Source organism: Syngnathus floridae, chromosome 6 (genome assembly GCF_059516105.1).
Source record: "Syngnathus floridae isolate MCC-2025c chromosome 6, RoL_Sflo_1.0, whole genome shotgun sequence".
Taxonomy (NCBI): Eukaryota; Metazoa; Chordata; class Actinopteri; order Syngnathiformes; family Syngnathidae; genus Syngnathus; species Syngnathus floridae.
The window spans coordinates 3452466-3596644 of NC_142418.1; the positions used below are offsets into that span (position 1 = coordinate 3452466).

The window sequence follows — 144179 nt, forward strand, 5'->3', positions numbered from 1 at the left end:
CAGTTTGATTTTAAAAAATTTACAAAAATGTTTAAAAATACAAAAATTATTTAAAAAACAATAAAGTGTATAAAACTACAATAAACGTTCATAAAAGTATTTACTCATAACTTATTTTTTTATTTCCCTATTTATTTAAATAAAACATGTTTATGAAGATCAATTTGACTTTCAAATGTTTACTAAAGTGTTAAAGAATACAAAAACATTTAAAAGTACAATATACAGTGTTTAAAAATACAATAAAATACAATAAAGGTTCATAAAAGTATTTTATGGATATTGTAACTATTTTCTCTACATCGTGGATTTTCATGTATGGCGGGTGAACCAATTATCCGCGATAAACGAGGGATTACCATATACATAAACAAATAAATAAAAATAAATACATAAATAAATAAGTAAATAAATAAATAAATTCTATACCATTTCTATTTGGCAGATTTTCAGTTATTGAGGGCGTTTGTGGAACACATCTGCGATAAACAAGGGATCACTATCAAAAATTCAATCCAGTAATCCCTCGTTTATCGCAGATAATTGGTTCCAAGACCACCCGCGATGTGTGAAAAACCGCAAAGTAGTGGCATCCTTTTAAAGATACATAAATTTTCGGTGTATTAAGAAATGTATATTAAACCATATAAGTGCATATGTTATCATTTGAACATTGTTTCAAATATCTAAATACTATATTATTAGTATAAATGACATACAGAAAATAATGTATAGATAATATAAATATGATACGTGTGTGTGTGTTTAAGAAGGGGGACCGGATTGTGTGTTCCAACTACAGAGGAATCACACTCCTCAGCCTCCCTGGTAAAGTCTATTCAGAGGTGCTGGAGAGGAGGGTCCGTTGGGAGGTCAAACCTCGGATTCAGGAGGAGCAGTGTGGCTTTCGTCCTGGCCGTGGAACAGTGGACCAGCTCTACACCCTCGGCAGGATCCTCGAGGGGGCATGGGAGTTCGCTCAACCAATCCACATGTGTTTTGTTCGACCGTGTCCCTCGGGAAGTTCTGTGGAGGGTGCCTCAAGTCAAGTCAAGTTTATTTGTATAGCCCTAAATCACAAACAGTCTCAAAGGGCTTCACATAGACAAAAATTGACAATTATTCTCTAAGCATCCCCTGATCTTAAGCTCCCAAAAGGGCAAGGAAAAACTCAAAAACCCCTACCAGGAGAAAATGAGAAACCTTGAGAAGGGACCACAGATGGAAGGATCCCCCTTTCAGGATCACCAGGTTGTAATGGATGCAGAGAGGGCACAGGTAATACATAATGTGAAAATCAATGTATTAGTATTAGCTGATCAGCGCGGCGGTTCTGTTGTAGTCAACAGACCGCATTTCAATAATGTAGAGGTAAGGCGACAGTTAAATATACCATCGCAACTGAACATCAATGATTTTGCAACCTTCTACCTCCAGATTGAAGATAAAATAGATGATGTTTTGCAAGAGGTGGTTAGTCGAGCACAACCAGATGATGTCATTCAGGCTGAGTTAGTGGGTGGTAATGATAGCGCTCACATCTACCAGCACACAAGTGACATAAACTCTATCAGAGATAGTATATCAGACATGCTTTAGCGTTTAGCCCAATCAAATACAGAGCTTCTGTCTGATGAGAGCTTAGAGCTTGTTGTACAAATAGTCACTCCATTGCACGGTGGAATGCGTCGTAGGTTGCTGAACAGTACCAACAGAGAAATTTTGAGGTCGAAAAAACAACACTTACACATACCTCGTAATAAAGACAACAATCTATGCTTTGTTCTCTTACTAACCTATCTGCTAAATGACACACTCACAACAAAACAGGCCACAAGACAGGCACGGCTCTTACAGGAGAGTGTGGGATTGGATTGTCAAACACCTGTGAGTCTGGGCGATGTCCATAAATTTGAGAAAGTCCTCAAACGGAAAATAACTGTAATGTACCGAAAAGAGGACTGCCGCCCCATGACTTTTATTTGACACACATTATCCCAAAACAGACAACGACACTTTATTTGTCTTACACCTCGAGGGTCATTACTGCGGCGTGAAAGCGATAGAGGCATTCGTTGGTCATGCATTATTTTGCAGACATTGCTACAAAGGGCACAAGAATTGGCAACAGCATCAGTGTGAAGGACACTGTAACATTTGTCTCGATCCGTGTTGTAAACAACGGTGGATTAAACGTGTTATCTGCCCCGATTGTAACAAAACTTGTCGGAATGAGGTATGCTTTGCCAAACATAAAGAGTTTCGAGCGACGAATCGTGTGAGCAACTGCACTTCATACAAAAAATGCTTGCAGTGTGGTCTACAGTATTATATGAAAGCTGGTGGTACCGGTGCTCAACATCGTTGCCCTGTTAAAAAATGCAGTGTGTGATGAGATCTTAAATCAAAATGATGCCTTGCTGAACCCCCACATGTGCTACATTCAGCCCATCAAGCCTCAAGAACCTTGCAAAAATGTAGTATACTATGATTTCGAAACCTATGTAGACGTAGATGGTTTACACAAATCTTTTCTCATCTGTTGCAAATCGATTAAACTGACGAAACAGTGGTTTGGCACAGATTGGGTTGACGAATTTCTCAGATTTTTTCGAAACCCTCGGTTTAAACAAACTACGTTTGTACCTTATCTTAAGGAGAATGCTTGAATTAGGTCTCAAACTTGACATTCTGATGCAGGGGAGTAAAGTTCTATCATTTGTCGATTTAGACACAAAATCTCGATTCATAGACTCTCTCATTCTTGACGATGCCTCTAAGTGCGATGCCTAAGGCCCTGGGGTTTGAAGACAAATCAAAGGGTTATTTCCCACACAAATTCAGCTCTTTAGAGCATCTAAACTACGTAGGGTCTCACCCTGAGCCCACGTACTACGATATTGAGCGAATGTCACCCTCTCAACGAGCAAAGTTTGACGAATGGTATGCCAAAGAAGCTAACAATGTGTTTGATTTTGCTAAACAGGCGATAGCCTACTGCGAAAATGATGTTGACCTGTTAATGCAGGGGTGTGAGAAATTCAGGAGCGAGTTTTTTGAGGCCACAGGAATAGACCCGTTCAACGCTGTGACAATAGCCTCTGCATGCATGAAAGTTTTTCGCACTAATTTTCTAACCCCTCAAACACTAGCCATTACACCTTCAGACAACTATATGCGTCAGCACAAAGCTTTTTCGCATGACTCTATTCAGTACATGCAATGGATCATGCACAGCCAAAATATCCAAATTAGACATGCATTGAACGGGGGTGAAGTTAGGATAGATAACTACACGGTAGACGGCTATTCTGAAATTGGGGGCGTAAAAGTAGTGTTTGAGTATTTTGGTTGTTATCACCACGGCTGCGCAGAATGCTTCGACCTCTCTAAAATATGCCCGACAACAAAACGCCCTTTTCAGGAGAGGTTTGATAAAACACAAAAGAAAATTCAGGACCTACAGCTTAGACAGGATGTGTACCTTGTAATTATGTGGGAGCATGAATGGTTGCAAATGAAAAAGATGAACATAGAGGTGAAGGAATTCCTGAAAAAAACAAATTTCCTACACCGCTCAAACCGAGGCAGGCTCTTTTTGGGGGCAGAACAAACACATTTGTTTTAAGATACACGGCAGAGCCTAACGAGCGTGTGTTGTATGTTGATGTGACGTCATTATACCCTTTCATCAACAGTACAGGCACCTACCCTATCCGTCATCCAACGATTATCCACGATAAAGGTAAACTCTTCTTCACACTGTGTCATACATGCGCTGAGTGTAACAACCAGCAGACGGCGTGTACACATAATGATGAGCAAAGATCGTTAACAGGTGTTTGGACAACCCCTGAATTTGTTAAGGCACTTGATCTCGGCTACACGGTTGCAGATATTACCGAAGTATGGCATTACACAAGAACGAGCGACACAATTTTCCGTGATTACATGCGAACATTTCTAAAAGGTAAACAGGAATCTTCAGGATATCCGGCTCACGTGGTCAACCAGGCTGATAGAGAAAGATACATAGAAGGGTACGCCATTCATCAGGGTATCCAACTAGACCAGATATGGGCAAACTACGGCCCGCGGGCCACATCCGGCCCACGGGACCGTTTTATCTGGCTCGCCAACCCTGAATAAATTGTATTATTAAACATTTTTTTGGGTCGTTTTGCCTGCAATGACTGCGTTTCCCCAGTAGATGGGGAACCGCTCGCCTGCGCATTTACTACCGGAAGCCGTGTCAGAAAGCTCGGTGCACACTCACAAGTGCGTGTACGTACTCAGTAGTACGGTCACGGCGCACTCGCGCTCTATTTGTATCAGTGCCGAATTTAGAGCGTGGGCTGTGACGACAGCATTCTTGTAATTCGCGCGCTGAGCTTTCAGATACAGTTTTACGCTAAAGCCACCCACAAACCTTCCCCTGGAATCCTTCCATTAAAATGAATCGCCCAAGGAAAAGCAAGGTGGACACTGAGTGCCGAGTGTTGACAATTTGGCTTGACGTATGCGACGTGACGTTCAGCCACATGAACATCAACATCAACCCGTCACATATCTAGGTAAACGGACCAACACCTCGGATATCTCCTAAGAATTGCCACAACAAATTTTACTCCAGACTATGACGCACTAGCAAAAAAAGGGAGACCAACAACACTGTTCCCACTGAAAATGAAGGGGAGGCTCTCAAGTTTGTTGTAAAAAAATGCATTTTGATTATGATTTGTACAAATAGCAGGGATTGAAACTAGTGACCATTCTCATTTTCAAACAATGCAGGATGCTCAAGGACATTGATGCACCACCTGTTTGCGACTAATCTTAACCTGTAAAGTTCTTAAGGCTTACTTTGAGGAAGTGTTTCCCGTTTCCTCACCTCTGTTACCAGGTGTTTGTGAGTTAAAATTCTGCTCTGATTTTCAGATACTCCTCACCATGTTGCCGTTTTGATTACTTTATTTGGATGTATGCTTTCACCGATTCTTCAAGATGATATATTTGGTCGTAATGTTTGCCGTTTGATGTGATCTCATAAGATAAACATCTTTCATTAATCTGACCTGCAGGCACTGAAGTGATGGAGACTGTTATTCATAATAACAGTGTCATATTATATGAGAATCACTGATAGCAGTTTTTTGGTGAATTTTCTTTTTTTTAATGCTGTTAATAAATGCATTTGTTTTCAAAAAACCTTTTTTGAATATCCATGCTTTACTACCTACTAAAGGCCAAAACCTTTTATGCAATGACCTTTACAGGTCGTTTATATTACTTCACACAAACACTACATTCATCTACTCCTGGTTCGGCCCTCCGGTCCAAATTTAGAACCCACTTCGGCCCGCAAGTCAAAAAGTTTGCCCACCCCTGAACTAGACCCTTCCAAAATTGCTGTAAACCCGGGAAAAAGGCAAGTGTCAAAACTCTGTCTTAACAATCTATGGGGAAAACCCGCACAGCGTGAGAACATGACAAACCCCAAAATTGTGAGAAAGTCTGAGGATTTTTTTGAACTTCTGTTTTCAGGTCTGTACGATGTGAAATTCTTCCATTTTATCAGTGAAAAGCTTTCAATTGTGCAGTATTGTTTCAACATAAACAATGAGATACCCGCCTCAAAAACATCAAACGTGGCTGCAGCGTGTTTCACAACAGCCTATGCACGCCTAAAAATGTACAGCTATTTAGAAATTTTACAGAGGCGAGTCCTTTACACCGATACAGACAGCCTCGTCGTGTACACGGTGAAACCGGGTGAAAGTGTTCTCCCTCTAGGGGATTATCTGGGTGATTTGACAGATGAGATTTCGAATGACAGCATTTTAGAATTTGTCTCAGCTGGGCCGAAAACATACGCTTACAAAACACGAGGATCGTCTCAGACGGTCATGAAAGTGAAGGGGATCACGCAGACTCACGAAAGCGGTTAGAGCATCAATCTCGATAGCATGCTCAATTTGGTTCAAGGGTACATCCACACAACAGGTGCAACCTCTGATGTGCTATACGCTCCTCAACATAATATCGTTCGCGATGAGAGGGTTTCATCTCAGAAACATGTCATTTTCCAAGCGGCTTTGTGTGGTGTACAATAAAAGAAGGCTGCTAGAGCGAGGCACCACTGAACCGTTTGGCTACTGATATTTCTTTCTATCCATACGTGTGTCTGTGTGTGGAAATGGCTTTTAACCAGATTGAATTTGACCCTATATTAGAACTTCCTTTTCCATCTCTAGTAGCAGGGCCTTCAGGTTGTGGCAAGACTTTCTTTGTAAAAAATGTATTGGAAAATCCTGAACATGTTATGAGAAAAAAACCTGATAATATTGTCTGGGTTAATACTTCATATCAACCAATGTACGGTGAGCTCAAAAACCTGAATAAAGACATTCTTTTTATCAAGGGGCTGCCTGAATCTTTTGATGACGAGAAGCTGTTCCCGCCACAGCAGCAGCATCTCCTGATTTTGGATGACATCATCTTCCAAGCTTTGGCTAATCCGGAAGTGGTCCGAATATTCACCCAATATAGATATCATAAAAATTTAAGCGTTATAATGCAAACACAGAATGTATTCCATCAGGGCAAATTCAGCCGTACTATTAGTTTAAACAGTAATTATTTGATTTTGTTCAAAAACCCCCGTGATAAATTGCAAGTGAATGTCCTGGTGAATCAAATTTCTCCCAACAACCGGAAGTTTTTCCTGGAGTGTTTTTGAGGATGCTACAAGGGAGCCGCATGGGTATTTACTGATAGATTTGACACCTTCATGCCGAGAACAATATAGACTACGTACAGGTGTACTACATAACCAGTGGCCTGTAGTTTATATCCCCAAACAATAAAACGATGACGAAGCTTTTAAAAACAAATGCTCCGTTACTCAAATCTTTGTTTACATCCAAACCGGCCAAACGTAAGAATTTGCTCCTCAGAGGTCCTACTAGTTTAGTGAAAGCATTGTGTGAAATTGCTCTAAATCTTCTTAAAGGACTGTGCCCTTAAAATAAAAACTTTACAAGAGACTTAAAAAGCAAAAGAAAAATATCTGCTTTTTGGCTGATAAGAAAAATACTTTGAAGAAGAAAAGAGCTGTGTTAGTTCAGAAAGGTGGTTTTATATTGCCGTTACTGGCAGCTTTTGCACCTGTTCTCGGAAGTGACATCAGTGGTTTTATGAACAAATCATAAAATGAGTTTGAAAACGGCTCAGAAAATGTTCCTGATTTCCCCTTATCAGCTCGAGAGGCTGAACCGGCCTGCCCCGACCATTCGTGATACAGCCGAGTATTCTTTGGATGAAGAGATGAAACAGGTTTTGGAAAATAAAAATTTAAATCAATATGAAAAGATCAACATTTATCAAGCTCTGATGCAGCGTTACATAGGGTTGGTCAAACAAAAAGACTCCGAGCAAATTCCTATTGCGATTTGCAACGAAGCCAATGAGGGGGGTGAAAAGAACCCACCGGACAAGATTGAACATTGTGGGGATATTTTGGACGCTATCAGTCCTCGTTTCTGTCGCAACGCCAGCTATGTGCTGAAAAGATTATCGGCAGAAGATGTAAGCTGGACGCCGTTAAGTGAATTTATTTTTAGAGGAAAAACTGTCAAAGGCTCCCATATGAGCGATTTGTTGAGACATCTATGTGTGAGTGGGAAAAAACTAACCAACCAACCAACCGGTAGGATGGAGCCAATTTCTCTGAACGCTAACCCGATTAAACCTACCGGAAACAAGCATCTCCAATCCCTTGGCTCGTGCAGATTTTAAACGTTTAAAATACGCTAGGGGTGAAGATGAGGATGTTTCTTATGAAGATTAGGATGTTTCTTATGTAAAAGATGTAAGCATGATAAATAAAATAAAAAGAAAGAAGACATCGCCGGTAGTAAAATGGGTTAGTTATTAGACGATAGATACTCTATAGTTGTTACTGAAAAAAAAAACGCATGACTTTTTAACTCTCTTTAACAATGTTTATTGAATAAAAGAGATTTTTATAAAACATTAACACGGTTTCAGACAATGACATTTTTTAAATTTATGCAATGATCATGTTTGTCCGCCGCACATCCGGTCTGGCCTTCGACATTTTTTGACAAACTCACTAACCATGGCGTCGTTATGGAGAGGATCGAGATTGTAATGAGTCATCACTTTATGATAGGTGAGCCCACACCCACGTTGTCTTAAATAATACATGCAGTGTTGACCGCAGATGTCTGTCAGCTCGTGTTGCAGCTGGCCGTTCTGGTATTCTACCCGATTAGAATGCTTCTTCAAAAATCTGTATATACTTGATGGGTAATATGGACTGTCCGGAGGCAGACCAAAAGGGTCAAAGAATGTGGCCGAACTGTCCGATTCTAAAGTCAAAGCGAGCCAATGCCCCACGGGGAGATGCCTCGGATGCATGTTTACGATGAAATATTTTGGGGGCGTGTCTCTGACGTCAGCTAACTCTTCCGATGCGAAAACACCTCCAAATAACGCTCTTTGCATCCGAGTCATAATCAAGTCCAATTCACGACCGTTCATAGCGTTAATAATAGTCCATCAACACTTCCCTCTTGGCGTTAATCTCAGTAAGGGAATCGTATGCCGCGTATACAATAAGAGTTGCTGTGTGTGGTAGCGGCGTACGGAAACGCAAATCTAGTCTTAAAACACCGTTATTTACAGGTGACAAAGCCCCAGAATCATCTGCCTGACTTAAATTGAAAACGAAAAGTGAGTAGCCTTGACTAAAATCCTGTTGATCGATACAAAGAGTTAGATCTTTCAAAAAACGCCCTGTTGCTGTGTATAAATTATGAAATTCACGTGTTCATATCCCAGCTTCGAAATTGGGCTGAAAAGCTTTGGCAGGTATTTGTCGACCTTCGTGGCTAAGAGCCAAGTACTCTATGTTATAATGCAAAAAAATAAACGGGTTTAAATCTCTCTATCCCATGAAAGTGTTGTGATTTAATAGGGCTATTACAATTTGTTTAGGGATATATCCGAGGAAGAGGTTATCCTGATGGCAGATTCGTGAGTTTTGAGGAATGGAGAAAGTCTTCATATTGATTCTGGCTAATGGATACAACGCGTTACCTTTCTGTAAAGCTGCGGCGTGGCCTATTGCTGCGGCCGGTGAGACTGTCACTTTTTTCACAACCAGGGATGCTCCTAGTATTTTGAGACACGAGTCGCTGTCTGGAGCGCTCATGAGACAGAAATCATCAGAAGCTCTAGTTAACTTTAGGCGCAGATCCACATTATTCAATAGATGACGTTCAGAAAAGAAAATATCTCTATGAAGCGGTCCCGTTAGGTGAAATTCACGTGAACCTGCAATCTGCTGCGCGCGACGCACAAAACCAGCGTTAGCCACGCCCTCTTCGAAAGTCCATGCGCCCCCTAGTGTCTTTTGCGAACATTCCTGCTGTGAATTGCGACTCCAATGAATCGTTTGAAAAGTTTAACAATAACTCGATGATGGACCGATAGGCGTGTGTGGCGCTACATTGTGAGATTAGAGAAACATCTAATTGACTAAAAATTGTGTTTATAGGGAAATTCACGATGCCAACTTGTTCTTGCGGCGGAATATTTGTTCCATCCCTACGCGTCACCTTTAAACGAAGATGTAGTAAAGTGTCGGATAAATCTAAATATTTTGAGCCGTCCCCGGGTATAAAAAATTCTATGGGACCCTGGTCCACAATTGCGGACAAAGGTAGAAATTAAACATAGGAACTGTCTTCGATGGAGAGTTGCGTCAAAGGTGCCGTAAAGAGGTCCAAACTTGATAACGTCGCCTCGAGGGATTTGAAATATAGAAGGGCCATTTTTTAAGAGAAAATATCTGTCTTGCGTCTCCTCCGCCTTTTCTTGACAACTGGTCTGACATTGGTCGAGCGCCCTTTTCTTTTAACGCTCCTTTTTCTCCGCCCACCAGGATGGAGTCCCGCACGTGACAATACCGCCAGCCCGGAACCTTGTTGAGCGGTGTCCTGTTTTCGGTGGATCTTCTCTTTGCTACATCCGTTGCTATGTTTTTAGCAGCGGCTTGAAGGTGCGGGTTCGCCAAGTTAAACCCGTTTTTGAACATCGGCACCACGAAGCGGAATAGTTTTGCAAAAATAGAGCCCAGACCTCGCCCATATTGAACGGGGCTTTCTTGGAACCCCTGAAATGAACCCCCTACTTGTGTTTCGTAATAATCGACAAAATGATACAGGTCGGGATGCGTGGTTGACATCATCATTATTTTTTATTATTTCGATCTAAAATGCAGAATGAGAATGACTCTCCTGTAATCAAAATCTATCGGATTGTTCAGGTATGTTCGCAGGTAAACCGAAATGATTTCAATATGGCTTCTGCACACATCTAAATAGTAAACAGGATTAAAAGTTTAGTTTATAACATTGCCATAATTCCCTTCAATAGGGAGAGTCCAGAGCATCGGAGCGTAGGCGTCACCTACTGTCTGATGATGTATGACGTCACTGTAGACGAACAAGAAATATGATCCGGCTCGTCTGTCGGCCGGATGTTGTGCGTTTACGCCTTCCGATTTGAGCGAGAGCCAATGTTCAGGGTTCATTCCAACAATGTACGCTAGAGGGCTCTTGAACATAATTCTCAAACCTTCTTCGCCCGAAAACAAGAACCTCTGTTTATGCTGATCAAATTGCACATCAATCTTTTTCTTACTCGCTTTAATTAATAGTGTGAATTTCCGAAGCTAACAATTCGTTGTTGCTGTAGACACCACCCCGAATTTTAAGCATATGTCATAATTCTGAATCGTCTTGGAATATATCGCCTCTGAGAGCAGGAAGCTTCGGCTGTTTGAGATAGAAATTCCGTTTTTTCTCAGGAATGTCAGAGATTGAGTTGATGTATGAAATCTCACATAAACCGACCTCCCATGAACCTTTTAAGTCGATATGTTGCGCTAATTCCACTTTAAATTCTGAAAGGCTATTCTCGCTGAAAAGGTGCATACTAGCATGTGACGCTAATGTTACGTAGAATTCTCTCTGGCCTTCACCCATCTTGTAATTTTCACAGAATGACCGTTTTATCGAACGTCAAATGTCTTTAACGCTCTTTGCGGGTACCCAACTGTCGAATTTGCCGACCACCCGACCCAATCTTCCTGATACGGTGCGTGATTTAAGAATTTTCTGTATGCGGGAAATTGTAATTTTTTTTACTTTTTACTTTTTGTAATTCCGCTTCGTAAAAGCTGCCTTCTATAGGCATACCGTCCAAGTCCGATATTTTATAGACGGGAGGAACACGATGGAGATGTTGTGTTATTCTGAAAATTTCATCTGTGTAACTTTGTAAATAACCCTTCTCAAAAACCCCTCTTAGTTTGGAAAGCCGCAGTTTCACCTGGTTCAAAACGGAACTTGTCCCCACGGTGGAAAGGATTGTTTGTATACATTGTATACAGGTTGGTGAAAACAATATCTTTATTATCCTCGTTTACGGCATTGGGTGTCATTTTTATACTACTATGAAAACTGTCATTATAGCTGACAATAAAATCTTGAATTACATCGACATAACGTTGTGTGTTCTTAGCTGTGAAAAACCTCCACATGCGTGTCTTTAACGTTTTGTTGAATCGTTCAACGGTTTGCGCTTTTGTCTCGGAAGACATTGCAAAACGTGTAATATTGTGCTGTCTCATTAATTTCTGGAAATGTTTGTTTAAAAATTCCTTCCCTTTGTCTGTTTGGACGCGTAATGGGGAGCCACTAGTTATTAAGATGTCTGCAAATGCTTTGGTGACCTGGGTACTTGTTTTAGCTTTCAAAACTCATACATATGCACGTTTCGAGAAAATATCGATCACGGTTAGTAAATATTTATATCCATCATTGTAGCGCGCTAATGATTGCATATCGCATAAATCTGCTTGAAATTGTCTCATAGGACCTCGAACAAAAACTTTATTTCTAGGAAACGTTATTCTAGCTGGTTTGTGTAGAGTGTAAGCATCTTGATCGGATAAAAAAGCTTTCACTTTTTTAATGTTAGTGTTTTTACAGCTAACAGCCGCTGTTCTGTGTAGGCATGTCTCTCCCCCGAAACTAGCTGGATTTTAGCATTATAAAAGAGCTTTTCAATACACCTCTCCCCATCCATTGTCAGGTACGTTTTGATGGATATCAGAGTGTGACGCTGTTAATAAAACAAACAGGTATGACATCTTGTGAGTTTTAATTGAATAAACACAGAGAAACTTTTCACTTTTCTGGTCACAATAGTTTATTACAGAAAAAAAAGAAAAATCAACTAGTTCTTAAAAACATTACTAATAAGTAGAAACAGGTATAAAACACACAGCAGTAAAAATAAAAACATGGTAAAAAAAGAAATTCAACATGGTAAAAAAAAAGTTTTTCTACAACTCCAAAGGTTTAACATGACGCATGAATGAAGATAACACAGATGGTGTTACTTTAGGTATTGAGTACCTTACCTTACTTTAGGTACTTTTTAGGTATTGAATTTGGCCCAGGCACATTGGCTATCCCAAAAAATGTAGCAGTTCCAAAATTTCACCAGGAGATGGTGTTAAAGCTTGACATGGGGTGACCTGATGGAAATTAACAAATCTAATAAATTAAATTGTTAGCAATTGGGAGGACACGACCTGTTCAAACACGTAGCAACGCACAATTTTGGAATATGAGTTTGCTATGCCATAATTTTAAGATGTAACAGCTTGAGCAATATCAATATTTCTGTTTAAGTTGGAGGAACCCATTATTATGTTAAGTACTATTATGGGTTAAGATTGATCTTTATTAGACAAGATATATGTGATTAATGTTGCAATGTTTTGTCCAACCTGTATTTAACATTGGTGTTCCATCCATACCTGAATATATTAAGTTGAGAGGAGACATTAAGGGCTTGTAGGGAAAGAACGAGCTAAACAGGAAAAACCTGCACTGTCGGGCGCAGTGGTTGCTGCTTGAAGCAGGGTTCCCAAGACAACCAGAGGTGCAGGGATTCTGACCTTTCTTCTACATATTCCAATGAGGTAATGCCAGAAGCCTACAAATATGATGCCCGAATGCAGAGCGAGCGCTTCTTCCTAGTCAGGGCGTTAGCCGTGACGCTGCCCGGAGTAAAAGAACGAAGATGGATTTTTCATTCTTTTTGAGATTGAACCAAAATCTACTAAGATGAATTTCCAGAGTCTTCGAATTGGACTTGGTCAAATTGTAATCTTCGAGGAAGGGCAGAGGAGACAGCCGCTCCGGGCAGAAAGGGGAAGTCGCCAATTTTACTTTTTAGGCTACGCTCCTCACGGCTGGACCTTTCCGATTTTTTAAACAGAATTCGGATTTTGGAACAAAGGAGAGCTGATCACTCGACTTGTTCAACCAAATAGGTTTTTAGACCTTTAGTCTCCTCTTTTCTTCTGAGTGGGTGAGTCTTGTTTTCTTTTTAAAATTTTATGACCCCTAGCTTATTTACATATGAATAGACATCAAGACGAGGTGCATTCTATTATTCTCTGGCATGTGAAGCCCTTTGAAACGTTTCTCTGATTAATGACAAAATAAATAAACTTAACTTCTTACTCACAAAAACAGTTTTAGCTTTCCTGGTCAGTATTGCCTGGACTTATTTTATTTTCTAAGTAGACGGATGGCAGGACCAGTATAACTGTTTAGCTGTTCATTCACCAAAAGTATTTTTGGGAAGAAATAATAAAAAAAAGAGGTTTAGATGCAGGAAAATACTTTAATAGCAAATAATGATAACAAGAGGAGTGATTGAATGGGGAATAACTATATAAAATTGTAGTATTACAATGCCAGCTGTGATAAATCCTCTCATGAAGATTACAATGGCAGCCAATAGTAAACCAATACGTACTTGAAATACAAAAACCCAACAATACTATGATGGCCACTACAAGATGGCATGCAACTGAAACGGTTCTACTCACTTACTTTAAAGCAGAACATTCCATTCCAAAGTGGCTAGGCACAGGAAAAACAGTTTCCAATTGACCTCCCTAATATGTCCTTTACTCAAAGATTTGACAACATCCTGTTAGGATTGCAATTTCTGGTTTTCAAAAAAAGGAAGCGTAAAAATACTGAAGTGTTTTAGGTGGATAGTTGAGTGAGCAAGTTGATCTATGTTACAAGAGTGTTCTTTTTTTTGTCCGTCTTTAGTCAAAATTATTTGAGTATGTCCGTTAGAATCTTCCAATTGACCTGGCATCTTAGACAAAGGTCGAAGAAGGAAAAAAAAATGTCTTAGGTCAACACATCCTCACTGCGCACTCGCTGGAGAAAAGGAGAACGAATAGCCTTTGAGCCTGCTTTTATAGCAGAATTGGTGAGTTCCTTGGAAATTAGTGATGAAATTTCCAAGAATTGCCCACTCTTTCTTTGGTAGTCACGCGGACAGTGTTATAGTTCCTTACGTGATACTGGTAAAATTCCACTACGAGGCTATGGATAATTCATCACCATCTGTTGACCTCTGTCCTAGTTACCTTAAAGTGAGTCGCAATCAGAGGCTTTAACTTTTTTTTTTTCAAGTTGTTGAGTTGAGTTTATTCGCGCAATATCCAAGGCATACAACATGATACAACAAACATTATTACACAGTCGGATGCGTGAAAGGTCACCCTAAGCAAGCTATTTAAAGCTTTTAATAGGGGGCCTGGTTTCCCATAAATATCAGATATTGGCCAGATATCCTTACATTAAGGACAAACATACAGATATATAATAGACAATAACAATAAACGCACAATAAGATACAACACACAATAAACATATAGATAATAGTAATAGATAGTCTCAGTATTCTGGTTACACTGGATTTGATGTAAAGTACATTAGCAATTAATAAATTAACAACAGGACACAGGTGTTCATGTGATTAATGATCAGCACATTAAACATACATTGATAGGAGTTGATTTTTTAGATTTGCCTTGAAGATGGATATGGATTGCAACATTTTTAGTGTTTCATCTAGCTCATTCCAAATCTGTGGCCCTCTGCACACAATGCTAAAGCTTGTAGATTTTAGTTTAAGTTTTTTCCCAATGATTAGATTGCTATTCCTGGTGGTGTGGGTGTGGCTGGGAGTACAGGTTGGGATAAGGTGACACAGTTTATGGTTTCGTTTATGGACGGTCTGATACATGACGCAAGCATTCTGGAAATAGTTGTGTTCAACAAGCCTCAGAAGATTGTGTCGGTGGAAGATTGTTTTAGTGGGGGCGTTAAACTCAGACCATGTTATGGCACGTATTATCTTTTTCTGAAGTATCTCAAGCTTTTTAAAATGGGTTGGAAATGTGTTACACCATATAATATTGCAATACTTTAAATGAGGTTCAAATAAGGATTTGTACAGAATAAGAAGTGCAGTAAGTGGGAGATAATGCCTCAATTTGAGGAACAAAGCAGCATATTTAAACCGTTTGATTGTGAGATCATCAATATGTCTTTTAGAGTTCAAGAACTTGTCAATATGGATACCCAGGAATTTAGTAGAGCTGACTCTTTCAATGTTTTGTCTGTTGATTTTTATGCAAATTGGTCAATGTCCTTTTTTTTATGGGAGCGGAATATGATGTGGCTTGTTTTATTGACATTTAGGGAGAGTTTGTTGCATTTAAACCATGTGTTTATTTTTGCTAATTCACTATTTACAATTTGTTCAAGTGTATTTGGATAATTGTGGGAAAGAAACAAGTTTGTATCATCAGCAAATAACACTATGTAGCATGGATGAAGTATTAACAATGTCATTTATGTACAAGATTAAGAGGAGCGGCCCCAAGATGGACCCTTGGGGAACTCCATAATTGATGGGTGTGTGTGAAGATTTATGGTTGTTAATAGAAACATATTGATATCTTCCAAGTAGGTAGCTGCGGAACCAGTCCAATGCCAAGCCTCTAATACCATAGTGGTGTAATTTATTTATTGAATTTATTTAATTCAATCATAATGGTATCAAAAGCTTTAGACAAGTCCAGAAAAATCCCAATACAATATTTGCCTTTATCAATTGCCTCGTAGATTTTATCAGTCAAGTCAAGTAGTGCCATATATGTAGTGTTTTCCTTTCTGAATCCATACTGGGATGGGGCAATTATGTTTAGTTTGTTTAGATAGCTGTTAAGTTTGTTGTAAACTACTCTTTCCAAAACCTTTTTGGAAAGAGGTGGGGGCCTAGCAGGGAGGTCAATGAATAATACAATAGGGAAATGATCAGAAATCTCAGAGAGTACAGTTTCAGAAGTAAGCGTGACGTTTTGAAGATTTGTGATGAAATGATCAAGTGAGTGACTCTGGTATAAGTATTTATTATGGGAAAGAATGATGAAGAGTGTAATGTGTAATGTGTTTATAAAGTAATTTTTGGCTGTATCATCCTTGGAAAGATCAACATTGAAGTCGCCAAGGAGGACACAGCTTTTGTTATTATCATTTATAGAAAATAATGCTTCCTCCAATTTAGTCCTAAAGATTTCAAGATCAGCGTCTGGGGGACGATATATTATACCAATAATGAGGTTTTTCCTGCTTTTTCCGTTTATTTCAACAAAAAGGAGTCACTGTGGTTGTCTGCTATGACAATGTCATCACATATCCTCACGTTGTAAGCGGAGGAAATATATAGGCACACGCCACCGCCAGATCTGCCACATCTGTTCTTAGTCAACAACTTATAGCCATTAAGATTTAAAGGCCCAGAGACACCGGTATATGTATAAATGGGTTTTAGTTAGCTTATGGGCTTATAAATATAAATTGATGATCGAAACAACGAAAAGGAAGCTGTTGCTCTGAAAAATATAATTTAAATTTGCCGCGCAGATGAGTTTGACTGCACCGAGCCGCCAGCCAGAAGTGACGTCTCATGACGTCTCAAGTTGTACGCGTTTAGCTTCAGTGAATGTAAACAAAAAGAGAAGAGGGGCCAGCGCAGAGACGTCGTGCGGCCAACCCAGCTCGCCCAGCCGTGCCTTCCATTCTCCTGGTGTACGTTCGTTCGCGGGACGACAAGATGGGTTGCGTTCGCCTGATAGGATCCACGAACCGGACAGTGCGTGCCTGCTGTGTGCTCGTGTTCACAGGGGCCTGGTTGACTGTCATCTTTCCGGACTCTGCTGTGCATCGGGAGCGGCTAGCTTATTGTTCATTGATGTTGACTTCTTGTTTTATTTTTCCTGTGTTCTTTACTTGTATGTGCGTTGTGAACTCTGTCATGTCACCCTGGGATAGTGAGAAACGTAATTTCGATCTCTTTGTGTGTCTCGACATGCGGAGGAATTGACAATAGAGGAGACTTTGACTTTGAGACTTTGACTTTGAAAAGTATGTCGAAGCGTGACGGGAGGGGCACAATTCAGAAAATGTGCTCAGCTTGTCGAAAAAATGCGATTTAAGCAATAAAATTAAAAATGCTCCTAAAACCTAAACCAAACGCTGCAGATGTTCATTTCTTTATGCGCAGTGGTCAACTCGGCACTCTAAAGCCCCCTGAGAACTTTTTGCTATGCCAACCTAACCACAGTGACGGGAGAGGCACAATTCAGAAAATGTACTCAGCTCGTCGAGAAAATGCGATTTAAGCAATAAAATTAAAAATGCTTATAAAACCTAAACCAAACGTTGCAGGTGGTCATTTCTTCATGTGCCGAGATCAACTCGGCACTCTAAAGCCCCCAAGAGGACTTTTTACTATGCCAACCGAACCAGAGTGACGGGAAGGACACAATTCAGAAAACGTGCTCAGCTCAGCCCAAGTGAACTGCTAGATTCATCAAAAGAGGTTTCTGAATCAGATAAAATGATGCTAATATTGCCGCTAGAAACGGAGCTGTTGCTATCATCTCTCATGTTGTTTGGGTTTGTTGAGATCCGGATGTACAACTTGTGACGTCACAGTAATGGCGCCACCAGTGTGGCTGCGTGTGGAACCCGATCGATAAACTGGCATTTAATTTTAGCTTTATTCTTAGTAATCGGTGTCCATTTTTAATTTCCAATGCGGCAACTGTGTTCTCTTTATACATTCTATCAAATTCCGTTCTAATTGAAAAAAAAAGGGATGTCTCTAGGCCTTTAAGACGTCAGTATATGACTTGTCATGCAGCCAAGTTTCACTACAGCCAATTGCATCAAAGCTGCAGCCTGTGTTTGTAAGTAGAGTAACTAGATCATCATCATGTTTATTCAAGCTCCTGATGTTTAAGTGCAAAAAAGAGCAGTTATTTATGTTTGTTAATTGTTTTAATTGCTCAGGAATATACTGATTGCAACTTAAACTTCTATGATAGTCAATGCAATTTATCACCACGTCTCCTTCACTGTCCATTTCATTAAATGCCATGCACAGGGTAACGAGTGAGATTTACTGAGATCTTAGACTGTTTAATACATAAATCACCCATAATTCAGACTGGTTACCTAGAGTTTATACTGCATTACCATTTTACAATAACCATACACGTCACCGCCTTTTCACGCACCAACAGTGACGAGTCCTGACACATTATCCATAACGTGAATTTATGGTCATGGGTTTACAAAACTTTTCAAAATCATATGTGAAGCAGTTACTGAGTATATGATCATCAGTAATGCATGATTGACGATTGTAAGCAAGCAGAATATATTTGGAGATTAAATTTGTGAGACTATGTGTAACTAAATTGTTCATGTTGAACTCGGGTCTGGTGAACCGTAGTGGTTAGATTTGGTATTACAACTTGACAAATTGTCTGGGACTCAACCCGACACTTGTTTTCCTTTGGATTTTGTCACATCACCATGCATGGCGCATCTGTTACACCTTTCGTGCCACATCACCATCACACTCAGGGGTGTGTACTCTCCCTACTGCTCTTACACCAACGATTTCTTCTCAGGCGACTCTTCTGTGAAGCTCTTGAAGTATGCGGACGACACCACTCTCATCGGACTGATCCGGGATGGTGACGAGACAGCGTACAGACAGGAGGTGGAGCAGCTGGTTCACTGGTGCAGCCAAAACCACCTGGAGCTGAACCCGCTCAAGACCGTGGAGATGACAGTGGACTTCAGGAGGGACCCTTCGCCACTTCCGCCCCTCACCATACTCAGTAATGCTATTCCCACCACAGACACCTTCAAGTTCCTGGGATCCACAATCTCCCGGGACCTGAAATAGGCCGCCCACATAGACTCTGTCCGGAAGAAGGCCCAGCAGAGGTTGTACTTTCTGAGAGAGCTCAGGAAGTTCAATCTCCCACAGGAGCTGCTGAAGACCTTTTACACTGCCATCATCCAGTCTATCCTCTGCACCTCCATCACCTTCAGGTTTGGATCTGCCACCAAACAAGACAAGCACAGACTGCAACGGACAATCAGTTCTACGGAAAAGATAATCGGGACCAACCTCCCATCTGTCCAAGACTTGTACTTGTCCAGGACCAGAAAATGTGCAAATAACATCTCTGCAGACCCTTCTCACCCAGGTCAGTCTGTTCAAACTACTCCCCTCCGGACGGCGTAACAGAGTGCTGTACGCCAAAACCAGCAGACACAGACACAGCTTCTTCTCCCAGGCTGTTGCTCTGATGAACTCACACCATTCAGAGTCTCAGAGACATCACTGTGCAATAACATCCTGCCCTTGCCACTTAAATGTTGTTAGTTACCTGAATGTTGTCAGTCACTTAAATGTTGTACAGAGGCTGAGATCAACCAGAGTCAAATTCCGTTTGGCAAGCACAAACTTGGTCAATAAAGCTGATTCTGATTGAAAACAGTAAATACGTAGCAATTAATAGTAATATCATTGAAATATCCAAAATTAATATTGACATAAAATAAAAAAAATGGACATATTTTTCTTATATGTAGAATAAACGATATGTAGGATATCACCAAATGATCTGTAGGATAAAATATCAAAATGATTCCTTGACCCCCCAAATATATATTTTTAACAAAAAATTCATCGTTTAGAAACATAGAAATGGGCTCTTTTTGGTGAATTGACGGCACTTTTTGAAACCTCCTATTTCTAATACAAATTGTGATCTCACGGTATCAGGATATATTTATTTGTTTGACCCTAAGTTACTCTCATACCGAAGAGGATCCTTGCAAATGACGAAGTCACCAGCCTATTATGGTGGCTTAACCTTTCTTCTGATTAGAAGGGAGTTGACACATATATACAGTGATCACTCGCTACTTCGCGTTTCGTGTATTGCGGCTTCACTACATCGTGGATTTTTTTTCCAAATTAAAGAAACATTTAAAAGTCAAAACAAAACTTCTAAATTGAGGAAACGTGTCTAACCTTTAGGACAATGTAGTATTGCTCCAAATGTTCGTTTACATTCCTTTAGGAGTCCGTTTTCGCGTGTTAGCACAATCGCGAATTAGTATCTTTCCGCTAACTCATTAGTCTGACCAGTACTTCTTGTTGGTGACCGTACTTTGTGGATTTCACTTATCGCGGGTGGTTTTTGGAACGAATTATCCGCGATAAATGAGGGATTACTGTAGTAGGGTAATAACTTTTCTATGACACTCCAGTGGATCCAGCTGTGTATATGATATTAGCAAGGAAAATAAACATTGTTCAGAGGGAAAAATGAACACAATCCAAAACTCAAATCTAAGATAAGTTTGTTTCCCCAAAAACATTAATGGGATTATTTTGGGTTTCATTTGAAGAGCAGGAGGTCTCTGTTACTGCGTGGCCAAATAGGGAAAGCCTGCTTGCGAAGTAGTTGCCAAGCTTGTTGGTAGGCGTCAGATGCCTCCTTGTACTCCAAGTAAGTGTGTAGATCTGTTCTCCTGCAGACATACAATCATATCATTCTCATTCACCTCTCTGTATTTGGGTTAGTTTATTTTACGAAAGAAAACAATTGAACAATATTTAATAGGGTACTGACCTCTGTTAAAGCTGTGCAATTTAAAACATCCAGCTATTTGACTGAGAAATCATTAGATGTCAGGCGAGAATACTGCTATCAGTCCTAAAAGTGGTGATAATCGGCGTTGCATAGAGCAGGGGTTTTCAACTGGTTTTGTCCAAGGGACCACCATTATAACCAAGAAGCAACTCGGGAACCACTGGTTTGGTGGAATATTATTTTATTTTGCACCAAAGGAGGATAGACCTACCTATACAGACTATATATTTGCATCTGTATGTCTATGTTGGGACTCTCAGCTACATTTGACATAATTTGGCTAGATAAACGATTAAAAAAATTGGCTGGAAAATAAATCAATTTATCAACATGATAAATACATTTTAATTTCAAATCTGTCATAACTATTTTCCATTTTGCGGACAACCTGTAATACCACCAGGGACCACTAGAGAGCCGCGGATCACCGGTTGACCCTGACAGAGGATTGTCCTTTGTTTGCCATAGAACGTACAAGTGACTTAGTGGATCTTAGAACTTTTCACATATTTTTGCAGTTTCTCTACCCTATCCTGCGCACAGCTTGGAAACCACGTTGATGCCTGGATATGAAGTAAATACCGATAAAGAGACAACATTATTTGACCTATAATCCAACTGTCATTTGTCAAGTGACATGGTGGCGAGATGGTGCATTTGTGTGTATTGGATTTCTCCCAGGCAAATTGGCTTTGTTAAAATTCCAAATTTAGCCAAAAGATGGCGCCAAAGCTTGACATGAGACCTGATAGGACTTATTAGAGATTTAGTTTAAAGTAATAAGAGTGTTTAGTAAACACGAGGCCTGTCCTGAATTACGAATAGTAACACACAACTTTAGATCTTTTGTTATATTACTTTGATTTGCTACAATATACTCGGTAACAGTTTAAGCAGTACAATCACATATGTTAACGTAGGAGTGCCCATAACCATAGGTTAGTTATGGTTTATGTGTTATGTTAATTATTGTTAGACATGATTTGTGTTATCAACATCGATGATTTATCATAGATTTACATCAAACCTCGGTTTTCGAACACAATCCGTTTCAGAAGGCGGTTTGAGAAGTGATTCGATCGAATTCCGAATGTATTTTTCCCATTACAATTAATGTTTTAAGCATTTTTTTATTTGCGCATTTTTGTCTGATCGCGCAACTGCAGCGCACCGCCTAACGCGCAACCATAGCGTGCTGCTGACCGCATAACTGCACCGGGCTGGTCGCATTATTGTGACAGAGCCGTCGCTGAAATTTAGAAAATATTTTTAATGTCCTGATATACTTTCCAAAATTTAAGTGGACCTCAGTGCGCAGGGAGCTTAATTTGGTCCGATCGCGCAATCTCAGCGGGCCGGGCGCTCACTGTCGCATTGCTTTAAGAGCGTCTTTGTGTTTTAGGATGGCTTTACTGCTCCCACTTGCTTTCTTTGGAGGCATGATTAGGGGTTAATACAATCCTGAAGGTAACGAAAATACAATAACGAACGGAGTCAGTCGGCATCCGGGCCAGGCGGTCGGGATTTCTCGGGTCCTTTCGGCTCATCTCGCGAGGGTCGACCTACAAATTTTGTTCGACAACCGAAGCAAAAAATCTCGAATTTCTAGTTCGAATTCCGATTTGTTCGAGAACCGGGACGTTCGAAAACCGAGGTTTGACTGAAATTTATTTAATCAATTGTTGACATTAGACCATTGATGATTTATTATAATTTACATGTATTCATTATTGATGTTTTATCCATATATTGTGTGTAATCAACCTGGAAAAGCGTTTTACTCATGTGATGTGTTTGAGTGGGAGACACAAGGGGTTAATTGCAATACTGTTGGTGGGTGGTGTGGGAATGAACACGGCTGCTGCAGCCAGGGGAAGTTTACAGTCTTTGTTTGCAGTCTTGTGCAATGTTTACAGTCTTGCGCAATGGCGAAAATTACAGCCAGGCGTACAGGTGCTGGTTCCCAGCATGCGCTTCTGTGGCAGACGGGAGACGTAGTCAACTCAAGGTGTTCGCCTTTCCCTCTACAGCTGACCTATCTTTCGATAAGATTAGGATTTAGGAACAAGGCGACTTTATCACTCGACTTATTTCACTAACTAGTAATTTCACCTTTTGTCTCCTTTTTACTATTTTTATGTTTTACGATCGAAAGGACTTTATGATTGGACAAGTTTTACTTGGATGATCAGTGAGTGGAATTATTTCGATTGTGTGGGTAATTACGATCTGTATTTCTATTTCATACTTATTCAATCGATTCTCTCACACAATATCATTTAATTAGTTTTTTATTTATTTGATATTTAATCATGTTACGCGTGATTTTATAGACTGCTAAAAAATTAAAAGAACAGTTTTTTTATCGGGGCATGGCATGAATTCAATTAGACTTTTCTGAAAAGGTTTTGGTCAGGTACGTGGCAGAGGGGGTTGTTAATTAGTTTCAGATGCATTGGTGTTGATGGAATTAACAACCGGTTGCACTAGAGGGGCAACAACGAGATGGTCCCCAAAACAGGACTGATTTTGCAGGTAGAGGCCATTTCAAGTTCCTCCCTCTTGATCTTTTTTAACTGTTTTTCCACAAGTGTTCGCTTTAGCTAGAGTCATTATCACGACTGGGAGCATGAGGCAATTTCTTAACCCTCCTGAAGTTGCGCAGATTGTCCAACTCCTCCAGGATGGCACATCCATGCGTGCTGTTCCAAGAAGATTTGATGCGTCTCCCAGTACAATCTCCAGAGCACGGAGGAGATTCCAGGAGACAGGCAGTTACTCTAGGAGAGCTGGACAGGGCCGTAGACGGTCCTCATTCCATCAGCAGGACCGATATCTGCTGCTTTGTGCAAGGAGGAACAGGTTGAGCACTGCCCAAGCCCTACAGAATGACCTCCAGCAGGCTATTGGTGTGAATGTCTCTGCCCAAACAGTCAGAAACAGACTTCACGAGGGTGGCCTCAGGGCACAACGTCCTGTAGTGTTTCCTATGCTCATTGCTCAGCACCGTGGAGCTCGATTGGCATTTGCCATAGAACACCAGAATTGGCAAGTCCGCCACTGGTGCCCTGTGCTTTTCACAGATGAGAGCAGGTTTACCCTGAGCACATGTGATAGACGTGAAAGGGTCTGGAGAAGCCTAGGAGAGCGCTATGCTGCCTGCAACATCATTCAGCATGACCGGTTTGGTGGTCAGTGATGGTCTGGGGAGGCATTTGCATGGAGGAACGAACAGACCTCTACAGGCTAGAGAACAGCAGTCTGATTGCTATTAGGTATCGGGATGAAATCCTTTCACCTTTGGTCAGACCCTATGCTGTTGCAGTAGGTTCTGGGTTCCTCCTGATCCACAACAATGCCCGGCCTGTTGTGGCAAGAGTATGCAGACAGTATCTGGAGGATGAAGGAATTGACACAATTGAATGGCTCTCATAATCACCTGATCTAAACCCGATAGAACGCCTCTGGAACATAATGTTTCGGCCCATTATACGCCGCCAGGTTGCTCCTCAGACTTTACAGGGGCTCACTGATGCCCTTAGACAGATCTGGGAGGACATCTCACAAGACAACATCCGTCGTCTCTTTAGGAGCATGCCGCGACGTTGTTAAGCATGCATACAAGCTCGTGGTGGCCACACAAGATATTGAAAAGAATTTTGAGTTGCAGAAATTGAATTAGGGCAAAAAGGACGAGCCTGCCATATCATTTCATTCACTTTGACTTTGGGGTGTCTGTATACTGAGCCCTCTGTAGGCTGAAAACTTTTATTTCCATCAAAAGATGTGGCATCCTTTTGTTCCTGAAACATTAAACTGTCCATATCAGTATAGATATCCCCCCCAAAAAATTTTGGGCTCACCACCTGTGGGAGGGGCCGAAGGGGTCGGGTGCAATGTGAGCTGGGCGGCGGCCAAAGGCAGGGACCTTGGCGGTCTGATGCCCGGCTGCAGAAGCTGGCTCTTGGGACATGGAATGTCACCTCTCTGGCTGGAAAGGAGCCCGAGCTGGTGTGCGAGGCAGAAAAATTCCGACTAGATATAGTCGGATTAGCCTCCACGCACAGTTTGGGTTCCGGTACAAGCCCTCTTGAGAGGGGCGGGACTCTCTTCCACTCTGGAGTTGCCCACGGTGAGAGGCGTCGAGCAGGTGTGGGTATACTTATTGCCCCCCAGCTGGGCGCCTGCACATTGGGGTTCACCCCGGTGAACGAGAGGGTAGCCTCCCTCTGCCTTCGGGTGGGGGGAGGGGTCCTGACTGTTGTTTGTGTCTATGCACCAAACAGCAGCTCAGAGTACCCACCCTTCTAGGGGTCCCTGGAGGAAGTGCTGGAGAGCGCTCCTTCTGGGGACTCCATCGTTCTACTGGGTGACTTCAATGCTCACGTGGGCAATGACAGTGAGACCTGGAAGGGCGTGATTGGGAGGAACGGCCCCCCGGATCTGAACCCGAGCGGTGTTCTATTGTTGGACTTCTGTGCTCGACATGGATTTTGAATAATGAACACCATGTTCAAGCATAAGGGTGTCCATGTGTGCACTTGGCACCAGGACACCCTAGGCCGCAGTTCGATGATCGACTTTGTAGTCGTGTCATCGGATTAGCGGCCGCATGTTTTGGACACTTCGGTGAAGAGAGGGGCGGAGCTGTCAACTGATCACCACCTGGTGGTGGGTTGGCTCCGATGGTGGGGGAAGATGCCGGTCCGACCTGGCAGACCCAAACGCTCTGTGAGGGTCTGCTGGGAACGTCTGGCAGAATCTCCTGTCAGGAAGAGCTTCAACTCCCACCTCCGGCAGAGCTTTTCTCACGTCCCGGGGGAGGCGGGGGACATTGAGTCTGAGTGGACCATGTTCCGCGCCTCCATTGTTGAGGCGGCCGACCAGAGCTGTGGCCGTAAGGATGTTGGTGCCTGTCGTGGCGGCAATCCCCGAACCCGCTGGTGGACACCGGCGGTAAGGGATGCCGTCAAGCTGAAGGAGTCCTATCGGGCCGTTTTGGCCTGCGGGACTCCGGAGGCAGCTGACAGGTACCGGATGGCCAAGCGGAACGCGGCTTCGGCGGTTGCTGAGGCAAAAACCGGGCGTGGGAGAAGTTTGGTGAGGCCATGGAGAATGACTTTCGGACGGCTTTGAGGAAATTCTGGTCCACTATCTGGCGTCTCAGGAGGGGGAAGTAGTGCAACGTCAACACTGTTTACAGTGGGGATGGCGTGCTGCTGACCTCGACTCGGGACGTCGTGAGTCGGTGGGGAGAATACTTCGAAAACCTCCTCAATTCCACCTACACACCTTCCATTGAGGAAGCAGGGCCTGGAGACTCTGAGGCGGATTCTCCAATCTCTGGGGTCAAAGTCACTGAGGTAGTTAAAAAACTCCTCGGTGGCAAGGCCCCGGGGGTGGATGAGATCCGCCCGGAGTTCTTAAAGGCTCTGGATGTTGTGGGGCTGTCATGGCTGACACGCCTCTACAACATTACGTGGACATCGGGGACGGTGCCTCTGGATTGGCAGCCTGGGGTGGTGGTTCCCCTGTTTAAGAAGGGGGACCGGAGGGTGTGTTCCAACTACAGGGGAATCACACTCCTCAGCCTCCCCGGTAAGGTCTATTCAGGGGTGCTGGAGAGGAGGGTCCGTCGGGAGGTCAAACCTCTGATTCAGGAGGAGCAGTGTGGCTTTTGTCCTGGCCGTGAAACAGTGGACCAGCTCTACACCCTCGGCAGGATCCTCGAGGGTGCATGGGAGTTCGTCCTTTATGTAATCAACGCCGAGTGCGCACCGCGTGCGCACCGCTCCGCTGACCTTGGCGCAGTTCAAACTATTCCACAGTCCCATATAATGATATATAAAGTATATATCAAATTTCTATTATATAAACAACAATATTATCAAACCATCGGTGTATGGAATAAGCGCCGCGTGTGCGCCGCACCGCTGACGTCAGACTCGTCTCAGATGCAGTTCAAATCATTCCACAGGCCCATATAACAAAATATAAAGTATATATCAAATTCCTATTATACAGGAATGTCTCAGAAAATTTGAGTATTGTGATAAAGTATTTTATTTTCTGTAATGCAATTAATAAAAACAAAAATGTCATACATTCTGGATTCATTACAAGTCAACTGAAATATTGCAAGCCTTTTATTATTTTAATATTGCTGATTTTGGCATACAGCTTAAGAAAACTCAACTATCCTATCTCAAAATATTAGAATATCATGAAAAAGTATACTAATAGGGTATTCAATTTATCACTTGAATCGTCTAATTAACTCGAAACACCTGAAAGGGTTTCCTGAGCCTTAAAAAACACTCAGCTTGGTTCGGTAAACTAAATCACAAGTATGGGGAAGACTGCTGATCTGACTGCTGTCCAGAGGACCATCATTGACACCCTCCATCAGGAGGGTAAGACACAAAAAGAAATTTCTCAAAGAGCAAGCTGTTCACAGAGTGCAGTTTCAAAGCACATCCACAAACAATGTGTTGAAAGGGGGAAATGTGGCAGGAAACGCTGTACAACCAAGAGAGATGACCGCAGCCTTAACAGCATTGTGAAGAAGAGTCGCTTCCAAATTTTGGGGGAGCTTCAAAGACAGTGGACTGAAGCTGGAGTCCAGGTATCAAAAGCCACTGTTCACAGACGTGTCCGGTAAATGGGCTACAATAGCCGTATTCCCATGGTCAAGCCACTTCTGAACTCAAGACAACGGAAGAAGCGTCTGACTTGGGCTATGGAAAAGAAGCACTGGACAGTTGCAGAGTGGTCCAAAGTCCTCTTTTCAGATGAAAGCAAGTTTTGCATTTCATTTGGAAGTCAAGGTGCCAGAGTCTGAAGAAAGGCTGGAGAGGAGCAAAATCCAAGTTGCTTGAGATCCAGTGTGAAGTTCCCACAGTCAGCGATGGTTTGGGGAGCCATGTCAGCTGCTGGTGTAGGTCCACTGTGTTTCATCAAGTCCAGAGTAAATGGATATTTTAGAGCAGTACATGCTTCCGTCTGCTGAAAAGCTCTATGGCGATGATGTCATTTTCCAGCATGATCTGGCACCTGCCCACAGTGCCAAAACCACCAGTAAATGGTGTACTGACCATGGCATTATTGTCCTTGATTGGCCTGCCAATTCCCCTGACCTGAACCCAATAGAGCAGGTGTCACCATTTTTTTTTAAACCAAGAGCTACTTCCTGGGTACTGATTAAGGGAAAGGGCTACCAGTTTGACACACACTTCTGAAATAGCCAGTTTGCTCAATTTGGCTTTCACTATGTGTTATGATTGTCATTTCCAGTTCACATGGAAGTGTGATTTTAACAAGAATAGCAAAAATACAGTTAAACCTTGGTTTTTTACCACAATCCGTTCTAGAAGGCGTTTCGAGAAGCGAATCGGTTGAATTCCTAATCTATTTTTCCCATTACAAATAATGGAATTTTTTTAAATCCGTTTCAAGACAAAGAAAACCCGCCTTCCTAAAGCATTTTTTCATTTGCGCATATTTGTCTGATCGCGCAACTGCAGCGCACCGCCTAACGCGCAACTGCACCGCGTTGCCGACAGCGCAATTGCACCACGCTGGTTGCGTTATTGTGACAGAGCCGTCGTTAAAATTTAGAAAATATTTTTAAAGTCGTGATGTAAGTGGACCTCAGTGCGCAGGGAGATTAATTTGGTTCGATCGCGCAACCGCAGCGGGCCGGGCGCTCACTGTCGCATTGCTTTAAGAGCGTCTTTGTGTTTTAGGATGGCTTTACTGCTCCCACTTGCTTTCTTTGGAGGCATGATTAGGGGTTAATACAATCCTCAAAGTAACGAAAATACAATAACGGAGTCAGTCGTCATCCGGGCCGCGCGGTCGGGTTTTCTTGGGTCCTCCCGGCTCATTTCGTGAGGTTCGACCTCCGAATTTTGTTCGACAACCGAAGCAAAAAAATCTTGATTTTTTTTGTTCGGATTCCGATTTGTTCGAGAACCAGGACGTTCAAAAACTGAAGTTAGACTGTAAAATAAATAGATCCAGCTCACTGAAAAGTGCCGCTATTTGAGCTAATTTTAGAACAGTCCTGCGGGCGACTCATGCGGTCCCTCACGGGCGATCTGGTGCCCGCGGGCACCGTGTTGGTGACCCCCGCCATAGAGAATTCGTGGGGTATTGTGAAGAAGCTGAAAGACGCCAGACCCAACAATGCAAATGAGCTAAAGGCCGCTATTGAAGCATCCCGGGCATCCATAACACCTCAGCAATGCCACAGGCCGATTGCCTCCATGCCACGCCGCATTGGTTGCAGTAATCTGTGTAAAAGGATTCCCAACCAAGTACTGAGTGCATTAATGGAAATTTTCAACTATTTGATTTTGTTTTGCTGTTATCTTTTTTTTTTACTTGGTCTGAGGAAATGTTCTAATATTTTGAGATAGGATATTTTAGTTTTCTTAAGCTGTATGCCATAATCAGCAATATTAAAATAATAAAAGGCTTGCAATATTTCAGTGTATTTGTAATGAATCCAGAATGTATGACATTTTTCCATCCATCCATCCATCCATCCATCCATCCATCCATCCATCCATCCATCCATCCATCCATCCATCCATCCATCCATCCATCCATCCATCTTCCGCTGATCCGGGGTTGGGTCGCGGGGTCAGCAGCTTTAGGAGAGACTCCCACACTTCTCTCTCCACAGCCACTTCATCCAGCTTATCCCGGGGGATCCCAACATCAGCTGAGAGACAGTCTCTTCAGCGCGTCCTGGGTTGTCCCCGGGGTCTCCTACCGGTGGGACATAACCGGAACACTTCCCCAGGGAGGCGTCCAGGAGGCATCCTGATGAGATGCCCCAGCCACCTCCTATCTCTAAGGGAGAGCCCAGACATCCTGCGGAGAAAACTCATTTCGGCAGGTTGCATCCAGGATCTCGTTCTTTCGGTCACGCCCCATAGCTCGTGACCATAGGTGAGGGTAGGAGCGTAAATCGACCGGTAAATTGAGAGCTTTGCCTTTTGGCTCAGCTCTCTCTTTAAAGTTAAAGTCCCAATGATTGTCACACACACAACTGGGTGCGGTGAAATTTGTCTCTGCATTTAACCCTTCCCCGAAGGGAGCAGTGGGCAGCAGCGGTGCCGCGCCCGGGAATCATTTGGTGATCTAACCCCCCAATTCCAACCCTTAATGCTGAGTGCCAAGCAGGGAGGCAATGGGTCCCATTTTTATAGTCTTTGGTATGACCCGGCCAGGGTTTGAACCCACAACCTTCCAGTCTCAGGGCGGACACTCTACCACTAGGCCACTGAGCTGATTACCACGACGGACCAGTACAGAGTCCGCATAACTGCAGACGCTGCACCGATCCGCCTGTCAATCAAGTCAAGTCAAGTCAAGTTTATTTGTATAGCCCTAAATCACAAACAGTCTCAAAGGGCTTCACATAGCCAAAATTGACAATTATTCTCAAAGCATCCCCTGATCTTAAGCTCCCAAAAGGGCAAGGAAAAACTCAAAAACCCCTGCCAGGGGAAAATGAGAAACCTTGAGAAGGGACCACAGATGGAAGGATCCCCCTTTCAGGATCACCAGGTTGTAATGGATGCAGAGAGTGCACAAGTAATACATAATATGAAAATCAATGAAAAAAAAATGGATGTCGGAGGTGCCATCGATTGTCCTGGCAGTGTCTTCAAGGGGGTTGAGCTGCAGTTCCTTCACCTTGAATTGGTCCCCGAGAATCCAGCTAGCCGCTATCAGCTTTTGGGCCACCTAACCCCCTCCCCAGCCGGGGAGGGGGTGGGCAGAGAGAACAAAACAAACTCCGGCCAAATCGGCCACCACAAGTTAGTTAAAGGCCATCTCATAGAAATGTGTCTTTAAACGTGTCTTAAATGTTTCTACTGAGGTAGTAGTTCTAATATCCATTGGTAGGGCATTCCAAAGCTCTGGAGCCCGAATAGAGAATGCTCTAGACCCTGCAGACATTTAACTTGGCCCTCGGTATAACTAAAAGACTAGCGTTTTGCGAACGAAGGTTACGAGACGGAACGTAAGGAACGACTAGGTCGACGAGATATGAAGGCGCTAAGCCATGCAGTGATTTATAGGTTAGTAGAAGAACCTTGAAGTCACATCTTAAATGGACCGGGAGCCAATGTAATTTGGCTAATATTGGGGTAATGTGATCAAATTTTCTTGACCGTGAGAGCAGCCTCGCAGCAGCATTTTGCACTAACTGTAGACTTTTGATACTGGACTTAGGAAGACCAGAGAATAATACATTACAGTAGTTCAGGCGCGACGTGACGAACGCATGTATAATAGTTTCCGCATCCCCGGTCGAGAGGATAGGACGAATCTTAGCAATATTACGAAGGTGAAAAAACGCAATCCTGGTTATATTCTTAATGTGTTTTTGAAAGGAGAGTGTTTGGTCAAATATTACCCCGAGATTAGTTACCGTATCACTCTGAGTGATAGTACGGTTATCTATAGTTATAGTGGTTTCCTTAAATAAGTGTTGATAACGAGTAGGATCAATTATCAACATCTCAGTTTTATCTGGGTTAAGACGAAGGAAGTTGAGAGACATCCATTGCTTGATCTCCGCAAGGCACGTCTCGAGATTACAACAGTCCCGTGGATCTGTCATCGATAACGGCATATATAATTGGGTGTCATCCGCGTAGCATTGAAAGCTAATATTATATTTACGTATTATGTCCCCAAGCGGAATCATATAAATATTAAATAAAATCGGTCCGAGTACCGATCCCTGTGGGACACCACACGTAACATTATAAAGCTCAGAGGACGTATTACCATGGACCACTCGGTGCGTCCTGTCTGATAGATAGGAATTGAACCAGCTTAGTGCTGACCCTGAGATACCAACACAACTTTTAAGACGCCCTAATAAAATATCGAAGTCTACAGTGTCAAAGGCAGCACTAAGATCGAGTAGTAACAATAAAGACGACGTATTTGAATCCATAGCTATGAGGAGATCATTAGTCACTTTAGCAAGTGCTGTCTCTGTAGAATGATTAGCTCTAAAACCAGACTGAAAAGAGTCATATCGATTATTAGCGACCATGTAATCAATAAGCTGTTGCGCTACTACTTTTTTGAGAAGTTTTGCTATGAATGGGAGGTTTGAAACTGACCTATAATTACTGAGACAGTCCGGGTCAAGATTCGCTCACTTAAGTAGTGGTTTAATAATAGCGGTTTTAAAGGCTATTGGCACTATCCCAGAGGAAACAGACTGATTGATTATATTTAAGACGGACGGTCCTAAAATTGGAAATAATTCTTTAAGTAGTTTGGCTGGAAGCGGGTCGAGTAAACATGTTGTTTGTTTAGCCGTACTAACCAATTTTGTAAGCATTTCAAGGGACACGCTTTTAAAATTTGAGAGGGTTATTGCATGATCCCCAGCGCTAGTAACCGGCGGAGCGATTGGCATGGTATTCTTGATCTCGTCCCTAATGGACTCAATTTTTTGAGCAAAAAATTTCATAAACTCGTCAGCTGAGTGGAAGGAGCTATTGGGGGTCGGCTGGCGCAGAGTTAGCTTTGCCACTGTATCAAATAGGTATTTAGGATTGTTTTTATTAAGATTAATGACTTGCGAAAAATAACGAGTTTTTGCTAAAATAAGCGCATCTTTATATTTCAGGAGGCTGTCCTTCCATGCCTGATGGAAAACCTCAAGTTTGGTTAAACGCCATCTGCGCTCATGCTGTCTACATAATTGTTTAAACGTACGTGTTTCATCTGTGAACCACGGAGTTGGCCATCTACGGCGAGTTTTCAGACGTAGCGGTGCCACAGAGTCGATGGCTTTTAATAATGTCGCATTGAATTCATTTGTAAGATTATCAATAGAGCCGCTGTATGCGGGAAACATGGCGGTTGCCGGCGACAGTAACTCAGATAGCGCAGTTGCAGTCATGGAGTTAAAATTACGGCTGCTATAATTCTGATTGCTCTCTTGTCTTTGACAAGGAACTAAAATTTCAAATTTTATTAAGAAATGATCAGACAGAACAGTAGTGTATGGCAGTACTGCTATATTTGAGGTTGCTAGTCCCCGGGATAATACCAGATCTAAGGTATTTCCATTCTTATGCGTTGCTGCCTGTACAGCTTGCGTAAAACCAGACGTATCGATTAAAGTTTGAAATGCCGAAGTCAGTGGTTCTGACGGTGAATTCATGTGGATGTTGAAATCACCCATGATAACTATGTTATCTGCATTTGTCACTAGATCAGCCACAAATTCTGAAAATTCATCCAGGAAGCCAGAGTAAGCCCCGGGTGGGCGGTAAATAACAACAAGATAGAATGACGGTAACGGTAACTTCAAATGTTTTAAATACGTGAATTGAGCGAGGCCTAAATCTAAGCTCAGAATTTGAGATGAGGGCGACACCCCCACCCTTTTTTCGAGGACGTGCCACATGCGAGCTCACAAAATTTGGAGGCGAGGCCTCGTTAAGTGGCAGCAGTTCATTAGGTTTTAACCAGGTCTCGCAAAGACCAAAAACGTTTAGATTATGTTCCGTGATAAGGTCATTAACGAGAACTGCTTTCGTATGAAGTGATCTAATATTCATAAAACCGAATTTAAGTGTAATCGGTTGATCAGGGTGCGTATCTATCGAAGGATTTTTAAACGGGATGCGAGTAAAATTGTGTTCTCTCGGCCTAATATCACCTCTCAAAAGTTTATTAGGGCGGTGGGATGAAACGACCGTGGGAAAGTTATCTAAAACAGGCACCGTTTCATCAGCAAGACCGGTCGGGACGGAGTGATTGGATTTGTCTACTACCCCAGTAGAAAGTGTGTTTATGTGTACTGCAGCACTATTTAAACTGTCGCGCTCTAATCTACACGAGGAGCTATGTGTATGCTGAAAGTCTAGCCTAGCGCTAGTTAACTTTAACTTAACAGACTCCAAACCCATCCTCACAGGTGGTCTAATCACCTGTGCCCTGGCCTGCTCTAGAGTGAACTGTCATGAGAGGCTCAAACAGTAATCTATATTCCTAGAAAGAGTGAAGGCGCCTTCACGGTTAGGGTGAAGGCCGTCCTTCCTCAGCAGGTCGGGGCGGCCCCAGAAGGATGACCAGTTATCTATAAAATACAGTCCCTGCTTTTTACAGAACCCAGCCATCCATCGATTAAGGGAGACTAATCTACTAAACCTCTCATCAGTGCCTCTCCCAGGCAGGGGGCCAGAGACAAATACTCGATGCCGACTCATCTTTCTGGCAAGATCACAAGTCCTCGCTATGTTTTTCTTTGTGATCTCTGATTGTCTCATCCTAACATCATTGGAGCCGACGTGTATCACTTTGTCCGAGTAGCTAGTGGTGGTGGAAATACGCTGTTGACTAGGCCTATTGCGAGTCAGCTCCCTAAGATTAGCTTCTATGTCGGGTGCTCTGCCCCCAGGAATACACATTACCGTGGCTGGATTTTTAAGCGTAATGTTTCGGGTAATGGAGTCGCCTATGACCAAAGTGCGAGGGCCAGTAGACCGAGATGACTTTGGACGGCTATGCGTCTTACCTGGCTCATCGCGATTAGCAAGCCGCTTGGGGCTAATGCTAACCGGGCTAGCGGGCTGACTACAGCCCGCGTCTGTGTCCGCCGCAACTACTGTTATCGCACTATTCTGCTCTAACTGGCGGACACATCCCTCTAGCAGAGACAACCTCTCTAAGAGAAGGGTGCAGTTGGTGCACGAAGCCGTACATACCTCTTGGTCCGCTGCCATAATTTGTGTCCGAAGAGTGACGATCTGTCAGAACAACCCGGAAGTCGGATTGAGGTCAATCTTGCGCTCCATCCTCCCCTCACTCGTGAACAAGACCCCAAGATACTTGAACTCCTCCACTTGGGGCAGGATCTCATCCCCGATCCGGAGAGGGCATTCCACCCTTTTCCGAAAGAGGACCAGGGACTTGGATGTGGAGGTGCTGACCCTCATCCCGATCACTTCACACTCGGCTGCGAACCGCTCCAGTGAGAGCCGGAGATCACGGCCTGAAGAAGCCAACAGCACCGCGTCGTCTGCAAAAAGCAGAGACGCGATGCTGAGGTCCCCAAACCGGACCCCCTCAACGTCTCGGCTGCGCCTAGAAATTCTGTCCATAAGAATTATGAACAGAATCTGTGACAAAGGGCAGCCTTGGCAGAGCCCAACCCTCACTGGGAACGAATCCGACTTACTGCCGGAAATGCGGACCAAACTCTGGCATCGGTGATACAGGGACCGAACCGCCCTTATCAGTTGGCTCGGCACCCCTAATCCCGAAGCACCCTCCACAGAACCTCCTGAGGGACACAGTCGAACACGTTCTCCAAGTCCACAGAACACATGTGGACTGGTTGGGCGAACTCCCATGCACCCTCAAGGATCCTGCCGAGGGTGTAAAGCTGGTCCACTGTTCCACGGCCAGGACGAAAGCCACACTGCTCCTCCTGAATCCGAGGTTCGACCTCCCGACGGACCCTCCTCTCCAGCACCCCTGAATAGACCTTACCAGGGAGGCTGAGGAGTGTGATTCCCCTGTAATTGGAACACACCCTCCGGTCCCCCTTCTTAAAGAGGGGAACCACCACCCCAGTCTGCCAATCCAGTGGCACTTTCCCCGATGTCCACGCAATGTTGTAGAAGTGTGTCAGCCATGAAGGTCTTCGAAGTATTCTCCCCACCGACTCAGGACGTCCCGAGTCGAGGTCAGCAGCACACCATCCCCACTGTAAACAGTGTTGACGTTGCATTGATTCCCCCTCCTGAAACGCCGGATGGTGGACCAGAAGTAGCTTGAAGCCGTCCGGAAGTCATTCTCCATGGCCTCGCCAAACTCCTCCCACACCCGGGTTTTTGCCTCAGCAACCGCCAAAGCCGGGTTCTGCTTGGCCATCCGGTACCTGTCAACTGCGTCTGGAGTCCCGCAGGCCAAAACGGCCCGATATGACTCCTTCTTCAGCTTGACGGCATCCCTTACCGCAAGTGTCCACCAGCGGGTTCAAGAATTGCCGCCACGACAGGCACCAACGACCTTACGGCCACAGCTCCGGTCGGCCGCCTCAACAATGGAGGCGCGGAACATGGTCCACTCTGACTCAATGTCACCCGCCTCCCCCGGGACGTGGGAAAAGCTCTGCCGGAGGTTGGAGTTGAAGCTCTTCCTGACAGGGGATTCTGCCGGACGTTCCCAGCAGACCCTCACAGAGCGTTTGTGTCTGCCAGGTCGGACCGGCATATTCCCCACCATCGGAGCCTACCCACCACCAGGTGGTGATCAGTTGACAGCTCCGTCCCTCTCTTTAACCGAGTGTCCATAACATGCGGCCGCAAATCTGATGACACGACTACAAAGTTGATCATTTAACTGCGGTCTGAGATAGTCCTGTATATATGTGTAAATACACACACACACGCACTCACACATGCACACACACACGCACCCACACACACATACGCACGCACGCACACTCATATATATCATCGAAAGAGTATATAGTACCTGAGAGAGTCAGGAAGTGCCGAAGCGTCAGTGGACCTCACCAGCGACAGGAATGAATGGAAAAGTTCAAGTTTACACAGGGCAGACCTAGTGTGCGAGTGAACGAGAGAGAGAGAGAGAGAGAGAGAGAATGAGAGACAAATGGGGACAAAAATTAAAATTATTTTATTTTTCTTGTATGAGAGTACTGTATGACTACCTAGCTTTAGCTGTACCCAGTGCCTTCTTGACAACTCCTTGTTTGAAGCCGTTAGCAGTGACATCAAGTGGCTGCACAGGCACTTTACACCAACTGACAGCTGAAATGAATAAACAATGAATCATATTTACACACGTTCGCTTATAATTAGGAATGTGCTTGGATTATCAAAGGCAGTCAAAACACCTGTTTCTGTTTCATTTAAGTGATCTCATTTGCAGCACTCTTGGACAAGTTGTGTCATCACAATATCAAAATTCTGACTTTTGATAATATACAAAAATGTTCATCATAGCATGACTACATAGTTTTTGAACTGCCAGTTTTAGAGCAACTGTACTGACAAATAACTAATACTTGGGGAATACTTTAACATTTTGTTAATATTTTTCCATGAAAATTGGTAAACACGAAAATTTGCAAAACATTTTGGACTCAACAGTGCCATTAAGTGTAGACCAACAGATAACACAATGAACTACTACAAATGTAACTTCAGGAGTAATCAATACATCTTCAAGTGTAAATATTGTGTTTTCTTAAAGTAAAAGTAATGGAAGGCATGGAGTGGAGTTTGCCATATGTGCTCAACCAACCAACCAACCAACCAACCAACCAACCAACCAACCAACCAACCAACCAACCAACCAACCAACCAACCAACCAATCCACCCACACACACACACACACACACACACACACACACACACACACACACACACACACACACACACACACACACAAGCAGACTTTTCTTTGTATGAGATACTGTAATTCATAAGTTAAAAACTCAGATCTAATAACGATAGAGAAAATTGGACTCAGTTTTCCCTGGCCCCCTCTGGAGTCAGGCCTGGAGGTGGGGCTCAAAGGCGAGCATCTGCTGGCCGGGCCTTCACCCATGGGGCCCGGCTGGGCATAGCACAAAAAGGCATCGTAGATCACCCTTCCCATGAGCTCACCACCTGTAGGAGGGGCCAAAGGGGTCAGGTGCACAGTGAGCTGGGCGGCGGCCAAAGGCGGGGGCCTTAGCTGTCCGATACCCGGCTACAAAAGCTGGCTCTAAGGATGTGGAATGTCACCTTTATGGCCCAAGCTGGTGTGCGAGACAAAAAGGTTCCAACAAGACATAGTCAGACTTGCCTTCACACACAGCTTGGGTTCTGGTACCAGTCCTCTTGAGAAAGGTTGAACTCTCTTCCCCCTCTGGAGTTGCCCACGGTGAGAGGCGCTGAGCAGGTTTGGCAGGTGTGGGCACACTTATTGTTCCACGGCTAGGCACCTGTACACTGGAGTTCACCCCGGTGAACAAGAGGGTAGCCTCCCTCCGCCTCCAGGTGGGTGGACAGGTCCTGACTGTTATTTATGTTTATGCACCAAACAGCAGTTCAAAGTGCCCACACTTTTTGGAGACCTCAGAAGAAGTGCTGGAGAGTGTTACTTCTGGGGGAGGCGGGGGACATACACTTTGAGTGGACCATTTTCCGTGCCTTCATTGTTGAGTCGGACGACTGGAGCAGTTGCTGTAAGGTTGTAGGTGCCTGTCATGGTGGCAACCCCTGAACCCGCTGTCCAGCTGAAGAAAGCGTCCTAAGGGGCCTTTTTGGCCTGTGGGACTCTGGAGGCAGCCGAGAGATACTTGATGTCCAAGTGGAATGCAACTTCAGTTGAGGCAAAAACACGGGCATGGGATGAGTTCAGTGAGGCCATGGAAAATGACTTCCGGACAGCTTTGAGGAAATTCTGGTCCACTATCCGGCGTCTCAGGAGGAGGAAGCAGTGCACCATTAACACTGAATAGTGGAGATGGGGTGCTGCTGACCTGGACTTGGGACTTTGTAAATCGGTGGGAAGAGTACTTTGAAGAGTTGAACAGTTCCAACGACATGCTTTGAGGAAGCAGACCCTGGGGGCTCTGAGGTGGGCAAGGCTCCAACAGTGGAGTTCCTAATGGTTCTGGATGTTGTGGAGCTATCCTTGTTGACACACCTCTACAACATCGCGTGGACATCGGGCACAGTACCTCTGGACTGACAGTCCTTCTTAAAAAGGGGGACCGTAGGGTGTGTTTCAACTACAGAGGAATCACACTCCTCAGCACATTGCTCAGAGGCACGCCTTGCGCTATCAGGACTCATTGCCGCGGTCCGGCACACATAGGAAAAAAAGCACTATTGTCCCGAATCTTGGACGGCAGTGCTTTTATCCTACGTGCTTTTTTCCGAACCTTTCTGCACAGCCGTGCGTTTTTCTTTGTGTGCGGCTGTGTCACATCTCCGCTCTCGCTGTGCTAGCCGGCTGACGGCCTCAGCGCTAGACCTCGGGGACGGACATCTCCAATACGTAACTGCGCGATACCTGTTCGGTGTTACCTGCTGATTAAGGTATAGATGCCGTTCGTCGTGGGTCAGTCAGTTCACGCCATTTCGTCTGCTTTGACACGCGGTTTGCCTGACCCGCTGTGTAACGAGATGCCACCACGACTCACGATGCAAACTTGCTGACTCATCAGTTGCCTTGTGCACCCACTCTACTGGCATTCTAGCCTCCATTTTCACCTTTTCCTGCCTGGTTGGTTGTCTGTCTGCCTTGACAGACGCATGCCTTCCACCTGATTCCCGTTTTCCTAATCCGATGTGTAACGAGATGCCACCACAATCCACGACACAGGCTCGCTGACCGGCTCATCAGTCCACTCCACTGCCATTCTAGTCTCCCTTTTCCCCTTTTCCTCTTTTCACATTTCCTAAATAAACAGTCCGTCTTGGACATGGTCCTGCCTTGTTCGTGACAGGCTGGCTGCCACTCTTCCCGCGCTTGTGTCTGCAGTAACGCACATCGCTCAGAGGTAGGCAAGCCCGCGCTATCAGCATGTATTTAAACATCGTTCTCCAGTCACTTATAAGCCCGCAAAGTAGCGCATTCGCGAAAAGTGATGCGCGACGTGGCGAGTGATCACTCTGGAACTCTAGGAACCTTTCAAACACACCTCATATGATTCCTTGATTACGCTACCTGCCCCACAGGGTGTGATGCATCCTTGTCCAGCCTTGTGTCGGAGCTCGGTCTGGGGACGGCTGAAGGGAAACTCCAAATTTGACTGGAGAAAAACTGGTTGAGACAGTGAGAAACCAGCAGGGAGATCTGATATATGGGAGCATCTGAATACAACAGGAAAAACGCAGAACAAGAGCTCTCAACACTATCAAGACTGTATACATCGTGAACATTACTGTGAAGAGAAACATCAATATCAATAAAAAAAAATAGATTCTACATTGAAACCAGTATTTGAACAGGTGAAGCGTGCTTAAAAAAATGCACAGAATAGTCCATCATGTCTACTACAAATGATAAAAAATACATCATGGTAACTATTGTGTCTATTGTAAACTGTTGAGAAAATAACTACAATGACAGGTATTTTTATCATACAGTAAGCCTCACCTTGTGATCAAAGCTCTTTGCATGACCTCGTGGCTAAAGGGGCATTTTCCTACCACTACAGTGCTAAAGTAGAGTGGTTCCTCCAAGTAATGGAAAAGAAGCGCACCCTGGAAGCCGAGTACTCCCCAGCGAGCTAGCTTATCACTGCATGAAAGAGACAGGGTTGACACTCCTCGACCAGGCTTAACCCGCAGTAATCCTGTGTTATGGTATCTGATGCCTGGTTGAAGAGAGTCAGCAAGGCCACCTAGTACAGACTTGGCTCCTGTTCTGTGAACATCATAAACCTCTGACTTCAACAGGGTGAAGATCATAGGGCTAATAGTTGAATGAGCACTGGTTTTCATAATCAGCTGTTCTGAAGTTGAAGCATGTAAGATACTACCAAATTCTGTTTTGGCAGATGTGCTCTGTAAAGGCTCATCATCACTTGTAGATGAGGATGAAGACAAGGAAGAAAGCAGCTTTGATTCTTGAATATCCTCCTGTTTTGTCTCTTCAGGGTCATTTTCCTCTAGAAAGGACCGCTTGGAGTTTTGCCGTGGAATATGTTCCCCTTTTCTTTTCAGGCCTCCTCCTACTCTTTGCGGATCATTCTTCATAGTTGTGTCAGATGTGCAAGCTGGGTGCTGCCTTCCATTCGTAGGGATGATAGAGGCATCACCACCTAGTAAACAAGAGTTCAAATTCTGATGAGATGGTCACTATTTTTAAAGTCTATATGGCATATTAAATTTAATTTATACAGTAATCCCTCGTTTATTGCAGATAGTTGGTTCCAAGACCTTTCGCGATAGGTGAAGAAGATCCGCGATGTAGAGAAAATACAGTTACAATATCCACAAAAGATTTATGAACCTTTTTTGTGTTTTTAAACACTTAATTGTACTTTTAAACTCTTTTATTTTTTAACAATTTATTTAACATTTTAAGGTCAAACTGACTTTCAGAAACGTTATTATTTATTATAATAAATAAAGAAAATAAAGAAATAAATAAGAGTAAATATATTGTTACAATATCCGCACAAAACTTTTATGAACTTTTAAAATCAAACTGACTTTCAGAAACATTATTTAAATAAGAAAATAAATAAGAGTAAATATATTGTTACAATAGCCACACTATACTTTTATGAACCTTTTATGAAGCGTAAACGTGTCAGGCTCCTCTATGCTCCAGCATGCTGGCCCGCTGATAGGTCCCCGCGGCCCAGCGCGAGGATATCCGTAGAAGACTCTAATATAAATCCATCCATCCATCTTCTTCCGCTTGTCCGGGGTCGGGTCGCGGGGGCAGCAGCTTTAGGAGGGACTCCCAGACTTCCATCTCCCCAGCCACTTCATCCAGTTCATCCCGGGGGATCCCAAGGCATTCCCAGGCCAGCTCAGGGACATAGTCTCTCCTGCGCATCCCGGGTTGTCCCCGGGGTCTCCTACCGGTGGGACATGCCCGTAACACCTCCCCAGGGAGGCGTCCAGGAGGCATCCTGATGAGATGACCGAGCCACCTCATCTGGCTCCTCTTAACTTGGAGAAGTAGCGACTCTACAGCGAGTCTCTCCCGGATGATCGAGCTTCTCACTCTATCTCTAAGGGAGAGCCAGGACATCCTGCGGAGGAAACTCATTTTGGCCGCTTGTATCCGGGATCTCGTTCTTTCGGTCACGACCCATACCTCATGATCATAGGTGAGTGTAGGAGCGTAAATCGACCGGTAAATTGAGAGCTTTGCCTTTTGGCTCAGCTCTCTCTTTACCACGACGGACCGGTACAGACTCCGCATTACTGCCGACGCTGCACCGATCTGCCTGTCAATCTCGTGGTCCATCCTCTTCTTACTCGTGAACAAGACCCCAAGATACTTGAACTCCTCCACTTGCGGCAGGATCTCATCCCCGATCCGGAGAGGGCATTCTACCCTTTTCCGAAAGAGGACCAGGGACTTGGATTTGGAGGTGCTGACCCTCATCTTCACACTCGGCTGCGAACCGCTCCAGTGAGAGCCGGAGATCACGGCCTGAAGAAGCCAACAGCACCGCGTCGTCTGCAATGCGATGCTGAGGTCCCCAAACCGGACCCCCTCAACGTCTCGGCTGCGCCTAGAAATTCTGTCCATAATAATTATGAACAGAATCTGTGACAAAGGGCAGCCTTGGCGGAGTCCAACCCTCACTGGGAACAAATTCGACTTACTGCCGGAAATGCGGACCAAACTCTGGCATCGGTGATACAGGGGCTGAACTGCCCTTATCAGTTGGCTCGGCACTCCATACTCCCGAAGCACCCTCCACAGAACCTCCCGAGGGACACGGTCGAACGCCTTCTCCAAGTCCACAAAACACATGTGGACTGGTTGGGTGAACTCCCATGCACCCTCGAGGATCCTGCCGAGGGTGTAGAGCTGGTCCACTGTTCCACGGCCAGGACAAAAGCCACACTGCTCCTCCTGAATCCGAGGTTTGACCTCCCAACGGACCCTCCTCTCCAGCACCCCTGAATAGACCTTACCAGGGAGGCTGAGAAGTGTGATTACCCTGTAATTGGAACACACCCTCCGGTCCCCCTTGTTAAAGAGGGGAACCACCACCCCAGTCTTCCAATCCAGAGGCACTGTCCGCGATGTCTATGCAATGTTGTATAGGCGTGTCAGCCATGAAGGCCCCACAACATCCAGAGCCTTTAAGAACTCTGGGCGGATCTCATCCACCCCCGGGGCCTTGCTACTGAGGAGTTTTTTAACTACCTCAGTGACTTCGACCACAGAGATTGGAGAGTCCGCCTCAGAGTCTCCAGGCCCTGCTTCCACAATGGAAGGCGTGTAGGTGGAATTGAGGAGGTCTTCGAAGTATTCTCCCCACCGACTCACAACGTCCCGAGTCGAGGTCAGCAGCACGCCATCCCCACTGTAAACAGTGTTGACGTTGCACTGCTTCCCCCTCCTGAGACGCCGGATGGTGGACCAGAATTTCCTCGAAGCCGTCCGGAAGTCATTCTCCATGGCCTCACCAAACTCCTCCCACGCCCGGGTTTTTGCCTCAGCAACCGCCACCTGTCAGCTGCCTCTGGAGTCCCGCGGGCCAAAACGGCCCGATAGGACTCCTTCTTCAGCTTAACGGCATCCCTTACCGCTGGTGTCCACCAGCGGGTTTGGGGATTGCCGCTTTTATATAAATACTTTATTATATTTTAAACACTTTACAACATTTCAAAGTGTAAACGTGTCACAGCTCCGCTCTGCTCTTGTCCTCACAGTTTTGTCTGTTTTGACACGCACGCTTGCCACTTGATTCTCGTTTGCTTTGACCCTCTGTGTTATGAGATGGCCGCACCACGCGAGCTCGCTGACCAGCTTGTCATTTCATAGTATAAACATGCAATGCTCTTGCCGTGCTGACCGGCTGACGCGCCCCTGCAGCCCAATGGGAGGGCATCCGCACAAGATTTTGATAATTTTACGTTTAAACACTATCATACTTTTAAACAGTTCATTAAATCTTGAAATACTTTTTAAGTAGCGACGCACGACTTGAGCTCGCTGACCGGCTTGTCAGCTTGCCGGCATTCCAGACCTCCTTGTTTCCCTTAACCTTCCCCAAATAAAGAGCCCATGTTGCATTTGGTCGTCCTGCCTCGTTTGTGACAATGAAACAAAGCGCAAATCAGAGATGCTGCTGATTCTGCTGACACAAATGTAGTGGAGGAGTGGATACGTAACAGGAGATTGAGATAAAGCCTGGTTAACCCTGCTATTACAGCTCTAAGCCAATCGTCGGCAAGGATACAGATCAACATGTTCCCACTGGTCTCCTACCGGCCAATAGTGTGCTGTAAGATCATATGGGCAGACAAAGCTGCATATCTGCAATATAGCTATGATGAAATAATACACGCCAAAAGTATTTTTGAGGTTTGAAATATCGCCATCTGTGTTCTCTGACCGTCTCATTGGCTTGCCTCATCGTCCTGCTCTGCCGGCATTCCAGTTCTCCTTGTCTCCTTGACACTTTTTGTGAGCCTGTGCTGCATTTGGTTGTCCTGCCTCATTTGTGACAAGGAGAAGTGCAGATCAGAGTTGCTGCTGATTCTGCTGACGCGAACGAAGTGGAATAGTGGATACATAGCGCGACTGCGCGAGGCTGAGCTAAAACGTGTTTGGAACTGCTCTTACAGTTCTAAGCCAATCAGCGGCAAGGATATAGATCAACATGTTCCCATTGGTCATCCCCTCTACCGGCCAATAGTGTGCTGTAAAGTATATGGGCAGACAAAGCCCTGCACTCTAAGTGACACCGCAAAAAAATACGATGCACTGAATGTATCCGCAATATTTGTTTTCATAAATCCGCGATGCACCGAGGTCACGATAGGTGAACCGCTAAGTAGCGAGGGATTACTGTACTTCACTGTAAAATCGAGAGATTAACGGGAGAAATGATAGATTGGGGGACAGACAGGAGACTCCCAATTTTCAACCCCGTCTCCCTGTTTCTCTAAATCAGGAAAGTTGACAAGTATGGCTCATGCTTGTCTGTGATGTAAATCATTAAAAAAACGGTCAGCAGATGGCAGCAATCAACCAGATCATGTTTCAGACAATATATAGTAGTAGCAGAATACAGCATACAACATGGAAAAGCAGTACGAGTGTGGATTGGCCAAGCAGAGAGAAGGTGGAATGAAGACAGAAGCTATGTCAAAACCTCCACCCTTATCCCTTAAATCCTCATTCACTATATAGTCCCACACTATATATGGCACTAGAAAGTAGTTCATTCTGTTTGGCAATTCGAACAACCAGCTCACTACTTTTCTCCTCGTCGCATATCAGGTGACCACCGTACATGTCACAATGAAGCAGAGCATTAAGATTTATTTATTGTGAATAAAAAATATATTTTCTTCCTAAGGACTTACTAATGACCAAGGTTTTTATCTACTTTCCCGGAACGCTTGAGGGGGCGTACTGTGGTCAAGAAAGGTTATTGGTTGCTTGAACTTTGAGGTGAGTTGTTTTGGGTTTGTGTTCTCATTGCACAAGTTGCACACAATGGCGACTGCCATTTTGCATCTCAGTATTTATGTACGGTAGGGTTGGGCATCAAGAACCAGGGATCGTATAGACCCTTTGTCTCGGAATTGTCCAGATTTTAGAAGACCTGTTAGGTTCCTAGTTAGCTGGGTGGAAGAAGCACGAGCAAATAAGGCTCAATAGAAGATAGAAAATGTGTGCATGAGGTGCACATCCCCTCTCTGGCACCGAAACTGCAGCGCGAGTGGACAGCAGCTCATCTCCACTGGTGGCTGCTCTTGACCCACCCTTCTGCTTGCTCCACGCTAGCACACGTGGGCCACAGCGGTGACTCCGCGCGGTGGGACCTTCCCACGGATCTCCTCAGCTACGTCGTCTGCTGGAACCCCGCAGTCAGTTGCGGCAGCGGTCGCCTTACATGGCCTCAGCAATCCTGCATGCTGCTTTGCCGACATCTAGCCTGTGAACTGGTGCAGTTGGACCTGAAGTCCAAATTGGTTAAACATGTCAAATGCCTACATTGAGTCAAACAAGTCACACTGGGACTGAAACATTGAGTAAACAAACAAAAGCACATACCATAAACAACTGTCCTAAAACAAGTTTTTGTTGTTGTTGAGAATCGGAATCGAGAATTGCGAGGAACAGGAATCAAATCAAAGAAGTACCGTAATTTTTGGACTATAAGTCGCGTTTTTTTTTTCCCATAGTTTGGGTGGGGGGCAACTTATACTGAGGACCGACTTATATGTGAATTTTTTCACAAATTCAAAAAAAAAAAAAAACGGAAAAAAAAACCTAAAACTGCGATAAACGAACTGCGATGTAGCAAGGGAGTACTGTAATTTGAATTTCAAGTGACGTCAGTGGCGCGGCGCGGCGATTGTTTACATAAAGAACAAATATTCAATCACAGGATGACGAAGATGACGAAGGGCCCAACGTACTACCGGCATCATTAGCGGCTTTGTTTGTAAGTGACACGGAGGACGAAGAGTTTGAAGGATTTAATGATTTGGAGTGACACAGAAGGTTTGAAAAACTATTATGGCTTTTACGCATGCCCGGTCCTACTCTACGGAGCTCTCTTTCACCTCCGTGGATTGAAATCGGGGGCCGGCGCTCGGCCGGGTGGCTGTCCAGGGACGTTGGATGGGGCTCGGACATGGCTTTTACGCACGCCCGGTCCTACTCTACGGAGCTCTCTTTCACCTCCATGGATGGAAGTCGGGGGCTGGCGCTCGGCCACGTGGCTGTCCGGGGACGGTGGATGGGGCTTGGACATGGCTTTTATGCACGCCCGGTCCTATTCTATGGCGCTCTCTTCCACCTCCGTGGCTGGAAGTGCCACCATCGGGGATGGAAGTCCACGCCGCCAAACACCTGGAAGTCGACGCCGGTGCTTGGGGCCGTGTGGTGGTGAACTATTCATGTTATAGTTATTAGATATATTTTATTTCGTTTAGCAACGTGTATGTTTTTATCGTTACAGTTCAGTACTTGTTAGCTCGTTGAACGCTTGTTTTGTTAAATAAAAAGACGTTTACCAAACCCACGTTTTTCCTTGTACTTTGTTAACACCATAATATAGTTATATACTAGATCTGTGGAATAACAACGAGGCTGACGTCAGGGCGCACGCGCAGCGTTGTTGACAAAGGACGAGGAATTTGATCGATGGATTTAATGATTTGGAGTGACACAGATGGTTTATAATATTGTTTATATGATAGTTATTTGATATATGCTTTATATATCGTTATATGGGTCTGTGGAATATTTAGAATATTTAGACGTCAGCGGCGCGGCGCATACGCGGCATCGTTTCCATAAAGGACGATCGATGGATTTAACGGATTGGAGTGACACAGATGGTTTTATAAACGTGTTATTTATGTAATAGTTATTTGAATAACTCTGAATGTTACGTCAGCCCCGTTCTCAGCTCGTTTGTGTTTATGTCACGTTAGCATACCTATCGTTTAGCCTGTTGTTGCTCGTTCATGTCTGTTCTTGGTGTTGGATTTCGGCGAATAAATTTCCCCCAAAATGCGACTTGTACTCCGGGGTGACTTGTATGTTTTTTTTTCACGTTATTGTGCATTTTATGGCTAATGCGACCCATATTCCGGAGCGACTTTTAGTCAGAAAAATACGGTAGAATTGGTACTGGAATTGTTCAAATTCAAACGATTCCCAACCCTGAATCGTACAAATTCAAACGATGCATGCAGTACCAATTCCGATTCCTCAATTTGATTCCGGTTCGTACCGATTCTCATTCTGATTCTCAGCAACAACAAAATTAGTTATATCTGATCAAACTGTATGAACTTCTGTAATTTTATTTCATGATTTTTTTTTTACTCTTTGTGAACTTTTTTGAGTTACTCAGGGAATATTTTTAACTTGTATAATTAGGGCTTGAGCAGCAGCCGCTTTGAGGTCCTTATTGGTTTTCTACTCCGTAAAGGATGGCATTTTACAAAAGCTCACCAAATTTTGCGCAGTCATCGGGCCCAGTGAAAAATGTTATATTTTAAAGTTGCTATAAACAATAAAAATAAAATGGCTCTGTCACGCCACCAAGAATGGTAAAATAAAAACTAATGTGTTTCACTCATACGTGCATTGGTCAAAGGAGCGCAGAAAGCGTAAGCATAAGCGTAAGCATCGAGTTTCTGTTGCGCCACTGTTTTGACTTCGGTTGCCCACCGCGCTTCCGCACGCCTCGTCACCTCCCTCTCTGATTGGCTGCACATTACTGTCAACCGTACCTGTTCAGGGGACATCGTACATGGTGTCAAGACAGGCCAAAAAAAAAAAATCGAACATGCTGATTATCCCCGATTTGAGGTCGGAGGGTTTTCAAAGGGGCCGAAATCAGCCTGAGGACACCACACACAGCATGATTATCTGTTGAGATTATCTTTGGAGCCAGTACTAGAAATGGAGTAGACCTATGAATGTCAGGAGGGAAGATTCGGGGCTAGATTTGGGCCGATAATACTGCCGTGAAAACCCAGCTTATCCAGTCTATGGAACCATGTGGTGTATGTGCTGCAGTTGTTTATGCTATAAGACGGGTATGTGCATTTGTGTGTTTGCTTACTGTTTTTGTCCCAGTTTAACTTGTTGCCAAAATGTTGGCATTACCGTATTTTTCGGACTATAAATCGCGTTTTTTTTCCATAGTTTGGGTGGGGGGCAACTTATACTGAGGAGCGGCTTATATGTGAATTTTTTCACAAATTTTCAAAGTTAAAAAAATAAAAATAAAAAAGGGAAACCGTGATAAACGAACCGCGATGTAGCAAGGGATTACTGTAATTTGAATTTCAAGTGACGTCAGCGGCGCGGCGCACCGGTTGTTTACATAAAGGACAAAGATTTGATCACGGGATGACGAAGATGACTAAGGGCCCCACGGACTACCGGCATCATTAGCGGGTTTATTTGTAAGTGACACGGAGGACAAAGAGTTTGAAGGATTTAATGATTTGAAGTGACACAGAAGGTTTGAAAAACTATTATGGGTTTTACGCACGCCCGGTCCTACTCTACGGAGCTCTCTTTCACCTCCGTGGATGGAAGTCGGAAGCCGGCGCTCGGCTGGGTGGCTGTCCGGGACGGCGGATGGGGCTCGGACATGGCTCTTACGCACGCCCGGTCCTATTCTATGGAGCTCTCTTCCACCTACGTGGCTGGAAGTGCCAGCTCCGGGGATGGAAGTCCACGCCGCCACAGACCTGGAAGTCGACGCCGGTGCTTCAGGCCATGTGTCGGTGAACTATTTATGTTATAATTATTTGATATATTTTAGTTTGTGTAGCAACTTCTCTATGTTTTTATTGTTACAGTTCAGTAGTTGTTGGCTCGTTGAACTTTTGTTTTGTTACATAAAGAGCCGTTTACCAAACCCACATATTTCCTTGTACTTTGTTAACGCTACAATAGAGTTATATACTAGATTTGTGGAATAACGACGAGTCTGACGTCAGGGCGCACGCGCGGCGTTGTTGTCAAAGGACAAGGAATTTGATCGATGGATTTAGTGATTTGGAGTGACACAGATGGTTTGATAATATTATTGCTAATAGAATAGTTATTTGATATATAATTTATATATCGTTATATGGGCCTGTGGAATATTTTGAAGTGCAAGCGCCATCAGCGGCGCGCACCAGGCATTGTTGACACAAAGGACGATCGATGGATTTAATGATTTGGAGTGACACAGATGGTTTGATAATATTATTGCTTATATAGTAGTTATTTGATTTATAATTTATATATCGTTATATGGGCCTGTGGAATATTTTAAAGTGAGAGCGCCGTCAGTGGCGCGCACCCGGCCGGCATTGTTGACATTACATTATTTATGTAATCATTATTTGAATAACTCTGAATGTTACGTCAGGCCCGTTCTCAGCTCTTCGTTTGTGTTTATATCACGTTAGCATACCTATCGTTTAGCCTGTTGTTGCTCGTTCATGTCTGTTTTTGGTGTTGGATTTTGTCGAATAGATTTCCCTCAAAATGCGATTTATACTCCGGAGCGACTTATACATGTTTTTTTTACGTTATTGTGCATTTTATGGCTAATGCGACCTATATTCCGGAGCGACTTTTAGTCCGAAAAATATGGTACATGTACTTAACGGTTTCGGTCTTAGAGTCCAGAACCACACTACTACAAGGATTGCTGACCCCAGACGGGGACTGCAGCCACTTAGGTCCCAGCGGGTGAAGCAGCTGGGAAGGGCTCGGTGCACGTACGTAAGTCCCCATCACACGCTGCGCATGGTAGTGTGCGGTGGCGTGGAGCAGGCAAAGCGGCTCATCAAGAGGAGTAACCAGTGGAGACCAGTTGCAGGGAATTTGCACCCGCACTGCAGCTTCGGCTGAAGGACGCGCTGCACGCCATACACACACACAATTTCAAACAATCCTTTGTTCTTCACGCTTCTTCCACGTGACAAACTAACTCAAAATTTGACACTGACATTCTGAAATCTGAACAATTGCGGGAGAAACTGCTATGATAGTCTCCTCGATTGCCGGTTCTCAATGCCCAACCATAGACATCCATAGGGGATCTACATCTATCAGCGAGTGGTGGTATGACGTTTCTTGGGTAGAAAAGAAGTCACTGGTTACTCGCTACGCAGTATGTGAAGAGTTTAGTTGTTAGGGTTTTCCAGGTTATCTTTATCATAGGATTATGTTGGAATGCAACAGGTAATAAATACCTTACCTTGTCCTCCTTATCACAAGGTCGTAAAACATCCCCTGAGATGTTTAGACTAGAGGACAAGGGCTTTCTATTCAGCCCACTCATACCCCCACTCTGTTTCTCTTAATAAATATCCTCTTGCAGGAAGGAGAGTTCAGAGCTCTATTCGAACATCGCTGTACGCACAGCGACGAATGGACTCTCCACCTGCAGGTGTCTAAAAGGACTTACTTGTCTCCCGTGTGGTTCTTGCAAAATAAGTTGGAGTGAGCAAATCTCTAACATTTTCGTGCCGAAACCCGGGATACCTCATACCCGCTATCTGGCTGACGAAGGAGGACGTGCTGCATTGTCGACAAGCCAGCGTCCATTAGGAGGACCTGGAGAAGAAAGTCCTGGGAAGAGAATTCTTCGCTGGGCCAGCATCTTAGGTCTGCCTTCATCTGACAGAGGTGAATTGACGGGACCCGGCAGTGCAACGAACCAGGGGACAAGTAAGTTAAAGGCCTGAAGTTGTGTTGTGTTGTTAAACGCGTAACACGTAGAGGTGCACGAGAGCCAGCTTGGGTTCAAGTCCCAGTGGAAGAAACAGGCTAAGAAAGGCAGAACTTCTTTTTCGTTCATCGAAGAAGTGTGTAGACTCTTCTTTGTCTGTTTTTCCGAGCTGAGGGATCTGGCTTGGGTTAGAGTCCCAGTGGAAGGAACGTGCTAAGAAAAACAGAGCTTCTTTTTCTTAATTGAAGAAGGGCGTAGATTTTTTCTTTTGTCCGTTTTTCCAAAGCTGTTTGGGAGGGTTTTACACCCATCCCTGGATAGGCCTAAAAAAGCGCTGGAGTTTGTGTGATTGAGTGTGTGACTGGTAGGATAAACTGACTAAAAAGCAGTTCTAGCGTTGATCCACGGCAATAAAACAGGCTAGTAATCTGTTGAAAGGTCAATTTAAACCTGCAATGAGGATCCTCAAAGAAAAAAAATTGAAAAAAAATTGTAAAACCTTAAACTACTAAAATTAAGATGGGAAATAAGAACGGTAAATCTCTTGCTCTGCTCTTCTTTGAGATGAGAAGTTCATGGCAAGTAGATTTCTTAATTGTATGCAATACATGCTGAAGTGAAAGAATATGTATGGAATACAAGGAAATTTGAAATGTGGAAGAAGTGGTAGAAGTGCTAGAGTGTGGTTGAAATCTTCACAAAGAGATGAGAACGAATTCAAGAGACAAAAGCTAGAAAGATGAAAACTGATGAGGTCAGAAGTGTTTGTCAGACCAGGAGACAATAAGGCCCCTGTGAGCGGGTGCAAGGCCGCAGCTCAAGCCGCGGCTCAAGCGAGGGGCAAGAGGAGTTTAATAATAATAATAATAATAATAATGATAATATTTTTTGTTAGGGTTTTCCAGGTTATCTTTATCATAGGATTATGTTGGAATGCAACAGGTAATAAATACCTTACCTTGTCCTCCTTATCACAAGGTTGTAAAACATCCCCTGAGATGTTTAGACTAGAGGACAAGGGCTTTCTATTCAGCCCACTCATACCCCCACTCTGTTTCTCTTAATAAATATCCTCTTGCAGGAAGGAGAGTTCAGAGCTCTATTCGAACATCGCTGCACACACAGCGACGAATGGACTCTCCACCTGCAGGTGTCCAAAAGGACTTACTTGTCTCCCGTGTGGTTCTTGCAAAATAAGTTGGAGTGAACAAATCTCTAACATTTTTGAGGTGGCAAATTACACATGACTAGAGATCAAATTGTGTTAAACTAAAGTTAAAATATGCAAATCAAGTGGTAAAGAAATACGACTTGCTTCTAGAAGATATATAAATAAAATTAGAATGTGCTGTTCTCGTGTGCATGGGAGGGACCAGCTCATGATCGACCACAGGAAATGGCCAGCCTGTGACGAATCATTGTTGCTGAGACCTACCTTCCGCACGCGAGAGCTGTGCATGTGTGTGCGTATGTGTTAAAGTTAAAGTCCCAAATTGATGAAGATTGGCTAAACTTTTAGTATAAAGAAATTTGCTAGACTGTTGTCTATTCAATTTACACCGCAGAACAGAAACAATTTGACAGAAAAAAATGAGAGGAAAAGAGAGAAGTCTGTTTGCGAGCAGAAACTAATCCACACTAGTGCATGTTAAGTGTCGAGCCCACATGAGAAATTCGAAGGAAAAAAAAACGACAGAACATGCTTTCAGGAATTGGAAGAAGCTAAATTGTGAATTTAAGATTTTGCAATGCTACATTTAATAGGAATAATTGATTGGTTGTGTTATAAAATTATACAAAATTCTAAATGCAAGCTAAATCTGAGAGATTGAGTTCTTCAAATTTAAAAACAAAGAAAAAATTCAGATTAATTTGCCAATTGTTTGTTTTGGTTTAGTTTTTTTTGAATTGGTGGATTGTTCTACCAGGAAACCTGAGTTGAAAATGATATATGAATGTTGTGTGGTGAGCTTGGATGAATTGGGACCAATGTGATAGGAAGACTCCTTTTTGGAGACTGAGTGAGATGCATATGATGAGCATTGATGAATGATTGCCTGAATGAAAGGTTGAATAGTTGAAGTCGTTGGCGACTACTATGGAAAATTAGTAGAGCGACTTTGATGAAAGTGATTTTGAGCAGGTTGAATGTTAGAAAGAAACACGTAGCTTTTGGATTGATAATTAACTAGAGAAAAAACTGGAGAACCAGTAACACATGTAGAAGATGTGTGAACTGAGAAATTGAGAAGCGTTTTGGAAAGAAAGTCAAATTAAATGATGATGGAATCGTATGTAGTAAAGAACGCATTCTCCCAAAAAGTTTGTCAAGGTGTGAGGCATGGGCGTTGCCAAGCCTCAAAAGGAGGGAGTGAGTAGGACAGAAGTGGACAAAGAATGTTACAATAATAGAGATGATGATATTAAAGGGAAAACAGCAGTCATACTATCAGCAAAACAAAACAAATACCGTATTTTTCGCTCCATAAGGCACAATGGATTATAAGGCGCACCCTCATTGAATTTCTTATTTTAGAAATTATTTCATATATAAGGCGCACCGGAGTAAAAGGCGCATAAAATAGAAGCTATACTGCTACAAACTGAGGTTGACTAGGGTTGCGGTATGCATCCACTAGCCAATAACCAATGAGCCCTCAGTAAACAATCGCGTTTCTCAAAGTATCTCCTATAATTGTGATCGGAACCGACTAAAGTTCGATCTCAGACATTGGTACTGCTTACTTATGTTTCCCTTCCATATCGATCCGTAAATTTACTCGAAACATTTACGGAGCAGCCTAATTTGAAATCAAATAGCCTCGTGCATATAGCAGCTATCGTTATAGCATTACCCACCCGCAAACACCCATGAGCCTCAGCTCGTAGACTCCCATGTGCCTCAGCAACGTGTCATGGCGGCCCCCTGTAAACAATCACATTTCTCAAACTCTCTCCCATAAAAGTGAACAGAACCAATTAAAGACTGATTTAATACATTGGTGCTGCTTATTTATGATTCCGTTGGATACTGATCCGTAAACGTACTCAAAAACATTAACGGAACAGCCTATTTTGAAATGAAATAGCCTCGCGGGTACAACAGCTATTCAGTGACGCCCCCTGACCACGGTTGCCATAATGCTGGGAAGCGATGCGACCTTGTAATTTACTAGTCGTACGAAAACGTACTGAAATATTTTGGCAGACCGCTGTGTACAACCAGTATGGATCAACAAATTCATCAATTGATCCATATATAAGGCGCTCTGCATTATATGGCACACTGTGGTTTTTTGAGTAAATTTTAAGTTTTTAAGTGCACTTATAGTGCGAAAAACACGGTAAACCAAAATAATCACAGACAAAAAACACATTCCAACACACAAACTCCATTCTGTTTTAAAAATCTGAAGTCATCCCTTTCACACAGTCAAGCTGAAACTTACATGGCGTATGACTGGAAAAGAAGAGGAAAGAAATTCCTGGGTGAAGTCTCCATTTCCCTTGATGCAATGTCTGACAAAACACGGAGCTTCCCCTTCCACTCACAGCTCTTTGCAACTCCTGGGTTAGATACCTACAAATATAGATACAAAAACCTTAAGCTCAATGAACACAAATCACTGATAGGCGAAGGTCTGGAAAGGTATGGCAGCAAACAGATGTAAAACTGATAACAATTTGGAGGAATACGGAGGACATATCACAACTTATATATGGGACAAAGCCCTTGACAGTAGGGTTGAAAGATTTAGCAGTTTTAGATCAGAACAGTGATCTCAGATAATGTGATTTCATGATCGTCAAAGCTGTGTTTTTGTTTTTTTTAAGGGTGGGGGGTGTCAGTGTTTGGAAGGGGAATGCCCTTCCATAAGAAAAATCCGGTGGCTACATTTGGTCTAGCCGTTTTTATTATCGCCCCTCTATTCCTCAAAGACAAAGATTTCCCGACATTTTGCATTGAAAACCGAATATAATGAGTTCAGAGGCGGGTTCCGGGGTTCTACTGTACATTATTCGAGAGAATTGATGAATTTATTTTTACCGATGACATTCTGAGCTTACAGCTTCTTTAAGACTTATTTGTTCAACCGTAGGCCACACACTGTGGCACTTTTGAAGTCGCAACAGAAAACAAAATGAAAACGCCACAGAGAGATCAATGTATTCTAATTAGGCGAGCTTAGACTTTGGTAATGTAAGATGGCCAACAGTAGCTTCACTTCTCGTAATAGTAATAGCACTCCTGTGTACATAATACACACAAAACCGCAAATGAATCAGGTACAGCAACCAACTCAGTGACCTAGTGGTCGAGTGTCCGCCCTGGGACTGGAAGGTTGTGGGTTCAAACCCCATCCGGGTCATACCAAAGACTATAAAAAATGGGACCCATTGCATCCCTGCTTGGCACTCAGCATTAAGGGTTGGAATTGGGGGGTTAGATCACCAAATGATTCCCAAGCGCGGCACCACTGCTGCTCACTGCTCCCCTCTCCCCCAGGGGATGGATGGATCAAAATCACACGGTTAAATGCAGAGGACAAATTTCACCACACCCAGATGTGTGTGTGACGACGATCATTGGGACTTTAACTTTACAGATGACATCAGCCATGACAAGGAGCTCATAAGTACAGTATATTAAATATTTGTAACATCAGCATTTATTTGCACCTCAAAGCACTGTATTAAGTTTTGAGATGTACAAAATAACATTTCTCAAACTTTTTAATCAATTTACCTTAGGCCTATATATTTTTATATTTTACAAAAAACAAAAATCAGATATGAAGAATAAATCTGTTTTCTGACCTTTTCAAAAATAAATATTTAGATTTCACATTTAAACAACTCATTCAGAAAAATGTCCATATTGATTTTTACACTTTTCAACTCACCATTACTGTGAAGGGATTCATTAAATTTGGCCAACCATCTTTAGAGTAAAACTAATCGCTAAAAGTATTTTAAGCATTTTGTTGATTTTTTCAGCGCAACCCACCAAGGTTCTTAGAAAGACCCGTAGCAACATGCTTAAAAATAAAAATACATGTTTGGCAATCGGTTAATCAAATTATGTCATTTAAAAAAAGCAGGGTGGTCAGTCAGCCATTGTACAGCTTTGTTCACTTCTTTTTGTCATTGTTATTGCGATATTTGTTGAAATGCTTCGGCGCTGTCCTGCAATGCATTGTTCGCATTTCGGTCAACAGTTACAACAAGCAGGTAGGATGTCCTGAACAAGAAAACACACAATGCTTAAAAGCTATGATGAGAAAATACATGCCAAAAGTATTTTTGAGGTTTGAAATATCGCCTTCTGTGTTAATTTATGACTGCTTTGTGCACTTTTCCTGTTGAGCTCTGCCAAGTCATTCTTTAAATCATAACTTTTCAACTGGTTTTGTCCAAGGGATCACCATTATAACCAGGAAGCAACTCAGGGAACACTGCTTTGGCGGAATATTATTTTATTTTGCATATTTTGCATTTAGGATAGACCTGATAATTGATAATTGATTCCAAGACCACCCGCGACAGGTGAAAATCCGCGATTCAGAGAAAGTATATTGTTACAATATTTGACATTTTACTGTATTTTTAAACACTTTTGTAAACATTTTAAAGTCAAACTGACTCTCGGAAACATTCTTATTTCTTTAGATAAATAAAAAAATTACGAAAATAAATAAGAGTAAATATCGTATTTTTCGCACCAAAAGGCGCACTGGATTATAAGACACACCCTCATTAAATTTTTTATTTTAAAAATTATTTCATATATAGGGTGCACCGGATAGAAAGGCGCACAAAATAGAAGCTTAACGGCAACAAACTGAGGTTGACTAGGGGTGCGGTATGCATCCACTAACCGATAACCAATGAGCCCTCTGTAAACAATCGCGTTTCTCAAACTATCTCCTATAAAATGATCGGAACTGACTAAAGTTCGATCTAACATTGGTACTGCTTACCTATGTTTCCTTTCCATATGGATCCGTAAATGTACTTGAAACATTAACAGAGCAGCCTATTTGGAGATGAAATAGCCTCGTGCGTATAGCAGCTATCATTATAGCATTAACCACCCGCAAACTCGTTCGGGACAAAGCGAAGTGCAGATCAGAGTTGCTGCTGATTCCGCTGACGCGAACGAAGTGAAATAGTGGATACGTAGCGCGACTGCACGAGGCTGAGCTAAAACGTGGTTGGAACTGCTCTTACAGTTCTAAGCCAATCAGTGGCAAGGATACAGATCAACATGTTCCCATTGGTCGTCCCCTCTACCGGCCAATAGTGTGCTGTAAAGTCATATGGGTAGACAAAGCCCTGCGCTCCAAGTGACGCCACAAAAAAAAAACACGATGCACCAAATATATCCGCAATATTTGAAAGATTTTGGGCCCTTCGCCAGAAAACTCCTCGGATCCAAATCCTATTGAACACTTGTGGTCAATCCTCAAGAGGCAGGTAAACAACAAAAACCCACAAATTCTGACAAACCTCAAGCCATCAGTCAGGATTTGGTTCAGAAGTTGATTAAAAGAATGCCAGGTAGAAGGACAGAGGTCTTGAAAAAGATGGGTCAACAGAGAAGTAAAAGTAGACATAGACATAGGAGTAGGGGGAAGGAGAAGAGGAAGAGGAGAATAAGGAGAAGGAGCAAGAAAAGGAGAAGAAGGAGGGGAACGAGAAGAAGGAGGAGAAAAAGGAGTCTGAGAATGAGAACAAGGAGTAGGAGGAGTAGGAATATGAGTAGGAGTAGGAGAAGAAGACTGAGGAGGAGAAGGAATAGGAGTAGTGGGAGATGGGGGAGACAGAGGAGGAGAATATATACCGTAATTTCTGGACTATAAGTCGCAGTTTTTTTCATAGTTTGGATGGGGGGGCGACTTATACTCAGGAGCGACTTATATATGTTTTTTTTTCACAAATTTTTACTTGATCATTAAGACATCACTTACAAGTATAGTTGACCACTTCCCATGTTATTTTTAGTATAGTTGATCACTTCACATGCTTTTATATCTTTATCTTGAACATATTCAAAACATAAAAAATAGAGAAAACATCAAATAAAGCAATTAACACTTTAAAGCACCATATCCAAGTCCACTGTCTGCTGTATGTACACTTGCTCCATTTTTGCTCCTATTATATTTATTATTATTATTTATAATTATTATTTGTTTATTTATCATTTATTCAACACTCTTATTTATTCATTGTTTGTGCCTTCTTGTTTTTTTTTTTTGTGTTGCTTGTATGCATATGTGTACTATCTCACCAAGGGATAGTGGAAACGTAATTTCAATCTCTTCGCGTGTCTTAGTATATAAAAAAAAAAAAATCAACGATAAAGCAGACTTTGACTTTGATAAAACAACCAAAAAAAATTATATTTTCAGACGAAACTGGATGAGGGCGCTCTAAATTTCACCGTTGGCCGTGACTCATCAACTGGGTGGGCTTAAGAAAAATGGCACCAAAAAGAAACTCATATTTTGCAGGTTACAAACTTCAAGTTGTAGGATATGCAGCTGAAAACAGTAATCGAGCAGCAGAAAGAAAGTTTGGAGAACCGTGATGTACCAATGGATTACTATTTCAAGTGACGTCAGTAGCGCGGCGCGGCGGTTGTTTACATACAAACGTGCCCACACAAGGACTGCCGGCATCATTAGCAGTGATCATTTCTAAGTGACACGGAGGACAAAGAGTTTGAAGGAATTAAGGATTTGGAGTGACATAGAAGGTTTGAAAAACTATTATGGCTTTTACGCACGCCCGGTCCTACTCTAGTGAGTCGGGGGCCGGCGCTCGGCCGAGTGGTTGTCCGCGAACGGTGCGCGAGGCTCGGACATGGCCATTACGCACGCCCGGTCTGTCTGGAAGTCCACGCCGCCACACACTTGGAAGTTTGTTTTGTTTAATAAAGATTCGTTTACCAAACCCACGTCTATCCTTGTACTTTGTTAACGCTACAATATAGTTATATAGTAGATCTGTGGAATGAAGACGAGGCTGACGTCATGGCGCACGCGCGGCGATGTTGACAAAGGACGAGGAATTTGATCGATGGATTTAATGGAATTAAAATGCACGGATGGTTTGATAATATTATTGGCTTGTATTATAGTTATTTGAAATAGTTTATCTATCGTTATATGAGCCTGTGGAATATTTTGAAATGCAAGCGTCCTCAGCCGTGCGCACCCATTGTTGACAAAGAACGATCGATGGATTTAATGAATTGAAGTGACACCGATGGTTTTATAAACATGTTATTCATGTAATAGTTGTCCTTAATCACTCTATATGTTACGTCAGGCCCGTTCTCAGCTCTTTGTTTGTGTTTGTCACGTTAGCATACCTATCGTTTAGCCTGTTGTTGCTATTTAATGAATTGGAGTGACACCGATGGTTTTATAAACATGTTATTCATGTAATAGTTGTCCTTAATCACTCTATATGTTACGTCAGGCCCGTTCTCAGCTCTTTGTTTGAGTTTGTCACGTTAGCATACCTATCGTTTAGCCTGTTGTTGCTATTTAATGAATTGGAGTGACACCGATGGTTTTATAAACATGTTATTCATGTAATAGTTGTCCTTAATCACTCTATATGTTACGTCAGGCTCGTTCTCAGCTCATTGTTTGAGTTTGTCACGTTAGCATACCTATCGTTTAGCCTGTTGTTGCTATTTAATGAATTGGAGTGACACTGATGGTTTTATAAACATGTTATTTATGTAATAGTTGTCCTTAATCACTCTATATGTTACGTCAGGCCCGTTCTCAGCTCTTTGTTTGTGTTTGTCACGTTAGCATACCTATCGTTTAGCCTGTTGTTGCTATTTAATGAATTGGAGTGACACCGATGGTTTTATAAACATGTTATTCATGTAATAGTTGTCCTTAATCACTCTATATGTTACGTCAGGCCCGTTCTCAGCTCTTTGTTTGAGTTTGTCACGTTAGCATACCTATCGTTTAGCCTGTTGTTGCTATTTAATGAATTGGAGTGACACCGATGGTTTTATAAACATGTTATTCATGTAATAGTTGTCCTTAATCACTCTATATGTTACGTCAGGCTCGTTCTCAGCTCATTGTTTGAGTTTGTCACGTTAGCATACCTATCGTTTAGCCTGTTGTTGCTATTTAATGAATTGGAGTGACACTGATGGTTTTATAAACATGTTATTTATGTAATAGTTGTCCTTAATCACTCTATATGTTACGTCAGGCCCGTTCTCAGCTCTTTGTTTGTGTTTGTCACGTTAGCATACCTATCGTTTAGCCTGTTGTTGCTATCGTTTAGCCTGTTGTTGCTCGTTCATGACTGTTTTTGGTGTGGGATTTTGTCGAATAAATTGCCCCCAAAATGCGACTTATACTCCGGAGCGACTTATATATGTTTTTTTTTCACTTTTTGGGGCATTTTATGGCTGGTGCGACTTATACTCCGGAGCGACTTATAGTCCGGAAAATACGGTATTTGCAGTTGGAAATAAATCTGCGTATTCTTTTTATTTTATTTATTTGACAGGGACAGTGTACATCAATGAACATTTCTGTAGATGGACCAGAATTAGCCAAGGGGATATTTTTCATCTGGAGTCCCTGAGGCAAGGTGTGGGTGTCTTGCCCAAGAAAACAACACGTGGCTCGGACAGAGTTGGGCTAGAACCACCGCCACAAATTTCTTGTTCTCTGCTCCAATCTCTGCTAAGCCCAACATTCAAACCATGGATAGTAGATAATGCAATAGTTCTTTGGTCTAACAGGCATGTTGGTAGACTTCAATACAGAAATAACACGTTTGTAAACAAAGTGGAAATGTCGCATAAAAATATTCTTTAGTATTCTGCAGATCCGCAGTCATGTTCGCAGCATAAGTACTGTACCTGTTTTTCAGGCATTCCAAATGACATGGCATTTACATTTTCTTGTTCCATTCCTCTCTCTGAGAGGTAGTAATATGTATCGATTGATGTATCCAGCTGAACCTCAATTTTACGCGCTTCGATTCTACGCAGTTTTCTATCTAGCGCGATTTGATCTGACCTCCGCAACTCTGACTCCCTTGCTGTATTAAAATTAGGACTTAAAACAAATCTGCTCTGTATTGCATACTCGCATTAATTTCTGCTTGATTCTATTTTATTCTTATTTTTCTACTTATTTAAATTTTTACCCCTGCCCCATCTATCTTATGTCTTGATTTTATGTAGTGTCCTTGGGGGACTTGGAAGGCCCTTATAAATGAAATGTAGTATTATTATTATTAGTATCACCATCATCATTAGTAATTTTTTTTTTTTTTTTTTTGCATTTTTGTCTTGGGAACTGGCCTGAATACTACTGACTGGATAGGACGAGGCAATTGTCTGTTTGTCTGCTCTGTGACAATACAGCGGGTAATGTCTACAGAGTGTTCTTGTGTGTTTGAGTGTGTGGGTGTATGTGTGTACGTCTGTCAGGCCAGCTTTGGTATGGATGAGTGTATGTATATGTCCATGGTCTAAAGTGCGTGTCTTTGTTGCTGGATCTCAGTAAATCTCACTCGTTACCTTGTGCATGGGATTTAATGAAATAAACAGTGAAGGAGAAGAGGTGACAAATTGCATTGACTATCATAGAAATATAAGTTGTAATCAGTATATTCCTGAGCAATTAAAACATTTAACAAATATAAATAACTGCTCTTTTTTGCATTTAAACATCAGGAGCTTGATTAGACATGATGATGATCTAGTTACTCTACTTACAAACACAGGCTGCAGCTTTGATGCAATTGGCTGCAGTGAAATTTGGCTGCATGACAAGTCATACACTGACATCTTAAATCTTAATGGCTATAAGTTGTTGCCTAAGAACAGATGTGGCAGATCTGGCGGTGGCGTGTGCCTATATATTTCCTCCGCTTACAATGTGAGGATATGTGATGACATTGTCATAGCAGACAACCACAGTGACTCGCTTTTTGTTGAAATAAGCGGAAAAAACAGGAAAAACCTCATTATTGGTGTAATCTATCGTCCCCCAGACGCTGATCTTGAAATCTTTAGGACTAAATTGGAGGAAGCATTATTTTCTATAAATGATAATAACAAAAGCTGTGTCCTCCTTGGCGACTTCAATGTTGATCTTTCCAAGGATGATACAGCCAAAAATTACTTTATAAACACATTACACATTACACTCTTCATCATTCTTTCCCATAATAAATACTTATACCAGAGTCACTCACTTGATCATTTCATCACAAATCTTCAAAACGTCACGCTTACTTCTGAAACTGTACTCTCTGAGATTTCTGATCATTTCCCGATTGTATTATTCATTGACCTCCCTGCTAGGCCCCCACCTCTTTCCAAAAAGGTTTTGGAAAGAGTAGTTTACAACAAACTTAACAGCTATCTAAACAAACTAAACATAATTGCCCCATCCCAGTATGGATTCAGAAAGGAAAACACTACATATATGGCACTACTTGACTTGGCCAAACTGGAGGAAGCATTATTCTCTATAAATGATAATAACAATAGCTGTGTCCTCCTTGGCGACTTCAATGTTGATCTTTCCAAGGAGGATGCAGCCAAAAATGACTTTATAAACACATTACACACTTCATCCTTCTTTCCCACCATAAATACTTATACCAGAGTCGCTCACACAACTAAGTCAATTATTGATAATTTCATCACAAATCTTCAAAACGCCACACTTACTTCTGGAACGGTACTCTCTGAGATTTCTGATCATTTCCCTATTGTATTATTCATTGACCTCCCTGCTAGGCCTCCACCTACTCGTCATACAATAAAAATACAAATACTCAATGAAGAAACGACATGACGTCTAGGTGAGGACCTGCAGACTAAGACATGGTATGGAATATATAATTGTAGTGATGTTGATGCGGCATTTGAAACTCCATCCATCCATCCATCCATCTTCTGAACCACTTAGTCCCCACGGGGGTCGCGGGCGTGCTGGAACCTATCCCAGCCATCAACGGGCAGGAGGCGGGGGACACCCTGAACTGGTTGCCAGCCAATCGCAGGGCACACAGAGACAAACAACCATCCGCACTCGCACTCACACCTAGGGACAATTTGGAGTGCTCAATCGGCCTACCAAGCATGTTTTTGGGATGTGGGAGGAAACCGGAGTGCCCGGAGAAAACCCACACAGGCCCGGGGAGAACATGCAAACTCCACACAGGGAGGGCCGGAGGTGGAATCGAACCCGCACCCTCTCCTAACTGTGAGGCGGACGTGCTACCCAGTGCGCCACCGAGCCGCCTCATTTGAAACTCTAACCAAAGAAATATCCGACTCTATTCAAAGGACCATTCCTGAGAAAACTATCACGTGCAGTACTAGTCAAAATCTATGGATCACTAAGGGCATATTAAAGTCTATTAAGCATAAAAATAAATTATATGAAAGATACATAAATAAACCTAACCATAATAATAAAAATGCATCTATTAATCATAGAAATACGCTTACACATATCAGAAAGCGGAAGGGTAATCATTTTGCGGACTTGATAAACGAATCACAGGATGATTCCAAGAAACCTTGGAGAGTACTGAACAAGGTCTTGAACAGAAGCCAAAAAACTCCTGTGTTCCCTGACCATGATAATAATAATAATAATAATAATAATAATAATAATAATAATAATAATAATAATAATAATAATAATAATAATAAATTATATTTGTAACTCACTTTACATTCGGAAGAATCTCAAAGTGCTACATGGCAAGTAAAACAAGAAAACAAAGCAAGGACAAGTATAAAACAACTGGACGACAACCAGGATATGAGAACAGGATTACGGAAATGCTAGAGTAAAGAGGTGAGTTTTTAGTCCGGTTTTGAAAGAGTCAGTGGATTGGGGTGCTCTTAGGTGGTCGGGGAGGGAGTTCCACAGTGTGGAGGCTGCATGGCAGAAGGCCCGGTATAATACAAGCAACATCACCAGAAACAACAGTCTTGCCGACAAATTCAATAACTACTTTGTCTCCATTGGTAGCAACATATCCAGTAAAATCAGTCAGTCTCAGGATGCCTCGATTAAAGACTACCTATCAGGTAATTAATTACCTGGGCTCTTTCTTCCTGAATCCAACTAACTGCGATGAAGTCTATAAAATAATCACGAATATGAAGAATTCAAACTCAGCTGGAACAGATGGTATCTCAAGAAAATTCTGAAAAGCATCTCCAATATAATAACTGCACCTCTTACATATTGCATCAATCTGTCTCTACTCTCTGGAGGAGTGCCACAAATGGCAAAACTTGCACGTATCACACCGGTCTTTAAATCTGGAGACAAGAACGATCTTAGCAACTACAGACCAATATCAATCTTGCCTTCTCTTTCCAAGGTCTTGGAAAGAGTAGTTTACAATAAACTTAACAGCTATCTAAACAAACTAAACATCTTTGCCCCATCCCAGTATGGATTCAGAAAGGAAAACACTACATATATGGTGGTACTTGACTTGACTGATGAAATCTACGATGCAATTGATAAAGGCGAATATGGTATTGGCATTTTTCTGGACTTGTCTAAAGCTTTTGATACCATTAAGATTGACATTCTTGTAAATAAATTACAACACTATGGTATTAGAGGCCTGGCGTTAGACTGGTTCCGCAGCTACCTGTTTGGAAGACATCAATATGTTTTTATTAACAACCATAAATCTTTATACAAACCCATTAATCATAGAGTTCCCCAAGGGTCCATTATGTGCTGACGATACAAACTTGTTTTTTTCGCACAAAAATCCAAATACACGTGAACAAATTATAAATAGTGAGTTAGCGAAAATAGACACATGGTTTAAATGCAACAAACTCTCCCTAAATGTCAATAAAACAAACCACATCGTATTCCATACCCCCCCAAAAAAAAGGACATTGACCAAATTTGCATACAAATCAACGGACAAAACATTGAAAGAGTCAGCGCCACTAAATTCCTGGGGCTCCACATTGACAAGTTCTTGAACTTTAAAAGACATATTGATGATCTCACAATCAAACTGTCTAAATATGTTGCTTTGTTCTTCAAATTGAGACATTACCTCCCACTCACTGCACTTCTTATTCTGTACAAGTCCTTGTTTGAACCTTATTTAAAAAATTGCAATATTATATGGTGTAACACATTTCCAACCCATTTAAAAAAGCTTGAGATACTTCAGAAAAAGGTCATACGTGCCATAACATGGTCTGAGTTTAACGCCCCCACTAAAATAATCTTCCACCGACACAATCTTCTGAGGCTTGTTGAACACAACTATTTCCAGAATGCTTGCGTCATGTATCAGACTGTCCATAAACGAAACCATAAACTGTGTCACCTTATCCCAATCTGTACTCTCAGCCACACCTACACCACCAGGAATAGCAATCTAATCATTGGGAAATAATGGAAATTAATATCTACAAGCTTTAGCATTGTGTGCAGAGGGCCACAGATTTGGAATGAGCTTGACAAAACACTAAAAATGTTGTAATCCATACCCATCTTCAAGGCAAATCTAAAAAATCAACTCCTATCAATGTATGTGCTGATCATTAATCGCATGAACACCTGTGTCCTGTTGTTAATTCATTAATTGCTAATGTACTTCACATCAAATCCAGTGTAACCAGAATACTGAGACTATCTATTACTTGTTGTATGTTTATTGTGTGTCTACTGCTTGTTGTGCCTTAGTGTGTTTATTGTTTATTGTCTATTATATATCTGTATGTTGTCCATAATGTAAGGATATCTGGCCAATATCTGATACTTATGGAAAACCGGGCCCCCTATTAATTAAAAGCTTTAAATAGCTTGCTTGGGGTGACTTTTCACGCATCCGACTGTGTAATACTGTTTGTTGTATCATGTTGTATGTCTTGGATATTGCGTGAATAAACTAAACTAAACTTAACTAAACTGTGTCTAAAAATGCGAGCTTCCAGACACAACTGTCCCTAAGTTAGAAATGAAATCAGGCATCAACAACGTGTTTCTTTTTTTTTGACAAAGATTTTAATGTAAAAAATATAAAGCATATCAGCAATGTTATTTACTGATATATTACTATAACTATTGCAGTATTTTGCATCACAGAGAACTGGGTTGTGCGATTATACACAATACACAGTAATAGGTCTCAAAATTACTCATCCTTCTGTAGCCGGGGATCAGACCGCCAAGATTCCTGCCTTTGGCCGCTGCTCAGCTCACTCTGCACCCAACCCCATTGGCCCCTCCCACCGGTGGTAAGCCCATGGTTCGCGTGTCTGCCTCACAGTTCAGAAGGTGCGGCTTCTATTTCACCTGTGGCCCTCCCTGTGTGAAATTTGCATGTTCTGCCCATGCCTGTGTGGGTTTTCTCCGGGCACCCCGGTTTTCTCCCACTGTCCAAAAACATGCATGGTAGGCTGATTGACCACTCCAAATTGACCGTAGGTGTGAGGGTAACTGTGGATGGTTGTGCGTCTCTGTGTGCCCTGCGTTTGTCTAGCAACCAGTTCACGGTGTCCCCCGCCTACTGCTCGATGATTGCTGGGATAGACTCCGGCACGCCCGAGTCCCCTGAGGGGACAAACGGTACAGAAAATGGATGGATGGACGTTATTTTTTTTTTATTTCAGAAAAACATATTGCATATTGGGGCCCGGCCGGGCACAGCCTGAAAAGGAAACGTGGGTCCCCCTTCCCATGGGCTCACCACCTGTGAGAGGGGCCAAAGGGGTCGGGTGCAGTGTGAGCTGGGCGGCGGCCAAAGGCAGGGACCTTGGCGGTCTGATCCCCGGCTGCAGAAGCTGGCTCTTGGGACATGGAATGTCACCTCTCTGGCTGGAAAGGAGCCCGAGCTGGTGTGCGAGGCAGAAAAATTCCGACTAGGTATAGTCGGACAAGCCTCCACGAACAGTTTGGGTTCCGGTACAAGCCCTCTCGAGAGGGGCTGGACTCTCTTCCACTCTGGAGTTGCCCACGGTGAGAGGCGTCGAGCAGGTGTGGGTATACTTATTCACACCAGTGGACGAGAGGGAAGCCTCCCTCCGCCTTCGGGTTGGGGGACGGGTCCTGGCTGTTGTTTGTGTCTATGCACCAAACGGCAGCTCAGAGTACCCACCCTTCTTGGAGTCTCTGGAGGAAGTGCTGGAGAGCGCTCCTTCTGGGGACTCCATCGTTCTACTGGGTGACTTCAATGCTCACGTGGGCAATGACAGTGAGACCTGGAAGGGCGTGATTGGGAGGAACGCCCCCCCCCCCCCGATCTGAACCCGAGCGGTGTTCTATTATTGGACTTCTGTGCTCGACACGGATTTTCAATAATGAACACCATGTTCAAACATAAAGGTGTCTATGTGTGCACTTGGCACCAGGAAACCCTAGGCCGCAGTTTGATGATCGACTTTGTAGTCGTGTCATCGGATTTGCGGCCGCATGTTTTGGACACTCGGGTGAAGAGAGGGGCGGAGCTGTCAACTGATCACCACCTGGTGGTGGGTTGGCTCCAATGGTGGGGGAAGATGCCGGTCCGACCTGGCAGACCCAAACGCTCTGTGAGGGTCTGCTGGGAACGTGTGGCAGAATCTCCTGTCAGGAGGAGCTTCAACTTCCACCTCCGGCAGAGCTTTTCCCACATCCCGGGGGAGGCGGGGGACATTGAGTCTGAGTGGACCCGACCGAAGCTGTGGCCGTAAGGTCGTTGGTACCTGTCGTGGTGGCAATCCCCGAACCCGCTGGTGGACACCGGCGGTAAGGGATCCCGTCAAGCTGAAAAAGGAGTCCTATCGGGCCGTTTTGGCCTGCGGGACTCCAGAGGCAGCTGGCAGGTACCGGATGGCCAAGCGGAACACGGCTTTGGCGGTTGCTGAGGCAAAAACCCGGGCGTGGGAGGAGTTTGGTGATGCAATGGAGAATGACTTCCGGACGGCTTCGAGGAAATTCTGGTCCACCATCCGGCGTCTCAGGAGGGGGAAGCAGTGCAACGTCAACACTGTTTACAGTGGGGATGGCGTGCTGCTGACCTCGACTCGGGACGTTGTGAGTCGGTGGGGAGAATACTTCAAAGACCTCCTCAATTCCACCTACTCGCCTTCCATTGAGGAAGCAGGGCCTGGAGACTCTGAGGCGGATTCTCCAATCTCTGGGGTCGAAGTCACTGAGGTAGTTAAAAAACTCCTCGGTGGCAAGGCCCCGGGGGTGGATGAGATCCGCCCGGAGTTCTTAAAGGCTCTGGATGTTGTGGGGCTGTCATGGCTGACACGCCTCTACAACATTACGTGGACATCGGGGACAGTGCCTCTGGATTGGCAGACTGGGGTGGTGGTTCCCCTCTTTCAGAAGGGGGACCGGAGGGTGTGTTCCAAATACAGGGGAATCACACTCCTCAGCCTCCCCGGTAAGGTCTATTCAGGGGTGCTGGAGAGGAGGGTCCGTCGGGAGGTCAAACCTCGGATTCAGGAGGAGCAGTGTGGCTTTTGTCCTGGCCGTGGAACAGTGGACCAGCTCTACACCCTCGGCAGGATCCTCGAGGGTGCATGGGAGTTCGCCCAACCAGTCCACAAGTGTTTTGTGGACTTGGAGAAGGCGTTCGACCGTGTCCCTCGGGAGGTTAGGTGGAGGGTGCTTCGGGAGTATGGGGTGCCGAACCAACTGATAAGGGCGGTTCGGTCCCTGTATCACCGATGCCAGAGTCTGGCCCGCATTTCCGGCAGTAAGTCGGATTCGTTCCCAGTGAGGGTTGGACTCCGCCAAGGCTGCCCTTTGTCACCGATTCTGTTCATAATTTTTATGGACAGAATTTCTAGGCGCAGCCGAGGCGTTGAGGGGGTCCGGTTTGGGGACCTCAGCATCTCGTCTCTGCTTTTTGCAGATGATGTGGTTCTGTTGCCTTCTTCAAGCCGTGATCTCCAGCTCTCACTGGAACGGTTCGCAGCTGAGTGTGAAGCGGTCGGGATGAGGTTCAGCACCTCCAAATCCGAGTCCATGGTCCTCAATCGGAAAAGGGTGGAATGCCCTCTCCGGATCGGGGATGAGATCCTGCCCCAAGTGGAGGAGTTCAAGTATCTTGGAGTCTTGTTCACGAGTGAGGGGAGGATGGAGCGCGAGATCGAAAGGCGGATCGGTGCAGCGTCGGCAGTAATGCGGACCCTGCACCGGTCCGTTGTGGTGAAGAGAGAGCTGAGCCAAAAGGCAAAGCTCTCAATTTACCGGTCGATTTACGCTCCTACCCTCACCTATGGTCACGAGCTATGGGTCGTGACCGAAAGAACGAGATCCCGGATACAAGCGGACGAAATGAGTTTTCTCCGCAGGATGTCCGGGCTCTCCCTTAGAGATAGGGTGAGAAGCTCGGTCATCCGGGAGAGACTCGGAGTAGAGTCGCTACTCCTCCACGTTGAGAGGAGCCAGATGAGGTGGCTCGGGCATCTTATCAGGATGCCTCCTGGACACCTCCCTGGGGAGGTGTTCAGGGCATGTCCCACCGGTCGGAGACCCCGGGGACAACCCAGGACGCGCTGGAGAGACTATGTCTCTCAGCTGGCCTGAGAATGCCTTGGGATCCCCCGGGATGAGCTGGATGAAGTGGCTGGGGAGAGGGAAGTCTGGGAGTCCCTCCTGAAGCTGCTGCCGCCGCGACCTGACCCCGGATAAGCGGAAGAAGATGGATGGATGGATATTGCATATCTACAACATATTCAAGTAACTACAAAGCATAACATGAGTCGGACATTTAAAAGACAAAAAAGAAGCTTGAAATAAACTCGACAAAATACCACTATTTAAACACAAAATGTACTACTTAGCCATGATAGAAAATGCAAAATCCCAGAAATAATGTCTAAAAATCATATCAATGTAGATGAAAGGCAAATGTGGCTATTATAAACAAGTAGCTATCTAGATACACGGTTGTTATCGTGCGAACATGTTTGTGATAAAGGGCTATATACCATATTTTCTGCATTATATGGCGCAGACTCAATTCCAGGGGCTTTTCTGTACTTAATCCACACGTATCATTATAGGACGCATGCATGCCATGGCTTACGGTAAGAAAAAACAAACGTCACAGGAGCAAGGCCGTCAGTTCCGTTGTACTTTACTCACATTGTTAATCGATATTATTACACAAATCCATCAAAGTCCTCATCTTCTGCATCCAAATTAAACAGTTGGGCAACTTCACCATTAAACATGCCAAGTTTCCTCCTCTCATTGTCTCGTTATTTTTTGGCAAGGATCCTGCCTTTCCAGAAAGCTTGAGTTGTGCCTCAAAACCATGTCTCTTTTTCGATGCCATTGTAGAGGGTCATAATGCTGTTTGCTTTGCACAAAGCGGCACAGGTATGTACTCTACGTGTTACGTACAATCCTCTGATTGGTTTCTGCCCCGATCTACATACAACGTAATCGGAATCGGAATCAATCTTTATTTGCCAAGTTTGAGCATGCCAGACAAGGAATTTGACTCCAGTACATCTCGGCCTCTGTACAACATTTAGGTAGCTCACAACATTCAGGACAACATATGCAAAAATTGACAATTATTCTCAAACATCCACTGATCTTAACCTCCCAGGAGGGCAAGGAAAAACTCAAAACTCCTACTAGGGGAAATGAGAAACCTTGAGAAGAGACCACAGATGGGAGGATCCCTCTTCCAGGATGACCAGGCTGCAATGGATGCAGAGAGGACACATAGTACACATAATATGGACAATTCAAAGGTAAAGCATCGAGAGCAGGATGTACTCTGATTGATTCATCGGGTCTACATATTACGCCAGTATATTACGTCTCAGTGTGGCGGAAGCCACACAAAACAACTTTACAGATTTTGGAATTCGATCCACACAAAAGGTGCACCGTTGAGAAAATTCAAGTCTTTCAAGTGCATCTTATGGTGCGGAAAATACGGTGAATAAAATTGACTTGACTTGAACTCAACTCTTCAGCTTGAACCTCTGTGATCAGGCAGGTGCAGATTTCCGGACACAGACGTGCTGTGCAGTCTGTATGGATTTAGTATGGACACCGCAATGCATCTGTTCCGCAGGTGTTAGTCTCTGTTTTAAGCCACCGATTGTCAACCGGTGATTAACGGCCCTCTAGTGGTCTGTGGTGATATTGAGGGCTGCAAAATTGGATATGAAAAATAATTGTAACAGTTTTAAAAATAAAATTTACTCATTATTTAGACCTGATTTATTTTCTAGCTAATTTTGTGAATCATTAACCCATCCAAATTATGTCAAATGTAGTAGCTGTGCTCAGCACGGGACACATCACCCTGATTGACCACGGGTTTTCGGTACTTCATTTTACAATGATGCATTCACGGGCTATCGGTTATGTGTATGTGCTTGTCCAAGCTGGCGAAAAGCCCTCCCTCCTGTTGTGTTCGGGCCGACAGTCACGCTCTCGCGCTGTTGTAACTGTTAAAGAGCAGCCATGGTTGGATTCGACGAAATCCAACACCAAGAACAGACATGAACGAGCAACAACAGGCTAAATGATACGGTATGCTAACGTGACATAAACACAAACGAAAAGCTGAGAAAGGGCCAGACATAACATTAACTGTTATCCAAATAACTATAACATAAATAACACCTTTATCAAACTATCTGTGTCACTCCAAATCATTAAATCCATCGATTGTCCTTTATGTAAACAATGCCGGGTTTGCGCCGCGCCGCCGGACTCGTCGTCAGTTGCAGTTCAAATTATTCCCCAGGCCCATATAACGATTATATAAATTATATATCAAATAACTATTATATAAACAACAATATTATCAAACCATCTGTGTCACTGTAAATCATTAAATCCAACGATCGTCCTTTATGGAATCAACGCCACGTGTGCGCGGCGCCGCTGACGTCAGACACATCAGTTGCAGTTCAAATTATTCCACAGGGCCATATAACGATATATAAAGTATATATCAAATTCCTATTATATAAACAACAATATTATCAAACCATCAGTGTCTGCAAATCATTAAATCTATTGATCGTCCTTTATGGAATCAACGCCGCGTGTGCGCCGCGCCGCTGTCATTGGACTCGTCAGTTGCAGTTCAAATTATTCCACAGGCCCATATAACGATATATAAAGTATATATCAAATTCCTATTATATAAACAACATTATCAAACCATCTGTGTCACTCCAAATCATTAAATCTATCGATCAAAATCTTCGTCCTTTATGTAAACAACGCCGCGTGTGCGCTGCGCCGCTGACGTGGGACTCGTCTTCAGTTGCAGTTCAAATTATTCCACAGGGCCATATAATTGTAAACAACAATTTTATCAAACAATCTGTCACTCCAAGTCATTAAATCCCGTGATCGAATCATTTGTCCTTTGTGTAAACAACGCCGCGCGTGCGCCGCGCGTGCGCTGCTGACGTCAGTTGCAGTTCAAATTACAGTTATCCCTTGCTACATTGCGGTTTGTTTATCGCGGTTTCACTACATCGCGGATTTTTTAATTTTTAAAATTTGTGAATAATTTCACATATAAGTCGCTCCCGAGTATAAGTCGCTCACCCACCCAAACTATGAAAAAAAACGCTACTTGTAGTCCGAAAAATACGGTACTCACAAAAAGTGTACTGAAACCGAACCTAAAACCATGTCACAAAAACCGAGGTACGCACTATACCAGGTCTGTACCGTTGCACCTCTAGTCCATAAACTCCAAAATAATCACTGATCGTTTTGAAATTTTCTTAGCTTTAAATGGGTATTAGTAGAGATGTGCGTAGTGATTTTGGAGATAATAGCTAAGTTTTCTGACAGTTTCATTCACAGTGTAGCAGTCACAATCCTAACCTCAGGCTCACGTCCTGATAAATCTATCTTTCTCTTTCTAAATGACATTAGTTTGCCAAGGCGCTCTTGCTGCAAAGACAGCACTTACCGTATTTGCCGGTGTATTGGTCGACCTTTTTCGATCCAAAATCGACCGAAAAAAATCGACCTCGACTTATACACCGAGTCATAAAATTTAACTTCGTATTCATCGCTTCAAATGTGATGGTAACCAAGGCCGTTTCTCGTGCATCTCATTGTGCGTGGGTGTGCGTCCGTCAGGCTCATCAAACAGCGAGAAACTGAATCATTATAAAGCGTTCGTCGCATTAACACGCATCCTCAGCAACAATTTCAAATATTCTCACCTCAATAACGGACATCGAAAGCCAGACAGCGACGATGACTGCTAGGGGGAAGTACTGGGTATTGAGCGAATGTGTGAGTCATCGCGCGTCAAGCAACGACAATAACTACCGGTCAATCGCCATGTCTAAATGAATGTCGTTGGACTTAGAAAATATTCGCCAAACTTGGCCAGACTTCCAGGGGAAGAGGCCGAATTTTCATTTGTTCTGGCCGACCGGAGGAACCAGCCGAGGCGGACACTTTACGGCGGTTGAGTCGTTCGCACTTTGAAAATATTTGCCAAACTTGGCCAGACTTCCAGGGGAAGAGGCCGAATTTTCACTTGTGGTGGCCGACATGGGGAACCAGCCGAGGCGGACACTTTACGGCGGTTGAGTCGTTGGCACTTAGAAAATATTCGCCAAACTTGGCCAGACTTCCAGGGGAAGAGGCCGAATTTTCACTTGTTCTGGCCGACATGGGGAATCAGCCGAGGCGGACTCTTTATGGCGCAAGAGCCGTGCGCGAGTGCGCGGCCCGCTGGAAGTCGAATGAGGCGCCGCGATTTCATCCGCGGTGCTTATAAAGTGCCGATCCGCTCGGCGGGAGCTATTTTCGGCCACTTGGCGCGTGCGCACGGCCTCCCGGATGTGCCGGGCGGCGTGCGCGAGCTCGCCGGCCGCTGGAAGTCGAATGAGGCGCCGCGATCTCCTCCGCGGTGTTTATAAACAGCCGATCCGCTCGGCGGGAGCTATTTTCGGCCACTTGGCGCGTGCACACGGCCTCCCGGATGTGCCGGGCGGCGTGCGCGAGCTCGCCGGCCGCTGGAAGTCGAATGAGGCTCCGCGATTTCATCCGCGGTGCTTATAAAGTGCCGATCCGCTCGGCGGGAGCTATTTTCGGCCACTTGGCGCGTGCGCACGGCCCACCGGATGTGCCGGGCGGCGTGCGCGAGCTCGCCGGCCGCTGGAAGTCGAATGAGGCTCCGCGATCTCCTCCGCGGTGCTTATAAACAGCCGATCCGCTCGGCGGGAGCTATTTTCGGCCACTTGGCGCGTGCGCACGGCCTCCCGGATGTGCCGGGCGGCGTGCGCGAGCTCGCCGGCCGCTGGAAGTCGAATGAGGCCCCGCGATCTCCTCCGCGGTGCTTATAAACAGCCGATCCGCTCGGCGGGAGCTATTTCCGGCCACTTGGCGCGTGCGCACGGCCTCCCGGTGGTGCCAGGCGGCGTGCACGAGTGCGCTGGCCGCTGGAAGTCGAATGAGGCTCCACGATCTCCTCCGCGGTGCTTATAAAGTGCCGATCCGCTCGGCTTGGAGCTATTTTCGGCCTCCCGGTGGTGCCGGGCGCGTGCGCGAGCTCGCCGGCCGCTGGAAGTCGAATGAGGCTCCGCAATCTCCTCCGCGGTGCTTATAAACAGCCGATCCGCTCGGCTGGAGCTATTTCCGGCCACTGCGCATGCGCACGGCCTCCCGGAATTTGAACACATTTCGTCAATAAATTTCGCATATTTCTGATTGAATTTTGAAGTTTAATATAATGCAACAATTGAGCTCGACTTATACAAAGGATATATCATAAATCGTAAATTTCCGTCAAATTTTAGGGGGTCGACTTATACACCGAGTCGACTTATACACCGGCAAATACGGTATACTTTGCCATGTATGGAAGTCAGGAGGAAGTATAGTGCAAACTGCACTCAGCTGTAAGACGTCTTGTGTGTGTTTGTGGTGGTATATCAGTCGAGCAATATCCTTTGTGAATAGGATGTTAACATGGATCAAACTGCAGGTGCAGATGCAGTCCAGTTTAAGGATTAACAGTGGCCACAGTTCATCCATTGTGGTTTCGGCTCTGTGTGTAAAGTACCCACCTGAGACAACCTCTTCTGGCAATGACTTCTGCATGGCTGTCATTGAGCACATCACCTGAGCAGAGTAAAAGAAAATTGAATCTGTATGACAGACCTATACAGTATGTATTTAAATTACACATCAGCTAATCGTAGACCATACACAGCAAAACACCAGAGTGCACTCATTCATAGCCATTGTTTTTTGACCCAATAAAGCAGGGCTGTCAAACCTTTCATTGTGGGCCTCACTAGTTATGGTTGCCCTGAAGATGTCATGTCCAACAGGGAAACTACGTACATACATGAACTGATCATCGCTAGGGGAGTTAGCATATGCCTGGTTTGTTTGGTATAAATACATGAATGAATAACAACAAAATGCAAAACATTAAAAGCACATATTTTGTGAACACATAATTGCATTTAAGATAAAAAAAACATCAGCAGCTTAAGTCTTTCCTTTTTAGGAAAGAGAAATTTCTGTCTGATTATTAAAAACACCTACGACTGATGTAAGATTTGTTCACAATCAAATTAATATCTGAAAAAAAATCAAACAAATGTTGCTTCAATTCATGAACTTTGCTTATGCTTTAATGTACAAACTGTCACCACATGGAAAAGTTACTTGTGCTTTTTCCCATACAGCATGAACTTTGTTTGCGTCATGCGTAACGTGTGACTTTTTGTTTTGTTTTACCCCTCCGTGAGTCGTCACCTTACTATGGTGGAATGGGTTAGCATGTGATCCAAGGAGTTATGTTGTCTGGAGCTTTATAACCCTGGCAGGGTCACCCATGGCACAAGGTCTTAGTAGGTGAGGGACCAGACAAGGCATGACCGAAGAGACCCCTTATGACGAGAACAATTAACGTATCTGATTTTCCCTTTCCCGGATGCAGGTCACCGGGGCCGCTCTATGGAGCCAGGCCTGGAGGTGGGGCTCAAAGGCGAGCACCTGGCAGAGCCCGAAAGGAATAAGTGGGTCCACTCTCCCATGCGATCACCACCTGTAGGAGGGATCAAAGGGGTAGTGGAATGTGAGCCTGGCGGCAATCAAAAGCCCTTGGAGATCGGATCACCAGCAAAAGAAGGGACATGGACTCTCTGGCAGGAAATGGACTCTCTGGCAGGAAATGAGCTCGAGGTGTACGAGGCAGATTAAATTCCAACTCGACATAGTCGAACTCGCCTCCACATACAGCTTGGGTTCTGGTACCAGTCGTCTTGAGAGGAGCTGGAATCTCTTCCACTCTGGAGTTGCCCATGGTGAGAGACCCGAGCAGGTACATACTTATTGCCCCTCGGCTCGGTGCATGTACATTGGGGTTCACCCAGGTAAATAAGAGGGAAGCCTTCGGGTGGGGGGGCAGGTCCTGACTGTTGTTTGTACCTATGTTGCAAACAGCCATAACCCTGGCAGACATCACCAAAACACTGGCATTTGTCTCTCCTGAGGAACTTTCTATTTGGTTGTTTCACGCCAAGAAGGGGAGTGATGACCTGTGGAGAGGTTTGTTTGAAAAAGTGGCTCTTCCGGTGAGTTCTCTCAGTAAATCACTGATACAGGAAGTACATCAGCTTGCATACTATTTGGCCACAAGAGCCATGTTAACCAAGTCTGTCAGGCCTTGAAATTAAACCTATTCTTGCGATACAACCAGGCACATTCAAGCCCACATCATTTCCAGGGGAGGAAATCATCATTGAATGCACAGACACAATCAACCGTGCATATAAGAAGTACTTATTGTTGATGGAGGATTCCTTTTCGAGATGCCTGAAGGCATGCACTGCAGCCCGTGAGGACTCCATAACTGTCATCAAAGCGCTGGTGATTTCATCCCATCACACTTTCCTCAATTGATCAAATCAGACAATTGGATGCATTTTTCAAACAAACACCTGCAACAAGTGGGTAAAATGTTGGGTATAAAAAACAAATTTGCAACAGTATATCGTCCTCAGTCACAAGGAAGCGGGTAGGAAATAAAAAATGAATTAATGAATCGAACAAAAACAAAGTGGCAAAGATTGTGGCTACAACTGGGCTTAATTGGCAGGATGCCCTCCCAATTGCATTGCTGCACATCAGAAAAAACCTCAATCGCAGCACAGGTTACACACTCCATTTGAATTATAGACAGGCAGCCAAATGTTGATGCCACCACAATTAACACCACAGGTGCTCCAGTGGACCAGCCAAAGACCTATAAACTATACTAGGACCAGCTGCATGATGTGACGAACAGTTTGTTTCTCCAGGTGGCGGACAGTGTTTCTCCAGCTGCCACAGAACCAGAAGCAACACTGACTTCCATCTACTTGAGACTATTTGAGATGATTGGGCCGTGTAGGAGGTGGTCACCAGAACCAACAAAAAAACTCAAGGGATGTGGATTCGCATCTTGGCATAGTGGTGAGTTTGTTGGACCATTAGGGGCTGAAGATGGAATTAAAATGAACTCCCAGACCTTCTGCCTGGTTTTAGAAGACACCTTATTCAAGCAGTGGTGCAGGAAAAAGTCTGCATCTTTCAAGAATACCACGATTTTTATGCAGGACAATGCTCCCTCACTTGTCGTGAAGTACTCCGCTGTGTGGCTCACCAGTAAAGGCCTTAAAGATGATAGAATAATGACGTGGCCTCCTTCTTCACCTGACTTAAATTCTAGTGAAAACTCGTGGGCCCTTGCTAAATGGGAGATTTACGCTGAAGGAAAACAGTACACCTCTGTGAACAATGTCTGTGAGGGGGTGCTTGTTGCTGCACAAAAAGTTAATCGTCAACAGATCAAGAAACTGATAAACTCCATGGATGGAAGTCATACAACTGCTGTTTTTTAACTGCTGTTTTGGTCACTGAATATTTTTTAAATGTTAATTTGTAAATGCTGTTTATTATTCTCACTCTAACAAATGAAAATAAACAAGTGAGATGGGAAATTCTCCAGTTTTACTTTAGTTGCATAATAATTTTGTACACTAATAGTTGCCTAATAATTGTGCATTGTGCACACAGAAACTTTCCCAAGAAAGCCAGAATCTCACTTTTACTCTCTTGAATATTCAACTTTGAGGTTTATTAACATTATGTTTGACCAAGACCATTGTAGTTTTTTAAATAAAATTACTCCTCAAAAATACAACCTGCCTAATAATTGTGCACAGTGTTGCCTAATATTTGTTGCTGATTTTGAATGATGTGCAGGACCTCAGTAATATTAAAATTTTGAGTGAGTATATATTTGTGAATAAAATGCACCCAATGAGTTTCTGCACTTGATGTGCATTTTTCAAGTACTTACACTTTAAAGTTTTACTTTGGAGAATATTTGTTTGTAAGCAGCAATTCGTCGATCTTTGCCAGTTTCAGCCACATCATAGCTGGGACCCCGGCAGGGCATCTTGGCTGCTCAACTGTCTTTGTTCACCGAGCAAATAGAAACATATAGTAAGTATGGCTTTGAAAAACATGTACCGTATTTTTCGGACTAAAAGTCGCTCCGGAATATATGTCGCATTAGCCATAAAATGCACAATATAGTGAAAAAAAACATTTAAGTCGCTCCAGAGTATAGGTCGCGTTTTGGGGGAAATGTATTAGACAAAATCCAACACCAAGAACAGACATGAACGAGCAACAACAGGCTAAACGATACGGTATGCTAACATGACAAACACAAACAAAGAGCTGAGAACGGGCCTGACGTAACATTGACAGTCAACCAAATAACTATAACATAAATAAGACCTTTATCAAACCATCTGTGTCACTCCAAATCATTAAATCCATCAATCGTCTTTTATGTCAACAATGCCGGGTGCGCGCCGCTGACGGCGATTGCACTTCAAATTATTCCACAGGCCCTTGTAACGATATATAAATTATATATCAAATAACTATTATATAAGCGATAATATTATCAAACCATCTGTGTCACTCCAAATCATTAAATCCATCGATCGTCCTTTATGTCAACAATGCCAGATGCGCGCCGCTGACGGCGGTTGTACTTCAAATTATTCCATAGGCCCATATAACGATATATAAATTATATATCAAATAACCATTATATAAGCAATAATATTATCAAACCATCTGTGTCACTCCAAATCAATAAATCCATCGATCGTCTTTTATGTCAACAATGCCGGGTGCGCGCCGCTGACAGGCGGTTGCACTTCAAATTATTCCACAGGCCCTTATAACGATATATAAATTATATATCAAATAACTATTATATAAGCGATAATATTATCAAATCATCTGTGTCACTCCAAATCATTAAGTCCATCGATCGTCCTTTATGTCAACAATGCCAGATGCGCGCCGCTGACGGCGGTTGTACTTCAAATTATTCCATAGGCCCATATAACGATATATAAATTATATATCAAATAACCATTATATAAGCAATAATATTATCAAACCATCTGTGTCACTCCAAATCAATAAATCCATCGATCGTCCTTTATGTCAACAATGCCGGGTGCGCGCCACTGACGGCGGTTGCACTTCAAAATATTCCATAGGCCCATATAAAAACAACAATTTCATCAAACAATCTCTGTCACTCCAAGTCATTAAATCCCGTGATCGAATCCTTTGTCCTTTACGTAAATCACCGCCGCGTATGCGCCACGCCGCAGTAGCAGCTCAGATTACAGTAATCCCTTGCTACATCGCGGTTCATTTATTGCGGTTACACTACGTCACGGATTTTTGAATTTTGAAAATTTGTGAATAATTTCACATATAAGTCGCTCCTGATTATAAGTCGCCCCCCACCCAAATTTCGAAAAAAAACGCGATTTATAGTCCGAAAAATACTGTAAATCCGGCCTCGTGCACCACCTGACAAGGCAAAGGCAAACAACACGAGATACTCAGATATAGCGATACACGTCGACTCTAACAATACAAGGATGAGGCAATCAGAGATCAGAAAGAAACACGTAGCTAGGAGTCAGCATCCAGTAATTGTCTTTGCCCCTTTGCCTGCGAGAAGCAATGATGATAGCAACCTCAAATGTAATGCTGTTACTGTATATTACTGTTATGTGTGGCCAGTACTTTATAAAATTTGAAGTTTTGGCTCATTGTCATCGTCCAAACCCCAATCAAAGCTATAGCAGCCACAATATTAGTTCCTCAACCAGTACACCACATTCTCTGGCAACTGCTTCCTTTTTTTCTTATATTGGTTCCAGGGCTCGCAAAATTTCTTAATCTCTACTAGTCCTTCGGGCAGGTACTCTTCAGGTTTTGGCAGCCCAAAATTAAATTAACTGGCCTATTTTGTGTTTTTAATGTTTTAATACAAGTGATAACACATTTAACCTACCGTATTTTCTGCACCATAAGGTGCTTCGGGTTAAAAGGCGCAGACTCAATTGTGGGGTCTATTTTGTATTTAATCCACACATAGCGTGCACCGCATTACAGGGCACATGCATGCCATGACTTACAGTATACAAAAAACTTCACGGGAGCTAGACAGTGAGTTCGGTTGTTCTTTATCCTACTGTTTAACCATGTACTCTACTGTACTCACATTATTGTTAATCGATATTGTTGCAGTGACCTGGGAGGTGCGCACCTATCTGTGGGTGCATGTGACCACAAGGGGTCACTGCAGGTGTATGACGTGAACGCGCAGCATGCAGTGGAGCGCCTCAGAGCGCCTCAACAGCTGAGCGCAATCTATCCTGATTGGGAGCACACACACACCAGGTTTCATTAGCAGCAAATAGCTCAATCCTCTTGTCCAGTGAGCAGCAGCAGCAGCAGCAAACAACAATCCTTTCGATCAGCGAGCAACACAGGAGTAGCAACGACTCGCACTGAGCTCCACGGAGAAAGGAAAAAATCCATGGGAAGAGGAGACCAAAGGGACTACTGGTGAGCTCACAGTTCTCAACTGGACTCATTTAGTTTAGTCTTTATGACAAGCATTAAGTTGTGTATTGACTTTTGTTTGAAAGAATAACTTTATGTTCAAGACCTTTTCTTTCTTTCTTTTAGTTTAAAGAACAGAATTTTATCTACATTGTTTATTTGGAAGAAAATTGTACCTTTTGTTTAAACTCATCAATTTTTTTTATGTATTTTAAAGGTTTTTCACCTTGATTGTTTCGCTCATTAAAAAATCCGAACAAAGAGTGGAATCCCAGTCTGGTCAAGTCCTTCCTTTTCAAGTGTGGAAACCCATGACTTTAAAATACACTTGCCAGATATTCATACGCAAAACCGTCCAAGTCCTCATCTTCTGTATACAAATTAAACAGTTGGACAAGTTCGCCATTAAACATGCCAAGTTCCCTCTCGTCATTGTCTCGTCATTTTCACGTCATCGTCACGTTGCTCTTCTGCAATGATCCTGGCTTTCCACAAAGCTCTAATTGTGCCTCGTAAGCATGTCTTTTTGTCTATACCATTTTAGAGGGTCCTAATGCTGTGACAAACGATAGTATTTATTTGTCCGTGGTGGCGGAGGTACGTACTCTACGTGTTACGTGAAGTCCTCTGATTGGTTTACCGCCTCGATCTATGCAAAACATAATGTCCTCTGATTGATTCATCGAGTCTACATACGTATTACGCCCGTTTGTTACGTCTCTGTGGGGTGGAAGCCACACAAAACAACTATCAATGGCGGCGGAGGTACGTACTTTGCACAACTGATAGGATTTATTTACCAGTGACGCGGAGGTACATACTCCTCTACGTGTTACGTCCAGTCCTCTGATTGGTTTACTGCCCCAGTCTACGTAAAACACAATGTCCTCTGATTGGTTCATCGGGTACCTGTATATTACGTCTCTGTGTGAAGGAAGCCACACAAAACAACTTTACAGGTTTGCACAAACGATAGTATTTATTTACCAATGGCGGCGGGGGTACGTACTCCTCTACGTGTTACGTCTAGTCTTTTTTTCCCCCAGATCTACGTAAAACATAATGTTCTCTGATTGGTTCATCGGGGCTTCCTTTTATGCATGTATATTACAGATTAGCTTGCTGACTGCGCTTCCTAACCCTTTTTTTGCTCCAAGGATGGGCTTACATTGCTGAAAGAAAAGGGAGCAATAACAAACAGGTGGAAAGAGCCTTATGAGGATATTCCGAACAGGGACACCATTCCTGAGATGGAGGCCCTTGAAAATCTCCCTCAACAACCCAAAATTGAGAACATGGGAGATCCACCCAGCCTGAAAGAGGTGCAGGATGCAATTAGGAAGATGAAGAACAACAAAGCTGCTGGTCCTGATTGCATTCCAGCAGAAGTCCTGAAGGAAGGTGGATCCGATCTCCATGCCCAGTTTCTCAAAATATGGGAACAAGAGAAAATCTCTCCACAACTTAGGGATACCCTGGTTGTCTCCATCTTTAAGAAGGGAAACAAGGCAGACTGCGGGAAGTGCCATGGCATTTCTCTCCTCTCCACCACAGGGAAAGCCCTAGCTCGGATTTTGGAAAACACACTCACCTCCATGGCAGAAAGCACTCTTCCTGAGTCTCAAAGTGGTATCCGCCCAAACAGAGGCACCACAGACATGACTTTCATTGCTCGTCAACTCCAAGAAAAATGCCAGGAACAACATTTACCATTATACATGGCCTTCATAGACCTCACCAAAGCCTTTGATTCAGTGAACCATCAGGCACTCTGGCTGGTTCTGGCAAAGATTGGCTGCCCAGAGTAATACATCCGCATGCTGAGACTGCTGCATAACAATACGTCAGCTCCAGCCCTCAGTGGCAGTGGAGATGAAACCGAACCTTTCGGGGTTGACACGATTTTCGGTTTACACCTTGAGTTCGCGTAGGAGAAAGTTGTTGAAAAACGTGTTTACTTATCTCCTTTTCTTGGACTTTTATTTCCTCTCAAATGAGAACTTCATTTGAAGTTGCTGCACGGATTTCTCAGAGCCGAGCTGATGTGTAAGTAACTGAAGCTGACGGATTGTAGCGCGACGCCAGATCCGCGGCCGCCACTGGGAATCCTCCTGGCGCAATTGGACTCGCGGTCGCATTAGTGTCCCACTCCAACGTCGCCGGATTCGCTGCCTTTGCCGGACCTCGAGCCAACAACACTGGACCCGCGGTCGGTGCTGCACTTCGTCCCAGCAACGCTGGACCTGTGACCGTCGGTGACTGCGTGCCAGTAACGCCGGACCTGCGGTCTACACCGGACCTCCAGGAGGCTAACACCATCAGCCCCAGGAGGAGAGCTACCATCTGGCCCAGTGTGCTAGCACAACCAGCCCCTGGAAGAGAGCTAACATCAGGCTCAGTAAGCTAGTACCACCAACCCCAAGAGGACAGCCACCACCAGGCTCAGCAGACTACCATCACCAGGCTCAGGAGGATAGCCACCACTAGGTCCAGTGAGTTGGCACCACCAGCCGCCCTAGGTGGTCATCTGACACCGGGTTGAGTGGGATAGCATCTCCAGCCCCAGGAGGAAAGCTACCATCAGGTATAGGTTGATAGTCAGGATGGCCATGAAATTTCTCCAGAAGGACATGGAGGAGCTGAAGCTATCAATGGAAGTGATGTCTTCAACTCTTGAAACCATAATGAAGCAACAGGCCATTATTACAGAGCTGATGGGAGAGGTGAAGCAGCTCAAACAATTAAATACTGAACAAAATGAGAAAATAGTCACCCTGGAAAATAGATTAGACAACTTGGAGCAGTATTCCAGAATGAGCGATGTCATCATCACAGGTTTAAAGATTAAACCACGAAGCTACCAGCAGGCTGTGAAAGGCCTTGCTTCAGAGGACTATCCTGAACATGAGGAGACAACCGAGGAGGAGGTAAAATCTTTCCTCCACAGCAAAGACATCGTCATTGACACTATCAATATTGAGGCATGCCACACTCTGCCAACGAGGAGTCTAGATAGCAAGATACCACCTATAATTGTTCGTTTTACAAATAGGAAAAGTAAGATAAATCTACTCAAACAAGGTAGGAAACTAAAAGGCACGAACGTATACATGAATGAACACCTCACCAAGAAAAATGGTGAAATACCTAAAAAAGCAAGAGCTCTTAAGAAAATCGGTAAAATACAGTCCACTTGGACTGCAGGTTGTAAGGTATTCATCAAACCTGTTGGAGCAGCAGAGAGTTTTCATGGTTTCTGCATTAGTGCCATAGAGCAACTTAAGCGGTATGAAGGAGATCAGTAACCTGTACATCATTACGTAGAACCTCAAGTTGTGATACTTTTATATCATGGAAGGTAAAAAACCTGAAACTATCAACCTATCATGAACAGTACTGACAAATGCCTTTCCTTTCCAACTGGTCTGTTTAACAAACAAGCACAGATAGCTGAAAATGAAGAACTTGATTTGAAAACATTTGATTACACTGATCATAAGGGATTTGATATAGAGAACAATATTGATCCTGTAACTTACGTAATAACTTCTTTATCAACTACAATCAAACGAACTGTAAATACTATACTGTAGAGCAATTTAGCGAGAATGTAGCAACAAATAGGGCAATGTCAAGTATACATTTTAATAGTAGGAGCTTGAAAGCAAACATCTCTAAGATCAAACAATGTTTAAAAGATATGAATAATCCGTTTACTGTTATTGCAATATCTGAAACCTGGTTAAAGGAAGATCAGTCTGAAAAGATTGACATAGAGGGGTATGAGAGTTATACATTAAATAGGATGGGAAAAAGATGCGGAGGGGTTGCTCTATTCATAGACAAAAACTATAAGTGTAAGATAGTAAGAAATATGTCTCAAGCAATAGATAATCTCATGGAATGTATTACTGTTGAAATAGAAATGGAATCATCAAAAAACATTCTGGTAAACTGTGTATACAGATGTTCAGGTTCAAGTATTGAGGCATTTAGTGAACTATTATCAAGAATGTATGAAAGAAAAATCAATACGAAAATGGTCTATGTCTGTGGTGATTATAATATAGATTTACTGAACCCACTTCAGCTGACTCCAATAACAGAATTCATTAACTTAATGTACAGTATGAGTCTTTACCCTGCAATAACTCGTCCGACTAGAATCACATCTCACAGTGCCACTATAATTGATAATATATTTACAAATGTGATTGAAAAGAAACTAAAAACTGGACTGATAATAAATGATTCAAGCGACCACCTGCCAGTGTTTGCGGTGATCCAGAACTGTACAAAGAAAAAAAAGGATGCTATAGCTTTTAAAATGTGTAGAATGAACTCTGGTAATTCAATTAACTCATTCAAAAATGATCTTCTACAACTAGACTGGAAAAAGGTATATGTGGGTGATGTAAATGAAGCCTACAACACATTCATGACCATTATATCTGAACTTTATGATAAAAACTGTCCTCTTGTAAGGAAAGCGGTCAAACACAATTCAGTGGAAAAACCATGGCTGACAAAGGGAATCTTAAACGCCTGCAAGAAAAAAAACCTGTTATACAAAGATTTCCTAAAGATAAACAAAAGAAGCTGAATTCAAATATAAGACCTATAAAAAAAAATTGATCAGAATAATGAGAAACAGTAAAAGGAACTACTATAGCAAGAAACTGGAGGAAAACAAGAGTAACACAATAACAACATGGAAAGTGTTAAATGAAATTATTAAAAACAGAACTGGAAAGTCAGGACATCCTTCTTACTTTGTAAACAGTAACAATATAACTATAAATGAACTTGCAATGATTGCAGAGGAGTTTAATGATTACTATGTTGGTATTGGGGCTACTTTGGCGGAAGAAGTACCAAAAAAAGGGAGTACAAGTGACCTAATTAAGGATGTACCCATAGCCAAAAGTATGGTTCTAAGGGGAACGGATGAGACGGAAATAATAGAAATTGTTAGAGGATTTAAAGGTAAAAAGTCAACTGATTGTAATGGAATAGATATGTCACTTGTTAAAAATATTATTGAAAGTGTGGTGAAACCCCTAACACATATTTGCAACCAATCCCGGACAAATGGTGTTTTTCCGAGTGAAATGAAAACAGCTAAAATTATTCCGATATATAAAGCTGGGGACAAACACATATTCTCAAATTACAGGCCAATATCTTTACTCCCACAATTCTCCAAAATACTAGAAAAAATATTTTATAAAAAGCTTGATGATTTCATCACAAAAAAAAATATTCTGTGTGACCAACAGTATGGATTTCGGAAAAATAGAACCACCACAATGGCTTTGTTAGATTTCGTAGCTGAAATAACAACAGCTATTGAAAATAAACGATATGCTGTAGGTGTCTTCTTGGATCTTAAGAAAGCTTTTGATACTGTAAATTATAAAATACTGTTAACAAAACTTGAGAGATATGGCATACAAGGTATGCCACTCACTTGGTTAAACAGTTATTTATCAAACAGGAATCAATATGTGCAATTAATGGACTTCAAATCAAAACTAAAGCAGGTAAAGTGTGGGGTTCCTCAGGGCTCAATATTAGGCCCCTTGTTATTTATTTTGTATGTTAATGATATGTGCAAGGTCTCCAGGTTACTCAAGGCCGTAGTTTTTGCAGGTGACACGAATCTGCTCTGTAGTGGGGACGACCTGGACCAACTACTGGATACTGTGGGTATTGAAATGGAAAAATTACAGAGTTGGTTTGACACAAATAAACTTACATTGAATTTAAGTAAAACAAGGTATATTATATTTGGAAACCGTCCGACAAACACAGACAAAATTCTTACAATAAATAATATAGAAATAGAAAGAGTGAATGAAGTAAAATTTCTTGGAGTGCTAATAGATAAAAAATTAAGTTGGAAACCACATATAATGTATATCAAATCAAAGATCTCAAAATCACTGGCAGTATTGTATAAAGTAAAAGATCTTATAAACCAAACATCATTATATTCCTTGTACTGCTCCTTCATACTCCCATACATTATGTACTGTGTGGAGGTGTGGGGCAACACATACAAAACAAACAGATCCAATCTACATTCTACAAAAAAAAGCAATACGACTTGTAAATAATGTTGATTACAGAGAACCATCTAACCCTCTTTTTGTAAAACTGAATGCACTGAAATACAATGATCTAGTCGATTTTAAAACCATCCAACTCATGTACAAAATAAAAAATAATCAATTACCAAACAGTATCCAGAGGTTGTTTGAGTGGAGGGAAAGTACCTATTATTTAAGAGGAACACTTATGTTTAAAAGAGATTTGGTGAGAACAACTTTAAAGTTGCATTGTATAACAGCTAAAGGTGTGGAATTATGGAACACCAGCAGTGACGAACTAAAGAATTGTAGTACTTTACCTCAGTTTAAAAAAATGTATAAAGGCTAAATACTGATGGGATACCGTAGCATGCTGTGAGGTGTTTAAACTGCTTTTGTATTTATCTAAAGGAGGTGTATGTATGTATAAGTGTGTGTATGTATAATATCTATATGTATGTATGTACTATGTATGTGTGTGTATATGTATATATGTGTGTAGTATGTATGTGTATATGTATGTATGTGTGTATGTATGTATGTGTACATGCATGTATATATGTATATATATATATATATATATATATATATATATATATATATATATATATATATATATATATATATATATATATATATATATATATATATATATATATATATATATGTATGTATATGTGTATGTATATGTACGTGTATGTGTGTATATGTGTATGTATGTATATGTATATATATATATGTATATCTAACATATCTGAAACTGGACAAATCTTGATGGAATCAAGCAAACGTGGTTACAAGGGGTAGAGCTAGATAAGCCTAGGCTTCCTTCTACTCCCTTTTTGAACAAATAAGATTTTTATGATAAAGTGAAAATTTATAACGCAATGTTTTTTTTCTTTTCTTTCTTCTCTATTGTACTATGGAGTTATTATTTTCAGTATTTTTTACTTTCTTTTCTTGTATTTCTTTAAATGTTCGAAAATAAACAAACAAACAAACAAACAAACAAACACAGGAGTCATGCAGGGATGTGTCATCGCTCCAATGCAGTTTTCCATCTTCATTGCTGCTATCCTCCATCTCACGAGCAGACATCTTCCCCAGAGAGTCCAACTTATGTACAGAACTGATGGGCAACTTCTTACAGTTTCTTCCTCCAGGCTGTCGCTCTAATGAACTCACACCACTCTTAAAGTCTCAGAGACATTGCTGTGCAATAACATCCTGCTCTCGACGCTTTATCTTTTAATTGTCTATATTATGTATACTATATGTCCACTCTGCATCCATCGTAGCCTGGTCATCCTGGAAGAGGGATCCTCCCATCTGTGGTCTCTTCTCAAGGTTTCTCATTTCCCCTAGGAGTTTTGAGTTTTTCCTTGCCCTCCTGGGAATTTAAGATCAGGGGATGTTTGAGAATATTTGTCAATTTCGCACATGTCCTGAGTGTTGTTAGTCCCCTAAATGTTGAACAGAGGCTGAGATGTACCGAAGTCAAATTCCTTGTTTGGCATGCTCAAACATGGCCAATAAAAAATTCTTGAATCTCAACATCAACCGATTCAGGGCCAAAGGTCAAACCACCACCATATCCATCATGGAGTTGCAGTATCCGGATGAAAACGCCCTTGTTGCCTTCTCTGAAGAGGACCAAGCATACAAACAGCTTGGTCAACATAAATCCTCCATCAGCTACCACCAAAGAGTACTCCTGTCCTGCCCCCAAACATCTTCATTGACAACAACAGACTGAATGTGAATATCTGGGCAGCCTTCCATCATCAAAAGCGGACATTGATGATGAGATACACCACCGCTTCAGCTGTGCCAGTGGGGCTTTTTCAAGGCTAAGGAAAGAGTCTTTGAGAACCGTGACCTTCTGGCAAAGACCGAAATCCTGGTCTACAAAGCTGTAATACTACCCACTCTTCAGTATGGGTCAGAGGCCTGGACCACATACAGCAGGCATTTAAAAACCTTAGATTTAGTATATCACCAGAGATGCCTTCAAAAAATCCTCAGGATCAGTTGGGAAGATCGACGCACCAACACCAGCGTCCTGGAGGAGGCTGACATCCCTACCTACAGATGGACTGGTCATGTTGTCCACATGCCTGATCTTCGACTTTCAAAACAAGTTCTCTACTCCCAGCTGGTTGAAGGAAAACGTGCCCCAGGAGGCCAGAAGATGAGGTATAAGGACAACATTAAAACAAACCTCAAAAGGTTCCACATAGACCAGGGGTCTCAAACTCCAGTCCTCTGGGGCCGCATTCCTACATGTTTTCCAAGTTTCCCTCATTAAAAACACCTGATTCAAATGATCAGTTCATCCTCACGTTCTGCAGGAGCCTGATAGCTGAATCAGGTGTGTTTAACGAGGGAAACTTGGAAAACATGTAGGAATGCGACCCCCGAGGACTGGAGTTTGAGACCCCTGACATAGACCTTAAGACCTGGGAAGACATGGCAAAAGATAGGTTGACATGGAGAAACCTTGTCCATGAGGGTGCTGCACTCTATAATGCTGACCTCCACCATACTGCAGAAGACGAGCACAGACTCAGAAAGAGAGCATCCACCAAAAAGGCCCAACCCAAGCCCACCACCACATTCAACTGTCCACACTGCACAAGAACAATCGGGTCCAGGATCGGCCTTCACGCCCATCTGAAGACTCACAAGGACCAAGACGGGGGACAGTCATATTCGACCACGAGTGACGGCCGATGATGATGATGACTCCATGGTATACGGCTAAAACTTGCACATTTGAACAATTAGGCAGAAAACTTGAGCGCAAACGATGTGCAACTAAAACTGGGGTCTTCCGTCAGGCATGGTGAAATACAGGTACGAAGAAGTAGTCGTTTTAGCTAAAACTAAGAACCTATTTTAGGACACAACTCTGAGTCTTGAAAAATGTACTATTATTCAAAGTGATTCTGCGATAAATCTTGGTCATAAACTTGACCCGACTCTCTCTTTTCAAACACCGCTCTTTGGTCCTTGGTATCTGTTTAAGCCAAGTCTTCCACTTATGCACATGGCATCTGAAAGGGTTAAAAAAAAAATCTGGGTTGAAACAGGCCACTCAACAGTAGATTGACTTAGCCTCATAAAGCACACCGTATTATCCGCACTATAGGGCGCACTTAAAAAATTATATTTATATCTATTATATTTACTCAAAAAACCACAGTGTGCCTTATGATGCAGAGCGCCTTATATATGGATCAATTGATGAATTTGTCAATCCATACTGGTTGTACACAGCGCTCTGCCAAAATGTTTCAGTACGACGAGTAAATTACAAGGTTACATCGTTTTCAGCATCACAACAACCATGGTCAGGGGCGTCACTGAAGTAAACTACTACTGGTCGATCGCAAGACATTTAAAAAAATAAAATAAATAAGGTTGGGGAACGCTGCTCTAGTGTGGCTTATTCATTATTTAATTTGAACTATTTTAATTAAAATCTCATATCAGCAGTCTTCACACATAAAAACACTCAATAAAGCACATGAAATCAAAAACTTGTCTTCGATCGTGCGTACCACTCCGTTCCAAAGTCCCGTTGTCTGAATCAAACCTTGGAACTCCGGAGTTGGTCTTCCTTTACTGATGACCTCCTGCATCGACCGAAAATCCATAGTTGAAAATCGTTTGGACATGTAATCCGAAATGTAAAGACGGGGAAAAAAAAAGAATGTAAAATGAAACAAATGAATAAATTTGAACTGGAAATCTCTTATTCTACAGGTAGGCTCATGAAGCATCACTAGCACCCCCTGCCATAAGGCTGGAGAACCTTTTTTCGTAGCCTCCGTAAGATCTCTTTTCAAAGCCGTTTTGTTCATCTAAAGCAGGGGTGGGCAATTAATTTTTACAAGGGGCCACATGAAAAACCTGAGTTGTGTCTGAGGGCCGCACCTACGATAACTTAAACCTGCTCAATTTTCTTCCATTGTAAAATGCACTAAATTATTTATTTTAAATAGTTGGTACTGGTAATTAGAAGAATACAATTATTCTGTTTATATTTATATTAAGCTATGTGAAATTGTGGTGTAAAGGTGAATTAAAAAAACAATTATTAATCGGTACAATTTATTCTTAACTTCTTTAACTTTTCCTCAAATGACAAAGCCGCTCCATCTCTGGGTGTGAAGTTTGATAAAAAGTCCTTGTTGGGCTTGCAGTTTTTGCTAGCAATGCATCAGTCTCTGATGCGCCCTGTTTATCAGACAGATGTATTTTTTCTCATGCTTGGTCGTGTAATGGCGACTCAAATTATATTCTTTAAACACAGCGACCAGTGTACCACAAATCAGGCACATGGCTTTATCTTTTATTTCTGTAAAGAAATACTTGGCAGTCCATGTCTTGTTGAAAACACGGCGCTCCTTGTCAACTTTTCTTTTCTTCGCGTTAGCACACATTTTGAGGGCAGCATTACTTCGCGCTGTTCACCTACACGCACAGCTCACATGCACGCACGCTACACGGAAAATAATAAAAGCAAAATAAAAGCAAAACAGTTGTATTGTACACACGACACAATTTTTTATTTTTTTTTTTAAATTACGATTGGCCTCATGCGGGCCGGACAGGGACGCACAAAGGGCCGGATGTGGCCCGCGGGCCGTAATTTGCCCAGGTTTGATCTAAAGAAATACAACGTTACAGACAGATGACAAAAAAAATAAGATATATTATATACACCAGATTAACTATGGAAATTAATTAATATAGCCACAGTGTTTGAACACTTGAACAGCAACATAAAGACAGAGACCAGTTCAGTCTAACTGCAGAGCCTGTCAACATAGGGAGCCGTGTGATTACGCAATCCTCAGAGGAGGCTAGAGTTGGCTCCTCCAAGCGAATCGTCTTTGGTTTTAAAATAACTATAAAAATTCTGCGATTTTGGTTCAAAATGATACAAAATTATTGAAATTAAAAGGAAAATGACTATATAATAAAACAACTGAATTTGTTTTTCCCCTTTTAATGATGGCAGTGGAGGCGTAGCAGGCGAGGCAGGCATAAGCCTGTCGGGAGGCAATCACAGCGAACCGCACATGTGCAATAGACTGATCACACCTCCTCAGTGCAGCAAGTTTGGCTGCACATACACATACCCGGCACCAAAGCTAACAAGCTAATCAACGCATTACGCATCAACGCACGCACTCGCTTTTTTCTTTTTAACTAAAGAAAGTTTATGACCATCAAAAATAAGTGGTGTTGCTGGCCCAAGTATGAAGCCAAATCGTATCACTTTCATCCCATCGCTTGATTGGCATACAGGTAAGGCTAGGCAAGGCAGATTTATTTATATAGCGCATTTCACACACAAGGCAACTCAATGTGCTTTACATAAGAAGGATTAAAAAACAAAGAACATAGAGAATAAAAAAGGGGAAAAAAATACAGAATATAATGCTTACAAAATCAAGAAGGCCAAAAAATATATATATATACACTACCGTTCAAAAGTTTGGGGTCACCCAAACAATTTTGTGTATTCCATGAAAAGTCACACTTATTCACCACCAAACGTTGTGAAATGAATAGAAAATAGAGTCAAGACATTGACAAGGTTAGAAATAATGATTTGTATTTGAAATAAGATTTTTTTTACATCAAACTTTGCTTTCGTCAAAGAATCCTCCATTTGCAGCAATTACGGCATTGCAGACCTTTGGCATTCTAGCTGTTAATTTGTTGAGGTAATCTGGAGAAATTGCACCCCACGCTTCCAGAAGCAGCTCCCACAAGTTGGATTGGTTGGATGGGCACTTCTTGCGTACCATACGGTCAAGCTGCTCCCACAACAGCTCAATGGGGTTCAGATCTGGTGAATGCGCTGGCCACTCCATTAGCGATAGAATACCAGCTGCCTGCTTCTGCTCTAAATAGTTCTCGCACAATTTGGAGGTGTGTTTGGGGTCATTGTCCTGTTGTAGGATGAAATTGGCTCCAATCAAGCGCTGTCCACTGGGTATGGCATGGCGTTGCAAAATGGAGTGATATGGATTATTCAGAATCCCTTTTACCCTGTACAAATCTCCCACCTTACCAGCACCAAAGCAACCCCAGACCATCACATTACCTCCTCCATGCTTAACAGATGGCGTCAGGCATTCTTCCAGCATCTTTTCATTTGTTCTGCATCTCACAAACGTTCTTCTTTGTGATCCAAACACCTCAAACTTCGATTCATCTGTCCACAACACTTTTTTCTAGTCTTCCTCTGTCCAATGTCTGTGTTCTTTTGCCCATCTTAATCTTTTTCTTTTGTTGGCCAGTCTCAGATATGGCTTTTTCTTTACCACCCTGCCCTGAAGCCCAGAATCCCGCAGCCGCCTCTTCACTGTAGATGTTGACACTGGTGTTTTGCAGGTACTATTTAATGAAGATGCCAGTTGGGGACCTGTGAGGCGTCTGTTTCTCAAACTAGAGACTCTAATGTACTTCTCTTCTTGCTCAGTTGTGCAACGCGGCCTCCCACTTCTTTTTCGACTCTGATTAGACCCTGTTTGTGCTGTCCTCTGAAGGGAGTAGTACACACCGTTGTAGGAAATCTTCAATTTCTTAGCAATTTCTCGCTTGATTGGAGCCAATTTCATCCTACACCAGGACAATGACCCCAAACACACCTCCAAATTGTGCGAGAACTATTTAGAGCAGAAGCAGGCAGCTGGTATTCTATCGGTAATGGAGTGGCCAGCGCAGTCACCAGATCTGAACCCCATTGAGCTGTTGTGGGAGCAGCTTGACTGTATGGTACGCAAGAAGTGCTCATCCAACCAATCCAACTTGTGGGAGCTGCTTCTGGAAGCGTGGGGTGCAATTTCTCCAGATTACCTCAACAAATTAACAGCTAGAATGCCAAAGGTCTGCAATGCCGTAATTGCTGCAAATGGATTTATGGCTTGATTTGTAGCTGTCAATGACAGAGCGAAGATGAGCGCTGATCTTTTCCTTTTCATTTTTAGGTCCAAAAATTATCACCTCTGTCTTTTCTGCATTTAGCTGGAGGAAATTCTGGCACATCCACTTATTGATTTGTTGAATACAATTTCCCAGTGCGAGTAGGGGACTGTGGTCATGTGATGACATTGAGATATAAAGTTGTGTGTCATCGGCATAAGTGTGATATGAGATATTGAGATGCTCCATAATCTGAGCTAGGGGTAGCATATAGATGTTAAAAAGTAGCAGTCCTAGAATGGACCCTTGGGGAACCCCATATGTGATCTTAGTTCTCTCAGACTCATGGTTTCCCATTGACACAAAAAAAGTCTCTATCTTGTAGGTAAGATTTGAACCAGTGTAGCACAGTGCTGGTAAATCCCACCCACTTTTCCAATCTCCTGAGTAGTATGTTATGATCAACTGTATCAAAAGCAGCACTGAGATCCAGTAATACCAGGACAGAGGATTTGCCTGCATCATTATTTAAATGAATGTCATTTAAGACCTTTAAAAGTCAGTCTTGGTGCTGTGGTGTGGCTGAAATCCAGACTGAAATGTATCGAAAAGATTGTTTTGCATCATAAAAGTATGGATTTGCTGGAAAACAAGCAGTTTTCAAAGCCTGGGGAAACTGGCCTGCTTGAAGAGAACTATTTATTATCAGCAGTACATCTGGAGCTATGCAGATAAAAACAGTTTTAAAAAAGTTGGAAGGCAGAGTATCAAGGCTGCATGTTGTAGGCTTTAATTTTGAAACCGTTTCTGTTAGAGTTGTGTAATCTATGAGGCTAAAATGTCCTAGATTGACTATAGGACAGGAAGGCGCAAGTGTTATCATTCCTGAGCTGGAGCTGGAGCTGCACACTGCTTGTCTTATCTGTAATATTTTGTCTGTGAAAAAGGCTGCAAAGTCATTGCATGCCTTGTTAGACAGCAGTTAGACGCTGTAACGTTAGTCAGCCTGTCCACAACAGAAAAAAGTGTGCGGGCATTATTGCTGTTTCTATTGATAACCTCAGAAAAATATGATTGCCTTGCATTCTTCAGTTCCTGGTTATACCTCTGAAGACTCTCTTTGTAGATATTGTAATAAACCTGGAGTTTGTTTTTTCGCCACCAGTGTTCTGCTTGTCTACATACGCTTTTCTGAGCTTTAACCAGTGTGGCGTTTCTCCAGGGTGACTTTTTCCAACTTAACAGAACTTTGGTCTTAATTGGGGCGATAGAATCAATAACAGTCTTAACATTGGAACTAAAACTGTTGACAAGGTCATCAACTAGAGCCGAGGGAAGGGTCGGTGATGGTGTAAAACCCTGGGTGAATAATGCACAGGTGTCATCATTTATATGACGCTTTCTGATTACATCTGCTTGCCCTTTCATAGGGTTAGCAAGGGTGGTCATTTTAAACAAGACAAAGTAGTGAAAAGAAAGAGCAACATCATTTACCACAACCTCGGAGATGTTAAGACCTTTGGAAATAATTAGATCCAATATGTGACCTCTGTTATGTGTTGGATTTGTAACATGCTGGGAAAGCCCAAAATTATCCAGAATATTTTAAAGTTGTTTAGCAAACCCATCTTTAAAATTATCAACATGAATGTTAAAATCATCCACTAAAACAACACAGTCAAAATCCATGCACACAATAGACAGCATTTTGGTTAACTCATCAAAAAACCTTGAATCATATTTGGGCGGTCTGTAGATGGTCACTAAGACTGCTCGACAGGGGGCTTTAAACTGAATGGCAACATATTCAAAGGAATCAAACTGACCGTAAGAAATTTTCTTACATTGGAAGCAGGTAATCCTGTCGGGAGGCAATCACAGTGAACCGCACACCCTCTTCGTAGCAAGTATGGCTGCGCATACACAAACTAACAAAGTCAAAGCTAAAAAGCTAATAAATGCAATACGCATCAACATACGCACTCACTTTTTTCTTTTAAACTAAAGAAAGTTATGACCATCAAAAATGAGTGGGGTTGCTGGACCAAGTAAGAAGCCAAACCGTATCACCTTCATACGGAATGGGAGTTGGACTTTTTTTTACCTCATTGACTAGGTTGACATTCCCTTTAGCACAGCTCCGTCTAGTGGATGCATAACGGAACCCTAGTCAACCCCAGTTTGATGCAGTACCTTGTATTTTATGCACCTTTTAATCCGGTGCACACTATATATGAAAAAAAAATACTAAAATCCAGTGCGCCTTATAGTGCAGAAAATATTGTAGTTGTTCTTGAAAAGTGAATTTTTAATTGTCAGAAAATGGACCAGCCATTGGGTAAAATCAAAATTGCTGATGGTCAACACGCCCATGTTTATGCCAGATGCCCATGCTGACCCAACCATCACCATTTAAAACTTGAAATCGTCATTAGATACTAGATTGTGCCCCTAGAGATTTAAGCAAAACCAATCACTCAAAATAAAAATATGCCACATACCTTTGGGACTCATGGCAGTCTGTCCAATACACTTTGTCCCAGTTCCAAGGGAAACAACTTCTTTTTCAACTGAGGGATAAAGGGGATATGAAAGGATTAAATGAACGGTGGGTCTAAAATACCTGTAACGCAAATGAGAAGACAAATAAATCAATATAATGATTTTTCTTCTTAAGTAAATTAAATCTATGGTGCCCCAAGGGGATATGGCAGGTTTAGCAAATCATTTGCGTGGCTGTTTTGGAATCTACGGAATTGTAGGAGGGAGGCATCCATCCATCCATCCATCCATCCATCCATCCATCTTCAGCTTATCCCCACGGGGGTCGCGGGCGTGCTGGAGCCTATCCCAGCAGTCATCGGGCAGTAGGCAGGGACACCCTGAACTGGTTGCCAGCTAGTCGCAGGGTACACAGAGACAAACCACCATCCGCACTCACACTCACACCGGCCTACCAAGCATGTTTTTGGGATGTGGGAGGAAACCGGAGTGCCCGCAGAAAACCCACGCGGACACGGGGAGAACATGCAAACTCCACACAGGGGGGGCCGGAGGTGGAATCGAACCCGCACCCTCCTAACTGTGAGGCGGACGTGCTAACCAGTGCACCACCGATCAGCCAAAAATTTAAATTATATAAAATATATATTTGTTAAATTAATCATTCAAATGAGATTATATGAGGTGTATCTCAACCAGCCCATGTGTTGTCACAGTTTGGGGTCAATAGTTCACATGACCTGGGAGCTATTGATATTTACAGTAAGACCTATTGACTCCACAATGTGCACAATGATAGTCATACATGGGCTCATTGAGATACACTTCTCACAATTTCATTCCAATGTTTCCAATTTTTAATGTATTTATCACTATTAGCATTTTTGCTCAATAATTCCAAAGTCATGTTACCTAATTGACTCATAAACATTGCAGGATGGTCGTCCCATGTGGGCTAGTTGAGATACACCTCTTGTTTTTTCATTTGAAAGTTTTTTCTAATTGAATTTATTACTGTAAATATAAGTATTTTAGCTTGTCGAGTTACATGGTGGATAGGAGGGTAAAAGCTCAGTGGCCGAGTGATAGAGTGTCCGCCCTGAGACTGGAAGGTTGTGGGTTCAAACCCTGGCCGGGTCATACCAAAGACTATAAAAATGGGACCCATTGCCTCCCTGCTTGGCACTCAGCATTAAGGGTTGGAATTGGGGGGTTAGATCACCAAATGATTCCCGAGCGCGGCACCGCTGCTGCTCACTGCTCCCCTCTCCCCCAGGGGATGGATCAAAATCACACGGGGATGGGTTAAATGCAGAGGACAAATTTCACCATACCCAGATGTGTGTGTGACGATCATTGGGACTTTAACTTTGACTTTAACTCAACTTTAAAGATGATGCGTGAGTGTGTATTGGATTTGGCCCAGACGAATTGGCTAAGATGAAATTCCAAATTTCAAACCTTGACATGGAAGACCTGAAGAAGAGGGCCTGAGTAGGGGTTACTTAAAAGTTAGTTCTTCAAAATTAACTATTGTTAAATTGGTAAAGGGGATTTTGTTGGTTGAACCAGTAAGCCTCCATTCTCATTCCAAATTTCACCAGAAGATGGTACCAAAGTCCTTTGATTGACCTAACATAGTAAATTAATAGTTTAAAATGTCATCGATTAGATGAAGACTTGTTCTGAAGCACAGCAACACACAATTTTGGAGTATGTTATATTATTTTGTTTTGCTATAATATACTTTGAAACTGCTTGAATATTTTAATTTGCTAACTAGGGAAGCCCATGCTCATCGTTAGCTAATGAGAATGAGACATGTTAATCACAGTTAGAGTAAGCTGCAATATACTTCATTTTATTCTGCTTTGCAATATTGTATAGTTAGTAGCAACTTGAGCAGCATCATAGCACTGATGTTTCATTTACACATGAATGTATTAAGAGTTGAGTAAGGACAAGGGGTTGACAGTGATACCGTGGGCAGAACACTGCAATCCCATGCTTGAGCTTGACCTAGAGGTCACCAGCTTGTCAAAATACGTTTTGAAGATTCTTGAGTGTTTTAACCTGCTAAGAGAATCCATGATCATACTTATGACTATGTGTTAAATTGACTATTGTGAAAGTATGTGTTATTATTGTCACGATGTTTGAGCAGTATCAAATATGTATGTAATACTGATGTTCCATTTACACATGAATGTATAAATTTGAGCGAAGACAAGGAGGCGGAAAGGGTTAATGGTGATACTAAGTGGTGGAAGACTGAGATCCCACATGTGAGCATGACCTCGGTCACGTTCATCCAGTTGAAGCCTAAACAAAATGCTGTTTGACGGAACACAAGTCAGAGAAAAAAACATTTGCAAATGTCACATTGATGGACAGTTGACAAGATTTGGGAGTAGGAAACAGGATGAAGCATCCCTGAGAAAATTGTTACTTCCGTGAGAACATGGTCACCTCATCTGGTTGAATCCGGTTGAGACCGGCCGAGATGCAGGTGCAGTCTATTCTGGAAGCATTTGGGTCATCTGAGGCCAATGTATGACGTCATGGAAAAAAAACTGGTACGTGACCAAGCAGGCATAGTACCCACGAACTGGACTTGTATAAAAGGTTCGTTCGGACAAAGAGCATCACTCTCTCTCGCCCGGTGGCCTTTCCCCATTAGGGGTATGGCCCTGCGGCTACTGCCGCGGGTCGAAAAGGCCGATTAGACAAAGATAGATTTCATTCTTTCTGAGATTAACCCTAGGTCCGCTTGTTCTTTTAAACAGAATTCGGATTTTGGAACAAGGAGAACTGATCACTCGACTTTTCCACCAAACAGCATTTTAGACCTCAAGCCTCTTACCCTTTTTTACTATATTTTTGAGTTTTCAAACGAGAGAACTTCAAGACTGAATAATTTTTGCTCTACTGAGAATGGTGAGTGGAAATTATTGTTAGTTGTTCGAACAATTGAAACTTGTAATTCTCTTTCTTGCTTATTCATTACATTTCTACTTTATAATCATTTAATTTCCATTAATTATTATTTTGATCTTTTATGCTTTAAATCTCTTTTGTTTCTCTATCATAGTCATACTTTAAACCGTTCAGTTATTTTTTTAAATGAAGACAGCTTTAACCCTTGACATCAGGAAGTGTCAGAATCTGGTTCGACACCGTTAACTTAAACTCAGCTAGTGTGAGTGTACGCTGGTGAAAATAAACAAGTTCCCGCGGTCTTAACAGAGACAGCTACACTATTCCGAGTGGATAACAAAAGCAACAATCTTAATAGGAAAGGAGAGCCGCTGAAGCGGCCGCGATCGAGGAGATCCTGGGTCTCGACAAAGTAGTTACTCAACCCTCGGGTTTCTTTGATTTCAGCGGGACTGGTGTCCGGAAATGACGGAATTAATCTAACAATAGATTAGTTACCTGAACAGCGGTTAGACTCTGAACGAATCTTCTTTCCGTACCAGCTTAAATCGTCTCCCCTACAGACTGCGTTACTGCAGAGGGGCTAAAGTACAGAATTTTACCCTTTAAACGGAGAGCCGGTCACTTACATCAGATAAGTGCACGATTAACAAGCTCAATAGCTCACAGGTCATGACGTATTGACCCCAAACATTGCAGGATGATAGTCCTATATGGGCTGGTGTAGATACACTTCTTACAATCCCATTTGAATGTTCCTCAGATGTTTTTATGAATGTTATGGTAAATATTAGCGTTTTAGTTCAATCGCTTCCATGTCATGTTTTTTATTACCGTAATTGCCGGACTATAAACCGCACCGGATTATAAACCGCACCAGCTAAAATTCAGGGATATTTCAGTTTTTTTCTTACATAAGCCGCACCGGACTATAAGCCGCACGTGCACAAGAGTTTTTTTACAAGCAAAGACAGTACATAGAAAGCCTTTTTAACGTTTTCATAACATACTTGAACATGTCTTTCTAAACATTGCCTGTGACGCAGCAGTAGTACCGCAGCAACGCGGAAGTGTGCACGCGAGTTATTAGCAAAGAAAGACTGGACACAGAAAGTTTTTTTTAAAGCTTTAATAATACCTTAACATTTCTTTCCAAACACTGCCTGTGATGCGGCAGTAATACCGCAGCAACACGGAAGTAACACAGCAAAGTCACTGAGACGCGGCGGTAACACAGCAGCAACACGGTAGCACAGCACTAACAGGGCTGGTTAAAAAAATCATACCAGTAAAAGTAAAAAAAGAGCCATCTTCATCTTCCTCCTGTGCACTGAAACCATCGAAGTCTTCCTCCTTAGTGTCCGATTGGAATAGCGTGAGATATCCTTCGCCTCACACTTTCTCAGTCTCTCTTTCGTCGACGGTTTTATGCATTTCTTCGAGTGTGAAGAGGGTCTGTTCATGCACCGAGCGCTAAATTACATTAAACTAGCAAGGGACACGTATAGCTTAAAAGCGGCATCATATGCCTTTGTCTTTGTGTGAATGCGGGTGTGTGCGTGATGCGTGAGACGATCAAAACACAAACTAGCACGTCTTCTTCGGCGCATTATCTCTTCTTCGTCTGTGTCGCTCTTGCTTCCTGCTAGAGCGCCTCCTTGAGACCGGAGGCCGTAAAAATCCATAAGTACGCTCCAGAGTAGACACAAGATAATGTCAGCAACATCGACTGCCTTTGGCTTAAAAGCAGCATCATATGCATTTCTTTTGTCCCCCATGATGACGGTTTGTGTATAAAGGCTTCCTTTCAGTAATGTCCGTCTTGATCGCGTTCTGCGTGATGCGCGAAATGTAAACACAAACTAGCACGTCTTCTTCGGCGCATTATCTCTTCTTCGCCTGTCTCGCTCTTGCTTCCTGCTAGAGCGCCCCCTGGAGGCCAGAGGCCGTAAAAATCCATAAGTGCGCCACGCCGCCGTTTAAGGTTCAAAGTAACCTTCTGAATAAAATGCATTAAAAGCTCACATTCATTACAACTTGTTTTTGGTGAGCAAAATGTCAGAAGAATTGAATTTAAATCCTGATTGATTGGGTTTTAATACAAGGCAGATGGTCCAAACAGCGCCACTGCTTTGTGTAATCTCTGAGTGACATGGCAGAGTAAGAGAAAGGGTTTAGAGCACAGGTGTCAAACTCAAGGCCCGGGGGCCAGATACGGCCCGCCACATCATTCTATGTGGCCCGCGAAGACAAATTGTGCATCAAATCAGTGTGTCATTACTAGAATTGCAAATTGTTTTCACTTTTAATAATATCTTTTTTTTGAATATTTGACCAGTTTTTACACGTCTGATTTGAAAACGAGTTATTTGTAAGTTTGTTTTGTAGCTTTTACTGTATATAATAGTGTTAAGAATAAAAGTGATCAAGTCATCACAAAAATCACGAAAAAAATCTTATATAAGCCGCACCTGACTATAAGCCGCAGGATCCAAAATTTTGGAAAAAAGTCGCGGCTTGTAGTCCGGAAATTACGGTATATTAAATTACCATAAACTGCACTGCTGAGGCCATTTTAAATGTGCATGTCCGTAACACTTATTTCATTTTGAAAACTGACAAAATTGCAACATGGTGAGGCATATTCAAAATTGCTATCTTTTATTTTTAAAAGCGGATGTGTTTACATGCTATTGCACTGTAATGCTGTCCCGTCACACTCTTTCACGGCGTTTACATGCTATTGCATTGCAATGCTTTCCCTTCGCTCTGTTTTACGGCGTTTCCGTTCTACAGTAATCACTCGTTTATCGCGGATAATTGGTTCCAAAAACCACCCGCGACAAGTGAAATCCGCTAAAAATGGTCACCCTCTCATCTGTACATTTTTAGTGTGTCAATAAATGTATATGAAACTATTTAGGTGCATATTTTATTATTAGAACATTAAATAAATGTTTCAAACATGTAAATAATTCATTAATAGTATAAATAACATACAGAACATTTTATATAAATATTGAAATATTATACATGTGTGCGTGTAACATGTTAACAATAAGTACTGGGCAGGCTAACGAGTTAGCAGAAAGATGCTAATTCGCGATCGTGCTAACACATGAAAAAGGACCTCTAAAGGAATGTAAACGAACATTTGGAGCAATACTACATTGTCCTAAAGGTTAGACACATGTGATCGTTCATTTCTCTTGTTAGGAGGCCCACTTACATCGTCAATGACTCCTGTACCCTTGTAACATAAGTACGCGAACGTAAAACAGGAAGTCGTATCGCCTGAAAACGGCCTTCAAAATAAATCAGCCGACCTCAAATCAAAACACGGCTGAATAACATAAATAACATGGAGAATTATGTTTACATACTGTAAATATGTTTTTAGAACAACTTTTATTATTATAATGTTTTATAACAAGGTACAAGTGTACATACTGTAAATATGTTTTTAGAAATATTTTATTATTAACAATTTTTCTATAACAAGGTACAACACTGTAAATATGTTTTTAGAATTCTTACTATTATAACATTTTTTTTTTATAAAAAGGTACAAGTGTACGCACTGCAATTGTGTGGGCACTCCTTGTCTTCTGCTGGCGTGTGGGCAGGTTTCGTGCCATAATTCCTCAATTTGGAAGTTTTATTATCACTTTTAAAAATATATACGTATATATTGGGGGGGGGGGGGAATCCGCGATGTAGAGAAACCGCGATAAACGAACCGCGATGTAGCGAGGGATTACCGTATAGCACTGCTCTTCCTTCGCTCACTTTTACCGTAAAACCTATAACATGGGCACATTTTGTTTTCACAAGAGCGGCTGGTTTAACCACGAGAAAATGAAAGACGGCTAGTTTGACCACAGTATGATTTTGTTGGATGTACTACTATTTTTAGCAAAGGTCGTGGGACTCTATGCACAAATCAGACGCACACGTAAGCACATGCACAAACAAACCTCTATCCGATTTTGCACATCGGCTGATTTTCACCACAGCGGCGAGCGAGGTCCATTCTCTTCCCGGTTCGGGCTTTCCTCTCCGCGGGAGATCGTTGAAACGGTCATAACACAATTTAGCAATTTCATCAGCAGTCACCATGTCTTGTGAGTGAGTTTCAGTATCTTTAGATCGATGGGGAAATGCGTTTAAAAACTTACTGGTAGTCAGTTTCGCCGTTTCTTACTTTTTGACAAGGTATTTGCACAGCCACAGAAAACAGGATAGAACTTTACTATTTCCGGGTCAGGTGAAGTCAGGATTTTCATGATAAAAGAAATCAAAGAGTTGGGGGAAAACAAACAGATAACAGTTAAGAAGTTAACATAATTTCCACATTTAAATCAAAAGCATCATGCTAACCTACAATAGATAAAGGCATAAAACAAAGGCTGTTTGTTTGTTTGTTTGTTTGTTTGTTTGTTTGTTTGTTTGTTTGTTTGTTTGTTTGTTTGTTTTTCAGTTGCTCGTCATTAATTAATGTACACTGGTTAATTTAACACACCAGAGGGAATAGTCCAAAAACACTTTAGCATAATCGCTAGGAGTCATTGGGATATGATATTTCCTAAGAAACTCCTTATGGTGAACAATAGTCCTTCATTAGTAAATAATAAATAATAAACACTCTTGCCCCGCTTCCCTGTATTTGGGTCCTCAACCCTGCCACGAAACCTGATAGCCAGAGAGACTGTGCTGGAACAGGTGTTGTGCTCGATTTGGTTCCCCAGTGAGATTTTGTTCCCCCTGCCGCGGGAACGCGCACGCCTTGTTTGGAAAGCGAAAAACCGATGCCGTACGGCGTCAGCACTATGTTGTTTTTAATAAAAACATGAAGAATTCACGTTTGCGTCAGTCAATTTTAATTTTTTATAAAGAATTATTCTCATTTGATGTCTTTAAATTCATTCGCGTTCTGCCATTGAAGCGGGGTGCATTCAAAGACCAGTCGTACAGACGGAACACTCACTCACTTCACCAAAAAGCAACGATATAATTACGTGAGCTCTTTGCATAAATCTCGATGCAAAGAAACTCCTCTTGGGTACCGTTACATGCTACAAGGAGTATATATTACAAAGGAGACTTTATACTTAATTGTGATCATCATTCATCCATCCATTTTATTACTCAGGTATTTTCAAAGCAAATTAATATTGTTGCATTTATTAATTTGCTTTAAAATGACAGCGCAATATAATTAAAAGCTGACACTATAGCAATGTCAAACGTGTTCATTTAAGAAAAAGCCACACACGTTTTGTGATCAAATCTTTCATAACGAAAATGATTTGAGTGAATTGACTTGAATGAATAATTGAAGAAATTTCAGTTCTGAAGGCTCATTTTGTCCCAAGCAAAGTAAAAGGTGGTGGGATAAAAATTGTAACAGGAACGCTATAAAAAATGTCAAGCCGTGAATATTTGTGCCCCCCCTCCCATTTTGAGAACGGTGAGTCCTGGACATCGACTGGCTTTTTTTCTGTCTTCCTGGGGGTCTGCTCAGATAGTGTGGCAAATTTGAACAGGTTCCTTCATTCCTAGCCCAAGTTACAGGGGGGGAACATATCCTCACGGGGCACCCGTCTAGGACTCACGGCGGCCCCGTGAGGATATGTTCCCCCCCTGTAATTTGTTCTAGGAATGAGGGAACCTGTTCAAATTTGCCACACTACCTGAACAGGCCCCCAGGAACACAGAAAAAAAGCCAGTCAATGTCCAGGACTCACCGTTCTCAAAATAAGGGGGGGGGGGACATATTCTCACGGGGCACCCGTGAGGATATGTTTACCCCCGTAACTTGGGCTAGGAATGAGGGAACCTGTTCAAATTTGCCACACTACCTGAGCAGACCCCCAGGAAGACAGAAAAAAAACAGTTGGAGTCTAGGACTCACCGTTCTCAAAATAAGGGGGGAACATATCCTCACGGGGCCGCCGTGAGGATATGTTCCCCCCCTGTAACTTGGGCTAGGAATGAGGGAACCTGTTCCAATTTGCCACACTACCTGAGCAGACCCCCAGGAAGACAGAAAAAAAACTGTTGGAGTCTAGGACTCCCCGTTCTCAAAATAAGGGGGGGGGGGGGACATATCCTCACAGGGCCGCCGTGAGGATATGTTCCCCCCCTGTAACTTGGGCTAGGAATGAGGGAACCTGTTCAAATTTGCCACACTACCTGAGCAGACCCCCAGGAAGACAGAAATAAAACAGTTGGAGTCTAGGACTCCCCGTTCTCAAAATAATGGGGGGGGGGGGACATATCCTCACGGGGCCGCCGTGAGGATATGTTCCCCCCCTGTAATTTGTTCTAGGAATGAGGGAACCTGTTCAAATTTGCCACACTACCTGAGCAGACCCCCAGGAAGACAGAAAAAAAACAGTTGGAGTCTAGGACTCACCGTTCTCAAAATAAGGGGGGGAACATATCCTCACGGGGCCGCCGTGAGGATATGTTCCCCCCCTGTAACTTGGGCTAGGAATGAGGGAACCTGTTCAAATTTGCCACACTACCTGAGCAGACCCCCAGGAAGACAGAAAAAAAACAGTTGGAGTCTAGGACTCCCCGTTCTCAAAATAAGGGGGGGGGGACATATCCTCACAGGGCCGCCGTGAGGATATGTTCCCCCCCTGTAACTTGGGCTAGGAATGAGGGAACCTGTTCAAATTTGCCACACTACCTGAGCAGACCCCCAGGAAGACAGAAAAAAAGCCAGTCGATGTCCAGGACTCACCGTTCTCAAAATGGGAGGGGGGCACAAATATTCACGGCTTGACATTTTTTATAGCGTTCCTGTTACAATTTTTATCCCACCACCTTTCACTTTGCTTGGGACAAAAGGAGCCTTCAGAACTGAAATTTCTTCTCAATTATTCATTCAAATCCTCCATCCATCCATTTTCTGAACCGCTTAGTCCCCACGGGGGTCGCGGGCGTGCTGGAGCCTATCCCAGCAGTCATCGGGCAGTAGGCGGGGGACACCCTGAACTGGTTGCCAGCCAATCGCAGGGCACACAACCAATCGCACTCACACTCACATCTAGGGACAATTTGGAGTCTTCAATCGGCCTACCAAGCATGTTTTTGGAATGTGGGAGGAAACCGGAGTGCCCAGAGAAAACCCACGCGGGCCCGGGTAGAACATACAAACTCCACACAGGGAGGGCCGGAGGTGGAATCGAACCCGCACCCTCCTAACTGTGAGGCGGACGAGCTACCCAGTGCACCACCGAGCCGCCTTCATTCAAATCAATTCACTCAAATCATTCTCGTGAAGGAATGAGGTCGAAATACAAAAAGTCCTGCCTCGCTACAAAAACAGATATGCTCAAACCTCATTGAATAAAGTACATAAGCAGACAAGTATATTCACATATTAAATAAATAAAAGAAACATTTGAAGCATATAGTTATACCTACACACCAAATCAATAAAGAAGACATAACTAGACATTTTTGATAAGTGGTGATGAGAAAGGTTTTTATAACTTTATGATCTGATATATATATTTCTGAGGACTTTGAAATAACAAATGACTTTTGATATATTGCCTAAATACCTTAATGACCCTTAAGGAACTGTGGAATGCATGCCTGATGTTTTTTCTCTGAATCTTGGACACGGCCAGAGTCGTCTTGACCGTTCAGTACTTGATTGTATCTTATGTTTTGACTAATGCTAGACGGCAGTTTTTGATTACTACTGAACGCTCTGCACAGAGGGAAATAGTTTGCCTAACAAAGCAAAGATACGGTTGAATGCGGTACGACAGTGTATGTCCAAGATTGGAGAAGAATGTTCACAGGAAGGTCACGTGGAGATAAAACCAGTGGGTGCCAGAAGGAGCCACCCGAGAACTCGGCCAAAGATGATCGCCAAGGCCGAGAGACGGGATGGAAGACAACAGCCCCCTCCACACACACACACCAACAGCCCCCCACCAACACACCGAATCGCCCATAACCAGCACCACTCCCATGGAAGCAGACTCTCCTTCGAACTTGCCCCACCCCGAAGACTCATCGCCCATCAATCCCAGCCCACAATGTGCTACTGAATATAAAACTGATCTAACAACCTTGGACTTTGCCTTTTCTGAATGGAGACTTTCCGCTCTTGAAGGGCCCAGCGCTGTATTGCACTTTCCTGAAAACAGAGCTTTTTGAACAAGAATTGTGATTGAACTCAACCAAGCTGTCTAAGTCTAATTTCTGCTTCAGTGTCTTTGCATTTTCCTAAATCTGAAGAAATCAAACGAGCACGCAGTGAGTAAATTGAATAACAGGTGATTGGCAAAGGCTTTTGCCGTGAGGCGCAGATAACGCGCTCCCTAAATTGTGGACAGAATCCAACACTCGTTATGAAAGATTTGATCACAACGTGTGTGGCTTTTTCTTAAATGAACACGTTTGACATTCCTATAGTGTCAGCTTTTAATTATATTGCGCTGTCATTTTAAAGCAAATTAATAAATGCAACAATATTAATTTGCTTTGAAAATACCTGAGTAATAAAATGGATGGATGAATGATGATCACAATTAAGTATAAAGTCTCCTTTGTAATATATACTCCTTGTAGCATGTAACGGTACCCAAGAGGAGTTTCTTTGCATCGAGGTTTATGCAAAGAGCTCACGTAATTATATCGTTGCTTTTTGGTGAAGTGAGTTAGTGTTCCGTCTGTACGACTGGTCTTTGAATGCACCCTGCTTCAATGACAGAACGCGGATGAATTTAAAGACATCAAATGAGAATAATCCTTTATAAAAATTAAAATTGACTGACGCAAACGTGAATTCTTCATGTTTTTATTGAAAACAACATAGTGCTGACGCCGTACGGAATTGGTTTTTCGCTTTCCAAACAAGGCGTGCGCGCTCCCGCGGCAGGGGGAACAAAATCTCACGGGGGAACCAAATCGAGCACAACACCTGTTACGTGAGAAGTATGTTGTTTCTGGTCTGTGGTTTGTAATAAGATACATTTGGTCAGACCAGCTGCCAAGACAACAGTTCTATCGTTTGTCTTTGATGATAAAGCTGTGATCATTTGTTTTTTTGCCCTATCTCTCAACGTTTCTGAACTGATATGAAAAATGTGTTGTTTTGAAAATTAATGATGTCTTTTTTTAAAAGTTGTTTTTAATTCAAATACAAACGAAATAGTTACAATAACATAACATTGTGGCAGAAGTAAGAAACACATCATTACTCTCGCCTCCCCTGCCATCATGAAAAGGAAAAAAACAAATTCAATTGTTTTTATTATAAATTCATTTTCCTTTCAATTTCATTAGTTTTGTATCATTTTGAACTAAAATCGCTGAATTTTTATAGTTATTTTAAAACCGAAGACGATTCGCTCGGAGGAGCCAACGTCCTGTTTAGCCTCCTCTGAGGATTGCGTAATCACACGGCTGCCTATGTTGACAGGCTATGGAGTTAGACTGAACTCTTTATGTCGCTGTTTAAGTGTTCAAACATTGTGGCTATATTAATTAATATCCGTAGTTAAGCTGGTGTATATAATATCTTGTGTTTTTTGTCATCTGTCTGTAACGTCGTGTTTCTTTAGATTACCTGCGTGAAGCTGGCACCCCACCCCACGCAAAATTTAAGGAAAATAGTCTGTTTCGTTTGTGCTTCGTTTGTGCTGGTTTGTGCAGCAAAAAATTTCGTTTGTGCTGCTATGGTTTTTTAGTAATGAAAGATTATTTTATAGGTCATCCAGAGTTCACCCAGCCCCCCCCCCCATCTGCTCCAAATGAACCCAAAATGGTACCGTTCGTGTGCTTCGTTTGTGCTGCAAAAATTTTCGTTTGTGCTGCTACGATTTCGTAGATATTACACATTTATTTTATAGCGATGACGTCACCCAGACCCCAATTTTCCTCCAAATGGACCCAAAATGGTACCGTTCGTTTGTGCTTCGTTTGTGCTGGTTTGTGCAGCAAAAATTTTCGTTTGTGCTGCTTCCGTTTCGTAGATATTACACATTTATTTTATAGCGATGACGTCATCCAGCCCCCCATTTTCTGGGTTGCTGGGTGACGTCATCGCTATAAAATAAAAGTGTAATATCTACGAAACGGAAGCAGCACAAACGAAAATTTTTGCTGCACAAACCAGCACAAACGAAGCACAAACGAACGGTACCATTTTGGGGTCATTTGGAGCAGATGGGGGTGCTGGGTGAACTCTGGATGACCTATAAAATAATCTTTCATAACTAAAAAACCATAGCAGCACAAATGAAAATTTTTGCTGCACAAACCGGCACAAACGAAGCACAAACGAACGGTACCATTTTGGGTCCATTTGGAGGAAAATGGGGGGCTGGGTGACGTCATCGCTATAAAATAAATGTGTAATATCTACCAAATCGAAGCAGCACAAACGAAAATTTTTGCTGCACAAACCAGCACAAACGAAGCACAAATGGAGCACAAACGAACGGTACCATTTTGGGTCCATTTGTAGGAAAATGGGTGGCTGGGTGACATCATCGCTATAAAATAAATGTGTAATATCTACGAAACCGAAGCAGCACAAACAAAGGTTTTTGCGGCACAAACCAGCACTAACGAAGCACAAACGAACGGTACCATTTTGGGTTCATTCTGAGCAGATGGGGGGCTGGGTGAACTCTGGATGACCTATAAAATAATCTTTCATAACTAAAAAAATAGCAGCACAAACGAAAATTTTTGTCCTGCAGACCTGTGGCATGGCTTATCTTCAAACTGCTGCTGAAGAGGGACTCAGCCTTCCTGACTCTATCTGCCTCAGGCCAATTGAAAATCCTTCCTGTCAGGGTTTTCCAGGTTATCTTTATCGTATGATTATGTTGGAATGCAACCTGTAATAAATAACCTAGCTAGATTAGTTTTTCCTGCTAATAACATCTGGCCAGCAGGTTTTTCGCTTACACAATAAGTTTGATCTGGGGTATTGAGGGAAAACCTCATCTTCACTGGAAATTGTTGCTATCATTGTTTGTTGTTTTTTATTTTTGCTATTCTTCTTTCTTCGTTATATTTTCTTGCTTGCCTTTCTTGTTTGGGGTGGCATAATCATATGATAAAACAGGAGGGAGATGTCAGGGTTTTACAGGTTATCTTTATCGTATGATTATGTTGGAATGCAACCTGTAATAAATAACCTAGCTAGATGAGTTTTGTGCTTATGTTGGAATGCAACCTGTGATAAATAACGTAGCTTGTCCCATCCTACACAAAGTCGTAAAACACCCCTTGCTATGTTTTGACTAGAGATCAAGGGCTTTCTCTATTCCGTCCACTCTTACCCCCACCCTGTTTCTCTTAATAAAAATGCTCTTGCAGGAGCCGAGAGTCAGACCTCCATTCGATCATCGCTGTACGCACAGCGACGAATGGACTCTCCACCTGCAGGTGTCTAAGAGGACTTACTTGTCTCCCGTGTGGTTCTTGCAAAATAAGTTGGAGTGAGCACAACGCTAACATTTTGGTGCCGAAACTCGGGATCCCTCATACCCGCTATCTGGCTGACGAAGAAGGACGTGCTGCATTGTCGACAAGCCAGCATCCATTAGGAGGACCTGGAGAAGAAAGTCCTGGGAAGAGAATTCTTCGCCGTGTTGTTGTGAAACCCGTAAAACGTAGAGGTGTACGAGATACAGCTTGGGTTCAAGTCCCAGTGGAAGAAACAGGCTAAAAAAAGCAGAGCTTCTTTTTCGTTCATCGAAGAAGTGCGTAGACTCTTCTTTGTCTGTTTTTCTGAGCTGAGGGATCTGGATTGGAGTCCCAGTGGAAGGAACGTGCTAAGAAACACAGAGCTTCTTTTTTGTTAATCAAAGAAGGGCGTAGATTTTTCTTTGTATGTTTTTCCGGCCAAAGAACAGCTTGGGTTCAAGCCCCAGTGAAAGGAACGGGCTAAGAAAAAACAGAGCTTCTTTTTCTTAATTGAAGAAGGGCGTAGATTCTTTCTTTTGTCCGTTTTTCCAAGCTGTCTGGGAGGGTTTTACACCCATCCCTGGATAGGCCTAAAAAGCGCTGGAGTTTTTGTGGTTGAGAGTGTGACTGGTAGGATAAAATTACTAAAAAGCAGTTCTAGCATTGATCCACGGCAATAACACAGGCTAGTAATCTGTTGAAAGGTCAATTTAAACCTACATTGAGGATCCTCAAAGAAAAAAAAAAAAAATTTGAAAAAAACATTGTAAAACCTAAAACTACTAAAATTAAGATGGGAAATAAGAACGGTAAATCTCTTGCTCTGCTCTTCTTTGAGATGAGAGGTACATGGCAAGTATGTATGTATGTATGTATGTATGCAATACATGCCGAAGTGGAAGAAAATGTATGGAGTACAAGGAAATTTGAAAGTTGAAATGTGGAAGAAGTGGTAGAAGTCCTAGAGTGTGGTTGAAATCTTCACAAAGAGATGAGAACAAATTCAAGAGACAAAACATAGAAAAATGAAAACTGATGAGGTCACAAGAGTTTGTCAGACCAAGACACAATAAGGCCCCTGTGAGCAGGTGCAAGGCCGCGGCTCAAGCAAGGGGCAAGAGGAGTTTCCGGTCCTATGCAAATCATGTATCAAAATTTAAAAGATCTGAAACCTCTCCCATATGACAGCAAAACATGTTATTGTCAGTTTATAAAAATCTTTTTAGATTATTAGAGCTCCTGTCCATACAAGAAGTATGACAATGCTGTTTGTATGCCCAATTACAAATAACCAAAGATCAAATTGTGTGTGTACACTAAAGTCAAAATATGCAAATCAAGTGGGAAAGAAATACAACTTGCTTCTATAAGATAAAAAAAAAAAAAAAAATGAATGTGCTGTCCTCGTGTGCGTGGGAGGGACCAGCTCATGATCGACCGCAGGAAATGGCCAACCTGTGACGAATCATTAGTGCTGGGACCTACCTTTCGCACGCAAGAGCTGTGCATGTGTGTGCGTATGTTTTAAAATGATGAAGATTGGCTAAACTTTTAGTATAAAGAAATTTGCTAGACTGTTGTCTATTCAATTTACACCGCAGAACAGAAACAATTTTGACAGATAAAAATGAGAGGAAAAGAGAGAAATCTGTTTGCGAGCAGAAACTAATCCACACTAGTGCATGTTAGTGTCGAACCCTCATGAGAAATTCGAAGTAAACAAAACAACAGAACATGCTTTCAGGAATTGGACGACGCTAAATTGTGAATTTAATATTTTGCAATGCTACATTTAATAGGAATAATTGATTGGTTGTGTTATAAGATTATACAAAATTCTAAATGTAAACTAAATCTGAGAGATTGAGCTCTTCAAATTTAAAAACAAAGAAAAAATTTCAGATTAATTTGCCAGTAGTTTTTTTTAGTAAAGTTTTTTTTTTTTTGAATTGGTGGATTGTTCTACCAGGAACCTTGAGTTGAAAATGATATATGAATGTTGTGTGGTGAGCTCGGATGAATTGGGACCAATGTGATAGGAAGACTCCTTTTTCGAGACTGTGTGAGATGCATATGATGAGCATTGATGAATGATTGCCTGAATGAAAGGTTGAATGGTTGAAGTCGTTGGCAACTACTATGGAAAATTAGTAGAGCGACTTTGATGAAAGAGTTATTTTGAGCAGGTTGAATGCTAAAAAGAAACACGTAGCTTTTGGATTGATAATTAACTAGAGAAAAAACTGGAGAACCAGTAACACATGTAGAAGATGTGTGAACTGAGAAATTGAGAAGCGTTTTGGAAAGAAAATTAAATTAAATGATGATGGAATCGGATGTAGTAAAGAACACATTCTCCCAGAAAGTTTGTAAAGGTGTGAGGCATGGGCGTTGCCAAGCCTCAGAAGGAGTGAGTGAGTAGGACAGATAGTGGAAGATAGTAATAATACCATGAACGTAGACTAATTGGCACGAGACACATCTGGTTTCCATTAAGAACTGACAAGATATGCACCGTGTAGCGTTGGGGAGGCTTACTGTGGGGTCATAGATCGCCCAGCAGCCCCGTGTGCACCCACCCAAGTGAGAAAAGGAGTGCTGACTCGTAAATAATCAGGAGATACGTATTGGGAGTTTTCTGTTGGTCCTTTCTTTAAGACCCTTTAAATGGTTTTCTGGTGTAGATAGGTTAGCAACACGAGAGATTTAGAGGTTCAAAAGAAAGACAGTTAAAAGAAAACATTTTTGATTTGGACAATTGCAGACTAACAGGAACATGAGAAAGATAAGAACTAAGAAGTAGGATCCAATTTGATTGGAGAGACTGAGAATTCACAGCACCATATTCTAAGTCACATTTTTGAGCAAGCATGACACAGTTAATAACATTTAAGAGGTCAAGACATATATCAGGGCTAGATGTGGAACGCAGACCTCGATGAGTTAATTTTTAATAATGATACTGAAGACAACATACTGTCCCATTAAATTAGAACTATGGATAAAATGTAGCTCAAAAATAGGATGAGTTGCAGGATTTACAATATAAAAACGAGACCGCTGTTATTAGGAGAATTTGAAGTTTGGTAAACAAACGTTACCAGCAAATTGATGGCAGCAGCTACATTTGGAGATAGTCTTCCAAGTTTGATGTCCCAGCCTGTCATTCTCAGTGTCAGGGTCCCTGAAACCCAATCCGAGACTTCGCCTGCAGCCGTGAACAACTACAAAATGGTGCCTGGCTCTGAAGCACCTTTGACCTTTGGCGAAGGACAAGAAAAGACTGCTGTTGTGCTTGGAAGGGGACAAGTACACTCCGGAGGAAATACAACATCCTCGGGGACGGAAAAGACAGTGAAAAGCGGAGGAACTCACAATGATGAAAATGGACTCATTTGAACAATGGACTCATTCAAGAGTGATGGATGGGGTCGCTCTGGAGCAACAACAAAAGAACACCAACTTGAGAGGGTGAAGTGCGGCAAAAAGATATGGACTTGGAGTGTCCGACGACCAAATTGCACTCCTTGCTACGGCGTTACCAAACTTGGTGGAATTTCGTTCAAAGTAGAAGGGAGGTTCATTGTGCACTGAGTTTGACAGAACTGAGGAGATTTGATAAACAAAAAAAATGAAAAATACGTAGGGTTATAGAGAAAAGCATTATAATCAGAGATTGAACGGATTTGGATAAAACAAATAGGCTAAAACGGTAGGAAACAAGAGCAAGATCTGAGATTTTGGCTCGTTAAGCTTAAGAAGTAGAGGTCGAGTTATCTAAATTTTAGAACAGGAGATTTGGACTAAAGTGAATTCAGTCAGGAGGAAGCTAGGTTGCTTAATGTATCTACTCAATACAATAGTAAGGTTTTTTGTACCACAGTGGAGGTTGGATGGTCAGAAAGTTAGGTACGTTCAATTTTTGACTTTCACACAATCATGCATAGGAGTCGCACAAGGCGACAGTTAACAAGACAATGACTGCAATAGGGGCCACCTACAACTGCACCGACATGAAAAAGTAGAGGCGAGAGAGCAGAGTATGGGATTATATGCTAAAACGTCTGCTATACAGTTACCAATAAAGTTGTGACAGTCTGTTGTCGTTCGTCTGAACTTTGTATGCCCTATTGTGTATGTGTGCGTGCAGATGTGTGTGTGTGTGGGGGGGGGGGGGGGGGGGGGTGCGGGCGTGTGAGGAGAAAGAAGGCATGGATAAGACAATCTTTTTTAAAACAGGAGGCAATAAATGGGAAAGCCCCTGTCATAAGTAGTCTTTGGTTAGAGGGAATCATTAGGAGGTGTTCAAACTCTTCCCGCAAACACGCCGATTTGCCAGTTAAATGGGCACTACAATTGACTACGAGAGTTGCAAACAACAGATTAAAGAGAAATGTGCTTTCGGGAGTTTGCAAACATATTTTTTAAGGTTGTGTTAAACTTATAATCATATTAATATCTAGTATTGGAGTGCTCGTGTGGATTGGTGGGGGCCGAAGAATGTGCAGGCAAACTGCATGAACTTGTTTTCTTCGAAGTGTTGTGGAATAGGCCCGGATAGGGAGTACCGGAGGAGACCACCTCAAGGTCGGTGAGGAACGAGAACAACAGCACGTCTATGAGACCGGGCTTCGAGGGGAAAACCCAACCGCCTGACCTCAGCGACACCTGGACGGGGAGGAGATGGCCATCGACCAATCATCTCACAATATTTTGCATGCTTTAATATTCATATTGTGTGTCTTTAAAACTGGGCAACCCGGAAGAATGTGTCGTCTTTTGGTGGTCACAAAAACGCACGAGTTTTAGTGTGAGGGACCCAGGACCCAGGCCTGTATTAGTGCGGTTTGTCAGGAATAAATAATTGGTAAATTTGGTCTAATTGATCTACTGGTCTTCTCTTTGACAGAACGAACTCGCAAAATTGTTAGGTGTGCCAGTGTGTGGATTAGGACATAGCAATTTATGTGTTAAGTGTTGATCGCAATTTGGAGTCAGATCAATAACTAGAATCCGTAACCTAACAAGATGAAGAGCAGTCCTTGGCAGATTATATGATCAGGACGCTCAAACTGTGTCAAAGACAAATTTACTGCCGCCTGATCTTTCCTCCTCACAGGTCGACAACCCCATCAGTCCAGGAGACTGGGTCTACATCAAGGTCATCAAAAGAGAGAACTGGGCCAGCCACGATGGGAGGGACCATTCCAAGTCTTGCTGACTACCGCAGTGAAGATCGCTGTACGGCCCAGTTGGATTCACCTCAGCCACTGCAAGTTGCAGAGAGTGCTGGACCCCTAATTCGGAGTGGTGGGGCGTCTCAATGATGGTGAAGCGAACAACGATCCCCACTCCGCTAGGCGAGGGGATGTCCCGGTGTCTCTGCTATCCTAGTACCAATGGGGATCCATATGCCAGATGGATCCTCTGCTGCGTTGTGTGTCTGACTTCATAAGATCAAGTCGGGTTGTTATGATGCGTCTGGTGTGTTGGTGGAGTGTTGGTGGAGTGCCCAGTGCATGTCACTTCTCACTGTCAACCCTCACCGCTGGCTAGCAGTATGCGAACGGGAGAGCCGAGTGCGTAAGTCTCTCCCTGCCAGTACATAGCCTCTCTAACAGCAAGCCTAATGTAGTGCCTCCACGCGGCGACACCTGGTAACTGGGTACAACACGGACCCAGGCAAAGCTACAAGGGACTCGGAGGAGGTCTGGCCCCTAGACGTGCGGCACGCAGGCCCACCGGTGTGTGGACACGCCCTGGTGCCCACGAACCAGCTCCCAACTATGGGTTAAATAGTACCACAAATAGCCCAGTGGGCTCCTCGGGAGAGGAATGGGCTAAGGGAGTCAACCCCTACAGAAAATCAATTTCCCCTTGGGTTGGTGTCAGGAAGGGCATCCGACTGTAAAAACTTTTGCTCCAAAAATATTCTCAGTATGGCATTTTCATCCACTGGCCATGGACCACCTCCAGTGGAAGAAAGCCATATTGAGAATCCAGTCCTACCCAGCGGCAGTCTGGAAAGTGGACTTTAAACCGATGAAGAAGAAGAAGAAGAAGATCCTCTGCTGCGTTGTGGTTGGAGCGTGCTATGGTCTATGGACTCATCTGAACAGACCAAATGACAATGTTGACCGTGGAAAACGATGGTCAACCGATGAGAACTTTGAAGCCGTACGAAACCAACACTTGGTAGGCCTAGAGAACACAATCTTACTCACATCCCGTTTAAAAATCCCTGATCGACCGATTACACTTAAACTTGGTTTTATGAATATTAGATCGCTTCATACGAAAGCAGTTCTCGTTAATGACCTTATCACAGAACATAATCTAAACGTTTTCGGTCTTAGGGTGACCTGGTTAAAACCTCATGAACTGCTGCCGCTTAACGAGGCCTCGCCTCCAAATTTTGTGAGCTCACACGTGGCGCGTCCTCGAAAAAAGGGTGGGGGTGTCGCCCTCATCTCAAATTCTGAGCTTAGATTTAGGCCTCGCTCAATTCACGTATTTAAAACATTTGAAGTTCTCATTGTACAATCCACAGCTTTACCGTCATTCTATCTTGCTGTTATTTACCTTCCACCCGGGGCTTACTCTGGCTTCCTGGATGAATTTTCAGAATTTGTGGCTGATCTAGTGACAAATGCAGATAATATAGTTATCATGGGTGATTTCAACATCCACATAAATTCACCGTCAGAACCACTGACTTCGGCATTTCAGACTTTAATCGATACGTTTGGTTTTACACGAGCCGTACAGGCAGCAACGCATAAGAATGGAAATACTTTAGATCTGGTATTATCCCGGGGACTAGCAACCTCAAATATAGCAGTACTGCCATACACTACTGTTTTGTCTGATCATTTGTTAATAAAATTTGAAATTTTAGTTCTTTGTCAAAGACAAGAGAGCAATCAGAATTATAGCAGCCATAATTTTAACTCCATGACTGCAACTGCGCTATCTGAGTTGCTGTCACCGGCAACCGCCATATTTCCCACATACAGCGGCTCTATTGATCATCTTACAAATGAATTCAATGTGACATTATTAAAAGCCATCGACTCTGTGGCGCCGCTACATCTGAAAACTCGCTGTAGATGGCCATCTCCGTGGTTCACAGATGAAACACGTACACTTAAGCAATTATGTAGAAAGAATGAGCGCAGATGGCGTTTAACCAAACTTGAGGTTTTCCATCAGGCATGGAAGGACAGCCTCCTGAAATATAAAGATGCGCTTATCTTAGCAAAAACTCATTATTTTTCGCAAGTCATTAATCTCAATAAAAACAATCCTAAATACCTATTTGATACAGTGGCAAAGCTAACTCTACGCCAGCCGACCCCCGATAGCTCCTTCCACTCAGCTGACGAGTTTATGAAATTTTTTGCTCAAAAGATTGAGTCCATTAGGGACGAGATCAAGAATACCATTCCAATCGCTCCGCCGGTTACTAGCGCTGGGGATCATGCAATAACCATCTCAGATTTTAAAAGCGTGTCCCTTGAAAGGCTTACACAATTGGTTAGTGCGGCTAAACAAACAACATGTTTACTCGACCCGCTTCCAGCCAAACTACTTAAAGAATTATTTCCAATTTTAGGACCGTCCATCTTAAATATAATCAATTTGTCTGTCTCCTCTGGGATAGTGCCAACAGCCTTTAAAACCGCTATTATTAAACCGTCACTTAAGCGAGCAAATCTTGACCCGGACTGTCTCAGTAATTATAGGCCAGTTTCAAACCTCCCATTCATAGCAAAACTTCTTGAAAAAGTAGTAGCGCAGCACCTTATTGATTACATGGTTGCTAATAATCGATATGACTCTTTTCAGTCTGGTTTTAGAGCTAATCATTCCACAGAGACAGCACTTGCTAAAGTGACTAATGATCTCCTCGTAGCTATGGATTCAAATACGTCGTATGTATTGTTACTACTCGATCTTAGTGCTGCCTTTGACACTGTAGACTTCGATATTTTATTAGGGCGTCTTAAAAGTTGTATTGGTATCTCAGGGTCAGCACTAAGCCGCTTCTATTCCTATCCATCAGACAGGACGCACCGAGTGGTCCATGGCAATATGTCCTCTGAGCTCTATAATGTTACATGTGGTGTCCCACAAGGATCGGTACTCGGACCGATTTTATTTAATATTTATATGATTCCGCTTGGGGACATAATACGTAAATATAATATTAGTTTTCAATGCTACGCGGATGACACCCAACTATATATGCCGTTATCGATGACAGATCCGCGGGACTGTTGTAATCTCGAGGCGTGCCTTGCGGAGATCAAGCAATGGATGTCTCTCAACTTCCTTCGTCTTAACCCAGATAAAACTGAGATGTTGATAATTGGTCCTACTCGTTATCAACACTTATTTAAGGAAACCACTATAACTATAGATATCCGTACTATTACTCAGAGTGATACTGTAACTAATCTCAGGGTAATATTTGACCAAACGCTCTCCTTTCAAAAACATATTAAGAATACAACCAGAATTGCGTTTTTTCACCTTCGTAATATTGCTAAGATTCGTCCGATCCTCTCGACCAGTGATGCGGAAACTATTATACATGCGTTCGTCACGTCGCGCCTGGACTACTGTAATGTATTATTCTCTGGTCTTCCTAAGTCCCTCATCAAAAGTCTACAGTTAGTACAAAATGCGAGGCTGCTCTTACGGACAAGAAAATTTGATCACATTACCCCAATATTAGCCAACTTACATTGGCTCCCGGTCCATTTAAGATGTGACTTCAAGGTTCTTCTACTAACCTATAAATCACTGCATGGCTTAGCGCCTTCATATCTCGTCGACCTAGTCGTTCCTTACATTCCGTCTCGTAACCTTCGTTCGCAAAACGCTAGTCTTTTAGTTACACCGAGGGCCAAGAAAATGTCTGCAGGTTCTAGAGCATTCTCTATTCGGGCTCCAGAGCTTTGGAATGCCCTACCAATGGATATTAGAACTACTACCTCAGTAGAAACATTTAAGACACGTTTAAAGACACATTTCTATGAGATGGCCTTTAACTAACTTGTAGTGGCCGATTCGGCCGGAGTTTGTTTTGTTCTCTCTGCCCACCCCTCCCTGGCTGGGGAGGGGGTTAGGTAGCGCAAAAGCTGATAGCGGCTAGCTGGATTCTCGGGGACCAATTCAAGATGAGGAAACTGCAGCTCAACCTCCTTGAAGACACTGCCAGGACAATCGAGGGCACCTCCGTCATCCATTTTTTTCATTAATTTTCATATTACGTATTACTTGTGCCCTCTCTGCATCTATTACAACCTGGTGATCCTTAAAGGGGGATCCTTCCATCTGTGGTCCCTTCTCAAGGTTTCTCATTTTCCCCTGGTAGGGGTTTTTGAGTTTTTCCTTGCCCTTTTGGGAGCTTAAGATCAGGGGATGCTTTGAGAATAATTGTCAATTTTTGTCTTTGAGATTGCTTGTGATTTAGGGCTATACAAATAAACTTGACTTGACTTGACTTGACTTGGTACCGGTATGTAAAGGTCACTGTGGGAGCTCACACACAGGAGGGACGTTATGTGTGTTCGAAATGCCCCTCTTCCTCCACACAAGGTCACTTGGAGGCCAGAGCAATGAATGTCACTGAAGCGAAATGTATGGCATCCATGGGAGGAGTTGGATATCGACACCGAGCTGTCACAATCAGTGATGCCGACCCATCCCGCTCTGGACTTGCAGACTATGATGAACTCTTCTGGGCAAATCTCAATGTGACTGTTAGAGGATGAACAATACCACAAGTGGCCTACACAGGGAGACCAGCTGGAGTGAATTACACATGTTACATCCAAGGTAACGGGACCCACAAATTCATTAACGACGATTGCTCTCTAGGAGGAAACTGGATGGGAGCTTTGGACATCACCGCTGTGTGCCAGGATGAGAGAGAGCCGTTTTCAAGGCGTGAGGGCTCTCCTACCAACATGGCTGCACCATCGGATGGGGCCTACTTCATTCAGAACGGATCATGGTTTTGTGGTCACAAGAGTTGTCCGATGCTGCCTGCCAACTGGACACGAGTGTGTGCACCAGTGTGAGTGACAGACCACACCTACAGACTAGAACATCATCAGCTGACGAAAACACGAGCACATATACAACTTCTTAGACGTGACAGATGTGATAATGATAATGAAATGTGGATTGTGTAGATGCTGTTCTGCTGAACATGTTTTACAGAAACTTGTTGGTTTGACCATCAAAAATGCTTCGCAAGTGATGGATACAATGATGTACTGTTTCTGTGTTTTTCTTTTTCTTTTTCTTTTTTTTATTGATAGTATTCTGGTCGCCTAAGGCAGAGGGACCGTGTGAGACTTTTCCTGCTAATAACATCTGGCCAGCAGGTTTTTCGCTTTTTTCTTGCAGGAGCCGAGAGTCACACCTCCATTCGATCATCGCTCTACACACAGCGACGAATGGACTCTCCACCTGCAGGTGTCTAAAAGGACTTACTTGTCTCCCGTGTGGCTCTTGCAAAATAAGTTGGAGTGAGCACAACTCTAACACTTCCCAGTGTCCGTCTTCATTCAAAACACAGGACAACAGTACAGGCAAGGCACTGTGTTCAGGTAATGTTACTCACAGCTACAATCTGGGAGAGTTTGTGTGGATTGACGCTGACCTTGGTAGCAGTTGCAAGGAAGTAGCCTTGCTTGAATTTCCCTCCAGTCTGGAGCTAAAAGAGAAGACTTTTACTTTGAGAGCAGTCATTGGCTTTGAACCAGGACTGACCCAAGATTCTCTTGGGCATTATGTGGCATACTGCAGGAGGACTGCATAAGTGGAGTGAAAGCAGCATCAGTAAATACTAAGATGTTCCCACATGCTGTGTTCTACACAGTGCAGTGATGCATTGTTTGAATTGTTGGGGAAAAAATGTTGATCATGTTCCCTTTGACAAAGAAAGTGATTTTTTCATGTTTTCAAGTTTCTTTTTCTGGCTGTCATCAACTTCACATACATGTATTAGTTGTTGCATTAATTAATTTTTGGAACAGACATAGACTCATCAGGTATTTAGGTTGCGGTGAACCTTTTTCACGTCAGATGTAATTGAAAAAAATGATCATATAGGCTTATTGATAACAAGGAAATTAATCAATGAGCACGATAAAAACATAATTACAGAAATATCCTCGTACTAAAAGCCATTTCCCGCAGTGAAGGTTTTCTGTAAGCTAAAAAGAAAGAAAAAAAAAGGCTAAGAATGTATTTACCTTGTATTCGTCCTGCAACAGGAGCATTCCAGGAGCTTGAAATTCGCGACGAAGTATGGTGACGTCATCGCTATAAATTAAATGTGTAATATCTGCAAAACCGTAGCAGCACAAACGAAACGTGAGTGAGTGAGTGAGTGAGTGAGTGAGTGAGTGAGTGAGTGAGTGAGTGAGTGAGTGAGTGAGTGAGTGAGTGAGTGAGTGAGTGAGTGAGTGACAGACAGCATTGCTGCTATGCCATTGCCAGCCGACACACGTTATGCCGAGATTGATGTTTTAATTTATTTGTTGGCTTGTAGTTGATGGTGTTAATATACCGAATGTGTTTGTGTTTGAATAAAAGGTTGGAGAAAAAACGTTATGCTGACATTTGTTAATTTGGAGGGCACCAACTCATATAACAACGTAAAACATACATATTGTCATATAAAGCAGTTAAACAAATCAATGATTTTTATGTTTTAATTGGCGAATATAAAAACAAGGAATAAAACACTAGACAAGTTTTAACGTAAATGTTTATTGAAAATAATAATAACAATAATAATAACAACAACAACAATAATAATAATAATAATACTAGTACATCTCAAACCAGCAATCTAATGTGAAACTGCAGTCGATATATTGGATAACAATATTTAGGCATATATATGCATACGTTATATATGCATACGTTATTTAAAACCTACTATAAGTAAATCGTAAATCTACATTCTGGTTTACATAGTTCACGCTAGGAGACGCAACACGTCCACTCACTGATCCGTTGACGCACGGGAAGGCAGTTCACCCATTGACTCGTTCGCGGACGAGAAAGTCAGGATTCGTTCCCGCACTCTGTTCTCGTGATGAACTGGAAATGCGAATCACTCACTCACTGATTCGTTCACTCACAGATTCGTACGTTGGTTAACGGGAAATGCAATTCACGACTCGTTCGTGAACGGGAAGTTACGTCTCTGACTCGTAAAGTCCCTCCTCCATCTAACGCTCGCTGGCGCTGCTGATTGGTCTTCATGAGTGAGTGAGTTACAGACAGCATTGCTGCTATGTCATTGCCAGCCAACACACGTTATGCCGACATTGATGTTTTAATTTTGTATTTGTTGGCTTGTAGTTGATGGTGTTATTATACCGAATGGGCTTGTGTTTGAATAAAAGGTTGAAAAAAAAAAACGTTATGCCGGCATTTGTTATTTTGCGGGACGCCAACTCATATAACAACGTAAAACACATACATATTGTCATATGAAGCAGTTAACCAAATGTCTGATTTTTATGTTTTGATTGGATAATATAAAAATAAGGAATAAAACACCAGACAAATTATAACGTAAATGTTTATTAAAATAATAATAATAATAATAATAATAATAATAATAATAACAATAATAATAATAATAATACAAGTACACATCAAACCAGCAATCTAATGTGAAACTGCAGTCGATATATTAGATAACAACATTTAGGCATATATATGCATACACGTTATTTAAAACGTACTATAAGTAAATCGTAAATCTACATTCTGGCTTACATCGTTCATGCCAGGAGACGCAAATTATTCACTGACTAATCCGTTGGTGCACAGGAAGGCAGTTCACTCATTGACTCGTTTGCGAACAGGAAAGCCAGGATTCGTTCCCTCACTGATCCGTTCTCGCAGTAAACTGGAAATGCGAATCACTCAGTGAGTGATTCACTCACTGAGTGATTCAATCAGCGAATGATTCACTCAGCGAGTGATTCGTTCACTCAAAGATTCGTTCGTTGGTGAACGGGAAATGCAATTCGCGACTCGTTCGTGAACGGGAAGTTACGTCTTCAAAGTCAAAGTCAAAGTCAGCTTTATTGTCAATTTCTCCACATGCCAAAGACACACAAAGAAACCGAAATTTCGTTCCCCCCTATCCCACGGTGACAAGACATGGCCCACAACAGACAAACAAGTAAACAAGTATAACAAAAGCGTGCTGGATAAATAATGAATAAATAACAACAAATAAATAAATAAGAGGAGCAAAAAAAAAAGGAGCAAGTGCGCGTACAGCAGACATTCCAGAAAATAGCGCAACAGTGCCGCACGCTACGCAGAAGGGGGTAGCGAGTTCAGGGCCCTAACAGCCTGGAGAAAGAAGCTGTTGGCGAGTCTGGTGGTGCGGGAGCACAGGCTCCTGTACAGGCGGCGCTGAGCTTTCTTTGCCAGTGACGAGGTGTTCGCGGACCAGGAGAGGTCCTCACTGATGTGCACCCCCAGGAACTTGGTGCAGCTCACCCTTTCCACCACAGCACCGTCGATGATCAGCGGCAGGTGTGTTGTGTGACCCTTCCGGAAGTCAACAATGATTTCCTTGGTCTTATTGACGTTCAGCAGGAGGTTGTTGTCCCTGCACCACGTGGTCAGAAGGTCAACTTCCGACCTGTACCGAGTCTCGTCGCCCTTCGTGATGAGACCCACCAGAGTCGTGTCGTCAGCAAACTTCACTCTGCGGTTGTCGTTGTAGGTTGCAGTTCGTTTTGTTTTATCGCGAGTGGCACCAGCTTCAATGCACATGATCGACACCTACTGGTTGAAGTTATATGAACAGAAAAAAAAACGAAGATTCGTTCACCCTCGTTCACTGAAAAGATTTTCAACTATGGATTTTCGGTTGAAGCAGGGGGTCATTAGTAAAGGAAGACCAACTCCGGAGTTAAAAGGTTCGGACAACGGGACTTCGGAACGGAGTGGTACACACGATCGAAAACAAGTTTTTGATTTCATGTGCTTTATTAAGTGTTAAGTGTTCAGTGTTGCGCGATCGGACCAAATTAAGCTCCCTGCGCACTGAGGTCCACTTAAATTTTGGAACGCACATCAGGACTTTAAAAATATTTTCTAAATTTTAGCGACAGCATCTGTCACAATAATGCGACCAGCGCGGTGCAGTTGCGCGGTCGGCGACGCGCTACTGTTGCGCGTTCGGCGGTGCGCTGCAGTTGCGCGATCGGAAATAACATAACTGTACACTTAGGTCCACTTAAATTTTGGAAAGTACATCAGGATTTTAAAAATATTTTCTAAATTTCAGCGTGGTGCAGTTGCGCGGTGGGCGACGCGCTACGGTTGCGTGTTCGGCGGTGCACTGCAGTTCCGCGATCAGACAAATATGCGCGAATGAAAAATTGCTTAAAAAAGGCGTTATTTATTTATTTATTTTTCTTGAAACGGATTTTTAAAAAAATCCATTATTTGTAATGGGAAAAATAGATTCGGAATTCGCCCGATTCACTTCTCGAACCGCCTTCCGGAACGGATTGTGGTCAACAACCAATGTTTGACTGTATTTTTGCTGTTCTTGTTAAAGTCACACTTACATGTGAACTGGAAATGACAATAATAACACAAATCCAAATTGAGCAAATTGGCTATTTCAGAAGTGTATGTCAAACTGGTATCCCTTGGCCTTAATCAGTACCCAGGAAGTAGCTCTCAGTTTAAGAAAGGTTGGTGACCCCTGGTGTAGGTGTTGTATTATAGAAAGAAATGTGTTAATTACCCGAGCCAATTATTATTATATATAATAATTTGGTGGGAGTTGTGTAGTTGTATTGTTTGATGTGTATGAGTTTCCACGGGATGTTGTAAAAAAAAAAAAAAGCCGGATCAGTGTGTGTGTGTCATTGAACGATTCGTTTGAACGAATCTTTTGAGTGATCTGATACTAAAGATTCAGCTCACCTAAAAGAACTGGAATGCACATCACTCGTAGACAATTTAAGAAGGGTGTGGGGAGCAGGATGTTATTGCACAGCAGTGATTCTGAGACTCTAAGAGTGGTGTGAGTTCTGAGTTCATCAGACCAACAGCCTGGGGGAAGAAGCTGTCTCTGCGTCTGCTGGTTTTGGCATACCGAGCTCTACAACGCCGTACGGAGGGGAGTAGTTCAAACAGACTGCAACCTGGGCGAGAGGGGTCTGTAGAGATGTTACTTGCACGTTTCCTGGTCCTGGAGAGCTACAAATCTTGGATAGATGGGAGGTTGATCCCAATGATATTTTCTGCAGTCCTGATTGTCCGTTGCAGTCTGTTCTTGTCTTGTTTGGAGGCCGATCCAAACCAGACAGTGATGGAGGTGCAGAGGACAGACTGGATGATGGCAGTGTAGAAGGTCTTCAGCAGCTCCCGCAACAGGTTGAACTTCTTGAGCTGTCTCAGGAAGTACAGCCTCTGCTGGGCCTTCTTCCGTACAGAGTCTATGTGGCCGGTCCATTTCAGGTCCCGAGAGATTGTGGTTCCCAGGAACTTGAAGGTGTCTGTGGAGAGAATAGTATTACTGCGGATAGTGAGGGGTGAAAATGGTGAAGGGTCTCGCCTGAAGTCCACTGTCATCTCCACGGTCTTGAACGGGTTCAGCTCCAGGTGGTTTTGGCTGCACCAGTGGACCAGCCGCTCCACCTCCTGTCTGTACGCAGTCTCATCACTGTCCCGGATCAGTCCGATGAGAGTGGTGTCGTCTGCATACTTCAGGAGCTTCACAGGAGAGTCACCTGAGGAGAAATCATTGGTGTAGGGAGAGAAGAGCAGTGGGGAGAGGACGCACCCCTGAGGGGCGCCAGTATTGGTGGTCCGGGTGTCAGATGTGATGCTCCCCAGCCTCACACGCTGTCTCGTGTTGGTCAGGAAGCTGGTGATCCACTGACAGGTGGAGGCAGGCACCGCGAGCTGGATGAGCTTCTGTTGGAGGATGTCAGGAGCGATGGTGTTGAACGCTGAGCTGAAGTCCACAAAAAGGATCCTGGCGCACGTTCCTGGAGTGTCCAGGTGGTGCAGGATGTAGTGTAGTCCCATGTTGACTGCATCATCCACCGACCTGTTTGCCCGGTAGGCAAACTGGAAGGGGTCAAGCAGGGGTACCGTGACATCCTTCAGGTGGTTCAACACTAACCTCTCAAAAGATTTCATGACCACAAATGTCAGGGCGACAGGTCTATAGTCATTCAAACCTATGATGGCAGTCTTCTTGGCCACCGGTACGATGTTGGAGCTCTTGACGCACGAGGGCACCTCACACAGCTCCAGGGAACGGTTGAAGATCCGTGCAAACGTGGGTACCAGCTGTTCAGCACAGACTTTCAAGCAGGAAGGTGACACGCCGTCTGGGCCCGGTGCCTTCCTGATCTTTTGTGTCCGGAACATCTGGCGCACTTCCTCCACATGGATCTGGAGTGCGGGCGCGGCCTCTGCAAGAGAGAGAGTAGGTGACAAAGGTGATGGAGGTGTGGACAGAGCGGTTGTGGGGGGAGGTGAGTATGTTGATTGTGCTGCAGGAAGTCCTGTTGTGTGGGAGGACCAATCAAACCTACAGTAGAACCTGTTTAGCTGGTTTGCAAGCCTTGGGCTTTCAACAGGACGGGGGGTTCGTTTATTGAAGCCCGTGATGCCCTGCAGACCTTTCCACACTGTTGAGGGATCAGGATTGGCAGAGAGGTGTCTCTCCAGGCTCTCCCCGTAACACCTCCTGGCTTTCCTGACCTCTCGGTTCAGTGTGTTTCTAGTTTGCTTGAACAGGTCCCGGTCGCCGCTCCTGTAGGCCTCCTCCTTGACTTTGCGCAGCCTCCTGAGGTTCGGTGTAAACCAAGGTTTGTTGTTGTTGTACGTGCAGAAGGTCTTAGTCTGCACATACAGATCCTCACAAAAACTGATGTATGATGTGACAGTGTCAGTGAGTTCATGCAGGTCTGAAGTTGCAGCTTCAAAAACCCCCCAATCGGTGCAGTCAAAACAGGCTTGGAGGTCCTGCCTTGACTCCACTGTCCACTTCCTCACAGTCCTCACCACAGGCTTAGAAGTGTTTAGTATCTGCCTGTAGGCCGGGATCAGATGAACTAGACAGTGGTCCGAGAGTCTTAAAGCTGCACGAGCTACAGAGTGGTATGCATCGTTAATTACAGTGTAGCAGTGGTCCAGTGTCTGTGCCCCTCTGGTGGGACACGTTATGTGCTGTCTGTATCTGGGGAGTCTGTGTGCGAGGTTCACCCTGTTAAGATCACCCAGAACAATGATTAGTTAATTTGGTAGAAGTTTCTCCATGTCTGTCACCTGGTCAGCCAGCATCTGCGTGGCTTCACTCGCACGTGCGTGTCGTGGAATGTAAACAGCCGCCATGACGATCGAGGAGAACTCCTGTGGTGAATAGAACGGCTGGCAGTGTTCTAGGAGAGGGCTGCAAGACTCTTTCAACACCGTGACATCAGTACACCAACTATGTGGGGTGGTAGCTGCACTGAATGCAACATGAAGGCCCTGCAGCGCATAGTGACCACAGCTGGTAAGATTATTGGTGCTTCACTCCCCCTCCCTGAAGGGCATTTACACCTCCCATCTCACCCGCAAGGCGACCACGATTGTGTGTGATGTGAGTCACCCCGCTCACTCCTTGTTTGATCTTCTGCCCTCTGGGAAGAGGTACAGGAGCCTGCGCTCCCGCATCACCAGACTGACCAACAGCTTCATACTCGAGGCTGTTAGGATCCTGAACTCTCTCCCCCCTCCTGTGTAACGTCCTGTACTTTTGCGCTATTTTCTGACTGTCTGCTGTATGCACATTGACATCACGTGACAATATGGGCGCCCCAGTGCCCACTAAACAGATTTGAGATGGAACTGACTGAGCTAGAAAACCGGCATTTTTCTTTTCTTGAGAGCGCTCGTGCGCCCCCGCATGGATTGCGCCCTGAGCTTTCGCCCATATTGCCCAAGGCAATATAACCCGCCCCTAACTGCTGGCCTGCTAGGTGGCAGGCCTGCTGGGTGAGAGGCCTGGTCCTAAAGTCTGCCCCGCCCCTGAAACCCAGAAGGACACTCAAAACACACAAAGGTGCCTAAATCAGCGCAGAGGCGGTGGGCATGCAACGTTGCGAGCCGATGGACTGTGGGCATCGATTCTCACAAAAACAGGTGTACATGTTCGCTGAATCCTAGGCACTCGTGTATGTTAGTGTGCGTCTGCACCACAGGGCAAGTACGATAAAGATCGGCTACATTCAGGGTCCAACGAGGACAAGGGAGCGAATCTCTGACAGGGGTCACCGCTGCAAGGATGCCAGGTTAGGCAGCCCAGTGGTCGACCACATTCGGAGTCCGACAAGAATGAGGGTGCAGATATCTCATAGAGGGTGCAGTTGCGGCAACAAGGGTGTCCCTCTAAGCTGCGCCATTGCGCAATGCTCGCGCAGTCTCTGCACACAAGAAACTTTATGCTGCACACAAAATAAAATTCAGCATATACTGATTGATTAATATCTAATGTTAGACGTAATCTAATCGAAATGGGCGAATGATTTTCTTTCTGTGCCTTTTTGTAGTGTAAATCTGTGATTGACATGTGTTCAGCCAATGATATGATGTGGTTCACTTACGCTACATTGACAGTGCCTGAAAATGTGTCCTGCCCATTTGTGCGGTGCAGATTAGCTTGCTAGCAACAGTGCGGCAGAGTCAAGAGATGCAAATGCTAAGTGAGCTAACCTTTTAAGATGGAATGGCTGTCGAAGTTTGTGCAAATAAAAGAGCAAACAGTGAAACTGGATGTGATTTTCTCATTTTCAAGTGAGAAAGGTCTACTATGCAAAACATGCAGTGAAGCCAAAGTGGCAGGCGGAGGGAAAAATATGAAATTTGGCTACCTGAAGCATCACATTCAGCAGAAATGTCATTTGAAAGCTGTTGAAATTGTACAAAGACTCAAGATGGGACAGGGGATCAGTATATTATTGCGAGAGAGCGCAAAAGGCTGACAGAAAAGGAATGAGTTGTTACACAAAATAAAATCCGACCCCGAGCAAGTTAAAGTTCTCATTGACAATATTTTACTTATTTACTTACTTACTTGCTTACTTGCTTACCTACTTAATTAAGAACGCAAAAGACCGACAGAAAAGGAACAATATGTCACACAAAATAAAATCCGACCCCGAGCAAGTTAAAGTTCAAATTCTCATTGACAATATTTTATTTATTTATTTATTTATTTATTTATTTATTTATTTATTTATCTATTTATTTATTTATTCTGTGAGTGAGTGAGTGAGTGAGTGAGTGAGTGAGTGAGTGAGTGAGTGAGTGAGTGAGTGAGTGAGTGAGTGAGTGAGTGAGTGAGTGAGTGAGTGAGTGAGTGAGTGAGTGAGCGAGTTGGTTATTTAGTTATTTATTATCGGTCGGCCTCACAGTTAGGAGTGTGCCGGTTCGATTCCACCTCCGACCCTCCCTGTGTGGAGTTTGCATGTTCTCCCCAGAACCGCGTGGGTATTCTCCGGGCACTCCGGTTTCCTCCCACATCCCCAAAAACATGCTTGGTAGGCCAATTGAGCACTCCAAATTGCCCCTAGGTTTGAGTGCGACTGCCGATGGTTGTTCGTCTCTGTGTGCCCTGCGATCGGCTGGCAACCGGTTCAGGGTGTCTCCCGCCTACTGCCCGATGACTGCTGGGATAGGCTCCAGCACACCCGCGACCCCCGTGGCGACAAGCGGTATTGAAAATGGATGGATATCTATCTATCTATCTATCTATCTATCTATCTATCTATCTATCTATCTATCTATCTATCTATCTATCTATCTATCTATCTATCTATCTATCTATCTATCTATCTATCTATCTATCTATCTATCTATCTATCTATCTATCTATCTATCTATCTATCTATCTATCTATCTATTTCATCTAGTGTTGCACACAGTGGTCCACAGTGTGTATAGGGAGCTTGTGTGTTTGCACAGACAGTTGAAAAATTAGAGGGAATATTGGTGTTGTGCTCTCACAGGTGGTGCAGGTGCGAGGATATGGGCACAGATCTCACACATGGGTCGCCGCTGCGAGAATGAGTGGCAGGGCACGCCGGTGGTCGGCCACATTTGGGATCCAACAAGGATCTCTCACAGAGGGCACAGCTGTGAAGACAACGACGTGTATTTCTCACAGAGGTTGCAGATCTCTCAGAGGGGTTGCCACTGCAAGGATGAGGGGCGGGTCACGCTGGTAGGTTCCGAACGGCACCAACTGGATAGGCAGGACGACTGGTTTGGGATGGTCATGACCATGGTGTGAAGTCCTGAAGGCTTTAAAACACTAACTCAGGGGGTGCACGTCAAGGCGTGGGCGTCAGGTTCTGGGCGGCACCAACAGGATGGGCAGGATACCTGGGTTGGACCCGTCTTGACTGAGGCATCTCGTCCTGAAGGCTCTGATGCCTGACTCAGGGGTGGACATTGAGTGCAGTGGATTCTGGATGGCGCTGACTGGATGAGACGGCTTATGGCATTTTGAGCCTGAATCGCCATCATCCTGTAAGCTGACGTGTAACAGCACCCTGGGCTGCTGGTCAATGGCCATCCGAACCACTGCGTGCAGATGACAAACAACATACTATGCACATAGAATAACTCGTCCCTAACTGCAGGCCTGCTGGGTGAGAGGCCTAATTCAAAGTCAAAGTCAAAGTCAGCTTTATTGTCAATTTCTCCACATGCCAAAGACACACAAAGAAACAGAAATTTCGTTCCCCCCTATCCCACAGTGACAAGACATGGCCCACAACAGACAGACAAGTAAACAAGTATAACAGCGTTGTGAATAAATAATGAATAAATAACACAACAAATAAATAAATAAGAGGAGCAAAAAAGAAGCAAGTGAGCGTACAGCAGACATTCTAAAGACCACCACCATAATATTCCAGTTGCACACATCAAGAAATACAATCAGACAAAAAAATAAAATAATAATAATATATTATAATGAAAAATATGATGGGGCACCTCGTACTATATACAGTCAAACCTCGGTTTTCGAACGTCCCGGTTCTCGAACAAATCAGAATTCGAATGAAAAATTCGAGATTTTTTTGCTGCGGTTGTCAAACAAAAATTCGGAGATCGAACCTCGCAGCACAATCAACATACTCACCTCCCCCCACAACCGCTCTGTCCACACCTCCATCAGCATTGTCACCTGCTCTCTCTCTTGCAGAGGCCGCGCCCGCACTCCAGATCCGCGAGGAGGAAGTGCACCAGATGTTCCGGAGACAAAAGATCAGGAAGGCACCGGGCCCAGGCGGCGTGTCGCCTTCCTGCTTGAAAGTCTGTGCTGAACAGCTGGCACCCACCTTTGCACGGATCTCCAACCGTTCCCTGGAGCTGTGTGAGGTGCCCTCGTGCGTCAAGAGCTCCAACATCGTACGGGTGGCCAAGAAGCCCGCCATCATAGGTTTGAATGACTATAGACCTGTCGCCCTGACATCTGTGGTCATGAAATCTTTCGAGAGGTTAGTGTTGAACCACCTGAACGATGTCACGGTACCCCTGCTTGACCCCTTCCAGTTTGCCTACCGGGCAAACAGGTCGGTGCGGTGGATGATGCGGTCAACATGGGACTACACTACATCCTGCACCACCTGGACACCCCAGGAACATATGCCAGGATCCTTTTTGTGGACTTCAGCTCAGCGTTCAACACCATCGCTCCTAATATCCTCCAACAGAAGCTCATCCAGCTCGCGGTGCCTGCCTCCACCTGTCAGTGGATCACCAGCTTCCTGACCAACACGAGACAGCGTGTGAGGCTGGGGAGCATCACATCTGACACCCGGACCACCAATACTGGCGCCCCTCAGGGGTGCGTCCTCTCCCCACTGCTCTTCTCTCCCTACACCAATGATTTCTCCTCAGGTGACTCTCCTGTGAAGCTCCTGAAGTATGCAGACGACACCACTCTCATCGGACTGATCCGGGACGGTGATGAGACTGCGTACAGATAGGAGGTGGAGCAGCTGGTCCACTGGTGCACCACATGACTATGACTCCACATTTTTGCACTGTTAACGTTGCTTGACACAGACAGTGGCCATCGCTTGTTGTAGGTCGCCTGGTCGCTGACCAGGGCATTGCACGGGATTCAACTGCCGTAACGGGCGACAGAAGGACATTGAATGGACAGCCGGCCCGGGACAGCGCCATCCCCTGCTACTCACCACTGACGGCTCAGTGGACTGGATTTCACATCTGCATGCAATTGTACATGTGAGGGGGCAACACAGCGGGGGCTCTAATTTTCTTGCATGCTTTGATGATTCGTTTTTATATACGTCACTATGTTACCTTGTTGTTTTGCTGTGTTTATTTACTTCATTATGTTACTTAATTTCTTTGCCTCGTGGTGTGTTTACAATACATCAATGTTGGTTTGTATTTGGGGGACATGGTTCTGTACTGTCTTTGAGGCTCATGCTGACGCCAGGTGGGGGGGGGGGGGTCTCTGGGGGTGTAGAATGGGCCTCCCTCTTTTTCCTCGTCATTAGATTGGCGAGGTTTTTTCGGCGGCGGTCCAAATTGATGCCGTTGTTAAAATAGCACCGAAGGGGGGCGGACGGCGTCAATTGGTTAAGAGGGATGGGGGAATTCAATCTTGGTCATGTGTGGTTCCTGAGAAATCTCAGATTGCTGTCAGGGAGAGTTGAGTTTTCCTAGTTAAAGTAACCTTAAGTAGCATGCCTTGAGCGTGACTTAGGATGAGACTAATAGGTCCAAATTGTAGATGAAAACCATAAAATATTTGGGGGAAGATTTATGGATATTTAACGATGTCATTTCTTGTCGAACCGTTGTGTAGTGTTATGTAGTGTATTTTTATTTAGGTCTCATGCAATGTATATTTCACTTCTAAGCTTAGGGGTGACCAGGTCACGCGCACATGGGATTTTATCGGGCCTGGGCCAGGAAGGCAGACTTCCTGGCACCAGGATACAGCAATCGTCCATTTGCATAGAATCAACAAGGCAGGCTGGGGGGTCAGAGGACATCCAGCAGCCCTCGTGTGCGTGCGCCCGAGTGAGGTGGGGGCGCGTGGTACAAGAGTCAAGGCGAGAGAAGACAAAGGGGGCTCGACATTTTGCTGGGGCGAGAGACACTTCATTCTGACATCGGTTGAATAAAATCTTTCCCCAATCAGCCGTGTGTCACTGAAGTTTTCCTTCCCCCGAGTCAGCCACCATTTCCATCGCTTGCTTTTGAAGACCAGCTGACCACCGAAGAGAATTCACCACAAACTCACACCACTCTTAGAGTCTCAGAGACATTGCTGCGCAACAACATCCTGCTCTCCACACCTTTTTTGAATTGTCTACATTATGTGTACTATGTGTCCTCTCTGCATCCATTGCAGCCTGGTCATCCCGGAAGAGGGATCCTCCCATCTGTGGTCTCTTCTCAAGGTTTCTCATTTCCCCTAGTTGGAGTTTTGAGTTTTTCCTTACCCTCCTGGGAGTTTAAGATCAGCGGATGTTTGAGAATATTTGTCATTTTTCACACGTCCGGAGTGTTGTTAGTCACCTAAATGTTGAACAGAGGCTGTAATGTATCAAAGTCAAATTCCTTGTTTTGCACGCTCAAACATGGCGAATAAAAATTCTTGAATCTTGAATCTTGAATGAGCCGAGAGGACCCGAGAAAACCCGACCGCACGGCCCGGATGCCGACTGGCTCCGTTCGTTGTTATTGTATTTTCGTGACTTTGAGGATTGTATTAACCCCTATCATTCTAAAACACAAAGATGCTCTTAAAGCAATGCGACAGTGAGCGAGTTGCGCTGCGGTTGCGAGTTGAACCAATTTAAGCTCCCTGCGCACTGAGGTCCACTTAAATTTTGGAAAGTACATCAGGACATTAAAACTATTTTCTAAATTTCAGCAACGGCTCTGTCACAATAATGCCACCAGCGCGGTGCAGTAGCGCGGTCGGTGGCGCGCTACCGTTGCGCGTTCGGCGGTGCGCTGCAATTGCGCGATCGGACAAAAAAATGTGCAAATGAAAAATTGCTTAAAAAAGGCGTTTTTTTAAGTCTTGGAACGGATTAAGGTTTTTTTCCATTATTTGTAATGGAAAAAATAGATTCGGAATTTGAACAATTCACTTCATGAACCGCCTTCTGGAACGGATTGTGGTCGAAAACCGAGGTTTGACTGTACAAAAAACAAACAGCAAAATATTTTACAAAGTCTTTTAATAACAGTGAAATACTGCAACATTTTTTGTCACAATCCCACTTTCAAAATAAATTAGAAAAATCTTTTGTAACTGGAGTCTGTATGTGATAATATGAAAGGCCATACATTTTTATTCAAGGTATTAATAGCTCCACGAGGGAAACCATAACTACGTTGTGGCCCGCAACAAAAATGAGTTCATAAGCCCTGTTCTAGAGGAACTGGTCTCATAGTACTTGTCCTGTTGTAACAAATGCAAGCGATAAGGCTCTTTACTTAGGTGTGTCGCCTACTCTTACTACTACTACTAGCCTATGTATAAAATCCTTATCGAACGCGTCTCGTGTAAGGTATTACAGTATTATTCAAGCCTGCCACGGGGTGACGCCCTTCCAAGGCCTTGTTATTCAAATTGATTGATGAAGTCTGCGTTGTCTTGCAGTAGATTCGTCGCCAACTGCGGCGTGTTTTGACCGAGTGTAGTTGCCGTAAATAACGATCCAAGATGGCCGAACATCTGCGCATGCGCACCCTAGAACGCACAAGGGGTGCATAACGCGTCTTGACACTCAACTCCGAGTTTCAAGTGAATGTTGATAACAAACCTAGGTAAGTTGCTGCGTGTAAACTTGTCTGTTTAAATTACTGTAATCGCCACTTATTAAATAACTTAAGTATAGTTGTGAATTTGTCATTACGTTTGCCGTATAATTTGACTTGGGCTTCCGCTGGTCGCTTTGCGTGTCATGCGGTTTGCCAAAGCTAACTATTATGTCACGTTCTTTAGTTGACATGACGCAGTACAAAAATAGAAGCGTTGACTGGGTAACTGATGGCAGGGCAGCACGGTGGTTAGTTAACCTGATAATGGTGCGGAGGCTATGTTGCGTTTTTCGTCATTTACGTTTGTTACTGATTGAAAGATACGATCGTCTAATAGCGACATTGAATTGACAGTAACTAATCAATGTTTGTGTTCGGAATCACCCCCTATCGAAAATTATGAAGTTGTCATAGGAAAATGTTAACACTTGTAGAGATTACTAAAATAATTTCCGATGGACATACATTGCGGCTCGGTGGGGCACTGGTTAGCACGACCGCCTAGGAGGGTGCGGGTTCGATTCCACTTCCAGCCCTCTCTTTGTGGAGTTTGCATGTTCTCCCCGGGCCCGCGTGCGTGTTCTCCGGGCACTTCGGTTTCCTCCCGCATCCCAAAAACATGCTTGGTAGGCCAATTGAGCACTCCAAATTGTCCTTAGGTGTGAGTGCGAATGGTTGTTCGTCTCTGTGTGCCCTGTGATTGGCTGGTGACCAGTTCAGGGTGTCCTCCGCCTACTGCCCGATGACTGCTGGGATAGGCTCCCCGTGGGAACAAGCGGTACAGATAATGGATGGATGGATGGATGGACATACAGTGGAGCCTCGGTTTTCGAATGTCCCGGTTCTCGAACAAATTGGTATTCGAACCAAAAATTTGAGATTTTTTTTGCCTCGGATGTCGGACAAAATTCGGTTGTTGAACCTCGCGAGATGAGCCGAGAGGACCCGCATGCCAACTGACTCCATTCGTTATTACGTTCTCGTTACTCTGAGGATTGCATCAACTCTAATCATGCCTCCAAAGAAAGCAAGTGGGAGCAGTAAAACCATCCTAAAACACAAAGACGCCCCTAAAGCAATGCGACAGTGAGCACCTGGCACGCTGCGGTTGCGCGATCGGACCAAATTAAGCTCCCTGCGCACTGAGGTCCATTTAAATTTTGGAAAGTACATTAGGACTTTAAAAATATTTTCGAAATTTTAGCGACCGCTCTGTCACAATAATGCGACCAGCGCGATGCAGTTGCGCGGTGGGCGGCATGCAACGGTTGCGCGTTCGGCGGTGCGCTGCAGTTGCGCGATCAGACAAAATTAAGCTCCCTGCGCACTGATGTCCACTTAGATTTTAGAAAGTACTGCAGGACTTTCAAAATATTTTCTAAATTTCAGCGTCACAAGAATGCGACCAGCGTGGTGCAGTTGCGCGGTCGGCGACGCGCTACGGTTGCGCGTTCGGCGGTGCGCTGCAGTTGTGCGATTGGACAAAAATGCGCAAATGAAAAAATGCTTAAAAAAGGTGGGGTTTTTTGGGGTTTGGAAGGGATTATTTTTTTTCCCTTTATTTGTAATGGGAAAATATGATTCGGAATTCGAATGATTCACTTCTCGAACAGCCTTCTGGAATGGATTGTGTTCAAAAACCGAGGCTCCACTGTACATTGTTAAGTAGTTGTTAATGATTGTTCTAACAAATCATTAAAGTCCCACTTTAACTGAACACTGAACTTCTTTTTGGACCTGGCTGATTCATTGACCTGCCGATTAAACCGGCCGATGATAGCCGATGATCTAACCCAGACATGGGGAAACTACGGCCCGCGGGCCACATCCGGCCCACGGGGCCGTTTAATCCGGCCCGCCAAACTTGAATAAATTATTGTATTATTAAACATTTTTTCGGTCATCTTCCCTGCAATTACTATGTTTCCCCAATAGATGGGAAGCACCCGCCCCCGCATTTACTCCCGGAAGCCGTGTCAGAAAGCTCGGTGCACACTCACAAGTGCGTGTACGTACTAAGTACTGTATTTTTTACACCAAAAGGCACACTGGATTATAAGGCGATCCCTCATTGAATTTCTTATTTTAGAAATTATTTCATGGATAGGGCGGACTGGAGTAAAAGGCGCATAAAATAGAAGCTATACTGCAACAAACTGAGGTTGACTAGGGTTGTGGTATGCATCCACTAGCGAATAACCAATGAGCCCTCTGTAAACAATCGCGTTTCTCAAACTATCTCCTATAAAATGATCAGAACTGACTAAAGTTTGATCTAACGCATTGGTACTGCTTACCTATGTTTCCCTTCCAAATCGATCTGTAAATTTACTTGAAACATTAACAGAGCACCCTATTTTGACATGAAATAGCCTCGTGCGTATAGCAGCTATCATTATAGCATTAGCCACCCGCAAACTCCCATGAGCCTCAGCTCGCAGACTCCCATGAGCCTCAGCAAAGTGTAAACAATCACGTTTCTCAAACGATCTCCTATAAAATGATTGGAACTGACTAAAGTTCGATCTAACACATTGGTACTGCTTACCTATGTTTCCCTTCCATATCGATCCGTAAATTTACTTGAAAAATTAACGGAGCAGCCTATTTTGAAATGAAATAGCCTCACGGGTACAACAGCTATTCAGCGACGCCCCCTGACCACGGTTGCCGTGATGCTGGGAAGCGATGCGACCTTGTAATTTACTAGTCGTACTAAAACGTACTGAAACATTTTGGCAGAGCACTGTGTACAACCAGTATGGATCAACAAATTCATCAATTGATCCGTATATAAGACGCACCGGACCAAAAGGCGCACTGTCGGCTTTTGAGAAAATTTTGGGTTTTCAGATGCGCCTTATAATCCGGAAAATACGGTGGTACGGACCCGGCGCACTCCGCGCTCTATTTCCATCAGTGCCGAATTTTGAGTGTGGGCTGTGACGTCAGCATTCTCGTAATTCGCGCGCTGAGCTTTCAGATACAGTTTTACGCTAATTCCACCGACAAACCTTCCCCTGGAATCCTTCCATTAAAATGAGTAGCCCGAGGAAAAGAAAGGTGGACACTGAGTGCTGAGTGTTTAAAAAAACAGAGTGGACAATTTGGCTCAACCTACGTGTGTGAGCAGACGTTCAGCCACAAGAACGTTAACAAAAACCGTCAGAGATCTAGGTTAACGGACCGACACCTCGGCTCTATCCTAAGAATTACCACAACAAATATTACTCCAGACCATGATGCACTTGCAAAAAAGGGAAACCAACAATACTATTGATTTCTTTATTACTTTATTTAGATGTATTCTTTCACTAATTCTTCCAGATGATGTATTTGGTCAGAATGTTTGCCTTTTGATGTGATTTCGCCTGATTAGATAAACATATTTCATAAATCTGACCTGCAGGCACTGAAGTGATGGAAACTATTATTCATAATAACAGTGTCGTATTTAATGACAATCACTGATAGTAGTTTTTTGGTGAAATATTTTTTTAATGCTGTTAATAAATGCATTTGTTTTCAAAAACCTTTTTTTGAATATCCATGCTTTACGACCTACTAAAAGTACAAACCTTTTATGCAATGACCTTTACATGTCATTTCTATCACTTCACACAAACACTACATCCATCTGCTCCTGGTTCGGCCCCCCAGTCAAAATTTAGAACCCAACTCGGCCCGCCAGTCAAAAAGTTTGCCCTCTCCTGATCTACCCAAAACTTATTCATTTTCCCTGAGTGTTTTCAATAATCAGACTTATATTTTGTTTCATTCAGTATATTTTCAGCACACAATGCTTAAGTACATTTTCAACATGTCATCAGATTTCAGACTTCTTTCTAAGTCATTACCTTGTGCTCCCCAGTGTTCAGACTGAGACAGTACCGTGATTACATTTACATGCTGTCAATAACTCTTTTGAAACCCAAACACTAGCAGTATTCGGGTTTTTAAAAGCCATGTAAACGCACACAAGTAATACTTTTAAGGTCTTCAGATTTTTAGAAACCTAACGTTCGCAGGCTGAGCGGCGATTGGTTGTTATCTGAGCCTTGAGTATTTCATTCTCAGGCAACATGTTGCAAAATGTTTTTCTAAGGAGTTGAATGAACATGGAAAATAATGACGTTTTATAATTCATTATAGAAATAAAATATTAAGTCTTTACTGCTGAAAATTGCAAAAATTGTAAAGTACCCCTTTAACTTGAATATGGACTGCATGTAGTAAATGTACAGTGGTACCTTGAATTACGAACGCCTATACTTATGAACACTTCGAGATACGAACCGGAGCCTCCTGGTCTTTTTTTTTCCATCTACCGTATTTTTCGGACTAAAAGTCGCTCCGGAATATAGGTCGCATTAGCCATAAAATGCACAATAACGTGAAAAAAAACACAAGTCGCTCCAGAGTATAAGTCGCATTTTAGGGGAAATTTATTCGACAAAATCCAACACCAAGAACAGACATGAACGAGCAACAACAGGCTAAACAATAGGTATGCTAACGTGACATAAACACAAACAAAGAGCTGAGAACGGGCCTGACGTAACATTCAGAGTTACTCAAATAACTATTACATAAATAACACGTTTAGAAAACCATCTGTGTCGCTCCAATTTATTAAATCCATCGATCGTCTTTTATGTCAACAATGGGTGCGCGTCGCTGACGGCGCATGCACTTCAAAATATTCCACAGGCCCATATAATGATTTATAAATTATATATCAAATAACTATTATATAAGCAATAATATTATCAAACCATCTGTGTCACTCCAAATCATTAAATCCATCGATCAAATTCCTCGTCCTTTGTCAACAATGCCGCGCTTGCGCTCTGACGTCAGCCTCGTCGGTATTCCACAGATCTAGTATATAACTATATTGTAGCGTTAACAAAGTACAAGGAAAGACGTGGGTTTGTTAACTGGTCGTTATTTAACAAAACAACAGTTCAACAAGCCAACCACTGAACTGTAACGATAGAAACATATACAAGTTGCTACACGAAATAAAATATATCAAATAACTGTAACATAAATAGTTCACCACCACACGGCCCCAAGCACCGGTGTGGACTTCCAGGCGTGTGGCGGCGTGGACTTCCATCCCCGGAGGTGGCACTTCAAGCCACGGAGGTGGAAGAGAGCTCCATAGAATAGGACCGGGTGTGCGTAAAAGCCATGTCCGAGCCCCATCCACCGTCCCCGGACAGCCACTCGGCCGAGCACCGGCCCTCGACTTCCATCCACAGAGGTGAAAGAGAGCTCCGTAGAGTAGGACCGGGCGTGCGTAAAAGCCATGTCCGAGCCCCATCCACCGTCCCTGGACAGCCACCCGGCCGAGCGCTGGCCCCCGACTTCCATCCACGGAGTTGAAAGAGAGCTCCGTTGAGTAGGACCGGGCGTGCGTAAACGCTCTAATAGTTTTTCAAACCTTCTGTGTCACTCCAAATCATTAAATCCTTCAAACTCTTCGTCCTCCGTGTCACTTACAAACAAAGCCGCTAATGATGCCGGTAGTACGTGGGGCCCTTCGTCATCTTCGTCATCTCGTGATCGAATCTTTGTCCTTTATGTAAACAACCGCCGCGCCGCGCTGCTGACGTCACTTGAAATTCAAATTACAGTAATCCCTTGCTACATTGTGGTTCGTTTATCGCGGTTTCACTTTTTCTTTTTTTCAAATTTTGAAAATTTGTGAAAAAATTCACATATAAGTTGATCCTCAGTATAAGTCGCCCCCCCACCCAAACTATGGAAAAAAACGCGACTTATAGTCCGAAAAATATGGTACTTACAAATCAATTTTCGACTTCGAAACCAACGCTCTCGGGGTATTTTTAGCGAGTGTAGAAAAATAACAGGTTACCCCCTCCCCAAGCAATGTTCGGTCAAGGAGGTCAAGAGATTTATTTTTTGTTTGACAAAGCAAAAATAAAGCTGTTATCTTGGCTTTCTGTGCGTTTAACACAGAGTAATAGGGAAAAATGTGTGACCTTTGTGATAGTCCGGCACACATTATTTGCTTTTACATTTATTTTAATGGGAAACATTGCTTCTGCTTACAAACCTTTCTACTTACAAACCTGATTGCAAAACCAATTAAGTTCGTAAGAAGATGTACCAATCGAGTATGTCAAAATATCACATTCATTGCTGTAAATTCCTTGCAGTAAACCCATGCTGTAATGCCTTTCATAGTGAATTTAGACAATACATTACGTCAATCAAGTGCTCTGACAAACAAAATTCTTTGGAAATGATGGACGTTTGCACTGATTTAAATGTATGGTATGAACCCTAAGATAGGACATGCTAACTTTTTCCATTTTCCTGATCAAAAAATACATAAACTAGTTAATGAAAAATGGACCATCGTCGCTTTTGTATCCCTTTAAAGGAATCTTTCTTCCAGGTGATTATGGCGGACCTCGGTGTCAAAATGGGAGATATGGTCCTGTTGGTATGGGCTCAACCATTATCACCTATCACCTTAAAACAGTTTGCAGAGGCTCTTAGTACCATCGTTGGTCCCAATGGCCGAGTTTCAGTGGAAAACATGGAAATGCTTATGCTTTGTGAGTATGACCTATTACTCTTCTTCTAATTGTCATGTCACAAACAAGTTGACCATTTACCTTTCTCTCCTTAGCCTCCTATGCTGAATCCTCATTCGACTGGGTACTCTCTTGCCTTCTGCCGGACAGCATTTCTATCCACAGTTCAGAGACTCTGGCTGAGATGGCCAGAGTCCTCAAACCCGGTGGCAAAGTAGTTCTGGATGAACCTATTACAGGTCAGATACATTTCTCATGGTCAGTATTAATATATACTGTACATTGGGGTTTGTTTGTTTATTGATTAGCAGATTGCAGTAGTAGTTACAATATTAGAAATAAACCATAAAATCACACACCATAAAAATTCTTTAGAATTTTTTTTTATTGAATGAATTTTGCTTTCTGTTGGGTCACACATCTGTGCATTGATTGCAAGAAACTGGCTAAGGTTAACTTTTCACAGAGGTGGGGACTTTACCAAATTTTGCTGATCGGTCCTTCGTCCGTTTCCTGGACACCCTTCCATCCCCACCTGTCCATCTTAATCCTCCTTTGGTCCCCGTCCTTTCTTGTCATTCAATAGGGCTTCTGTCACTCTGTCCATCATCAGTCTGAAAGTAGTCCATAGTCCAACAGATGAAAAAACCCAATTTAAAATGGTGGCATGCATATGTCAGAATTGAAATGTCTTGCCTTAACCAGGATCCCTCTCTGAATTTTAGCGAAGAGTAGAATAAAATTGGAGATTCCATAATACAATAATTAACCTCTTACTATGTGGCTAATATACTATGTATATCCACTTAACTTACGTCCACCTCTGCGTAATGAAAACTTTATTTGACAATGTGAGGGGGAAAGTCGCGAGGAGGTGGAATATGCGTCTACATCCGTGACGAATGGTGCCGGGACTCCGTAGTGCTATCCAGGCACTGCTCGCCACTGGCGGAGTTTGTGATCATTCAGTGCCGTCCTTTTTACCTGCCGAGGGAATTTACCGCGATTCTGCGAGTCGCGGTATACATCCCGCTTTCCAACATAGAAGGCGACAGGATCGCGGCTCTTAGTGAACTGTACCAGGCTGTCAGTGAACAACAGACGGCGCACCCTGACGGTTTCACCATCTTCGCTGGGGACTTTAATCATGCTAACCTGAAGTCTGTTTTTCCGAGGCTTCACCAGCATGTTAATTTTCCAACACGTGGTGACAGCTTCCCGGACCTGGTCTACTCTTCACATAAAGGAGCTTTCAAGGCCGCCCCCCTCCCCCATCTTGGACTTTCTGACCATCTCACTGTTATGCTTTTGCCCGCATACAGACAAAGGGTGAAGGCATCCAGGCCGGTTCGCAAGCGGATACGGGTGTGGCCTGAGGGTGCCTCTGATGCGCTTCGAGACTGCTTTGGCACTACTGACTGGGACATGTTTAAGTGGGCGGCCACTTGCAACGATCGGACAGACATTGAGGAGTATACTGATTCTGTTTCCTCTTACATCACAAAGTGCATTGATGATGTGACTCACTCGAAATCCATCGTCACTTGAGCTAACTGGAAGCCATGGCTGACGGGGGCTGTCCTCAGGCTGCTGAGGGCCAAGGACAAAGCCTTCAGAGCGGGGGATGAGGCTGGCTCGAGGGCAGCGAGGGCCGCCCTGTCCCGGGGCATCAAGGACGCGAAAAGGGCGTTCTCTTGCAATATTCCCGCCCACTTCAAGGACAGCAGGAACGCACGGAGCCTTTGGCAGGGCATTCAGACCATCACGGACTACAAGCCCGCGCCGCAGAGCTGTGAGGGTGACCTCCGTCTGCTCAACGAGCTTAACCGCTTCTTTGC

At 43.3% G+C, this 144179-nt stretch overlaps 2 protein-coding genes and 2 long non-coding RNA genes across 22 annotated transcripts in view; 3 read left to right on the plus strand and 1 right to left on the minus strand.

Moving 5' to 3' along the window:
- Positions 1-371: 371 nt before the first annotated feature.
- On the minus strand, positions 372-104129 carry adat1 (adenosine deaminase tRNA specific 1). 10 transcript variants are annotated; one of them, XR_015858911.1, is made up of 10 exons: positions 103393-104119; positions 96478-96546; positions 75056-75110; positions 54405-54535; positions 40194-40860; positions 39762-39907; positions 36747-36846; positions 36548-36634; positions 19549-20888; positions 15987-19402 (listed from the first exon to the last, which is right to left on the minus strand). XR_015858911.1 is itself a non-coding variant. In XM_088377787.1 (9 exons), the coding sequence occupies exons 2-9, from the start codon at positions 96488-96490 to the stop codon at positions 840-842; spliced, it is 1386 nt and encodes a 461-aa protein (XP_088233913.1). In that variant the 5' UTR covers positions 96491-96546; positions 103594-104129; the 3' UTR covers positions 372-839. The 10 variants fall into 10 exon arrangements, 8 of the variants coding, with proteins under 8 accessions (XP_088233913.1, XP_088233914.1, XP_088233910.1 ...); XR_015858910.1 differs by having other exon boundaries at positions 19474-20888; XM_088377787.1 differs by lacking the exons at positions 15987-19402; positions 19549-20888 and adding an exon at positions 372-1026 and having other exon boundaries at positions 103594-104129.
- LOC148395952 (uncharacterized) lies at positions 13026-77983 on the plus strand. 9 transcript variants are annotated; one of them, XR_015858916.1, is made up of 5 exons: positions 13026-13476; positions 18965-23201; positions 75749-75854; positions 75940-76323; positions 76446-77983. It is a non-coding gene; the product is annotated as an uncharacterized LOC148395952 (long non-coding RNA). The 9 variants fall into 9 exon arrangements; XR_015858913.1 differs by having other exon boundaries at positions 13033-13476; positions 18965-19552; positions 70591-75854; XR_015858919.1 differs by having other exon boundaries at positions 13066-13476; positions 18965-19552.
- LOC148395953 (uncharacterized) lies at positions 96592-110858 on the plus strand. Its single transcript, XR_015858921.1, has 2 exons — positions 96592-99415; positions 110152-110858. It is a non-coding gene; the product is annotated as an uncharacterized LOC148395953 (long non-coding RNA).
- Positions 110859-135617: 24759 nt separating this feature from the next.
- ciapin1 (cytokine induced apoptosis inhibitor 1) overlaps positions 135618-144179 on the plus strand; it is a 74064-nt gene continuing 65502 nt past the window's right edge. Inside the window, exons 1-3 of one of the 2 annotated variants that reach the window (XM_088379194.1) lie at positions 135618-135775; positions 142200-142362; positions 142437-142580. In XM_088379194.1, the coding sequence (XP_088235320.1) occupies positions 142206-142362; positions 142437-142580 (301 nt within the window). In that variant the 5' untranslated portion in view covers positions 135618-135775; positions 142200-142205. Of the gene's footprint in view, positions 135776-142184; positions 142363-142436; positions 142581-144179 lie in introns of both variants that reach the window. The other variant, XM_088379195.1, reaches the window with a different exon arrangement.

Bases quoted from the DNA above. Each gene is read 5' to 3' on its own strand.
- adat1 (XM_088377784.1), bottom strand. From the start codon at position 103,534: ATGGTGACTGCTGATGAAATTGCTAAATTGTGTTATGACCGTTTCAAC. The intron at 96,547-103,392 runs GTTTGTTTGTGC...TTTATCCCTCAG, and splicing joins ATGTGCAAAATCGGATAGAG to TTGAAAAAGAAGTTGTTTCC. The intron at 36,847-39,761 runs GTAGCGTAATCA...TATTCATTTCAG, and splicing joins CATCACACCCTGTGGGGCAG to CTGTCAGTTGGTGTAAAGTG.